Source organism: Salvia splendens, chromosome 1, assembly GCF_004379255.2.
Source record: "Salvia splendens isolate huo1 chromosome 1, SspV2, whole genome shotgun sequence".
Taxonomy (NCBI): Eukaryota; Viridiplantae; Streptophyta; class Magnoliopsida; order Lamiales; family Lamiaceae; genus Salvia; species Salvia splendens.
In genome coordinates, this window is record NC_056032.1 from 36,103,667 (window position 1) to 36,247,845 (window position 144,179).

General features: G+C 40.2%; 7 protein-coding genes, 1 long non-coding RNA gene and 1 pseudogene across 12 annotated transcripts; 5 read left to right on the top strand and 4 right to left on the bottom strand.

Annotated features, from left to right (window-relative positions):
• The first annotated feature begins 9,302 nt into the window (after nucleotides 1-9,302).
• LOC121799292 (F-box protein At5g03100-like) lies at nucleotides 9,303-10,878 on the top strand. The gene is made up of 2 exons (XM_042198616.1): nucleotides 9,303-10,342; nucleotides 10,419-10,878. Exons 1-2 carry the CDS (start codon nucleotides 9,401-9,403, stop codon nucleotides 10,767-10,769), a joined length of 1,293 nt encoding a protein of 430 aa, XP_042054550.1. The 5' UTR covers nucleotides 9,303-9,400; the 3' UTR covers nucleotides 10,770-10,878.
• Nucleotides 10,879-16,512: 5,634 nt separating this feature from the next.
• LOC121781558 lies at nucleotides 16,513-32,885 on the top strand (annotated as a pseudogene).
• Nucleotides 32,886-35,530: 2,645 nt separating this feature from the next.
• LOC121803289 lies at nucleotides 35,531-36,421 on the top strand. Its single transcript, XR_006050957.1, has 3 exons — nucleotides 35,531-35,802; nucleotides 36,074-36,213; nucleotides 36,334-36,421. It is a non-coding gene; the product is annotated as an uncharacterized LOC121803289 (long non-coding RNA).
• Nucleotides 36,422-50,356: 13,935 nt separating this feature from the next.
• On the top strand, nucleotides 50,357-54,266 carry LOC121805231 (type I inositol polyphosphate 5-phosphatase 8-like). The gene is made up of 6 exons (XM_042205033.1): nucleotides 50,357-50,381; nucleotides 50,746-50,794; nucleotides 51,044-51,122; nucleotides 51,281-51,371; nucleotides 52,442-52,552; nucleotides 53,994-54,266. The coding sequence occupies exons 2-6, from the start codon at nucleotides 50,768-50,770 to the stop codon at nucleotides 54,139-54,141; spliced, it is 456 nt and encodes a 151-aa protein (XP_042060967.1). The 5' UTR covers nucleotides 50,357-50,381; nucleotides 50,746-50,767; the 3' UTR covers nucleotides 54,142-54,266.
• A 4,958-nt stretch (nucleotides 54,267-59,224) lies between these two features.
• Nucleotides 59,225-69,319, bottom strand: LOC121748588 (WAT1-related protein At2g37460-like). Of its 2 annotated transcripts, XM_042143057.1 has the most exons (8): nucleotides 69,175-69,319; nucleotides 68,876-69,100; nucleotides 68,675-68,737; nucleotides 60,346-60,462; nucleotides 60,018-60,261; nucleotides 59,772-59,933; nucleotides 59,550-59,701; nucleotides 59,225-59,474 (listed from the first exon to the last, which is right to left on the bottom strand). In XM_042143057.1, exons 2-8 carry the CDS (start codon nucleotides 69,079-69,081, stop codon nucleotides 59,303-59,305), a joined length of 1,116 nt encoding a protein of 371 aa, XP_041998991.1. In that variant the 5' UTR covers nucleotides 69,082-69,100; nucleotides 69,175-69,319; the 3' UTR covers nucleotides 59,225-59,302. The 2 variants fall into 2 exon arrangements, with proteins under 2 accessions (XP_041998991.1, XP_041998982.1); XM_042143048.1 differs by having other exon boundaries at nucleotides 68,876-69,319.
• A 5,848-nt stretch (nucleotides 69,320-75,167) lies between these two features.
• Nucleotides 75,168-79,736, bottom strand: LOC121748598 (ras-related protein RABE1c-like). Of its 2 annotated transcripts, XM_042143067.1 has the most exons (8): nucleotides 79,504-79,735; nucleotides 78,536-78,608; nucleotides 78,345-78,445; nucleotides 76,281-76,346; nucleotides 76,039-76,136; nucleotides 75,648-75,710; nucleotides 75,483-75,575; nucleotides 75,168-75,386 (listed from the first exon to the last, which is right to left on the bottom strand). In XM_042143067.1, exons 1-8 carry the CDS (start codon nucleotides 79,574-79,576, stop codon nucleotides 75,306-75,308), a joined length of 648 nt encoding a protein of 215 aa, XP_041999001.1. In that variant the 5' UTR covers nucleotides 79,577-79,735; the 3' UTR covers nucleotides 75,168-75,305. The 2 variants fall into 2 exon arrangements, with proteins under 2 accessions (XP_041999001.1, XP_041999007.1); XM_042143073.1 differs by lacking the exon at nucleotides 75,648-75,710 and having other exon boundaries at nucleotides 79,504-79,736.
• Nucleotides 79,737-85,137: 5,401 nt separating this feature from the next.
• On the top strand, nucleotides 85,138-89,013 carry LOC121799310 (soluble inorganic pyrophosphatase 4). 3 transcript variants are annotated; one of them, XM_042198647.1, is made up of 9 exons: nucleotides 85,138-85,341; nucleotides 86,503-86,640; nucleotides 86,732-86,760; nucleotides 87,631-87,696; nucleotides 87,772-87,879; nucleotides 87,995-88,060; nucleotides 88,140-88,260; nucleotides 88,408-88,489; nucleotides 88,718-89,013. In XM_042198647.1, the coding sequence occupies exons 2-9, from the start codon at nucleotides 86,505-86,507 to the stop codon at nucleotides 88,758-88,760; spliced, it is 651 nt and encodes a 216-aa protein (XP_042054581.1). In that variant the 5' UTR covers nucleotides 85,138-85,341; nucleotides 86,503-86,504; the 3' UTR covers nucleotides 88,761-89,013. The 3 variants fall into 3 exon arrangements, with proteins under 3 accessions (XP_042054581.1, XP_042054579.1, XP_042054571.1); XM_042198645.1 differs by lacking the exon at nucleotides 85,138-85,341 and adding an exon at nucleotides 85,377-85,471; XM_042198637.1 differs by lacking the exon at nucleotides 85,138-85,341 and having other exon boundaries at nucleotides 86,185-86,640.
• An 18,260-nt stretch (nucleotides 89,014-107,273) lies between these two features.
• LOC121748613 (transcription factor MYB44-like) lies at nucleotides 107,274-108,682 on the bottom strand. Its single transcript, XM_042143084.1, has one exon. The coding sequence runs from the start codon at nucleotides 108,556-108,558 to the stop codon at nucleotides 107,614-107,616; it is 945 nt and encodes a 314-aa protein (XP_041999018.1). The 5' UTR covers nucleotides 108,559-108,682; the 3' UTR covers nucleotides 107,274-107,613.
• A 23,880-nt stretch (nucleotides 108,683-132,562) lies between these two features.
• LOC121799328 (histone H2A-like) lies at nucleotides 132,563-133,472 on the bottom strand. Its single transcript, XM_042198657.1, has 2 exons — nucleotides 133,161-133,472; nucleotides 132,563-133,023 (listed from the first exon to the last, which is right to left on the bottom strand). The coding sequence occupies exons 1-2, from the start codon at nucleotides 133,368-133,370 to the stop codon at nucleotides 132,769-132,771; spliced, it is 465 nt and encodes a 154-aa protein (XP_042054591.1). The 5' UTR covers nucleotides 133,371-133,472; the 3' UTR covers nucleotides 132,563-132,768.
• Between the last annotated feature and the right edge of the window lie 10,707 nt (nucleotides 133,473-144,179).

Sequence of the window (144,179 nt, forward strand, 5' to 3'; positions counted from 1 at the left end):
TCATATCTGAACGTATGTGAACTGGGAATGTGGCCACATTCCACGACGGTCACTGGACCGACAATAACACAACTAACAGGGCGTTTAAAAAAAACGGTTATTACATTATCAGAACTAATATAAGAAATAAATTATACTTAGAATGAAAACTTAAAAAAGGACAAAAAAATAAACAAAATATAATGAATATATAGAAAATAAAAATTCAAAACAATGTGAAGATTTAAAAAAACATAAATGTACTTATCTTGTTCCACTTTAAATGAAGAATTTACTACTCCCTAATAAATATAACATTTATACAATTTTAATTTATGATCTAAGTGGAGTAAAAATAATAAAATTAACGACAAAGAGAATATGTGTGACTAATGATCAAAGAGTATGAGTTAATTAGAATAAGATATACAGATAAAGAAAATATGGGTCAGTAAAGATCAAAGAGGGTAAAACTCAGATAATTGGAATAAGAAATGTGAAGTACAATAACGGTATATTAGATAAATAATTTTTTTTAATGAATTAAATGTAAATTTTTAAAAAATATGAAGTATTAATTAGAGCACTTTAAAATATCTAATACAAACAAAGCAATCACACTTCAATGACATACTACAACACTATGAATACAAATTGATAAAAATAAGAAACATTATCATTACGAAAACTTTTAAGAAATCATGTTAAATGAATTAAATGAAAATAAAATAGATATGATAGATGAATAAATTAGGAGAGATAAAAAGAGTAAAGTAAGTGATAAAAATAAGATAAACTTTTAATATTGGAAAGAATAAATTTCTTACTCCCCGCCGCATATACGTATAAAAAGTAAATTATCACTTAAAATAATAATAATATTTCATGCATCTTGTTTGTTTTTAATGTGACAATATACACTAATCTTTATATTAAGAAGTTATACAAACTTTATAAGTTAGATTTAATTTAAAAAATATATATAATTTCATCTCATTCCGCAATTTAATCTATAAACTTAGTAGTATTGTTTAATTAATTAGAGACTAATTAATATATAAGTATTAAAACTATAATTGAGTAAATATAGGATGAAAATTGTAAAGATTTACCTCCCGTGCTATGCATGGGTCATAAGATTTTCAAATAACGAAGATAAATTCTAAGGTGAGTGGATTAAAATAAAAAAAATTGAAAACAAAGAATATGTAATGATGTTTATAATTAAGAATATGTGTTTATTAAGAATATGCGTTTATTCGCTGCATTGGAGCATCATCACCGTCATGAGCCATTTTTATCTACAGACAAATGAGAGATGAGGAAAAGATACTCGTTAAAACAAGTGGTGCGAATGGAATGAAGTGCAACGAGCTGTATATATAGAGTTGAAATAAAAAAATAATAATTTCGGGCGTTAGCCGATCGCTCGCCGCACAATAGGCGGCGAGCGATCGGCTAACGCCCGAAGTCCGCGCCCGACCTCTCATCCGTCACCCACTCGTCCGTCCCGTTCGCCGACTGCAATAGTGGACTAGCCTCACGCTCTAGCCGCTAGCCGGCGGCTAGGGCATGCACTGGTCCACTTATTTTATCAACTGTGCATTAAAACTCATTTCGTTTCACAAGTTTCTATATTTCAAGAACTTATTAGTTCTTGAAATATAGTTAGTTCTTGAAATATAGAAACTTGTGAAACGAAATGAGTTTTAATGCACAATTGATAAAATAAGTGAGAAGAATTGATAAAATGAGAGAAAAATTGGAAAATAAATAAAGTAAAAGAGAGAAATAAAAAGTAGTGTAAGTATAGGGTCCACATTCTAAAATAGAAAGTTTGGAAAGTTTTTATTTTTAAGGGACTCCTAAAATGAAAATAGTTTCTATTTCCTGTATCAGTGCACGACACATCATTTATCAAAACCATTCACACATTGTTGTTGAACAACACACGACCGCTTTGATAAATGGCGTGTTGTGCGCTAATATAGCATCCCTTTGTAAGTGGCTTTGAATTTAACATTTTTTATTTTAAAAATAAATAATACTCTTTTCGTTCACCAATTCTAGACAAGTTTTGATCTGACACGAATTTTAAGAAATGTAGTAGAAAGTTGGTTAAAAAGGTTAGTGAAAGTTGGGTCTTACTTTTATATATTATTAGTTTTATAATAAAATGTGAGTGAGATAAAGTTAGTGGAATGTGTGGCTCGTTACCAAAAATATGTAGTAAAATTAAATAAGAAGGTTATTGGTGGACAGACGAAAAAGACAAAATGAGAAGTTGACATGCACATCACACGTTGTTGTTGAACAACACACGACCGCTTTGATAAATGATGTGTCGTGCGCTGATACACATCATCCCTTTGTGAACGGTTTTGAATTTAACGTTTTTAATTTTAAAAAATCAATAATACTCTCTCCGTTCACCAATCCAAGAGGAGTTTTGACCTGCCACGAATTTTAAGAAATATAGTAGAAAGTTGGTTGAAAATAATAGTGGAAGGTGAGTCCTACTTTTATGTAGTAGTATTAGTTTTATAATAAAGTGTGAGTGAGATAAAATTAGTGAAATTTGTGGTCCATTATAAAAAATAATAAAAGTAAATGAAAAGATAGAACAAACGAAAATGACAAAGTGGGAAGTTTATTAGTGGACGGAGGGATTAAATATTTACTTGATTGATAGGACAATATGATTGATTTATTTTGCTGTATTTTGATTGATTGATTATTGTGGTCTATGTTAAACTAATAAATTAAAGGATTATGATTGTAAGACAAAAAATGAAAGAAATTGGGATTCTTTTTTTATAATCAATACGAAATGGGAGGGCAAACAAAGCCGTAGTACTAATTTTTGGAGGGTGTAGAATTCACTAGTAAATGACTTTATAAGAAGGACATGTGCATATGCCACACATGCAAAATCCTCTCTTTCAGTTAAACAGGTCTACTTGTGGCTTTCAGGTTTGGAAATATACTCTATTCGTTCCTAATATATACGAACTAGTATTTCTTTTTTTAGTTCGCTCCTAAAAATTACGAATTTTTGAACTTTTAAAATATTTGAGCAACACATTACTCCATGCATTACCCTAAAAATAAAAAATTTTTATTTACAACTTGTATCAACTAAACACTGCTAATAATATGAACTTTACTATACACTAACAATCTAACACTATATTCTTTATCTTTCTTTTTTCTCTCTCTTATTTTATTAATTTTATATTAAAATTCATGTTAATCCTACCAAAAGTTCATATTTATCAACAATAGAGGAAGTAAGAGACTAAGCCTGATTAGAACCCATAACTGAAACTATGAGAGACTTATTTAATGATAGTACGATAATATGCACTTGACGAGAATAGGATGATGACTAATGTTGATAGGAGTATAAAATATCTCGCATAACATTTATATTCATATTCCATAATACTAAAGAAGTGATAAGAGAGGGCTTACACAAGTCAGACATCATTACTCCAAATTTCAAGCTATACAGTTATGGATGTAAATAGATTAATAGACTATAGTCGACCATGTCTTAATATGAATGGTCCAGGTCTAATAAAATCTTTCTCTTAACTTAGACTCCTCCAATTTATATTGTAATTCTCTTAGTAGGTCTGAGTCCGACCGATTTATTTACTATGTGGGTTAAGCTTAGTCTTTTTAAAAATTCATTTTTAAACAAACACTAATTCGTCGTTACATACTTATATAATAAATGTAATAAAGTGGTGATATAAGAATTCAGAAGTAGTCATATAGTCTACTTTCATTCGAATATATCTCCATCAGCACTGTTTTTTTTCTTCCATGAAATGATTTAATTATTGTTTGATACTTGGGCCAATTTTTTTTTTAAAAAAGGAGCGTTTACTTTTGTTCATTATAGAGTTTTATTCAGTGGCTGACCTTGGAGGCTGCCAGCTGCCGTCTCTACCTAATAAATCAACTCGTAATTTCTCCCAATTAAAAATATTCTACTCGCTCCAAATATGTCGACTTTTAATATTCTTATGTTTCAACTATTTTTGCTGGCATTAATTCTCATACGAGTGGTAAGTTAGTGACAAATGTGGATCATGCACCAGCTGCTGTATTAGTATTTGATAAGAGAGCAATTCATGGGCTTTGTTAAAAGAAATAAACATGGAAGATAATACTCGAAAAATATCGATAAAATAATACCCCTCCGTCCACAAAAATAGACCACATTTGTCATTTTTGGTTGTCCACGAAAAATAGACCAGGTTTAAAAAAAAGAAAATTTTAAACAACTTTTCTCTTACTTTTTTTCCTTTCTCTCAAACTAATAATATGGACCTCACATTCTACTAACACAATTTTTTTTTTTACTTTTTTTCCCTTCTCTCTTATTGTCACGACCGCATTTTGCTAAGGATAGCGAAAACGGGTAAACTGCGACTAATGAGAAGGATTAAAGAAGCGGGGAAAGAAAAGGGGTAGAACTTGAGAAATTTGCACAAATGCCAAGTCGATTGATATCATAAAATAGAAGCCAAGTATTCAATTATATGGTCTTGGAAATAGGATAAACATCTCATCAATAAATCAGAGTTTGATGGTGAGATTCTACAATTCTCACTTCACAAAAGCACAGCGCAATAAGTCCTTACTAAATGACTTTGTGTATGAAGACACGAATCGTTGGAAGATCAACTTGATTATTTAATAATATCGACTCCGATCATCACTCCATCCTCTTGACGTTCAACCTGTACATTTATAAATACATGCAGGGCTGAGTACATGAGTACTCAGTGGACACATGCCGAAAAGAAAAACATACATTATATAGTTGTCAAGCCATCACAGTAACACACGGGAGTTTTTCTTACAAGGCCCGAGCTTACTAAATTCTTTTGTGAGCTAAAAGTTCGACTGCAGTCTAAGTTCTTTCATCATTCATCATTCATCATTCATCATTCCTAATTCATCATTCATCATTCCATATCTAAACATTCAAGCGCCGGGGAGGTGGTCATCTCCCACGGTCACCCATCATTCCATTCCATTCAAGTGTCGGGGAGGTGGTCACTTCCCACAGTCACCCATCATTCCATTCCATTCCATTCAAGTGCCGGGGAGGTGGTCACCTCCCACGGTCACCCATCATTCCATTCCATTCATCAAAACAAACATTTATGGCATGACAACAACTTGAAAAGAATCATAGCTCCATTTTGAGAAAAGATGATATTTCATAATTTCACAAGTATTTGATTTATATCCACACTAATGTGCTGGATATTAAAAGAAAGTCCACCTAATATGCTTATTCCTCAATTTAATTACTCGTGTTGGCATTGCTCTACCCTCGGGCAAAATTCCCTCAGTTTGGTGAATCCTCGGTTTGCCCTCTTGCTGCCACTGCCCTGCGCCATCTGTTTCTCCCTCCGTCGCACTCCACGTCTGAGAAACTTGGGGGCCGAATGAGTGTGAGGAGAGGAGGGGGCGATGGCTGTATTTATAGGCCAATTCCTGGGCTTCTCATGGAAGATTTTGGGGAATGGAGCTTCTATTTTGGGCTACATCCTTGGCCTCCTTTTGAGCTTTGTATTTATGTTTCTCTTTCCACTTTGGTATATGTATGAGCTGTCTCTCTTGGTTGTTTCCTCAGCCTCGGACGATGGGGAAAGAGGATCTGTTGTTGCCTCTAAAAGGCCTTAGGGATGAGCTCACTTCTTGCTCATTCTTGTTCTTTTTCCTTTCTTGGAAGATTGATGATGTATTGCATAGCTTGCCATACTTAATATTTTGTAGAACTCTCCAACTTTGAGTCTTTGTGAAGTCTATTATAATACCCTTTTTGGTGTTAAATTCTTGCAGGGTCCTTGGTGTTATTTGCTATTAAAGAGGGGTGTTGTGGCTGCATTTCTCAAGAGAGAGAGTGTAGGGAAAGGGAAAGAGATTCTCGAATTGAAACTCTTTGGCTTCATTACTAAAAGGGAAAGAGATTCTCCTCTTGAAACTCTTTGGCTTTGTTACTAAAATAGCTAGCTTCCAAACTTGTTTACTAGTGTTGGTAGGATGCAAGGTGTATAGTATAGGTGTGTGTTGTCACTTTCACACATGTAGGATTTCTTCCTCAAAGTACTTTAATATAAAGGAACCTTCCTTAGAGCATCCACATCCGTGCTCTTGCCAACGAGTGATAAGGCCTATTTCATGCATCGGTTTAGGGGTAAAATGAAAGCTACTTGATCAGTTTATCGTGCAAAGCGAGTGTTAATTGTGCAGGAATGCCGCTTGACCAAGGGCAACAAGGCCAAGCTGATCAAGCTGGCACAGGAGGCGAAAAAGGCCAAAACAGGGTGGGTTGACCAAGGTGGTGATCAAGCAGTTAGTCGGGGGACCACTGCATTCTAGAAGGAGGACACGTGAGGCTGATGCGCTGGAAAGCGATCCTCAATTAGTTATCAAGAACTACAGCTGTGAAACAGAAAGGGGACACGTATCGATGGATAAAACGCGCAAGGACGAAGCCGAATCCTCATTCGGTTATTGAAGAACCACTGCATTCTAGAAGGAGGGCATGTATCAATTGATGAGGCGCGCAATCCCAGCAAGGACGAATATTCGCTGTCGAAGTCGTTATCCTAGCTGGAGGCTGTTGCAACGAGCCTATAAATAGAAGACGCATCACCATAATGAGAATCTTCTTCCTGGCCCTTAGTTTAGTTCTCGCCTGGTTCCAAGTTCTTCCACGTTCCAAAATAGCCTAGTTTAGAGAGTAGAAATGGTCATTTAGAAGGAGAGCGATCGAAGGGAGCGCGACAGAGAAACCCAGATCTGTTCGACGCCGTCTCAAGTTTCCGACTGAGAGCTTCTCGGCTTATTTCGCTTTCTTACTTTCTAGTTTTAGTTGTTTAAGTTTAATTCTGTGTTGTTGCGTAGTTAAAGAATAGTTCTTGTTTTGTATTTCACATGTTCACAGTACTGTTTTGAGTTCTAAGTATAAAAATCAAAGTTGTTTGCTTTCGGAATTCTTGTTTACTGTTCCAGCTTAGTTTCGTTTTGAAATCCTAGATCAAGTGCTTGAATCTTCATTATGTTGAATGACGAAGTGGTTTGTAGTTTCGTAGCATGTTTAGGTAGTTAAGTCTTTATTTCAATCTGTCGTTTACTTGGTCCGTTATTTGTTTTCCAGCATGATGAGTAACTTGATCCAGTAGTTAGTTTACATTCCGCCTAGCTTAACCCAGTAGTTAAAACTCCCAATTTAAAGCGTGGCAGCAGCCGAACCCTGTTCACTACTCACACACTCAACGCACCAGCTTCCCTGTGGGATCGACCCCATACTTGCCGCTTTACTGTTAAAGTAGTGCATGTTTGAGAGTTACAAATATTTTCGTGAAAGAGAAAATGCCTTGATCAAGTCGCAACGACTCTATTGCAAACTGATCCACCCGGTCAGTTATCTCCCCATATAACTTGATCCGCGGAAATTCAAAAAACATCTCTCTTTCGCCAACGAGCACGGAGGTGGGCCCGGACCCACTTTTACTCCCTGCTCTTAGGCAAGAGCACAACACCCACATCCGTGCTCTTCCGCAAGGACATGCTCAAGGGTCCCACCATTCTATTATTCAATTTAAATAAAAACATTTCTACAATATTAAAATGCATTAAAAATACCCAAAATACTATTATTAATTACTACAAAAATTAAAATTTACATAATTAAAATTCTAAAAATTAAAAATTTCATAATTAAAGTCTTAAAAATTAAAAATTACATTATTTAAATCCTAAAAATTAAAAAACCCACTACTTGTGGCCGAATTTCGCCCAAATGGATAATGAATGTGTGTATTTAGAGAAGATTTTTGGATTAAATTTTTTTAAAAAAATTTCAAAATAATGGTAATAAAATCTGTATATTTTTGGGAATCCGAATATATATATTTTTAAATTTTTGGTATTATTTTCGATTTAAAAAAATGCCAACGACCAATAGAAATGTGCCACGTCGCCCTACTCGTTGGCACGGGCGTGCTCTTAGCTAAGAGCACGTCCGTGCCAGCGGCAAGAGCGCAGCGGCGGACAAGGGTGTCCGAGTCAACGGCACAGACGAACGGACGGACCCTGCTCACCGCTGTGGATGCTCTTACTTTGATTCTTGAAATGATTTCTCCTAGCACTTGTTTCCACCAAATAAATATCCATAATGTACAAAAGCTGGGATTACAACGAGGGTTCGACGATTACAAACAAATGCGGCGTCTAAACGAAATTAATTATACTACTAAACTCGATTAATCTCGTAAAAGGGAATGAAATCTCGGGGCGTCACACTTACTTTACCAATTCCACATTAAAACTCGTGTCATTCACAATGTGTCCTATTTTTTGTACACGAAGGGAGTAGATAATAGTACTCCTTTAAGAGTGTCGACTATAATGTGGCACAACCACGAAGGCGTCCAAGGCACAGCCACAGAAACTCTTCCAGCCCAATAGTGGCCACGCCACCACCACAAATCATATTATTTTATCAATTGTTGGTATACTTTAATTGGACTGGAACAAAATTAATTGGATAAAAATAAATAGAATGGAATGGAATGTAAAAAATGATTTGAGAATATATATTTTGTAGATAAAGATTTTAAAAAATAAAAATAAAAAATCAGAACCGCCCACCGCCGCTGCCTCGTCGCGTATGCGGCTTTCCTCCACCCTCCGCCGTGCATGCCCGTGTACTCGGCAATAGGGAGCTGCGGCGCCGCCAAAGATGCGGCCGCCGACGCGACTCCCCTATTGTGGACACTCTAAAAAGGCCCCAACATGCTAAAATATCAATATATGTAATTACAAACAATTCTTATACGGCCCTATTTATAACAACTAATAAAAATTCGTAATTAACTATAATAATCTAAAAGATAAACATAATAAATGACTACGGAGTAATAAAATAATACTCCATATAAACTTAAAAGGTACCTGCATCAGTGGCTGCATGATTAGAAATTGAACTTCCTCTCATCGAAGGTGAAACCTACTGGAAAAAAAAAAAGAAATACTAGATCATTGACTAGTTATAATAGTCAAAGCTTTATTAATCCGTACTTGCTAGTTGCTCCTATCAATTATCAATATTAAATAGAACGTGCAAAGTCTTCAATCCCTCACCATCCGAAACTACACAAATTCTTCCCAATCGGAGGCCCACAGTGGAATACGTCAATACATATTCCAAATTTCATAATGTCAATCCCTTTCATTTGTACCTATAAATCCCATTATCAACTTGATCAATGAAAACACAACCCAACCACTTTTTTAAATACTCATATAATTAGAAGACTAATCATCCTACTCACAATCCATTCATTCATTTACATTTTTGATCAGTCATCAGAAAACACACAGAGCCATGCTAATGGAAGAAAAACCTGATCCAATCAGCAGGTTGCCTAACGAAATCCTGCACCACATAATGTCAAAGGTTTCTCTAAAAGAAGCAGTTCAAATCAGCAGTTTATCCACATCGTGGAGGAGTCTAATGAGCCCTTCCCGCCTCAGCCTCTCATCCAATCTAGAGCTGAAGGAGATCATCCAATCCCTCTCCGAATCCGCCGGTTTTCGCACACTTACGCTCCATCATCTCGACGCCTCTTCCACCGTCTGCACCCTAGGAACCAACGGCGAACTCCACCTCAACTTCTCACAACGCAAGCAACATCCATTATCATCACTATTCGGTTTGATCATCAAACAAACCAGCTCTCCTCTCTCTCGTCCTGCCTTCTCTCTCATCAAGACTCTGCACCTGAGATCCATCTCCCGTCTCGTGGGGCACACGGTGAGCGATCTCTGCTCAAGCTGGTCGTCTATAGAGAGCCTGAAGATCGAGAAATGCATCGGATTACAGAGCATTGAGATCGAATCGAGCCTGTGTTTAAAAAATTTGGAGGTCTGTGACTGTCCCAGCATTGCTAGAATAGTATTGGCGTCTGCTCCGAACCTCAACTCCTTGTCGTATAAGGGAGCTTTCACGCTTGTTCAGCTTCTCAACAATCCGAATTTGGAACGAGCAGCGTTGGATTTCAGAGATGGCTTGGGCGGGAACGAGTTTAACTGCGAGGATTCTCTGTCTCTTCTCTATTCCGTCAAAGACATCGAGTCGCTTCAGCTCAGCAGTTGGCTCATTGAGGCTCTGTGCTGCGCTGGAGTGATATTCAGCAAGCTGGATTTCCAGTTCAGAAGGCTCAAGGATTTGAAGGTCATGTGCTCCCAAATCAGCGCCAAAACGCGCGATTCGTTGGCCTGTTTCTTACACATCGCTCCGGCCTTGGAGGAGCTACAGCTCATCAGAGTCAGTTTTTCTTACTATAAATTACCTTGATCAGATCATATAACTGATATACTAATTTAATTGTGATCAAGTGCAGATGGAGGAGGGATTGAGTAGTGTGGAGTTTCCGTTGAGTCAGCACCAGAATTGGCACGAGCCGCATCTGTGGAAGGATTACGCGACAGTCAAGGACGAGGCGTGTAGGCTCAAACACATGAAGAAGATCAAGATGAAGGGATTCAGCATGGGAAGAGATGAGCTGCTGTGGGTGGATCTTTTGCTCCACAATGGGATCAATTTGAGAGAGATGGTGGTTGATGATATTTGGAGGGTGGCGAGAATTCCACGTACTCAGCTCCACTGCATCAAACCTCAATACTTGATTATTCCTTGCCCTCATACTCATTCCTACTCCCTCTTAATTGCGGATTCTATTCCCAAATTTTGACTTTGCTTTTTCCTTGTTTTTTCTTTTAGAGTTCAGCTATACTTAATGGCTGCAACTGTAATTAATTAATGATTGTATGACCAATTAATGAATGAACAAATTCCAATAATCATGTTCACTTTGATAATTAATTAATGATTGTATGACCAATTAATGAATGAACAATTCCAATAATCATGTTCACTCTGGTTTGTTTAGGTTAGTGTGTTTGGTTTTGGAGGCTTATCTCCTTTAGCTTTGTGTCAATTGAATTTGAATGAGTAATTTTTTTTAATAATATACGAGTCTGAGTCTAACCTAATTGTTGTGACATTTAGAACATCTTGCTCTAGAGAAATTTTACTAGGAGTAATATTTTAGAGATTTTTAAACCATCTTCTTTTCTTAACTATTAATTTTAATTGTATACCTTTTTTATTGTATCAATTAAACTTTACTCCGTATTTTCAATATCAACAAAAAAATTGTCATAAAATATCTTTGCGTTCAAAGCATATAAGTCTAGATCAGTACAATGAAATGATCGGTCATATTTTTTGAAAAAGAAAAACTAGTTGAATGCGTTGGGCTTGCAAGTTGTGAGTGGAAAACAGAACTTTGAGATATATCTATTTTTTTAGTTATATATCTTTTTTATTTTAATTTTTTTCAAAATATTTTACAATTGAACACAGATAAAGCACTATTTGATATGCGTAACAAAATAAATTTAATAAATTATTTGTGAAAATAAATTTAAAATAAAAAAGTTATTACCATTAAAATTATAAATCTGATTCCGTTATATTAAAATTTTGATATAAAATCAGTAATGTTCGTAATTTAAAATACATGGTACCAATTGGTCTAATTCATACTCCCTCCGTCCCATTAAATTTGTAACATTTACTTTTCATTACGAGATTTTATGTAGTGTTGTTTTGTGAGTTAATAAAGAGGGAGTAAAGTAAGAGAGAAGAAAAAGTAGAGAGAGTATTGTTTCCATATTTAGATATGTTTCATTTTTAATGAGACAAATCAAAAGAGAAAACGTTTATTTCTAATGGGGCAAGTTACTGGACATATCAGAATTACGCAAGGCTGAAAGCGTGCGCACACTAATTTTGGTAAACCTAGTATAAAACCAATTCATACTAGTACTATTTATTTATTCTAATATTAGAGTATGCATGATTTGAATTTTCCATCTTCACCAAATTCATTTCATTTTAGATTTAGAAAATCACTTGGAAATGCATATAACAATCGTATATATAGTACTAATATACCTCTGTTTCAACTTTTTCCTCTGTTTCAACTTTTAGAGAAAGCTGGATACTGATTAATTAAATAAAACTGGCTTTATTAATTGATTTTCCAATTTAATTACATGAATGAGCATTCCCATCTGTGCTCTTGCCAAAGAGCACGAATGTGGGCCCGGACCCACTTTTATTAATTTTTTTACTCCCTGCTCTTAGGCAAGAGCACAACACCCACATCCATGCTCTTCCGCAAGGACATGCTCAAGGGTCACACCATTCTATTATTCAATTTAAATAAAAATATTTCCACAATATTAAAATGCATTAAAAATATCTGGAACACTATTACAAATTACAAAAAAATTTAAAATTACATAATCAAAATCCTAAAAAATAAAAAATACATAATTAAAGGCTAAAAAATACCTCTGTGGAAGACTATTCCTCTGGTCCTATCCTCAATGTTCTTCGGAGACCCCGTATCATTGCCAAATGCAAATCAAGTTGCTTGGGGGTCATATTTGACCTATCGGCCAAATTGAGTTGGGCCATGGCGGGCTGCGAAAATGCGGTTTTTTTTTATTCTAGTTATATGGAAGCGATAACTGAACCAGATGAATCAGTTAGCAAATGTCGTTGCCACTTGATCAAGTTGATCTCACTTTCGCACGCCACCAATGTAATTTATAAGCTCCCAATTTTGCACTACTTTAACAGTAAAACGGAAGTTCGGGGTCGATCCCACAGAGAAACTAGTGTATCAAGTGTGTGAGTAGTGAACAAGGGGTTGGTTGTTGTCACGCTTTACTTTTGGGAGTTTTTAACTACTAATTTTAACTTAGGCAGAAAAGTAACTAACTACTTGCTCAAGAGAACTTTAACTACTGGGTCAAGTAAATCTCAGGCTGGAATGAAAATTAACTACTCAGAACAGTAAACACGATGACGAAAACAAAAGCAACTTTGATTAAAACTAAAACTCAGAACAGTACAGCGTGAAATTTAAACTAAGCTAACACTTCAGCACTACGAAAGCAAGTAAACCGAGTAGATCCTCAGCGGGAAACTTAAGAATACGCCGACAGATATCAAGTATTCTGCAGCGCTCCTTCAATCGCCCTTTCTAACTAAGCATTACTTTATCTAAGCTATCTAGGGAACTGAACTAGAGAGATAAACTAAACTAAACTAAAGACGGAAAGTAAAGGATCCCCCCTGATTGTCTACTTGACCAGTTGCCTTGAGGTACGCCTTGTATTCTGTTCCCTCCAGTGTTTGGTCTATCCTGGATCCGAGCAGGCCAGTTGGGCTGCCCTTCAGATGGTTGCATCTGCTGTGTTGAGGGTTGAGGTAGCTGGCTTTGACTCTGATCAGTCCACCTAAAATTGGGGTGGTCTCTCCATGGAGCGTCTCTCTGTTTCCCCTGGATCCAGTTGCCATTCGCATTCCAATGGCCCACGACATTCACTTGAGGTTGCGGCTCTGCCTCAGGAGGAAACTCGCAATAGTAATAGTGATGCTCTTCTGGAGGGGGCGGTGGCAGGACATACTGCGTCTCTTTCGGTGCAGGTGGAGGAGGCAGTCTGGCTTTCTCCACTGCCTCAAGCAGCTTCTTCTCCATCTGCTCAAATCGAGCCTCCAGCTTTTCGTCATTGCGCGCCTCTGTTGCGGGTACTGTACCTCTTCGGTACTGGCCACGGGACGTCTCGTACGAGCGTTTGGCTTCAATGAGCCTCTCCAGGATGTTCTTGGCTTGGCTGAATGGGGTCTTTGGGAAGTCCCCCTAAGCTACGAGGTTGAGATCATTCTTGCTATCGACTGTCAGTCCACCGTAGAAGATCGAGTAAATCTCCCTCTCCCCCAGCTTGTGGTTAGGGCATGCTTGAAGCAGCCCTTGGAATGTATCCTAGTACTAGCCGAGGGACTCGTCGTACTCCTGTCTGGCTTCTGTAATCTCCCGCTTGAGGGCACTCGTTTTTTTACGTTGGAAAGAAGCGATCGAGGAATATCATTCGGAACTCGGCCCATGTTTTGATGGACCCTTCTGGCAGTCTCGACAGCCATACTCCAGCTTCACCTTTCAAAACGAAAGGGATGGCTTTCAGCCTATAATCTTCAGACGTAGATCCAGCCTGTACGGGCTGGATATCACAGTATCGGCAAAATTCCTCCAAGAAGGAGTACGAACATTCTTTTGAAAGGCCGTAAAAATGGGACAAAACGGCCAGTACTCCTGACTTGATCGCGATGGTCCGCATCCCAGGAGTAACGGCAATGGCATGTGTGGGCTCCTTCTCGTCATGAGCGTGCAGAGAGCCAATTCCTGAGTCGTTGTCGATGAGGGCCATCTCTTCTTTTGCTTGTTCAAGTGGTGGTGGTCTAGGTTGCGCGTTCTGCTCTCCTTCTTCTTTACTGGTCAGTTGATCAGCGGCTACTGCTGCTGCTAGTACGGCTCTGTAACGAGTGGTAACTACGCCGGCTTCCTGGACTCTCCAATGAGCGTTAGTGCCTCTGTATATAAGAGGGTGATTCCAGTGGTTGCCGCGGTGGTACATTCTCATCAACAGAAGAAAAAACAAATGAGAAAAGAAAGAAACAAAATTATATACATCTATGCGCTACACACAAACATAAAATAACACAATACTTCCCCGGCAACGACGCCATTTTGGCCTATTGTACTCGCTTGATTAGTTTGGCCTTGTGGCCTTGGTCAAGCGGCATTCCTGCATATTTAACACTTGCTTTGCGCGATAAACTGATCAAGTAGCGTACATTTTACCTCTAAACCGATGCATGAAATGAGCCTTATCAGGCCAAAAGGGTCCACAATGAGTTGGTGGGGGGTTGAGGTGGCACAAAGGGAGCGGGAGTGGGAGCGTGGGCGGATGGAGTCGCGGCGCCTTCTTCCTTCCTTGCGGTCGGCTTTGGGAACTGCTCGGGCCGGCGTCGGGGCTTCCCAAATAAGCTCCGACGAGCTGGCTAGCCACCTCATCCTCTCCGACGTCGGATAGGGATATCGACCTCGACCTTTTGCTGGAGGAGCTGGAGGAGGATGATACGCATCCCCTATACTTCGGATGCACACGCACCTCCTGTCAAGCGCTGAGGTACTTGAACGGTTTGTAATTTATGGATTGGTAGGTCGCCAAGGCGGCACTGATGATGTCGAGCCCACTCCTACCGCTCCCCGCCGACCGCTCTTCCTAGAGGTAATACCCCTGGAACTTTTAGATTTCTTCGTTGAATTTGAATATGGCATTGCGCACCACTCTTATTGCGCTCGTTGGTTCTAGCCGGGTGGTTTTCATTGTACCGGCGAGAGACGCGCCACCAAAACCTATCTCCGTTTTGGTTCGTGCCTATCTCCGGATCTTCGGAGATAATCAAATAGGCTTTGAATAATTGATCCATCTCCGCTGGAGTGTACGGGGTGCGGACACCACGAGGAGTAGGAGTAGGAGTAGGAAGAGGAGGAGTTTGAGAGCCGCCGCCGCCGCTCCCTCCCGATCTGGGTTCGGGTGCCCACCCGTATCTCCCATCGGGGGCATCTTGGTCGTCCATCGGGTAAGACCGGTAGCCACCCGGAACGTGAGAACCTTGTGTTTGAGGAGGGGCCAAAAATTGCGTTTCCGGACTAGAAAATGGTTGTGAGCCGAACCTTCGTGGTTCCAACCGCGGGAGTCGGAGGGGTGATCGCCGGAGCCAGACATTTTTTTTGTAAGTAAGTGTGAATGATTGAGAATTGATAAGAGAAGATGAGAGAATTTTGATGAGAATTGTGTAGTATGGTGTGAAATTTTTTGTGTGTAAGTGAGGGTATTTATGGATGAAAATGTGAATTTTGGGGGAAAAAATTGAAAAATATATTAAAAGTAGGGAGAAAAGGATATAATTTTTTGGGAAGTTGGAAAATAATTTTTTTATATTTATTTGGATTTTTTTAATTAAAATATGATTTAAAAAAAAAAGAAATTGCCAACGGCATTGCCGTTGGCCAATCAAGAAACGCCACGTCAGCTGCTCGCTGGCACGGACATGCTCGATGCATCGAGCAGCGCCGTGCCAGCGGCAAGAGAGCAGTGGTGAGCAGGGCGGTGCCGCGCGAGTACCGCTACGGATGCTCTTATAAATTGAATAAAATTTTGTATTTGGCATCTGGGCCGACCGCCCCCACAAACTCAGAGTACATAGCAATGCGATTGGAAAACAGATTCATACACTCACTAGCCATTTACTCTAAATTCTTCTTTCTGAGACAAAAGAGAGAAAATCGATTCTCCCAAGTCCCAAACCATCGCTTGCTCAGCCAATAATTCGGTATGAGATTTCTAATTTTTCATCCGATTCAACTCCAAAATCGCTTCACTGTTCGTGCATGTGATCTCTTGTTTCATTTTACCCTAGGCCCATTTTAAAAAGGTGAATCAGATTTGCGGCTCTCATCTCCAAAATCTTCTCATTGACACCGGATTTTCGGAACTCCGTGTCAAATGTCAATGGATCCTTCTCCGGCACCCTTTCTAACGCCGCGGCCCGAATGGAGGCGCCCGGATTCAAGAGGTTTCGATTGGAATTACAATCGTCCTGACAAGGATAAAGAGGTGAACCTACAGGTAGACTCTTCGATCTCTTCCCTTTTAGTAAATAGGCATAATTTTCTGAAAAACATCTTGATAAATTTGCTTGATTTGAATTTGACCTTATGCCCCTTAACTGCTAATGAGCAAATGTTGAACAGTAGGTTATGAAAGAGTCTTTACCTTTGATAAGGTAATTTCCTTTCGAACCAGTTTGTGAATGTTAACATTTGAAGCTTACCAGATATAGCAAGTTAATGCTCCATAACAAATTAACAATACATAATGTTTTCTATTGTTTAAAAATTTTTTTGCCAAAATCACAACAAAGGTCTATATAGGATCAATTTATTTCACCCATTGTGGCTGAAGTATTAGAGGGCTTCATCTGCACTGCCTTAAAGTATGGGCAGACTGGAACTGGGAAAGACATATACAATGGAGGGAGGCATGTGAAATAAGGTGAGGATTTATATTTCATAGCAAATTATTGGTATGCTTTCAAATTCTTGACTCAACTTTATTTTACCCAAATAATACCCGCAAGTGTACGGGGTTATCGTAGCAAATAGCAAGCAAGAGTATATCGTATCCCACAGAGACAATTAAGTGTAAACCTAAGTACCACGAACAAATTTCAACTACTATCCAGACAATCAGGAAATTTGGTTTTGAAACTAACAACTACTAAAAGCATGTAAATTCAGAGAATAAAATAGAATAAATAAACAAGAGAGTGATAAAACAAGTTGTGTAGATGATGGAGAAATATGCAGAATTCAAGGATCCGATGCACAACTCATAGCTTAACCCAATTAAAACCAATTTACCATTTAAAGTCTCTAGAATTGTTGAATCAATCACAATTGTAGATTAAACCCCCTCCCGAGGTGAGAAATCTGTAGTTTAGGTGTAATAAGTGAAGTCCCCTTCTAAATCTTAGACCTAACTCACAAAGGTTTGATTAGATTAAAGATCCCACTCATAATCTCAACTCTCCCGAGTTTTATTGAATTAAGGTGTGAATTATTCTTCTTTCAATATTAAATATTTCATCTCCCGATTACTCTAAGAAATCCTAACACTCCCAATTGGTGATCAAGCAATTGATAGGAAAAAGCACAAGAATAATTCAAACAATTACAAGAGCAAGATAAAAACGAAATTAATTGGATTAAAACTATGAATCAATGCATCTTCACCAAGAATTCTACATAAAAAGGTTTAGTTACTCATGTTCAAGGTAGATAACAAAAAGAAACTAAGAAAAACAAGGGAAACCATGATACGGATTACAATTGGCGGAGGAATTGAAGCTTGAATCTCCAATCTTCTTCCAAGAGTGCTTCCTAGAGAGAGAGTGTGTGTTTTTGCGGCTTGGAGAGAATGAATTTTCGTTGCCCTAGCCTTTCTCTTTTTTTTTTCCTCAGAAAAATCGATTCTGGGCTAAAAATCGTCAGTCAGACGGACCCGGCCGGGTGGAATTATTGCACATAAAATCCACCCGGTCGGGTAGAAGTCTCTGGACTCTTTATGAACAAAATTGGCCACCCGGCCGGGTGGAATTATTGCACATAAAATCCACCCGGCCGGGGTAGCTCCCGGCAGTCCGCGCGGCTTTCGTAGATCGGTGAAAAGGTACCCACGCGAAGCTCTTTCGATGATGAAGACAATGGTACTCTCAAAATAGGATTTAAACCCCATATTGATAGGCAGATTAACGTTTGAAGCAGACCCTAGTCACGGCTTGGCTCATTTTGACTCCTTTTTACCTATTTTAACTTCAAACGCTGGATAAACTCATCAAAGCACCTTTATAGTGAAATATGGACGTAAACTCAAGTAATATGCATTTAAACACCAATTATCATCACGTTTAATGCCCAATAAAACAGTTAAAATACGAGTTTATCAACTCCCCCAAACTTAATCACTTGTTTGTCCTCAAACAAGAAGCAGACAACAATCAAATATAAACTCGTACACATAAGTTGGATCTCATCATTGCCTCAGTTAATAAACAATAGCATGCATCAATAACTTCACACACATGTAAACCAACTGATCATTGCTTCAAGTTACTAACACGTATGCAACCTTGTCAATTTGCCCTCACAAGATAGATATGTAGTGTAATTCTCCCACTCTCAAAGTGTATAGGTAAAATACAAGCTCTCAAATCAATCAATCATGCATAGTTTACCATAGGCTTGCTCGAAATCTAACCTCTCCTCTACTATTTTGTGACTATAAATCAAGGATCTGACAGGTCTTATTTGTAGGTTGTAATGTAGGCTTTTTGGTTAGGTGAGGAAAATTTGGCCAAAGTGACTTATAATCCCTTTCGAAACTATAATAACTTCGTTCTTTAAACAACTCAACTCCTCAGTAGTCTTTATAGACTCTTCTCATCTACCAATTCTCCCCCAAACTTGGTTTCTTACGCATTTCTAGACTTCGTCTAGCTTATACCCCCTCTAGGCTTCGCCTAGCTTATACCACCAAATTATTCTTCTTTTTTTTTACAACTCTTTTTTTTCACAACTAAAAGCATACATCCACTTTTCCAACGATATTCAAGTCAATACTTCATCTTTAAATTCTTCTTATCATCCAAAAGTGTTCTTTTCCCCCAAAATTATTTTCAAGCATATATACAACCCCAAGTTATCAAAGAAAAAGGCTATTAGGCTCAAATATGGCTAACAAAGGATTATGATTTTTATTTTAGGGTGAAAGTAAAAACAAGGCTAGAACGGATGGCCTAACGTCACTTCCTAAATCTATACTCACTATGTAGACTCAAGGAAGATCGCGAGCAAGTTCTAGAAACATATAACACAATGACGATAATCACACATTTAGAAATATATAGGCTCAAGTCTCACAGGGTTATGGCAAAGGACAATGCAACGAGCAATTCACTTTAGGCAAATCACAATAAGGACATACAAGCATGCTTGGTCATATCAACAAGTTTTCACAAACATTTTAACATAAAGCATCATTAGCAACTCATCCAACAAACATGCTTGAATTCAATTCAAATTGCTCCGACCCCATTCAGTTTCATCCAAGTCAATTAAAATCCTAAGCAAAAATTTTAAAACCCAAAAATTTTAAAACTACCCAAAAATAACATGAAAACAATAAACATGCTCATAGGTTCACCATCCACCATATCACCCCCCCAAACTTATTCAAAGCTAAGCAAAGAAATAAGTTTGAAACGTTGGTGGAGAGGTGATGCCTACTGAGCAAACACACTAAAAGAAATACATAAAACAATAAAAAAATACCTTTCATGGGTTGCCTCCCATGCAGCGCACCTTTTTATCGTCGTGTGCCCGACGTCTTCAAATATCAACCGAGATCCCCTTTCATCCCAGAGTTGCCTCCAGGTGATTGCTTGGCTCATCCTCCATGAGGAAATAGATCGTTCCAAGTCTTGGTGAGCCACCACTTTTCAGGCTCTCTCGGGATAGGCTCCTTCCGTGTCGGAGCAGTTATCTTTCTTCCCTTGACAGTAGTTGGTATTTTACCCCCCATCCTAGGGGGTTCAGTAGTGATCACCGCGTGCACCGGTGAAGAGCGACTATGGTCTGCATCGATCCATGCTAATGGCTCCGAGTCAGTGGAAGCCATCATCTCCATGTGAGGCTCATAAAAGTTCTTCTGCTTCACTTTTCTGACTGCACTCGATCCTCCTTCTTCAGTAGTCACTTGGTGCTTCAGACGCACCACCTTGCACACCTCAGTTCTTCCATCCATGCTTCTCGATTTGTGGGAAAATGTTTGACTTTCTTCTCCCATGAAGATTGTCAACTCTCCCCTTTTCACGTTTATATTTGCCTCAGCAGTGGCAAGAAATGGACGTCCTAGCAGTAGGGGGACTCCCTTGTCTTCTTCCATGTCCAAGACCATAAAGTCGACAGGAAAAATAAATTCCCCAACCTTAATCAGTAGGTCTTCCACGATGCCCTCTGGATACGCGACAGATCTGTCTGCCATCTGTAGTGTGGCTGAGGTGGGCTTCAAAGTACCGATGTTCAGTTGCTTGAACACCGATAGTGGCATTAGATTGATGCTCGCGCCTAGATCGCAGAGAGCATTCTCCACTTTATAGCCCCCAATGAGGCAGTCGACAGTGAAACTTCCAAGGTCCTTCAGCTTGGTAGGCAATTTCCTTTGCAGCAGAGCACTACAATTTTCAGTTAGGTTAATAGTGTCAACATGCCCCCAACTGGTCTTCTGGGCTATCACCTCCTTCAGAAACTTAGCGTACTTAGGCATCTGCAGCAGTGCCTCGATCAAAGGAATGTTCACATGCACCTTTCTGAAGATGTCCAGAAATCGAGTGAACTGCTCATCTTTCTTCTTCTTCTTCTGATTCAGTACCTGCGGGAATGGCACCTTTACTCCAGAAGTGGTGCCAGTATTCTCCTTTTCAGCCTCCTTTTCCTTCTCTGCCACGGCAGCCTTGGGCTCAAGAACTGTATCAGATGTGGTCGCAGGCAGTGAGGGAGCTTCATAGACAGTGCGACTCCTTAGATGCACAGCTTTGCATTCTTTGGGATTTATGATGGTGTTCGAAGGGAATTTTCCCGGTTGAGTAATAGTACTCACAGTATGGGAAATCTGGCTGATCTGTGTGTCTATGTTCTTCAGATGAGTGGCCATACTTTGCACATCTGTCTCAACCTTCTCAATCCTTTGATTGTTCTGCTCCATGAGCTTGTTGGACTGTAGCATGAAAGACTTGAGTATGTCTTCCGTGGTCATCTTCTTCGGATCATTAACCACTCCATCAGTAACTGTGAACCCCGGGGGTGGTTGCAGAGCATTATTTGGGTTTCCATAAGATAGATTGGGATGCCATTTGTTCCCGAACTGATTATATCCTCCACCCTGAAAGTTGGCGCGGTGATTATTGAAGTACCGGTTGTTGTCCCCTTGATTCACATAGTTCACGTCCCCCATTTTTCCTTGGGGTTCTTGAGATGGTTGCCCCATTGCTATGCAGTCGAATTTCATGGTCAGCGCATCCAACTTGTCGGATAGGGAGCTCATAGGATCATGATCTGTAGTAGAAGCCACCCTATGCACCTTACTCCTGTCGTTGCTCCATCCTTCGTCATTAGATGCAAGCTCCTCTATCACTTCCATAGCTTCATTCACTCCTTTCTTGAGAATATTTCCACCTGAGCTCAAATTCAACTCCCGTTGTGCTTCAGGCACGCACCCTTTGAAGAATGTAATGACTTGCACTGTCGGGGTTAACCAATGGTTGGGACACCGCTTCATCAAAGCTTTGAACCTCCCCCATGCTTCTCTGATATTCTCCGCAGGGTTCATCTGAAAGGCAATGATCTCATGTTGCCTCTTAATCGCCTCACTGGGGGGATAAAACTTTTCTAAAAACTTCTCTACCATAGCATCCCATGTTCTGATTGAGCCCGACTCCAAACTCTCCAACCAATCCTTTGTTGAATCCTCTAAAGAGAAAGGAAACAGCCTTAGTCGAACCTGCTCATCTGTCACTCCATTCATCTTTGTTGTGTTGCAAATCTGAATGAACTTAGTGATATGCTTGTTAGGGTCATCTGTGGATTTGCCCCTAAAAGCAATGTTCTCCGCCATCTGGATTAGTCCTCTTTTCAACTCAAAAGTATTGGCCGCGATGTTGCTATGAACATTTGGATTTGCCTGGCCTTGGTATACATATTGATTCTGCACAGGCACGGGTGGTCCACGGTTGACCTGTTGACGCAACTCCTCCAGCTGTCGTAGAAGCTCAGCATAATTGGGAGGAGGGGGTGGTGGACCGTTGTTACCCTCTTCGTACTCCATCAGACTAGGAGAAACGGGATCAAACAGTTGATGGTCCTGAACTGGTGATCGGATGGGTGAAAGGTCCCTCTGAACTGAGGATGCTCCTATGCGGTTAGGCGAAGAAGCTTGAACTTTCTGTGTGAGCCTCCTATAAGCGTTCCTCTTCCGGTTTGTTGCTTCAATCTCCGGATCGAAAGGTTCTAGAGGCAAGCCTTTAGAGCGTGTGTGCATACACCTGAACAAGAAACACAAATGTGAGAACTCAAAAAAAATCAAACGAAAAATAAAGCAGTAAAATCTGAAGTAGTAATCTTGATTATTATCACGATATCAAGCTATATAACACAAAAATTGTCCCCGTCAACGGCGCCAAAAACTTGACTCAACTTTATTTTACCCAAATAATACCCGCAAGTGTACGGGGTTATCGTAGCAAATAGCAAGCAAGAGTATATCGTACCCCACAGAGACAATTAAGTGTAAACCTAAGTACCACGAACAAATTTCAACTACTATCCAGACAATCAGGAAATTTGGTTTTGAAACTAACAACTACTAAAAGCATGTAAATTCAGAGAATAAAATAGAATAAATAAACAAGAGAGTGATAAAGCAAGTTGTGTAGATGATGGAGAAATATGCAGAATTCAAGGATCCGATGCACAACTCATAGCATAACCCAATTAAAACCAATTTACCATTTAAAGTCTCTAGAATTGTTGAATCAATCACAATTGTAGATTAAACCCCCTCCCGAGGTGAGAAATCTGTAGATTAGGTGTAATAAGTGAAGTCCCCTTCTAAATCTTAGACCTAACTCCCAAAGGTTTGATTAGATTAAAGATCCCACTCATAATCTCAACTCTCCCGAGTTTTATTGAATTAAGGTGTGAATTATTCTTCTTTCAATATTAAATATTTCATCTCCCGATTACTCTAAGAAATCCTAACACTCCCAATTGGCGATCAAGCAATTGATAGGAAAAAGCACAAGAATAATTCAAACAATTACAAGAGCAAGATAAAAACGAAATTAATTGGATTAAAACTATGAATCAATGCATCTTCACCAAGAATTCTACATAAAAGGTTTAGTTACTCATGTTCAAGGTAGATAACAAAAAGAAACTAAGAAAAACAAGGGAAACCATGATACGGATTACAATTGGCGGAGGAATTGAAGCTTGAATCTCCAATCTTCTTCCAAGAGTGCTTCCTAGAGAGAGTGTGTGTGTTTTTGCGGCTTGGAGAGAATGAATTTTCGTTGCCCTAGCCTTTCTCTTTTTTTTTTCCTCAGAAAAATCGATTCTGGGCTAAAAATCGTCAGTCAGACGGACCCGGCCGGGTGGAATTATTGCACATAAAATCCACCCGGTCGGGTAGAAGTCTCTGGACTCTTTATGAACAAAATTGGCCACCCGGCCGGGTGGAATTATTGCACATAAAATCCACCCGGCCGGGTAGCTCCCGGCAGTCCGCGCGGCTTTCGTAGATCGGTCATATCTCTCTCATCCGAACTCCGATTGGGGCGTGTAAGGTACCCACGCGAAGCTCTTTCGATGATGAAGACAATGGTACTCTCAAAATAGGATTTAAACCCCATATTGATAGGCAGATTAACGTTTGAAGCAGACCCTAGTCACGGCTTGGCTCATTTTGACTCCTTTTTACCTATTTTAACTTCAAACACTGGATAAACTCATCAAAGCACCTTTATAGTGAAATATGGACGTAAACTCAAGTAATATGCATTTAAACACCAATTATCATCACGTTTAATGCCCAATAAAACAGTTAAAATACGAGTTTATCAATTCTATCTGGCAAATCCGACATTGAGTTATTTTTGGTGGAGTGGTGAATTGCCAGTTGAGGCAGGTTTTATTCCTAGAGCATTCCGGCAAAAATTTGACCCACAGAATGTTGCTTACAATATGAAAGTGACCTTTTCAGAACTCTGCAATGAGGATATAACCGGCATGCTAGCCCCAGAAGATCAACTAAAATCTACAGAAGATAGACCAAAGAAGCCTATTTGTACGAGGGATGATGGAAAGGGTTTGGTGGTTGTAAGAGAGGCCTTGAAGAGGAAATGGTGTATAGAGCTAATGAGATCTATATCCTTTTGGAGCGAGGTGCTGCAAGAAGACGTACATCAAATACTTTATTGAATAAGATGAGCAGGGCTTGTTAACTTTAGTTTGATCAATGAATTTCTTTCTTCACCAATCTTGAAATTAAACTATAATAACCGTCCTTTTTAAACGCCCTATTAGTTGTGATTGTCGATTTAGAGATTTGCCACTCTCTTATCTCGTCGTTTTAGAATGGAACTCATTGCCTTATCGACGCTTAATGTTACTAGTTCGCAAAACCAAAATGGATGAAATAATCTAATAAATTAAAACAAATTATGAAAAAAAAAGATATAAAACAAACATAGAGAAGGGGGGACGATAATATTTTATGCCGAACTAACAATGCTTGAAAACAAGATACATTAATCGAATAGACGTTTTACACGTGGGTTGTGAATATAAAAAGGGGGCGTGGGAAACATTATCCTATTACAAATTCCTAAACTTTGGGCCTTGCCTTTTGAGCCCAAAAAAAATCACACCCTTTACGGGCTGGGCCCAAACGAGCCCACGGCCGAGAGCAGCGGGGCAGACCTCCTGCTATGCAACAACCATGGCAGCCAATCTTTCCATACCTACAAATCAAGACAAGCCCCTTAATTGCTAAAGAACAAGAGAATTAATAGGGATTTTTAGTTAAAGGAAGGAGACAATACTACCTTTTGTAAGACCATCCATAATAGTGCCCAGCCGACCGCCCAGCCGAGCGCCGGCGCTGGGCAGTTCGCTGGGCGGTCTATTGCAGTCGCCCAGCGGACGAATGGAGAGAGAAACCGCGCAGCGCTGGGCAGTTTCGTGGCGCTGGGCGGTGCGCTGGGCGATCCGCTCGGCGCTATTGCAGCGCCCGGATCGCCCAGCGCACCGCCTAGCGCGAAATTAAATTTTTTTTTCCCGAAACACTATATATACGCGCTTTGCTCGTCATTTTCATTCGCACCACTTGTTTTAACGAGTACTCTCTCTATCTTAATTTCTGTACAAGATCAACAACGGGAAATAGATCTCAACAACGAGCCTAGTTCCGGGAGTAGCAGGTCACAAACTCCGTCGATCCCCGTGGAAAGTGGATGGGGTCAGGTGCCCGGGTACTACAACATGTACCCATGGCAGCAGATGTTTTCCGGGATGCCAACGGGGGGGAGTCCGCCGGGGGGGTTTCCGGCGATACCGGGGTGGGCACCAACGGGATGGGCACCCGGGATGCAGATGATGCCCGGGGGATTACCGCTGACACAGGGGACTCCGGGGGTCGTACCGGCTACACAGTGGACTTCTGGGGGGTCCCCAGCGACGACGGGGGATGTCTATCGCCCCAGTTTTGATATTTCGACTGGTTCTTCGCACACATCGACCCAAACGCCCTTAGGGTTTGATAGTTTCTCCTTAGATGACTTGGTGTTTGATACTATCGGAGCTCCGGAAACTCTCGTTCAAGGGGGGGCAGAGCGGGGGCGTGGCGTCCCAAAGAAGAAGGGCAAGAAGAAGGTCGGCGAGTCGTCGCAGCCGGGTGAGGAGGAGGTACGGAGGAGGTGGACGGACGAGGAGAACGTCGCGCTCTGCAAGGCATGGGTGAGTGTTTGCGACGATCCTCTCGTTTCGAACGAGCAGAGGATCGTCAACATGTGGGGCAAGATAGCAGCAGCCTACAAGAGATTTTTCCCGGAGGGAAGGCCACGCAACGGGGAGGATTGCCGGAAGGCGTGGAACCGAATCAGGGCTGCGGTCTCCCGATTTTCAGGTTTGTACACCAACGCACTCCGCATGATGAGCAGTGGCCAAACAGAGGAGGACTGCAGGAGAATAGCGGAGAAAGCCTTCCCACTGAAGGGGGTATACAAGGACTTCACCTACTGGAACTGCTATCTTGTGCTGAACGAGTCAGAGAAGTTCCGAGTAGGTGTCGACTGCTGGCCGAAGAAGCAACGACTGAACTACACCGGCGATTTCAGCGGCAGCAGCGGTGGTTCCCACGACCTCCCCGAGACGACGCAGGAGTTCCCCACACCGCGTTCGGTTGGTGGCCGACCTCGCCCGATTGGGCGCAAGCGCGCTCAGCGGGAGGCGAGGGGGAACGCCGGGGCTTCCCAGGAGGTCCAGTCGGCATCCCCCCTCGGCCAATCCACCGAGGATCTCACATTCTTCGCTCGCGCCCAAACGCGCGCTCAGTTGATCAAGACGATGGCCGAATGGCGGGTGGCGACGGATCCCGTGGAAAAGAGCGTGCTTCAAACCTTGCTCATGAGCCTGCAGGACGAGTTGGAGGCGGCACGGAGGGAGACCGGCGGCGGCGGTGGCGGTGGTGGCGGCGGCGATGGCGGCGGCGGCGGCGGTGGTGGCGACAGCGACGGAGGCGGCGACGATGGAGAGGAGGAGTGAATTGGCACTCCTTTTTATTATTGTATTTTTTTTAAAATTAATGTATTTTTTTAAATTATTGTACTTTTTTAAATTTTAATAGTATTAATAAATTTTTCCCGTATATGTCTCGTAAATTAAATTTCGTATATTGTGTGATTGTTAATTATTTCATTTTGTATATATTTGTTAATAGTGATGTGGATATTATGTGGCTAGGCTATAGCTGGGCTATTGCTGGGCTATTTGCTTGTTTTGATGATGTGGCAGGAGGATTTTTAGTGCTGATGATGTGGCAGTGGCTAGGCTATGGCTGAGCTATTCCTATTGTGGATGGCCTAATGGAGACCAAAGGATTTGCCAAATTAGGCAAGGATAAGTTGCTCCAAGCTCCTGCACTCTCCCTCAGCCATCACCACAGGCTGCCACGATCCAGAAAAAGAGAGGAAAGCCGCAGCAGCTCTGCACTCCAGCTTCAACAGCCACTGCACTCCCGCCATAACCGAAGGCTGCTCCAAGTTAAGAAGAAAGGGGACAACTGCAACAGCTCTACAGATTGCAGTTAACAACCCTGCATTCCCCCTTCTTGTGCACCTGCCACAACAAACAAGTCCCATTTATTAACTAAAGTACTAGGTACCCACATGGAGCCAAGTTACAATTAAAGTTGCTGCAGAAAGAAAACAATGCATACAACAGCTCAAGTTAATGCTGCACAAGTACACGACTCTCCACACTACCTAGGCACACTTCCACACATCTTAAGTTTTTTCCAGCAACATAACAAGTTGGAGAAGTAAGGGAAGCTGAAGTTTAGGGGCTGATTTTCAAAACAACTGCAGTTTTCAGCAGGTAATTTCTCCAATAATCTAAATTTCATGCCCATATATCACGTAGATTCATATATAAATCGCAAGCATGCTAGAACACCACAATTTCAGAGCTTAAACATGATAACAATACTAGAGGAATAAGTAAAGAACACTAACACACCCCTGCCTTCGCTTCAAGATAGCATACTAGGCAAGAACATAGGATAAGAGCTCGGGAAACCTCATAATAGCAGCCACAACAAGCAAGTAATGCCCAAGGTATTTCACATACTGCCTCTAAGCTTAGTGACGGAAACAAGTAGACGTACCAAGAAGGAATTTGGAGGCCCTGCCTCTTGATTCTCGCGACCCCGGGACGGAGGTCGATCTCAGATGGCGAAAGGAGACTGCGGGTCCTGACCGGACGGCGGTCTCGCCGGAGGAAAGGGGGCGACGACGCTCGAGTACGGGAAAGCCGCCTACCTAGGGTTTAGATTTTTCCTTAATTTGGGAATTCATTTTGCTATAAGAGAGAAGGAGGCGAGAGGGGGAGGAACGGAGAGAGGTACAAAGAGCGGTGCTGCTGGAGACAGTGGGGAACGACGGCCGGGGATCGGCGTCTCCACCGAGATGGAAGCGGGAGAGAAGGGGACTAGGGTTTCCATTGACAGTCGTGGAATGTGGCCACATTCCCGGTTCACATACGTTTAGATATGGTATTTATGCTTATGTGATTGCGCAATCAATTTTATGAAATAAAAAAGGATTTAGTGACTCGGGCCCTTTAAATAAAAACCCCGTGTTCACTCAACTATGGCTGACAATTAAATGGAATTATTTTGGCACTGTGCTCACGAAGTATATCAAATACTCAGCCCTGCATGTTTCTTTTCAAACGTGCAGGTTGAACGTGATCGAGGCGACGAAGGTGTTGAGAAGAGACCGTTAATAAGTAGTTAAGTAGCTCAAAGTAGTATGTCTACTATTTTTTTTCCTGGAACCTTCCGCTGCATTTAAATGTTGTTCTAGGAACTTATGAACTTAGCCTTTACTATGATTATGACTTGACCTTGTACCCATTTCCCTTCGAGACTATTCACTCAAGTTAATTATTCCCTTTATGACGAGTTCGTGATTGATGAAATTATTTTAGTTACGAAATAGCTACGCTCATTAGTTGTAGCATCCCAAAAATTTCTGCGACTTTGTTTTAATATGGATGTCGAGTGGAAAATTTTTTCTTTTATGGAATTTATTTGTTCCTATGTGATTGAGTTGATTATGTGAAATAAATTGTCGCGAGTGATGTGGAGTGAAGTGTCATATTTTTTTCCAAAGTGGGGAAATAATTAAATGAGATCATGCATATTGTTCTAGCCATTTTAGTGGTAATTTTCGGCCCCTTCAATTATTGGAAATTATATTATCTTTCTTGAATTTAATTAATTGTTTTGGGATATTTATCCAAATTAAATCCAAATCAAATTATCCCTAATTTGTGCTACATGGAATTCGAACCCTAAGCCTATTCTTGAGAGATTTCGAAAAATCCCCTATTTAATTAGGAGGATGAATTATTTTTGATTTAATTGGTGCCTTGTTGATTCCTTTCATTTAATTTAAATCCAATTAAATCTTGCCACATTTTGTTTCCACACCCTAATTAAATTAAGATTTGAATTATTTCCTTGTGGGAATATAACCCAAATTTTCGGCCCTCCCTTGTTGTAAAGGAATTTATATTTGTTTCCTATTTTGTGGAATCCCTTCTATTCAAATAAATACCAAATTAATTCTTATGCCAAATTCATTGGGGATGTGAATATTTTCCTTTTAATTCTCTCCCTATCGCACGCCCCATATGCTTTTTTTTCCTTGTGGAATAAATTTATTTGTTACCTATTTTGTGGGAGTCTCTTCCTACAAAAAAAATTTAATTAATTACCAAATTTAAATTATATTCCTATTTTAGTGGAGAATTTAAATATTTCCTTGCTACTCCCTCAAAATACACGTCCCTTCTTATTCCTTCTTGGAGAGTTATTTTAATTATCTTGTTGCCATATTTATGAAATACCTAATATCTTTTTACCAAATTTTGTGAAGATATTTCTCTCCAAGAATTGCCTAATTTTCGAAAAACCCTCCTTCCCACATACACGCCTATTTTCATTTTAAATGTGGGATTTATTTATTGACCTCTATTTTATTCTTCCACAATTTTAATTGCTTTATTTAATTATGGGATCTATTCTAGACTATAAATAAGCAAAACCCTAACCCTAGCCCCATTTTCACGCCACTCTCTCCCTCCCCTCTCTCCCACACGATTTCTTCTCCCTCCCTCTCCTTCTCCACCAATTCTCCACCAATCCTTTGTTCTTGCATCAATTTGGAGTTGGAAATTCAAGATTCATCGAAGAATCGCATCAATTATCATTCCTACCGATTATTTTTGAACAAGAAAGGTATATTTGAATTCTCTTTCTCATCCTTTCCATTGAATCCATGTTTCTTGATTCCCTCATGCACATAGTGAGTGTAGAAATCACATATCTAAAAATTAATCGGTTGGGATTGATGTTTTGCATGAGAAAGTATGTGGATATGCGTTTATGTATGTGTATGTGTGAGGTGGTGGATGATTCATTGGTGAATGCTATGTGAATATATGAGAACATGATTGTGAGATCTTTTTGAAGCATGATTATGTGTTGGAAGCATGAATATATGTGTTTGGATGAATGAATAGATAAACCATAATTCGAATTTGTGAAGCATGAAAACTGTGGTGTTCGGACAGTAGATTCCGACATGTGTTTGACCGACCAAACGATCTTATTTTGGTACGAATTTTTAACTGAGTAAAATTTGAGATGTCGTCTGTGTTGTGTATAAATTTCAGCCTCTTTTGACGAAGGATGAATTTTTAAAGTTAACTACGCAGTTCTGTGAGAAATTGTATTCTCGTCCAGTGAGTTTCATTTTTGATTTGACTGACCTAAAGATGTGATTTTGATGTGAAATTTTAACTGGATGATCTTTGATGTGTCTACTGTGTTGTGGTAAAATTTCAGCCCTAACGGAGGTCGGATGGATTTTTAATGAGTTTTACAAAACGACTGCGCAGTTCTGCTAGATTTCTGTCATGTTAAAATAATACTTGTTCTCAAGTTTGAATGAATTACATGATGCATGTGTGATTAAGGAACGTATCTTATGGCGTGGTTATGTGTTATACGTTGAGGTATACTATGGTGTCGTTCCTTATGTTGGTGAACGTTTGGGATGAGTAATTTAAGAAAACAATGAAAGGAACAATAGGAAATGCATGATGAGTTGTATTAATGGAAGGCTGATTGTGTTGTGGTGTTGAGAAGGGTTGTGCGTACGTGAGCACAAGAAACGAGGGTTGCTTTTGAGTTGTGTATTGTGTTGTCTAAGCAAGCGAGGTGGACTTTCTTTAACTAAACTCTTTTATTTTTCAAAGTATGATTGTGGAGCTATAATGGTGGTTTAAAGTGTTATGTCATGCCATGGATTGTTTTGATTGAGATTGTGTGCCTGATGCCTAGTTCGTCTGAGTTTACTCCGTTAGGCTATATGGCTATGTGTGAAACGAATTCGGGTCTGAGTAGGGCCGCAAACCCTATCAGGCTGTGTACACTGGTGGGATAGGGAGTCGTCCTTGCTAGTCGGCCGGTCTCGTGGGCGAATAGTGTGGCCACACTTTCGTCGCACTGTGGAAAGATGATGTGATTGTTGGATTGTTGAGAAAGTGGGGAGATTGTTTGCCTGGCCAGGCTATGAAATGTTTTTGTGTTCTCGATGATATTTCTTAACTACATGTAAAACTCGAGTTCACTGGTATGGATGACATAACTGTTATAAAATGTTTTCGGCATGAGCCCATTGAGTACAACAAGTACTCAGCCCTGCATATGTTTTCCCTATGTGCAGGTTGATCGGGATGTTGCAGCGGATGTTGAGTGAGCTTTAGGGATTTCCCGGATGTGTCGTGTCTTCATACATGGGCGTCATCCCATGACTCTCTTTGATACTTGTTTTTCCGCTGCCATGTTTGAAATAAATTTCTAGAAGTCTTCCGCACTATTTAATACTATTTTATGACATTAAGTATCTTGAGACTAAAATCCGTTGCTTAACCTTTCAATAAACTAAAAACATTTCTTTTTGAAGTTAATTGGGTTTTTCATATTAAATGTCGTCCTTTATTATCTCAAATACTTAGAGACTTTAATCCGCTGCTTATTTCGTTAAACTAAAATATTTTTGTAGACTAAAACAAATGTTCTTTTGGGAGTTAATTAGATTTTTGCATTAAGTGTCAACTTTATTGGGTCCCCCATTTCTTCCCCGCTTATTAGTCCCCCCTGGTCGCGATTTCCCCGTCCTTGCTATCCTTAGTAAGGGCGGTCGTGACATTAGTACTAGGGAGTTGTGGTCGTGACACAAACCCTATTACCTTTATTTTGTAGTCGATCACATTCTATATTTACCATAGCTATTCACATAAAAGAAGGAATTGTTGGAGAGGAAGAGCTCATCAAATACGGGAAGCTTAATCTTATTGATTTAGCAGGATAAGAGAACATCCACTGTTCAGGTATTCGAGAGGTAGTAGAACCCAATCACATTTTTAAAAGACTGAACACAAGTGTGCAACTATTAAAATTTAATGATTCCTACATGATTTAGTTAAGGATCTTTTGCCAGAAGCATTACTTGCAGGACATAAATAAGTGCTTACTAACTTTAGGTCGTGTCATCAGTGCATTGGTGGAGCATTCTGTTCATGTATCTTAAAGGTGAGAGCAACGGTTGATATTTTGGTTATGTTAGAAACAAGTAGTTTTCAGTCTCGGTTATGTTCTATGTGCTCTAGTTAAGACATTGTTGACATTGATATAGGGATTGAGTCTATCTCCCAATGTGGTTGGATGGAATTGGGATATTTGTGAGTTGATGTATACCTTCTTGATAAATTGTTGGGTTTTGATTTTAGATGAATGCATGTGCTAAAGATGTAGGGATTGAGTCTATCTCGCTACAATCTAGCTTGACTTTTGTTACTCTTATTGTGGTGTTGAGTTTGGTATCTGTTAAATTGATGAGTACAATGTGCAAGGATTGAGTAATATCTCCTTATTATTTGGCTTGTGGTGTTGAAGGTTTTAGGAATTGAGTGTATCTTTCTAAAATCTAGCTTGACTTGCCTTTTTTGTGTGGATTGAATTAGTTGGAACTATTAGGAATCTCATCTATCTTCCTACTTTTGGTTTCCAATTGCAACTAGAGTTTATTGATTGATTAAGTGCAAGTACTTGAAGTGGATTAAAGTTTGGGGGAGTATTGTGGTACTCCACCTCGTTGTGTGCGATGCTAAGAGGCGATGAAGAGAAGGCGAGATGGAAGAACCTCATAGCCCTTGAGTGTACACCCTCCCTATATCCATATTGGGATGCGATCTATGGTTTAGGCATCGAAACCTCATGGAACACACTAGTTGAGGCAGGGAGTCTAGCCCACTTGTTCGGCGCAAAATACCAATCCTACAAAGTCCTCACCGTCGATTTAATCACAGCCCTGGAGGTATCCTACATGGACAAGAAGGTGGACTTTTCATCTCATTCCGCCTCTTGAACAAGGAACACGTCATCACTCTGTCTCAGTTCAACATTTTGTTCAGACTCATTCGAGAAGACGAAGAGGGCTATACTGAAAAGCCCAAGGACAAAGATGAGTTTTGGAACTTGATCACTCTTCCCTAGGAAGATGAGGTCTCCAAGTTCAATCTTTCCAGAGCTAAGATAAATGCAGTAAGGAAACCCGTGTTGCGCTACATGCTTAAGTCCCTAGTATACCTCCCATTCGCCCACACTAAGGGACGAAGTATGCGATCCCGAGATCGAAGTATCCAACATAAAAAGGAACGCTCAGATGAAGTTAAAAACCAAAGGATCCGAGTATGTGATGCAGCCTAATGAGAATGTCCAAGAGGCATGGAAGATATTCAAGCATTTGATAAGAAGATCTTAGCCTTTTACAAGTGGAGCACTCCTGAGGCAATGCATGAGTTGAACATAAGCGCAGGGGTATCACACCTTAAGGTAGGAGAAGCTGAAGCTCTAGAGGTGATTGAAAGAGTGGCTTTGAATGACGAGGGATGGAAAAAGGAGAGAAGTAAGTCCTACAGGGTAGCATCCACATCTAATATCGATAGGATGGAAATGATGTCCAAACAGTTGGACTTCTTAACAAGTAAGTTTTGCTACATGGGAGCAAAGCAAATTGGGGTCAGAGAGCCAACAAGGGGTTTGAAATCTGAGAATTCCCTTTTATACTTGGAGTGAAAAATGGGTAAAATTGGGTATCAGTCATCATCGTCCGGCTAGGCAATTCATAAGTGGGAAAATACCCGGTCGGGCATTTCCTCAGCATCGTGATCTCAGCTCCAAATGCCCGACCGAGCGTTTTGCCGGATGAAAAACCCAACCGGGAGAACTTTTTGGAATCCATGCTAGTACACCCGGGTCGGGCGTTTTGTGTCCGAAAAACGCCCGGTCGGGCGAATTCTCTGGATCAGTCTGTTCGCTCCGTTTTGCCCGTTTCAACCTGTTTTTACTTCAAAAGTCCAACAAACTCATTACTTCATCTAATTGGTGACTAAATGAATGAAAACCTATAATAAGCACATTAATTCAACAAAAACATAGGTTAAACACCTCCAAAATCATCCTAAACTAGGAGTTTATCAGTATTGTATGGGTGATGGCGATGGAGGTGGAATAGGTGATGGAGTTCTCTGAATGAGAGAAGGTGGACGCCTTTGCCCCAGCGAAGAAATTCGGATTCTTTGGTTTAACTTCCTCTAAGCCTTCCTTGGATGCTTCGATCTCGGGATCGATGGACTCTAAAGGTGGACCAATTTATGATAAGTTGTGTTGATATTATTCCCTTTCCTTCACGCTTCTTTAATCCTCTCTTAGTCACGGTAATCCAATCTTTAATATCCTAGCAATGCTCAGAAGGCCATAGGCCAAGAGTCTTCTTACAAGTCTTAGTTTAGATTCGTGTCACTAGATGTACGTCACACTAGTGAAAGATGTACTAAGAAATGACTAATTACTTGTAAAGAATTTGATTGATAAAAAATTATTATTTTGTAGAAATTTTCAAATTTCAAGGAAAATGCGTTCTATTGTAAGTTGTTGCAACAAGATGAAGCTTTGAGAGAAGAAAAATTACCTATGAACCATATAGCAGCAATATTATCAAATGTGACATCTACAGAGAACTGGTATATAAGTTGTTCCTTTATTTTGTTGAGTGAACTACAGAACCAGTACCTAAAAAATGGAGTTTGCACCTTTTTTACTATCCAACATTTATAAAATTATATTTTTAGTGAAAAAGTTTTATAAATCCCAAATTCAGTCCCGATTTTTACTATTCTACTCTTTAGCCCTTGAGGGGTATATTTGTCCGTTTAGTTTGATTTGAAGACCAAGTTTGTGATTTTGAATGTTTATGTACTTCTTTTATGAATTTTTAAGGATAAAAAATGTTTGTGGTATTATTAAATTTTTATATATTATCTCAAATTAAATTATTAAATTTTTGTAGTGTTATCTAAAAATGAATTATTTAAATCTTTGTAGTACTAAATAATTTAAGTTATTGCATTACTATCGGGAAATTAATATGCATTTGTAGTATTATTTAAAAAATATTGAATGGTTATTTATAAAGCAATTCATTTTTAGTTTAATGCTTGATTGCAACAATAACATGTTTGCGCTCTCTGATGGAACCAGCTAATACTTGAAATATACAAAAGCTCAGGTATACAAGTCCTCAAAGTGGTTTGAAGAATCTAACACTGATGAAAACAAGATATAGTTGCTGGAGTTGTCTAACATACAGAATATTTTGAGTTCAGAAGTAAAGGATTTGAGTGAATGTGCAGAGAAGGTCAATGATTATTACATGGATGAAACATTCTTGTCAGCTGAATTCATAGTTGCTATGGAGAAAAGCTTGCTGGAATGGTAAAATTCTTTCTTTCATGTCGAATAAGAGAAATGGGAAGAATTTTCTTTCTTGCAGGAGTACTATTTTAAGAAATGAGAAGAATTCTTATGTTTTTACATATGCACAGTTCTAAAATAAGCGGAGAGGTCTGGTCGACAGTGCCAAAATGCACAACTTTGGGTGCAGAAGTTGATTCTCACGTTGATAATTTAATTTGATTGTTTCTTAATTTTTGACGAGAGGTTTCAAGATTTAGTGACCTAACTATTTTGTTTTCAAAATCTTTAGCGTTGGACAAAGCACATTCTAATGAAATAAGCATGATAGCACTGGCTAGTTTGGATGAGCTCGATTCAATGAGAGTGAATGGTGAATGCATATCAGATATTTCCAGCATATCAGAGCAGTGTATTCGTAAAGATTACTTGGTAAGCATTTATATCTTTTGAGAGAGTCTACAATGCAAAGAAATGCTTCTAGGTGCATTTATCTTAAAATAGATTAATGATGAAGGTGATCTATATATTTTCTTTTCTCAACTCAAACAGGTTGAGCAGAAGATCAATGTGACTCCGGAAAAGTGTGTGATTGCGATTCCAAAACTAGGTTGAAATTGGACAACACTCATAACAAGATTTTGCAGGATCTACATAGAATTCCATTTGAGGATGTTAATGGAATAATAAAATAGAAAATGACTTTTCTCTACTTTATTCTTTCTTATCTTATTACTTCAGTTGTCTCTCCACTTTAATTATCTAATGCTTAAAACAAGCGTCTCGCTTATGGCGGGATGGATGGAGTATAAGATTATTAAAACTATTCTTTTATAAATTTCTAATTAATTTCAAGACTACTAAAAGTGGGAATGATATGCGTAGTTTTATTATGTTTTGGTAGTCGAATGTAATATTTAAACACGAATGACGCCACAGGAAATGTGATGCGAAGTTTTCGATTTAAAACCAATTTGATTGTCCGATGAATCCTAATGTTATTGTACGCCTCATAATTTAGGTAAGTGTTGTGGACATTAACCTTTAAATATCACATAAAATAAGTAATAATTACTTTCCTAAACCGACAACCAAGTATCTTTATTTTTGAATTGGAAGACCAAATTCTTTTTAACGAACAATATTTGTTAATATGCTGGTCCCAACAAAAGCTGGTCGAAGCTGGAAAGCCTAAATTATTTTAAGCCTCAAGTAATCCGATTAAAGAAATCGTCTTGATAGTGAAATATAAATAATACTCCAAACTTTGAGCTTCTTTCAGCTGAAATTCATACATACATACATACGTGATACGTATATAATGAAATTATGGTAGCCGTTGCATTAATCGTCATTCTCATTAATTTATTCGTGAATAATATATTTCCAAATAATATTAGAAATTAATTAATTCATTGGTTACGGAAAAAATGATATCAATCTATGGTAGCATCATTGCTTAGCTAACACTTTAAGCAAGTCCTTAAATTTTTACTTAATTTCATAGGCATTGGCTAATTTCACAAGCAAGTACCGAAATGGCAAAATATGACTCATATTATGGGACGGATGGAGTAATAAAACCAGTTACAGGTTTAGCGAGGTACACTGAATTCTTAATAACAAATGAGACTGAGATAGACACTTCATTTTAAACTACAATTCAAGATTATAAATCAAAACAGAACTATAAAAGTAGAATGTCTAAATGATGTGACAACACATAAAAAAATTACTCCCTCCATCCCGTAATAGGAGTCGTATTTAGTTATAAAACGAATTTTAAGAAAAATAAAGAAAAGTGAGTTGAATAAGTTGGTGGAATATGAGTCTCACTTATATATATATATATATATATATATATAGGGATTTATTCATTTCCTTTTCCTATATTTCCTCCTTTTTCATTCTTAATATCAGCCTTTAGATTAGAGAAATGGACGGTCCAGATCAACATTGGGTAATTAAGCCCGTGTTGCATTATTTGTCCTATTTTGTGCATTATGAGGGTACAATAGTAATCTAATAATGGCTGGAAACCGCTACGAATAATGCACCACATGGTCACGAGTAATGCATATAATTGCCTATATAATGCACAATATATGAACTGCAATGCATACGAACAAGATGTGCTGTGTTATGATGTTTGACACACGTTTCTTGTTTCCCCTAAGGGTTTAATAAGCTTAGGGGCTAGGGTATAGTACGTAGACATGTATGTAATCTTCACATGGTAACGAGTAATGCATATAATTGACTATATAATGCACAATTTGTGAACTGCAATGCATACGAACAAGATGTGCTGTTTTATTATGTTTGACACATGTTTCTTGTTTCCCCTAAGAGTTTAATAAGCTTAGGGGCTAGGGTATAGTACGTACGCATTAATAACAAATTATAAAATGATACGAATAATTCACCAAATTGTCACGAGTAATGGATGTTATTAACTATATAATGCACAATATGTGAACTGCAATGCATACGAATAAGATGTACCATGTTATGATGTTTGACACACGTTTCTTGTTTCCCCTAAGGGTTTAATAAGCTTAGGGGCTAGGGTATAGTACGTAGACATTACTAAATGCACGTATGTAATCTTCAATCCGTTGATTAACCCATATACACAATACCTCTAATAATGCATAATATACTGAGATAATGACAATTAACAGCTACATAATGCACTACCTAAACCAAATAATGCACATACGTATATTCCAATAACAACAATTTGTTAGTAATGTCTACGTACTATACCCTAGCCCCTAAGCTTATTAAACCCTTAGGGGAAACAAGAAACGTGTGTCAAACATCATAACATGGTACATCTTATTCGTATGCATTGCAGTTCACATATTGTGCATTATATAGTTAATAACATCCATTACTCGTGACAATTTGGTGAATTATTCGTATCATTTTATAATTTGTTATTAATGCGTACGTACTATACCCTAGCCCCTAAACTTATTAAACCCTTAGGGGAAACAAGAAACGTGTGTCAAACATCATAACACAGCACATCTTGTTCGTATGCATTGCAGTTCACAAATTGTGCATTATATAGTCAATTATATCCATTACTCGTTACCATGTGAAGATTACATACGTGTCTACGTACTATACCCTAGCCCCTAAGCTTATTAAACCCTTAGGGGAAACAAGAAACGTGTGTCCAAACATCATAACATGGTACATCTTATTCGTATGCATTGCAGTTCACATATTGTGCATTATATAGTCAATTATATGCATTACTCGTGACCATGTGATGCATTATTCGCAGATACCAAAATGTGGCAGTTACTTTTCCGTCAAATGTCAATAATAACCCTGTAATGCATACAACCACCTTCTATAATGCAACACGGAACCAGTTTTATAGAATCAATCTGATCCGTTGATGCCTTAGATTTAACGCGTAATATTAAGAAGGAAAAAGGATCTAAGATGTGAAAAGGAGAATAACGCTCCCCTATATATATATATATATATATATATATGGATGTATTCATTTCCTTTTTATATTTTTTGTTCTTTGTTCTTTTTAATCTTAGCCCCAGGATTTTGTCATCCGACGGTTAGATTGGTGCCACGTGTCATTTAATATTGCAGATTTTCAGTTGAATAATGCACACCGACTAATAATGCACCATTATAGTGTAATAATGCAGATCATCTGGACCGTTGATGAATGAGATCTAACGGCCCATATTAAGAAGAATAAAGGATCTAAGGGATGAATAGGAGAATAACGCTTCCCTATATATATATATATAGAAGGATGTATTCATATCCTTTTTTACATATTTTGTTCTATTGTTCTTCTCAATCTTGACCATTCAATTTCAAGATCAGATGCCCCAAATTAATGCCACATGTATTTAATTTAATTGATTAAAAATAAAAAAGGTCAAAATTGGGATTCGCAAATAAGTTTGTTATGGTAACTTCCTTGATTATCTCAGCCAAAGATCTCAGCCGTTTTTCTTAATTATTTGCATGAGGTTGCGATTGATTGAGTTTAATTTTGCTGTGATGTAGAAGAAGAAGGAGGATGTTTTAGACGGTTCGATTCAGTCACGATCAAGAGCGCACGATATCATTAGACGGATGTTGGCGAGCTTGGGAGACCCTTACACGCGTTTTCTCCCTCACGCTGATGTGATCATTTTCTCATCTTTGTTTCCTTTTTCCAATGGAAAATATGCTTCGCGTTCTTCTTTAATTGAGTGTCTGCTTCTGTGAATTGGTTTTTTATACTTACATCAATACTGTTGTAACTTAAAACAATTTTCAGTTTTCTTATTATGTGGCTTGTGTTGGTTCCATCATGACCAAAAGTTCGCCAAGATGGCAAAGTATGATATATCTGGAATTGGGATAAACCTGAGGGAAATTCCAGATGAAAATGGAAAGGTGAGATTGAGGGTGTTAGGACTTCTTCTGGATGGCCCTGCCCACATTGCTGGCCGAGTTTTAGTTGTTCGGCGCACGTTTCTTGTTTTCCCCAAGGGTTTAGCAATCCTTAGGGGTAGGGTGTAGTATGTACTAAGTCTTAAAATCGTCGTCAAAGTACACGAGTTTCAGTCATTCATCTAGGGTTTAGAAATCATATCGGCTAGGTAGTAGTTTTTTACTGATACACATAATGTACATTTTATATTATATAATGGTTGTTTAAGGTTCTGTGATACACGATTTGTGATCTGTAATGTACATTTTTACTGACCAGTTTAATTTAAGTTTGGCCGTATTTGATTGTTCGGCGCACGTTTCTTGTTTTCCCAAAGGGTTTAGCAATCCTTGGGGCTAGGGTGTAGTATGTACTAAGTATCAAAATCATTACCGAAGTCCACGCGTTTCAGTCATTCAACGGGGGGTTTAGAAAGCATATCGACTGGGTAAGTAGTTTTTAACTGACACACATAATGTACATATTATATTATATAATGGTTGTTTTAGGTTCTATAATGCATGATTTGTGATCTGTAATGTACATTTTTACTGATCAGTTTAATTTAAATTTGACCGTGTTTGATAGATCGGCGCACATTTCGTCTTTTCTCCAAGGGTTTAGCAATCCTTGGGGGTAGGGTGTAGTATGTACTAAGTCTTAAAACCGCCGTCAAAGTACACGAGTTTCAGCCATTCATCTAGGGTTTAGAAATCATATCGGCTAGGTAGTAGTTTTTTACTGATACACATAATGTACATTTTATATTATATAATGGTTGTTTTAGGTTCTGTAATGCACGATTTGTGATCTGTAATCTACATTTTTACTAAACCAGTTTAATTTAAGTTTGGTCGTGTTTGCTTGTTCGGCGCACGTTTCTTGTTTTCCCAAAGGATTTAACAATCCTTGGGTGTAGTATGTAGTACGCACTAATATCGTCGTCAAAGTACACGAGTTTCAGTCATCCATCTAGGGTTTACAAATCATATCGGCTAGGTAGTAGTTTTTAACTGATACACATAATGTACATATAATATTTTGTAATGGTTATTTTAGCTTCTGTAATGCACGATTTGTGATCTGTAATGTAAATGTTTACTGACCAGTTTAATTTAAGTTTGATGTGCTACTAGGCCTCTTAGACGGTGTAAGGCGTGCGATGAGATGGGCCATCACGATTCTAGAAATGCTTAAAGAGATGGCGATGGAAAAAGAGACGCGGAGGGGCAAAAGGCCAGCTTGATGTATTTTGTTCCACACATCATTATTGGGGGGGTTTTCGGATTAGTCTTGTGCTTCACTTGGTTGTCTTAGTATTATTAGTATTCCCACCGTCAACATTTAATACATATTATTATTGCATTATTAATCTGTTTTCGTTCATTATCGTTAATGAAGTTGTACATTATTGGATACTAGCACTTCACTTACTCTATATAGTTGTTCCATTACAGTTCATTATTGGACACAGTATGTACATTATATGTTGCATTACGAAACTGATAATGTACATTGTTGGCCTTGAAGTTTACCATTATTATCCAAACGCACTTAATTGAGTGTACATAATATTTTTGCATTAGTAATCTGGTCTCGTTCATTATCGTTAATGAAGTTTTACATTATTGGATATTAGCACTTCACTCTCTACATAGTTATTCCATTACAGTTCATTATTAGACAGATTATGTACATTATACATTGCATTACGAAACTGATAATGTACATTGTTGGCCTTGAAGATTTTCATTATTATGCACACGCACTTAGGGAATATACATTAATAATATACTACAGTTTAAAAACTCAGACGGGGTTCGTCGACAATAGAGAAGGTAGACCTTTCTCCCCCTGGGTTTCTTTTGGTCACCCTCTTCTGGAGCTGTGCTTGGCCCGGCCTCGGTCAATCTTTCCTTGATATTCTGCGCTAGTGCAACTGGAATTACATCATCAACTGCTTCGTCGATGTCCAGTCTTAGTTGCTTCTCTGTTGTGGAATCATCAACATACAACATCAGAAAATTATTCTAACGAACAGAATAATGCATAATATTTGATATATAATGTATACTACTGATTAAAGAATGCACAGATTCTTTCAAATAATGCACAAAGAAAAATTATACAAGCATATTTGTAAGTTGTGCTTTTCACCATTTCACCTATGTATACAAGCAGTCTCATAATGCCTAATACCTGGTAAATAATTTAAACTACTAGCTACATAATGTACAGATTCAATCAAATAATGCACATAGGTATATTGCATTCATCATTTCACCCACATCAATCAGCAAGCAGTCAAATAATGGCAAAAACTTGACAAATAATGTATACTACCAGATATATAATGCACATATTCATTCAAGTAATGCACAAGGGAATGAAAATAAAGCATTTTTTTTAACGCCGCTTACTACCCTTTTAACCACGTACACATAAAATCTTATAATGAATAATACAAGTTAAATAATATATACTACTACAGACAAAATTGGTAGAGTCAGTCGAATATTGCATAATAAATTACAACTAATGTACAGTACCAAATAAATAATGTACAGTAACAAATGAATAATGTACAGTTTCAAACAAATAATGTGCATGCAAACCTTTGAGTTACGGTAAGCAGCAATTCACCAATATACACAATAATTCTCATAATGCCTAGTACATTGCAAATGATGACAACTACTTGATACATAATGCACAACCTCAATCAAATAATGCACATATTTATATTCCATTCTCCAATTTTCACACACCAGCCAGTAACAAGGCACATAATGCAAAATACTTGACAAATAATGCATCCCAGTGCATAAATAATGTAAATTTTAGATCGACTAATGCGCACAAACTAGTTTTACAATCACCCATCCAGCCATTTACCAGATCTATAGATGAATGCACAATGCAAGTCTAATTGATGTCGAACTACTGACGTAACTAAACACTCAATCAAATTGTTTGGTTACCTGCAGCCTGTGTAGGTTGAGAGCGCGACGGACGGCCTCTTTTTGTCATTGTAAATATGTCATAAAAAAAACAAATCAGATCCCCGAATCCATCATTTTAAACCAACAAAATTGTCTGTTTTCGGAGTCAGCCAAAACCCTAACCAAAACGACTACCAAATTTTGATTTCGAAAGGTCGCAACCAAGTCGATGTTAAAATCATTGATTTTCATGTCTAAAAATGATGAAATCGACTACTAGTTGGGCTTCACCGTCATCTACCGGGTTCAATTCATAAACAAGAACAATTTTTTTAGACCTACCTTGTCGACGACGTGAACAATGTAAACGCGCGCTTCCGGAGTGCGAGTAGGACGGTGAAATCGACTACTAGTCGGTGGTGGCGGATAGGGTTTGACGTTTAGTGGAAGATGGGGAGACGGGAAGGCGGAAGAGTGGAGAGGAAGTTTTGAGTTTGGAATGAGAGAGAATGAATCGATGGAAGGGGGAATCAATTGCCCGCTTAAATCTCACAACATCCGTTTTTGGTGTGGTTTTAATTTGGTGTTTTTACTAGTTTACCCTCATAATGCACATAATCGTACCTATAATGCAACAGTGGATAATAAAAAAAGAGTCCATCCGGTCCCTTGATTTATCTAATCTAACGACCCAGATTCAGAAGAAACTTAAATCTAAGGGATGAATAGGAGATTATATATATATATATATATATATATATATATATATATATTGACAAACTCATATTTTCATAGATGTAATTGGTATGTTGAAGTGCTAAATGTCGACTTTATCACTCGAAATTGTCTTTATTCAGTCGATTATTCTACCTTTCGGAGTTTTATGTGTTTGTTGAGTGTTCTAGGAAAAACAGATGAAAAGAGGGGAAAATGAGGCATATAGTGCTCAGAGGCAGGAGAGGTACGAAAAGAGGGACCCGGCCGGGTGTATTTCCTGTGTAATAATCCGACCCGGCCGGGTAGAGCTAGAGGCCAGCAACGAGTCTAAAAGGGAGACCCGGCCGGGTGGATTTCCTGTGTAATAATTACACCCGGCCGGGTACTACAGTCTGACGCGTCTGAAAGCTGAAAACGCGATTTTTGAAGGGATTTAAATGGAGAGAAAGCCTAGGGTTCGAGATTCATTCTACACCTACCGCCTCCAACACTCACACACACCCCCAAGAACACCATTGAGAGAGAATTGAAGAGAGAATTGAAGATTGGAGACTCTAAATCGGAAGATTGAAGACTTCATTCCATAGATTCGTTCCACGGGAGTTCTTAGTATCTATCTTTCATGTTTTTGTTTGGATTCTTTGAGTTTGACTTGGTTTTCTCCATAAACATGAGTAGCTAAACATTTTTTATAGAATTCTTGGTGATGATGCACTGATTTCATAGTTTTTATCCAATTAATTTTGTTCTTGCCTTGCTCTTGTAGTTATTTGATTATTCTTGGGTTTATTCCTTTCAATTGCTTGATCACCACTTGATTGTGTAGGATTAATTAATTTAATCGGAAGATGAAATAATTAATCTGGAAATAAGAATAAATCACACCTTAATACAATAGAACTTGGGAGAGTTGAGTTTTTGAGTGAGGCCATTGATCTAATCGAGCTTTTGGGAGTTAGGAGTTTAGGATTAGAAGGGGACTTCGATCCTAGCACCTAATCTACAGGTTTTTCACCTCGGGAGGGGAGTTTAATCTATAATTGTGGTCGGCTTAGTAACTCTAGAGACATCAAAAGGTAAGGCAAATTGATTGGATAAGAGCTTGGGATCGTGCATCGGATCCTTGAATTCTGCAATTTTCTCCATATTATCTTTTCACACCGTGTTTCCTTGTTCTCACTTGTTACTTGCTTACCATATGTTTTTATTAGTTGTTAGAACAAACCAAACTTTTCTTGATTGTCTAGATAGTAGTTGATTTTTGTTCGTGGTAGTTAAGTTGATACAAAATTGTCTCTGTGGGATACGATACTCTTGCTTACTAATTGCTACACTAGCCCCGTACACTTGCAGGCATCATTTGTGTTAAAATAAGTTGAGTCATATATATATTAGTTTTATAATAAAATGTGAGTTGAATAAGTTGGTGAAATATGAGGTCTACTTATCATTTATGGTAAAAGTGAAATTGGATTCTTATTGTGGAACAGACCGAAATGACATTTGAAAAATTATATTGAAAAGAATAAGTCAAATAAATTCAAAGAAAAAAGAGAAATGAAAATTTTCCCTACAATATCATAAAATTATAAAATGATTTATGTATATATGTGTGTGTGTTTTTCAATTTTCAAATGCAAGGAGCTCTATTAAACCTCAATTTTAAGTATCATTTTATCAACTCAGAATATATGTGTGTTTTTTCAATTTTAAGTATCATTTTATCATTTTTTCAGTCAAAAGTATCATTTTATCAACTCAGAATATCATTCTATCCGGCAAAACTATCATTCTATGCAATAAACCTAACATATATCATTTTATCATTTTATCAGTCAGTCAAAAGTATCATTTTATCAACTCAGAGTATCATTCTATCCGGCAAAACTATCATTCTATGCAATAAACCTAACATATATCATTTTATCAGTCAGTCAAAAGTATCATTTTATCAACTCAGAATATCATTCTATCCCGCAAAACTATCATTCTATGCAATAAACCTAACATATATCATTTTATCATTTTATCAGTCAGTCAAAAGTATCATTTTATCAACTCAGAGTATCATTCTATCCGGTAAAACTATCATTCTATGCAATAAACCTAACATATATCATTTTATCATTTTATCAGTCAGTCAAAAGTATCATTTTATAAACTCAGAGTATCATTCTATCCGGCAAAACTATCATTCTATGCAATAAACCTAACATATATCATTTTATCATTTTATGTGATATTTGGCGAAATTCAGAAATTAAATGAGGGAAATGACATATTATCATTTTATCAACTCAGAGTATCATTCTATCCGGCAAAACTATCATTCTATGCAATAAACCTAACATATATCATTTTATCATTTTACGTGATATTTGGCGAAATTCAGAAATTAAATGAGGGAAATGACATATTTACCCCCGCGCTTTTTTTATGAAGTAAATCTAAATTTGAATCTCAACCACAAGATTAGAAAATATGTGTAGTTCAGATTTGGTTATAGGGTTATTACGTGATTTAGGGGTTATCATATGATCACAACTATATATATATATATATATATATATATATATATATATATATATATATATATATATATATATATATATATATATATATTAGTTTTATAATAAAATGTGAGTTAAATAAGTTGGTGAAATGTGGGGTCTACTTATCATTTATGGTAAAAGTGAAATAGGATTCTTATTGTGGAACGGACCGAAATGACATTTGAAAAATGATATTGAAAAGAATAAGTCAAATAAATTCAAAGAAAAAAAAAAGAGAAATGAAAATTTTCCCTACAATATCATAAAATTATAAAATGATTTGTGTATATATGTGTGTTGTGTTTTTCAATTTTCAAATGCAAGGAGCTCTATTAAACCTCAAAAAATTTGATGTCATTCTCTTCTCTTCGACAATGACTTAGTTGTAGTAAGTGTAAGAGCATCCACAACCGTGCTCTTGCCAGCGGCACGGTTGTGGGCCCGGCCCCACTTTTTCTGCCTGCTCTCTGGCAAGAGCACAACACCCACAGCTGTGCTCTTCCGCAAGGACGAGCACAATTAATTTAAAATTCAATTAAACAATAACATTTCCATAATAATAAAATTCATTAAAAAAACCTAAATAAAATTACAAATGACAAATAAAATAAAAACGACATAATTAAAATCCTAAAAATTAAAAATTACACAATTAAAATACTAAAAATTAAAAAAACACTACTCGTTGCCGAATTTCGCCCACATGTGGTTGATTAGGTCTTCTTGTAACTGAATGTGGGTTCGGGTATCGCGCATTGTGTGCCTTGTCTCGATCCTCTGGCCAACCGTCGTATGCTCACCTCGGTGTGGGGGAGACCTCGCTGTTGAGCTTCCGCCTTCATCCTCGTCGTATGCTCACTTCTGCAACGGCGTGATAATTTGCCGGTCGGCTGCATCTGGACCTGTTTGGAAGAATTCAACACGTGCGGACAATGTGTTGACAATTCGCATGAACAAGCGCTTTGACATGCGAAAACGGCGCCTAAAGTAATCTGCCGGAAACCGCGGCTGGTCGGCAAAGTAGTTGGCAACGAGCCTTTCGTGGGCTCCCTCCCGGTCACGATGGATGTAGTGGCGATTTGATCTAGTTCGTTGAGGAGGAGGAGCGGGGGTATTCGCCGCGACATATGCTTCGTAAGCGGCACGATGTTGTTCGTAGTATTCTTGTTCTTCGCGCTCCGCTTCCGCCATAATATGGGTGAAATCCATTTGAGGTTTTGAGTGAGGGATGAATGTGTTGATAGTTTGTATGAGAATTATGAATGAGAGATGAATGAGAGATGATTTGATGTGATAAATGGATGATGAATGTGTGTATTTATAGATGATTTCGGGGGAAAAAAATAAAATTCAAAAAAATTCAGAAAAAATGGGAAAAAAACGGCCATATTTTTTGGATTTGGAAAATATTTTTTTTTATTTTTTATCATTATTTACAATTAAATACCGATTTTTAAGTAAAAAAAATTGAAGGCAACGGCTATGCCGTTGCCCTATCCCGTGCCGCTACGTCAGCTGCTCGCTGGCGCGAGCGCAGCGGCGGCAGTGCTTCGCTTTGCCAGTGGCGCGGACGGCGGTGGCGACCGTCGCCACCGTTGCGGATGCTCTAAGGGAACGTCCCGTCGTCAGTTTTTGTTCAATTAATAGCCCAGGGAGAGTTCAAAGCATAACTATTAAATGTATAGAGAATATGAATTTAGTTTATATGTAGGGATGATTTTAGTTTACTACTTATAATTTATAGTGAAGTATTTACTTCGTTAAATATTTAGTTCATAATAATGGCATTTTGGTTTACTCTATGTTTTCAAAATCGTGTTGTGAGTTCTCTAGTTATACATTTAAGTAGTGGTTGTCGTATATCACTACTCTATGATATTATTTTTGAACTTGAATGTAATAAATTAAAATCTGAAAAGTTTTTTGGTATAGTTTTAGTGCAAACCTAAAAATGTGCATTTTTTTTTCTTCAAAAATTTATAATGGGAGTGGTTTTGCAGTACTGTTAGAGGTATTATTCTACTGCATTTTAAGTTTTGCAATACTGTTGAAGATGGTCTAACATATATTATAGCTAAATTTATTACATAAATCTGTATAAAGTTATTATTTTGAGACTATAGAAAATTATACTAAAGGACATCTAAGATTATTTTATTTTAAAATACATTTTAAGCGAGACAAATGAGAATAAAACGAATGATTGAATTTGTTCTTGAGACTGAAATGGAGAAAATGTGATAGAAGTAATTCCAAGAAGTAAAAAGAATACTTCAAATGATTAAAACATCACCCCAGAATGATTATGATTTTAAATTATGTATTTTCATGCTTACAAGTTACAAGATTTTAAATTATATACTATTTCTTATCATAATAATGTAATTTTAAATTTTAAAATATATAATTTTTTAATTTAAAATTAATTGTGGATTTGAATCATGTAACTGCAATTTATATGAAATAATAAAGAATTTAAAATACTCCATAAGATTAAAATCTTAAGGAAAGTTCAAGGCATTTTTTGTGGATGATAAAAATTCTAAGAAATTTTTTTGTCACTAATGAAAAATATAATGGAAAAATGTATATTAGATTTCGTTTTTCTGATCCACTCGTGACTCGCCATTAGTTGACTTCAGAGTTGAGATTCTAAAATTATAATTGTAGAAATGATTAGTTTGACATCGAATGTTCGGTAGTCCTGGCCTGGCTTTTTACTCTATTTTGTATTGGTATTTAGCTGCTGAAAAGTACTAGTATTTTTTTCCCATAGATATTTTTTTTCAATAAATAATGAAAAAAATAAAATTTTGTTAGTTTTGTGGAAAGAATAAAATAAAATACATGTAAAAGTAGAGAGGAAAAAGTAAAAGAGAAAAATATTAAAAATTAAATGACTTAATTAGCTTGAGACATCCGAAAAAGGAATATGAATATTACTTAATAAGGGAAAGAGAGGGTACGATCTTTATGGACAAGTGATAACAATTGAGATTTAAGATTTCTGTAAGCGTAATATAAATTAATTATCAAAATATGCGCTCTTAAGATAATAAAAGGAAATCCATAATATATCTTATTAAGAATAATACAATTCGAATTTCGTACTGCGTATTGATTTTATCGTTTAATATGATGGCTTTAATAATTTACTCCACATTAAATTCCATTACCCAAACCTTTATATTTGGAGAAAATTAGTACTTCCACATTTATAGCAGAAGCGGCCTCCATTAATCAGGAAATTTCCAATTTATTATCATTAAAACGAAGCTCATTTAAATGAGCATATATAGTACTAGCATTTCCCCCTTATATTAATGCATGAATTAAATCTTCCGTTCCGAAACAAGCTTTATTGTTTTGCTTCAAGACTTAAAGAGCAATATCTATATCATTCTGAAATCAAGAAACTGTAAAAGAAATAGTACGACTCTACGGAGCACTCACATAAACAATAGTCAAATACTAATCTCCATTTAAGAAAATAGTACTCCATACTATCAAACTATAATTAGTATTAATTTTTTTCTAGTATGTAATGGATCAAATATTTCTATTAGTAATATTTTAATTATTTCGTCTTTCTATACCTTTTTACTTAAACAAGACAGTTACCCCATCTTCTTTCGGAATTATACGAATTACTACAACCATATAATTTGGTATGCTGAAAATGCCGTCCTTGCTTATTTATAAAATATTAGTCAAATTAGCGTAATCTCTCTCTCTCTCTCTCACACACACACAGTTTTATTTATAAATGTATTCTAGGGAAGCCCATTTTTTGGTTTTCCGTGGGCAATTCTTCCCCATCAATGAAGTGAAGCAGAGTCCTCTTCTTGTAGTCTCCATTTCTATTTCACCTCTCCAAACCAAGCACACTCTTCATACTTGTCTCCTCATTCATTCTTACATGTAAGTTTATTTATGCCTATATATACAAATGTATGACTTATTTAATATTGCATGCAACTTGGTTCGTATTTTCTCTTCGTTTTACCGTTGCCTACGGTTACTGAAATGCTGTCTCCATTTCTCCTGCATCTTGATTCTTTTTACATTTTAAACTATTCTGTAGTTGACATTTTTTCATCTATTTTCAGCCCTTATTTTGTCAATCACCAACTTGTTTTGTATTACACTGTTCACATTCATAAAGCCCCAGTTGCTTTATTCTATATATTTTCTTAAACTGATCTATCGAAAAATATAACATAATAATATTATCGAAGAATATCTCCTCATTTCCTTTCACTTTTATACCAAATCTCTTGAACAGGATAAGTTTTGGGAACTAATCAATGAAGGAAGAAAACATGAATCTTCAGGTAAGCAATTATCGAATGAAGAAGAATTTTCACTTTATTGCAACTGATATATATGTATATATATGCTATGATCGAATTTCCGATATACTACTATTTTTCCCATTTTATTTTAAGTTGTCGTGGCCAAAAGTGGTGGTTAGAAAATGGTTGAACATACACAGCGGTAGAGATAAATATCACTCAGATTACAGAATAAACGGTATATTTTAATTTTAATTTTTCGAATATATATTTTAATTTTAATTCTAGAAATCAGCTCACTTTCAAAGGCGAAGGAAAAGTTGCTCCGACGATGGTCAATACGTCGTCGTACCTGAAGAATTATCAGGTAATTACTTTTAATTTCGTCAACGGATACTCGACTGTAAGAATGGATTAATGGTTAGCTATTGACTCTTTTAATTAGAAATTACTATTATGAATTTACTATTAGTGGTAATTAAACGGTGCAACTAATCCCCATTGTAATTTTAATATCTTAAATAGAAGAGTGGTTTGTGGAAAAGAATACTAGCAAAACTGAACGGCCGGGATTCAATCAGATGCCACCGCCACCAATTCCGAACTCCAACCTCCGGTAAGAAATTAAAAAGAATATTCCATGTATGATATACATCTATCTATCAAGGCTGACACTAGCCTGATAATTCATCTTAAAATGAAAAAAAATAATTTATCAGAAACAAAATTCAATACTCCACCACATTATTAATATGATATTCAATTTGATACAAAATCATTATTAATGTAGACCACATTACTTTTTCATTTTTAGATTTTATTATTATGGATGAGATTGAGTACTACTCCTATTATATTAGGAGTATGATATTCAATGTGATATTTTAATAAGAAATTATCATTTAATTACATCTCTATCAATATGTATGATATTCCGTATTCACCGCTGGAGGTTAAATTTGGTGTCCGATCAAGTTTTATAGTACTTTGTTAAATAAATTATATAAACAAATGCCACATCTATCTATAGATAAAATCTTACTCCATGTGAGAACATCCTCAAATGAGGGAGATGAGGACTCATGTACACCGCATCCAATTCAAATTTGTTAATCTTCAATTATGGAGTAATTTATTTAGTTATGCATGACATTATTCATCGTTGTGGGTTATGTCAAAAACAAAATGCTTATATCCTAGCTAGCTAGTTGTACACTTGGTAGTAATGATTTGCCCTACCGTTTTCCATGTTTAGTTACAACTTACAACTCACTTGATATTATTAAAACTTATACTCCCTCCCTCTGTCCCAAAAAAAATAGTCTCATTTGTGAACTGCACAAATTCCAATGAGAAATTTGGCAAATTAAAAGAAGGAAAAAAAGTAGATAAAGTAAGAGATAGATGAATAAAAGGTAAGAGAGCCTTTTCATTTATAGAAATGAGACTATTTTTTATGGACATCCCAAAATGACAAAATAAGACTATTTTTCGTGGCTGAAGGAATGGAGTAGTATGATCGAGCATCTGATTTGATTGGCATATTAAATGCCATTCTTCTTTTGGTGGATTAATTAATGATTTCCTTTAATCCTATATCAATATGTTTCCAACTTTACGCATGTTCTGTTATTTGAAATTTGAATAGATTGGAATATGAACATTAAAAGTGGTTTGATTTTGTAGATATAGTATGTTCGTGGGAACGTGGAATGTAGGAGGAAAATCACCAGACGACCAACCTAATCTAAAAGATTGGTTAAGAACTAAAGAACCTGCTGACATTTATGTCCGTGGGTAAGATCAGAATCATATACGTACATTCCTAAGTCGAATTTGCTTGAAAAATTATTTGATTAGAGACGTACAATAATATGAATATATTTATTTATACACATGATTTAAGTTGATAATCTATATCTATTATTTACTACTAGTATTTAGTATTTATACGTATGATTTAAGTTGATAATCTATAGTTCTTAGGATATACGGAGTATAAGTATATGATTTGATTTGATTCTTTTTCTTAGGGATATTGATATCATGGAACTTTCAAAAAGTAGGGTTTTTCCCACAAACTTTGAAATTGACAAATAATATCATGAACTTTACCCCAAGTTTGTTATTTTCCACCAGTGAAAAAATTCCGACTATATTAATAGATTGACGAACAAATTTGGATGGTGTTCTTCAAGAAAAACTATTCTCAGAGATTGAAAATTTTGAAACTCTCAAAGTTGTTGTCGAAAAATTATGAAAAATATCCGTATCATGATATTATTTGCCGGAATTTTTTTATTGGTGGGAAATAACAAACTCGGGGTAAAGTTCGTGATATTATTTGCCAATTTCAAAGTTCGTAGGAAAAAACCCAACTTTTTAAAAGTTCTATAATATTAGGTGTCAATATCCATTTTTCTTATTATAGAATATCTATTTGTAGGTCGTCTAATACGTGTTAATTTCTAATTAACACTATCTATGGTTCTTAGGATTTAATTTGATTTGATTTGATTTATTTTCTTATTATAGGATATCTATTTGTAGGTCAATACGTGTTAATTTGTAATTAATACTATCATATTACATGAATACTAATACTAATATATTGTTATGATTAATTATAAGAAATAAAACAACTTATATATAAAATTTGAATTTTCATATGTTGAATTAATCTTAAAACAATGCAATTCTTTAAGTTGTTATTATTATTACGGATAGAAATCCATAGGTTCCGTCTTAAAATCAATTGGTGATAGAAGGAGTGACTCATTAGAATTATATAGTGGTTTCACGTCTATGTGAATACCGATGTGAGATAGTTGTAATATATTATTTTAGTTTCAACTGCCAACACCCTCCCTCAAACCCTTCAAGGTGAACCTTGGAGGGGTTTGACTTTTTTCTGATCGATTGGACTATTTGTCCAATTTTTTTCTGATCGGTTGGACCACTGGCCCAAATTTTAAGCCCAGATATACTGTTTGGTCAGTCATTTTTTCGGTTTCAGTCCAAATATACTGCTGGATCAGTTAAATTTGACCCACAATCGGCGACCCGCTCTGATACCATGATAGAAACCCATGGATTTCTATCAATTACAACATGTGAGTTTTCTAGCGAAATGTCCAAGATATATACTAAAACAATAGTATTTTTTTTGTTACCAATTATACTAGGAAATGTATATAGATTTGTAGCAAAAATTTGAAATGATGAGTTGTGATTTCAGGTTCCAGGAGACTGTACCTCTGAATGCAGGCAATGTAGTCGGAGCAGAAGACTGTGGGCCGGCGGCAAGGTGGCTATCATTGATCCGGAAAGCTCTTAATGAATCCCAATATGGCCTCTCCCGACGCAGGAAACCTGCAAGCTGGTGATATGGTGGAGCAAGTCGCCGCGGACCCACACGCACAGGAAGATCCCGACCATCTGCTTGCTGGCTGCCAAACAGTAGTGCCTTTGTTGTTTCCTCCAACAACAATTTGATACTAAATCCTCATCATCGGAGAATCTCAATCTTGGTTACCTTGTTTAGTTTGATGTGATAAGTTAAGAGATTGCGCGCATTTTATAAATATGTTTGGAGTTTATAAACACGTTTTTCTTACGCAAGTCAATTCATAAGTTCGACATGAATTGAACTAAATTTTGGTTTACGCAAGTCAATTCATAAGTTGAACTAAATTTGAGTTGTGCACGCCCAATTTGATCAAAGGTGAATTTAAACACAAAGGCTTCACTAAGAAGAGATTGTGCAAAAACTGTGTATCAAATCTGTGAATGTAAATATTGTATTTGCATTGAGAATATTTATCACACACTTCACAATATATATAAGGATTTTCTAAACTAAATAAGGAAAGAGATAAATCAAGGATTGATACAATCCCTTGATAGAAGGCTATTAATAATACAATTAGAGACTTAAATCATTGCATTATTTTATGCTATCATCCCCCCTCAAGCAAGACGTCGGATGAGGTCCAACGTGTAGCTTGTCTCTGAAAAATTCAAACAAAGGGCGATGGAGAGCTTTCGTGAAAATGTCTACAACCTGTAAGTCTGATGATACGAATTGAGTCTCTAGCTGACCATTGGAAACAAGCTCCCTAACAAAGTGGAAGTCAATATCAATGTGCTTAGCACGTTTATGAGAACTCAGATTCTGACTGAGAAAGATAGCACTATTGTTATCTGAATAAAGAGTCGGGCAAGAAGACAGCTGGACTTGAAGCTCACGAAGAAGTTGGAGCACACACACCATTTCAGAAGTTGTATTTGCAAGAGCTCAATACTCGGATTCACAGCTAGAGCGAGAGACCGTGGGTTGTTTCTTGGCACTCCAAGATACTAGATTATCGCCAAGGAAAATAGAATAGCCATAAGTAGATCGTCTAGTTTCAACACAACGAGCCCAGTCGGTATCAGAATATGCAACAAGAGAAAACAAAGAGCTGCGTGTAAAACTTAAGCCAAAAGCTGGAGTGTTTTTTACATAGCGAAGAATTCGTTTTACCGCTTGAAAATGAGCAGTGGTAGTGATAAGGGTCTTCAAATGACAAATCAGGACGTGTAATTGTCAGGTACTATAGCGATCCAACTAATGACCGATATAAAGTAGGATCCTCAAATGGCTGGCCGTACGTTGAAAGTTGGCAACCTGCAACCAAGGGTGTAGAGACAGGTTTTGACTCTTCAAGAGATGCTCGTTGAAGGATATCACGAGCATATTTAGCCTGATTCAAGAAAATGCCAGAAGAAGTATAAGTGACTTCAAGACCCAAAAAAATAACCAAGTTTTCCAAGGTCAGTGATGGCAAATTCTTGATGATGGCGAGAGATGAAAGATTTCAAGTCATCGTAAGAATTTCCTGTCAGAATTATATCATCAACATATACCAAGAGATATATAGTGGAAGAGCCACGATTATAGATTAACAGTTAGGGATCAGAATGACTACAGAAAAATCCAACGTGTACGAGAAAATCACTGGGTCGTTGATACCACGCAAGAGGAGCTTGCTTTAGGCCATATATCGCCTTTTTAAGACGGCATACATGATTTGGAAATTGAGGATCAATAAAGCCAGGGGGTTGTTCCATATATACTGGCTTGGATAGAACGTCATTCAGGAAGGCATTTTGGACATCCAACTGATGTAGAGGCCAATTATTGGAAACAACAATGGGATAACACGACTCGAATTGTAGAAGCTCGAACAACTGGACTGAAAGTATGGCAGTAATCAAAACCCGAAAGTTGTGTGAAGCCTTGTGCAACAAGACGAGCTTTATAGCGATCAAGTGAGCCATCCGCCTTGAATTTCGTTCGAAAACCCCATTTGGATCCCACAACATTTACGTCTTTAGGACGAGGAATAAGATCCCAATAGTCCTTAAGAGCCATGGCAGAAAGTTCCTACTTTAGTGCATCAACCCATTCTGGTCTTTTTAAGGCAGACTTGATTCCACGAGGTGTAATCACAGTAATGAGAGCCTGAAATAAACGAGTACATGCATAATTTGGTATGTACTTTGGCTTGACGATACCTGCCCGTGATCGAGTTTGCATAGGATAAGTAGAAGATACTCTTGGCAGATGAACAATTGGATTAATCTCAATTGGTGGAGGAACAGGTGGATTCATCTCAATTTGTGCAGCGGGCTCAATGATAGGATCGAGAGACGACTGATTAACATGTTGATCGTTGATATCGGGCTCTTCTTGGTTGGGCTGTGACTGTGTCTCGTGTGGAATAGCAGGCAGCTCATGAGTGTTGATAGTAGGCTCATCTTGGTTGGTGTGTGACTGTAATTCAGAAAGTAGAGGCGGCTCATCACATAGATTGCAAGAACTTGGTTGAGGAGCCGAATCAGGATTTACATTTGGGAGCTGCAATTTCAATGGACCATCCAATCACATTGGTTCAGTAAATTCCGAGATAGGAAGAAGTTGAGAATTGTGCCTGTCAGGAGACTTAGAGAATGGAAAAGATGACTCATCAAATTTGATCGTAGCAACGAAACCCTTTGTGCGAGCTACTGTAACCCAAAAAAATGCAAGCTCTACTCTGTGGCTCAAACTTATTTGTAGTGTAGTCTCTCATACACGGATAAACCCTACAACTAAACAGATGAAAGTATGCAAAGTTTGGAACAGTTGAGAATAATAACTCAAAGGGTGATTTTCCATCTAACACCTTGGAGGGCAAACGATTTATAACATATACGGCAGTACTAAAAGCTTCCATCCAAAATTTCATAGGAGTACAGGAATGAAATAACATAGTAAGACATGTTTCAGTAACATGCCTATGTTTACGTTCCACTCGTCCATTCTGAGCAGGCATATATGGAGATGAAAATATATGGTGTATGCCCAACTCCCGGAATAACATCTGCACCTTTTTATTGGTAAACTCTGAGCCTCCATCACTGTGAAAAGTATTAATACGACTAGACAACTGATTTTCAACAAAAACCTTAAACTGAAGCAGCACTTCATAGAAATCAGATTTTTGTCTCAATGGATATAGCCATGTAAAACTAGAATAATCATCCACAAAAATAACATAATAGCGAAAATCAGATTCAGAGTTAACCGGCGTAGGGCCCATAAATCACAATGCACAATGTCTAAAATAGAAGACGATCGTTTTTCATCACGAACAAAAGGTAATCGATGACTTTTAGCTTTCTCACAAGCGTCACAAATCATCGGTTTGGGTAACAAAGCAGTAACAGATATGCTCCCAATTTTATGTAAAAAAGAAATTACATCAAATGCAACATGACCAAGCCGAGAGTGCCACAGTTCAAAAGTTGCTTTAGGCGTACGAGCTGCATCCAGAGCTGACTTAGTATCATCCAACACGTACAGACCATCCCTACGACTGCATTGAGCCAGAATGTGTTGATTTTCCCGATGCTGAATTTTGAAGTAATTATCAGTAAAAACCACATCAATAGGTAAATCAGTAGTTAATTTGCTCACTGAAAGTAAGTTTTTAGTGAGTCCGGGAACAACTAATACCTCAGACAGATGAATAGTGTTATTCAAATAACAAGTGCCAATTTGAGAGATAGGTAATAAGGCACCATTACCGACTACAACTGAATCTAAACCTGTGTATGACGTAGATGAGTGGAGTTGTGCCGGAGTAGGAGTCATGTGCGCGGATGCACCCGTGTCTAAGTACCAGTCAGAGATGGGAGGATCAGAGGCAATACTCGATGCGGAGAAAGCCTCAGCAATGTTGGCCACATGTGTGGTAGTAGCAATCTCACGATTGAATCGATCGGGACAAACGTTGGCATAATGGCCGCTTGTCCTGCATATTTGACAGTGAGGCTAGCGCTTTTGGCTAAAACCACCACGACCACTCTTTTTCGGACCAGAACCGCGACCACGAGACATTTGGTTATTAGAAGACCGAGAGTATGTGTGTGCGGTGAAAGCAGCTGGGGACGACATGTTTGGTTCAAGTGTTTGTTGAAACATGTCCCACGCTTCAGCATTGTTGAGAAGATCATAAAAGGATGGTAATGGGGACATAGCCATTTGAGTTGCTGAGAAGCTGGAGAAGTCAGAGCCAAGTCCTTTCATAAATAGATGGATTTTGTCTGTTTCATCAATGGATCGCCCAATTGCAGATAATTGATTGCAAACGAGTTTGAAATCTCGTCCAAATTCAGAGACCGAGCGACCTCCTTTCTTGATGGACTGAAGTTTTCCTTTTAGACGGAGTTCTCGAGCCTTAGATTGATGACTAAAAGTGTGCTCTAGTGCGAGCCAAACAGCGCGAGCAGTGGTGCAGCCGACCACCACGGACATTGCTTCCTCGGACAAGGAAGAGAATATGAGATTGACAAGTCTCTGATCATCAACACGCCAAGATAGGTATGCTGGATTTGGTGTTGAGTTTCCGTCAACGACCACGTCAGTCGGTGGTGCTGGACGTGATCCATCAACTAGGCTAATAAGCCCTTGACCAATGAGAAGTGGGTAGATTTGTCTTCTCCACAACAAGTAGTTTGTTGATGATAATTTAATAGTGAGCATATGGGTCAAAGTACCATATGGCAATGTATCAGAAGAAGAGGGGTTTGAAAGAAGCAGCCATGGCTTAAGGCCTATGAATTGAGGGAGAGCAGCAGAGATGTAGAACGAGAAGAGAATTGGGTTTCAGTATCCTAGGCTGATACCATGTGAATGTAAATATTGTATTTGCATTGAGAATATTCATCACACACTTCATAATATATTATATACAAGGATTTTCTAAACTAAACAAGGAAAGAGATAAATCAAGGATTGATACAGTCCTTTGATAGAAAGCTATTAATAATACAATTAGAGACTTAAATTATTGCATTATTTTATGCTATCAAAATCAAATCAGGGCATGTTGTTAAAAAAAGCTTACTATAAACCAGAACAAATAAATTGGGCCCAAGACATTTAAGATAACACCAAAGCCCATCTCAATGAAAGCTTATTGTTAAATTATTTGCTATTGGATATACAAGAAAAAACTTTTACACTAATCTCTCGTGGCTTTCATCATTGTTAACAACCACCTCCAGTTTTGATGCATCACTCTGCTTTATCGGAATGTCTTGTATTTCCATAGAGGGGGAATTGTAGTCTTTTTGTTTGCCCCATACCACAAAGTAAAGCCCAAGCACAATCACACCTGCACCAACAACCCTGCATTCATCTTAATTATTAGTAACAAAAATCCTATAAATAATATGGTGAATAATAGTGAAGATTACTACATACCTTCCTAAGTACATTTTCTCAGAGAGAATGAACGAGCTCAAGAAAGCAACGATGATCATGCTCAGAGGACTAAATGCAGTGACAAAAACAGGGCCTCTTTTTTTCATCACAACTCCTTGCACGTAGTAAGCAATGCCCGAACAGAATATGCCCTGCAATCCATGTATGCATATTTTATATATATTTGTATTAGCAAGTAAAATTATGAAATTATTAACTTACACTGTAAATAGCTGCAAGAAAGCTAGTGTTCCATTTGATGGCCCAAGCCGCAGCATTTCCTTTCTCCACCACTAATGCCACTGCTGCCCCTTCTACGGTTCCTAACAAGCATATCCATGCAGTTAAGGAGAGTTCCGCAGGATACGTACGCAACGTCACAGCCTACAAACAAAATGTTGGCAAAAATTAACAAAAATAACTATAACAATATTTCTATAAATAGAGACTATATGATTAATTAATTACCTGCAAGATCATGAAAGTGGCCCAGCTAAAGCATCCAATAGTGATCATGAGGGCACCCTTGATTGTGCTTTGAAGAGAAATTTGAGGTTGTTGATGAAGGTCACTAGTGGGTCCTGATCTGGTCCATGGAAGGTCGAGATTAGGGCCAGTTACCAATGTCATGATCATGGCTCCTGCAATTGTAGCTAGTGTGCCCAATATCTTTGCTTGGCTGCGGATGCTCATCAACTTTACCTTCTCAATCCTTAATTCATGCAACAAATTACCAATAATTATTCAACACTCAATTTATTATGTAAATTAAAATTTATATCTAATCATGGAGCACCTGAAACACCATGCCATCACGAATGTAATTGCCGGAAGAACGTTTGCCATTGCAGCTGCAAAAGTCGCTGTTGTGTACTTCATCCCCAAGAAGTAGAGATTTTGGTCTATAACTGGCCTTTAATAAATATTGAACATACATTTATAAGTTTCTTTTCACTTTATAATCCTAACACAAGGAAATAGTATTAGAATTTTTTTTAAAAAAAAATCAAGAGTATTCTTTGAATAAATAACGATTTTGCGTGGTAGTCACTTAACTTGTGATGAATCCGCGAATTTCTGATGTTTGTAAATGCTGGTAGAAGATAAAGACTACGACACAAAGAATTTACGTGGTTCGATTTACTGAAGTAAATCTACGTCCACGGGAAGAAGGGAGGGCAAGATTGTATTGCTTGATCTGGGATTACAGCTTACAACACAGACTTGCTATATGATCTTTTATCTCTAGAGTTAGTAAAAATCTTTTTTCTATCAGATCTAAGTTCTATTTATATATTGAACTGAGATCGTGGCTTGCATCACCACCCTAAGTCGTGGAGGTCATGGAGGTCATGAGATCCTGCATGGCCACTAACTAGGCAGTGGCTTACATCATCAGTAATTATGTCGTGGATGTCGTGGAGGTCATGAGAGCCTGCATGGGTCCACCACTAGATAGATCGTGTAGTGGAGGTCGTGGCTCCCAGTTCGGTATTGCCGAGCAGCTTTTGCCGATGCTGAGACCGAACTGCTGAACTATTGCCGAGCAGCTTTGTAGAGCTTGATTGGTCGGCTTTTACCGAGCTATAGGCTGGGGCCGAACTCTTTGGTAACGCCGAACTGATACTCTTTCTTGGGCTTTAGGCTGATGGGCTTTACTGCTGTTGGGCTTGTTTAGTACGTACTCCATCACTACCCCCCCTGGCGCCGTCTGTGGGAAACCAGAGAACCAAATCTGTGATAAAGCGAATTTTTGATCCTTTTTCCACCACTAAAAAAAAAAATGCATACCAGATCACATAACACCCGTGCCTCCGTCCGTGATAACCATGAGGAAGCTAATCCAGCAGCCCATAGGCCTGGAAAGCAGCCTCGTGAGAAATCTGTCTCCAGTTCTCACGAAGAAGGAACAAGCCACTCCAGGAGAGATCGCACCGAGTCTTCCCAGCAGCCCGATTTAAACGAAGCTGTCAAGCTGTTCTTGGCCGAGAAGCAGGAGGAGTTCTTAACCTTCCTGCAGAAGAGCCAACAGCCGGAGAAGACAACGGCGGATTCTCCCTCCTCATCCAGACATGAAAGTCACTACCGCAGTAGTGACGTGTCTTCCAGGAGAAAGAATCCTCAACCCCGACATGTTCCTGTTCCTCCTCGGTACCGGAACCACAGGAGAACTCCATCTCCTCCGTACCGAAGAGATGTCGGGTTCGCCATGTACGGAGCATTAAAGACTCCGTTCTCGGACGATATCACCCGAACTCCTTTGCCGCGGAACTACCGGACACCGTCAATGACTTATGACGGGCTAGTGGATCCTCATGACTTCTTGGGATGCTATCAATATAATATGGCGAACCAGGGTCTCAATGAGGTCCATATGTGCAAGCTGTTCCCCGAGCTGCTCATCGGGAACGCCAGAAGGTGGTTCGACAGCCTTCCTCAAGGCAGCATTAGATCCTACCGAGATCTAATGGATGCTTTCCATAGGAGGTTCTTTCAGAAAGCGGAAGCCCGAATTACTTCGGCTCAGCTGCTTTCTATACGTCAAGGTCGCGACGAAAAGATCAGCGACTTCCTGACGAGATTCCATAAGGAATGCCTACAAGTAGATAATCTCAATGATCTACTTGTCATTTCGGCATTCCAAAATGGAATCCTGCCCGGAGCTCTCTACAGAAAGCTCGTGGAGTGCGGTCCGCAAACAGCTCAAGAAATGTGGGACATTGCGGACCAGTTTTCCCGTGCGGATGAGGCAGACCGTCGAAAACGGTCTTTAGACAGCTCATCCCGAGAAGAGAAAAAGAAGCCCGATCAAAGCGGCCAGGTGCTTCCTCGCCGAACTCCTTTTGAAAGAATTCAAAGGGCACCGGTACAAGGCAGATTGGGGCCACGTCTCCATCCTGAGAAGCCGCCCGCTCAGTTCGTACCATTAAACAAGTCAAGAACGGAAATTTTCGAACTACATTCCGATATGTTCGAAAAACCAAAGCGGATGACGAAATCAGCCGCGCGGCGACCTCAGGATCAATATTGCTCCTTCCATCAAGCCCACGGTCACGATACCGAGGAGTGCCGAAATTTGGCTGCAGGTATTGATGTTCTTGTGAAAACAGGAACGTTAAAAAAATACCAAAGCAAGCAGCCGAAAAAGAACAAAAAGCAGAGAGGTGCGAACTGCAATCCTCAGGATCCGAAAAGGCATGAAGATCCCGAAGACGACGACGAGCCGCAATATGATGGAGTAATCCAGACTATTGATGCTCTCCCTGCCGGGAAGACTAAGTCGTCCCTAAAAGCAGAACGCAGAGGTTCCAATCAAGAGGAGCCGACACATAAAAGGCTGAAGAAAGACGAAGTGATTACATTTTCAGATGCCGATCCCGTCCCAGCCATCTCTCCTCACCAAGACGCTATTGTCATTCAAGCCGGAGTGGCAAACAAACTGATCCACAGAGTATTTGTGGATACAGGAGCGTCAGTCAGCGTTCTTTTTAAAGAATGTTTCGATAAAATGGAAGTGGATCCAGCTCGGCTCAGTCCGGCTCCACTTCCTCTGAAAAGTTTCGCCCAGGAGGACACCCGCCCTGAAGGTATTATCAGCCTTCCGATCACGGTGGGAAAAGCGCCTACAAGCTCCAATACGATGATCGAGTTCTTTGTGGTGAAAGCTCGGTCCCCGTACAACATCATCCTGGGGAGAGACTGGCTCAACACAGTTCGGGCCGTTTGCTCTACTTATCACCTCACCATCAAGATCCCCACTAAAGGTGGGATAGCGGTCATCCGAGGTGATCAAAAGAGAGCAAAAGAATGTCTGCAGATTGCGCTTAAAAGTGCCGAGCAATCAGTTCGGCACCATCAAGCATAGCAATCACAGCAACCGGAGTCAGAGGCAAGCGAGATGACCGAAGTCACTTCAGAGCCGAACTCAATGACCGTTCAGTTATACGAAGATGATCCATCCAGAACGGTCAAGATCGGCTTCACAGGAACGCCTCTACTCCGGGAAAAGACCATTCAGCTCCTCAAGGAGTACAAAGATGTCTTTGCATGGTCTTCGTTGGACATGACCGGAGTGCCCCCCGAGGTAATCACTCATCGGTTAAATATTGATCCTTCAATCCGGCCAGTAAAACAGAAGCAAAGACTCTTTGCGGCAGAAAGAAGCCAAGTCATCCATGACGAAGTCCGCCAATTACTAAAAGCGGATGTACTATTCGAGGTGAAATATCCTTCTTGGGTGGCCAATCCTGTGATGATCAAGAAAAAAGGAGGAGGATGGCGGATGTGCATAGATTTTACCGATCTAAACAAGCACTGTCCTAAAGATTGCTATCCCCTTCCGAATATAGATAAAAAAATAGAAGCTTTGATCGGCTTCGAAATTTTCTGTTTTCTTGATTTATACAAAGGATATCACCAAGTGTTGATGGATGAGAGTGACGCTCCGAAAACAGCTTTCATTACCGATTTCGGCATTTTCGCTTATATAAAGATTCCATTCGGTTTAAAGAATGCCGGAGCCACTTATCAAAGGATGGTAGACAAGCTTTTTCGGCACCTAATCGGAAAACAGGTTGAAGTGTATGTCGACGACATAGTTGTCAAAAGCAAAAGCACTTCGGAGTACGAAGACAACCTCAAATCCACTCTCGACGTGCTCCGAAAAGCCAACCTCAAACTCAACCCCCAAAAATGTACCTTTTTGGTAGATTCGGGAAAATTTCTGGGTTGTTGGGTTTCAAAGGACGGACTCAAGGCAAATCCCTCAAAAGTTCAGGTTATTCAGAACATGGCGATGCCGAAGTCCATACACGATGTGCAAAGACTAACTGGATGTCTAGCCGCATTGAATAGATTCCTTTCCCAAGCAGCCGAAAAGCAACTGCCGTTCTTCAAAGTGTTAAAAAAGGCACCAAAGTTTGAGTGGGGAGCCGAGCAGAAAAAGGCTTTTGACGAGCTCAAAAGTTATTTAGCCGAGCTTCCAATTCTCTCTGCTCCAACAGATGCCGAAGTGATTTTCTTATACTTAGCGGCATCTGATCAAACCATTAGCGCGGTGCTTGTACGAGAAGAAGGCCTAAAGCAGTTTCCCATCTACTTTACAAGCCGAGCATTAAGAGGTCCAGAAACAAGGTATCAACCTCTGGAAAAAATTGCTCTGGCGTTAGTAAATGCAGCAAGGAGACTGCGGCCATACTTCTATGCTCACAAGGTATGCGTCTTAACCGATCTGCCTCTTCGGCAAGTTTTGACCAAGCCAGAAGCATCAGGCAGAATCGCCAAATGGGCCATAGAGCTGGGAGAACACTCAATCGAGTACCTACCTCGGAAAGCCATCAAGGGACAAGCCTTGGCAGATTTTCTTGCAGAGGCCAAGTTCGATCAAGCAATTCCTGTTATTGCCGAACAGAAGAATTCTGCCAATGCCGAACTAGCACAGCCCTTGGAATCCGAAGTAGAGCCGCCGGACTGCTGGAGCGGATTCGTAGATGGAGCTTCGAATAAAACGGGAAGTGGAGCTGGTATTCTGCTTATCGCTCCCGATGGACACGAGGTAACCTATTCACTTCGGTTCTCATTCCCAACCACTAATAACGAAGCCGAATACGAAGCCCTCCTTGCCGGACTCCAGTTAGCGCAAAGTCTGCTCGTCAAATCTCTCAAAGTCCATTGTGATTCACAAGTCATAGTAAATCACATGTTGGGTACAAGTGAAGCTCGTGACGAGAGAATGAAGAAGTATTTGGACAAAGCGCAAAGCATCAGCCGAAGTTTCTCCTATTTTCGGATAATCCGCATTCCCAGAGCGGAAAATAGCCGAGCAGATACCTTAAGTAAGTTGGCCTCAGATCCGAGCTCAAAGGCGGAAGAATTAATGCATCGAAGCATTGATGAAGCCGAGGTACATTCAGTATCCAGCTCGCCGAACTGGATGACGCCGATCTTGCAGTATCTGGATCAAGGACAATTGCCCGAGGATAAGAGAGAAGCTCGGAAGATCACGTGCCGAGCACTTCGGTACGAACTTCATGAAGGAGTCCTCTTTAGAAAGTCTTACCTCCAGCCGTTATTGCGGTGCGTAGGACCAGAAGAGACGGACTACATCCTCAGAGAAGTTCATGAAGGATCGTGCGGTAGCCACATCGGAGCCAGAGCTTTAGCTAAAAAAGTTCTGAGATGGGGATATTATTGGCCAACCATGGTACAAGAGGCAGTGCAGCTCGTCAAGACAGGCCCGAAGTGCCAAATCCATGCAAATATCCCAAGGATGCCGCAGACCGATCTATCCACTATGCAAAGCCCTTGGCCTTTTATGCAATGGGGTATAGACATAGTAGGACCACTACCACAAGCTCCTCGGCAAATAAAATTCCTAATCGTTGCCGTGGACTACTTTACGAAGTGGGTGGAAGCTGAACCATTAGCTACGATAACGAGCTCGAAGGCATTGGATTTCGTCTGGAAGAACATAGTGTGCCGATTTGGCATACCCCACATCCTCATCTCGGATAACGGGACTCAGTTCACCGACAAGACGTTCAAAAATTGGTGCCAAGAGCTGAATATTCAACAGCGGTTCACTTCGATCTCTCATCCACAAGCAAACGGACAAACGGAGGTAACAAATCGTATCCTGGTGAAAGGGTTAAAAGCTCGGTTAGAACAAGCCAAAGGACAATGGGTAGAAAATCTCCCTCAAGTCCTATGGTCCTACCGAACTACACCCACAACCTCCAACGGTGAAACTCCGTACAGTCTTGTGTACGGCACTGAAGCCGTGATTCCGGTGGAGATCGGCATACCCAGTCCCCGAACTCTAAATTTCTCAGCAGAAATGAATGACGACGGACTGAGAGCCGAGCTAGATCTTGCCGAAGAAAGAAGAGAATTGGCATGCATAAAAGCAGCCAAGTACAAGGAGCAAGTAGCCCGGTATTATAACCAAAGGGTGAAAAAGCTGCAATTTCAAGTGGGAGATCTCGTCTTGAGAAACAACGAAGTAAGCCGAGCAGAAAAGCTGGGCAAACTCGAACCCACATGGGAAGGTCCGTCTCGGGTGTCAGAAGTCCTCGGCAAAGGGTCTTACAAATTGGCTCACATGTCAGGAGAACAGGTACCCCGAACATGGCACATTTCCAACCTCAAGAAGTTCCATTTGTAAGAGACAGTCCGGTCAGTCAGTCAGTCTTGAGTCCTGTTCGGTCAATGTGCTTTCTTTGGTTTGCTTGGTCTTTTTGTCTATGTGCGTTTTGTCTATGTGCGTTTTGTCTGTCTATGTGCGTGTCGTCTCTTACAAATGTTGCTGAGGTATCTTGTTCTTCGAAGGCTGATCCCCTTTTTAGAACATATATAAGCTAACGATTGTGAGTCAAAGCTTCTAAAGAGGATACAAGACCACAATTCAGCTTAAACAAGCAGTTCGTCTGAAACGAGCTGCAGTAAGCCAACGATTGTGAAGTCAAAGCTTCTAAAGAAGATACAAGGCCACAATTCAGCTTAAACAAGCAGTTCGTCTGAAACGAACTGCAATAAGCCAACGATTGTGAAGTCCAAGCTTCTAAAGAGGATACAAGACCGCAATTCAGCTTAAGAATCAAGCACTTCGTCTGAAACGAACTGCAACGAAAGTCCGATTCTCGCGATAAAACTTGCCTGAATTAGGACAAGGGAAAGTCCGATCCACGCGATAAAACTCGCCGAATTAGGACAAGGGAAAGTCCGATCCCCAAATTAGGACAACGGAAAGTCCGATCCGAGCGATAAAACTCGCCAAATTAGGACACTAGACGAGTCCGGTCAAAGATGTTTATTTCATCAGACCAAAGACGAGTCCGGTCAAAGATGTTTATTTCATCAGACCAAAGACGAGTCCGGTCAAAGATGTTTATTTCATCAGACCAAAGACGAGTCCGGTCAAAGATGTTTATTTCATCAGACCAAAGACGAGTCCGGTCAAAGATGTTTATTTCATCAGACCAAAGACGAGTCCGGTCAAAGATGTTTATTTCATCAGACCAAAGACGAGTCCGGTCAAAGATGTTTATTTCATCAGACCAAAGACGAGTCCGGTCAAAGATGTTTATTTCATCAGACCAAAGACGAGTCCGGTCAAAGATGTTTATTTCATCAGACCAAAGACGAGTCCGGTCAAAGATGTTTATTTCATCAGACCAAAGACGAGTCCGGTCAAAGATGTTTATTTCATCAGACCAAAGACGAGTCCGGTCAAAGATGTTTATTTCATCAGACCAAAGACGAGTCCGGTCAAAGATGTTTATTTCATCAGACCAAAGACGAGTCCGGTCAAAGAAGAGTTCACTTCATAAGACCGAGGACAAACATCAACTTACCCCGTACCTTTATCCAGAATGCCGAAGTAATTCACTTCGCTTTCCGGGGGGGTAGTGATGGAGTACGTACTAAACAAGCCCAACAGCAGTAAAGCCCATCAGCCTAAAGCCCAAGAAAGAGTATCAGTTCGGCGTTACCAAAGAGTTCGGCCCCAGCCTATAGCTCGGTAAAAGCCGACCAATCAAGCTCTACAAAGCTGCTCGGCAATAGTTCAGCAGTTCGGTCTCAGCATCGGCAAAAGCTGCTCGGCAATACCGAACTGGGAGCCACGACCTCCACTACACGATCTATCTAGTGGTGGACCCATGCAGGCTCTCATGACCTCCACGACATCCACGACATAATTACTGATGATGTAAGCCACTGCCTAGTTAGTGGCCATGCAGGATCTCATGACCTCCATGACCTCCACGACTTAGGGTGGTGATGCAAGCCACGATCTCAGTTCAATATATAAATAGAACTTAGATCTGATAGAAAAAAGATTTTTACTAACTCTAGAGATAAAAGATCATATAGCAAGTCTGTGTTGTAAGCTGTAATCCCAGATCAAGCAATACAATCTTGCCCTCCCTTCTTCCCGTGGACGTAGATTTACTTCAGTAAATCGAACCACGTAAATTCTTTGTGTCGTAGTCTTTATCTTCTACCAGCATTTACAAACATCAGAAATTCGCGGATTCATCAACTTGCATATCAAGAAAACTCAAGTGTAGAACTTGATCTAAAATGGTCGTGTGTGCGCGCACGTGAGAGAGAGGGAGATCGCTTACTCCAAAATACTCATTAGCATTATCTTGAGGAACGTAGCTGTAGTCATTCTTGGCCTTATTTTTCTGCGGAACATAAATGTCATGCATATTAGATAGAAAGTATGGGTTCTTGATATGAAGTTAAAACTAAATTTCTTGTCAACTAAAAAACTAGCTAAAATATAAAAAGAAATTATAAAATAGAGTTGATGTGGAAACTACTTGTCTAAGATGAAGGCAAAAGGGGCGATGACTAGGGTGGCGACAGCGTGGCGATAGACGACTAAGACGTAGTTGCTCATCCCCTCGTTCAAGGCGGCCTTAGAGATGATGTCCATCCCCGCCAGCCCGGCTTGCAGAAAAACCACTGCTAAAAAGGGTTTTGCCTTCCCAAACACTACTTGCAAACTCTCTCTTCTTATCTTCATTTCAATTCTCTTCTCTTATCTACCAAAAATAAATTTCAAGATTAATATATCAAAATATCACTCGCAAATTGCCATGCAACTCTATGTGTTTACCTAAATTCCTATATCACTCTCCTCTGATAATTTTCCAAGATGCCACTCCTGCTTATATATACTCATATGCGTGCTACACACAGCAACACTCAACTCATATGTTAGAATCTCTTTTAATTTTTCTTTAACAAAAAGAAAAAGTGAATTTCACATTTATTTACGAGTGTGAGTGTGTGTATTACATTTGCGGTTGTACGTTTACTATATATATAGTAATTTAAATAAAACAAATACTACAAAATTAAATATAGAGTTTACCTCATCAAACAAATGGCGGATAAAAAGCATCAAATTATTAAGCACCTACGTGCCTTTCTTTGTGTTATAGCTTTTCTATTTTCAAATCTTTTCTTCTATATTTCACACTTTCACTTGTACATGAATATTAGCAATTAATTAGAGTAATCGATAATAGTTATTACTAATACCCCACACCTGGGTGCGTGCATGACCTTAAATCATTTCATTAATCCCTAATTCATCAGCTATTTATTAATAGTATCAAGGGTTAAGGTTAAATAATTCTCAATTAGACTTTATTAATTATAATTAGGGTGGGTTTAGGTTAAATTCTAGCTAATTATATTTATTAATCTCAAAATAGAATGTAGTAATCCACAATATTGTGCCTTCATAATTAAATAGATACTCACTCGTCATTAACTGGTGGGTATATGTCCACAAGTAAATAGATTATATCGTTTCCAGCTAACTCTTAGAACCCTTTTCATATTTGCTGAAAAATGCTCATTTTGGAGACATATTTAGTAAATTGCGTGATGGATGGTTGCATCTTTTGATTGATGCAACATGTGACTCAATAAGTATTATACTCCACTTAAAGATCCAATTGTTTAAATGTGAATTGTAAGTATTTTTATTTGTTTATTGTTAGACTTGTTGTTTAATTTTTTAACACGCCTTTATTTTTGAAGTATTTTTTTTAGGGAACGCGTCTTTAATATATATAGCCAAGTGGAACAATATATTGAAGACTTGAGGAATTGTGATAATTAGATACAATTGCAAATAAAATATCTCAGCGGACTACTCCAAGAAGTTTGATTGACTGTGTAACAAACTCATTAAAATCAATTGAGGACTCTTTAAATATTTAAGAGCACAATTAAGTAGATGAAGATTCCTCTAATGAAAGGAATTCTGCTAGACAATCCACGAAAAAAGATGCTTGGATTTGTATAAAAGTATTTTTAATGTGTAATCCCGTGGATTCCCTTTTTGTATTAGTTAGCAATCATAAAAAATTGTTGGAGCAATGCATGGAGTGTTATTTTAATCACACTAGTACTTACTTATTAAAAATGCAAAAGGCATTATTTTTTTTAATTGGGTGTTGTCCAACCCACGAAAAAAAAATTAGACAATCCTCTATAATTTGTTTGCATTCAACGTTGAAAGTTTTATTTCTTGCCCAAGAAAGAAATACATAAAGAGGAAGTAATCAAGAAAAGAAATATTAATTCAAGTTTAAAGATATGCACAATTATTATAAAAACTCTATATTTAGAAAAAGTGGCTAAAATAATATATGTCCTATAAAAGACGGTTAAATTAAAAGTTAAATGAGTAAGCATTGATTGATCCATAAGACCACAACCAATCTCTCCTCTACTAGTAACAAACACCATTTATTCTTCACAATCACCTTCATCACATCACATTTAAAGCAGCTACGCATGAAGAAATATGTATATATTACGTCAAATAAGAAAAAATTGCCACAAGTAGATAATAATTAAACACTTAGTGCCCAACATATATTAGCCTTTTGATATAGTACAATAGATGTGTATGAATGCATTATGGCCATAGTATCATGCTATATGGTAGCTTTTCTACTTTAAAATTGATTGTGGTATCTGCATTGGCAATGCACCAAACATGTATGGCTATAGAATCTGCTGTCATGCTCATTACAATCAACGTTTCAGATTGCAAATTATATATGCCTCCCATTATAGTCTTTGCTTTGGATAAATTTTGTGTAGAGGATGAGGATTCCACTTCCACTTATTAATTTGGTTTAGGCACTATAATCTTCAAACTATGGCGATTCACATTTCGATTCATTTACTGAGGTCGAATTGCGAATATTTGGAATATAATTAGTGTTTGTTGATGGATTTGGCTAATCATGTCGATTTGGTCAGACAACACACTAGTTAGATCACCTCACTGAGATGTTCAAATGATCAATTCAGATTCATTGAGTTTTCATTTACATTTTCTTTTTAATGTGTAGAGTTGGATCAATTTTTGGCCGACACAACTTATTTGCAAATATTGCACTTGGACAAATCTTAAAAATAAAGTCAATTTAGTAAAGTATGGTACCATCCATGGTATATCATGTTTCCAACTTTAATGGGCCTTATCATCAGAATCACATTTTTCAAAATATGTAGTACATTACAATTTTTATTTTCTCCTTATTGATAAACCATGATTTTACATGTAGATAGCTTATTTTGATCGATTTTTATATGGGGTTGAACATGATTTTATCTATACCCAAACCAATTGATTAGTAATTTTATTTAGTTTTAAGAACCAAAAAGCTTATAAGAAATGAATGACATAGCAAGCTCATTGAAGGACGGTCCCCAAAACGGCCCAACAATCCAGTTACATCGTAAACACCAATCTCGTGGTACAATTCAGAACATGTCCAATTGCCAACTCAGTGGTCCATTTATTTTGTCTAAAAATACATAGTATTTTGCTAGTTTATGGATTATATTTTAATGCCCAATTTCTCCCCGACTTTACAAGAAGACCTAGTAATCGATTTTAACTATCATATTTCATACTCCCTCCGTCCCATAGTAGATGACATAGTTGAAGAATAGCATAAGATTTTAGGAAATGTTGTTTTGTGTGTTAGATGGAGAGAGAAAATAGTATATTTATATTAATGTGAGAGAGAACTTTTTCCAAAAAAGGAAATGTGACCTCTTTTGTGGGACAAACTAAAAAGAAAAGTGTGACATCTATTATGGGACGGAGGGAGTATTTACTACACCTTTGAGAGAGCTCTGTGATTGATCAAGGAATATAAAGGCAAGGATTTCAAGAAAGATTGAAGCAAGAATAGATTATTCCATAAGATTTTTTATCTTTGTTTTTTATGTTGAACATGTATTTTCTTGTAATTTTGTTTTTGTTATTCAGTTACACAAGTAGCTAAACTTCTAAAATTTAGGGATTGAGAGTGAGTGACTCTGATGTTCCTTTGATTATTTATCTAATATTCAGACATTGTTTTACTTTAACTGTTCATGTTCTTAATGTTTTTAATTATCTGTAAAATAAATTAATGATCTGTTGTGTCATTGCAAGATTTGCAAAATGAGTAGCAATGCATAAATAGAAATAATTAACACCTTAGGACAATAAAGTTGAGAGGTTTAAGACTGAGTGCAAACACATGGATCTTATGAATAATTAGTAGTTGCATAATAGGGATTTTAACCGTATGATGTTGATTCTAATGTGTAATCCAATATCTAAATATTCTGAGAGAGGGTTTAGATTATAATTAACAGATAAATGGTACAGTAGTAATATCTCATTTTAATTTAATGGAGTATCCAACTGTGTCTAATGTTATTTTTCCTTCTTTGGGATAAGTGGTCGATCCAGCAAATAGGTAAATGTGACTTACTAATCATTCGTTCTTAATAAATCAATGGGCGGTTATATATGTATACATAATCGAACTTTTTTTAACATTTTACTTTGAAAATCAATTTATAAACATTACTTGATTTAAAATAACTTTCATACTAATCATTTTTGCAAGACTTTTAAAAAAAATTGAAATTATATATATAATACATTTGTTTATTTTGTCATATCCAACTTTATGTATCCATGTAATTACGAATCCTCCAAGTAAGCATGCACTTATTTTGTTAAAGTGAGGAAGTATACAGTAGTATTATTAGCAAAGCCTTATTTTTCGTTTAGAGCATCCACAATGGCGCCTAGCGCACCGTCTAGCCGAGCGCCGGCGCTAGGCGAACCATTGCAGGAGCCGAAAACCGCCGAGCGGTTTTTCGGAAATGAATTTCGCCTAGCGCTAGGCGGTCAAAATCCGCTGGCTATGCGCTGGGCGATCCGCTCGGCGCCATTGCAGCGCCCGGATCGCCCAGCGCATAGTCCAGCGGTTTTTTTTTTTAAATTTTCGAAACACTATATATACGCGATTTGCACTTCATTTTCATTCGTACCACTTGTATTAACGAGTACTCTCTCTATCTTAATTTCTGTACAAGATCAACACCGAGAAATGAGTAACGCTGGTGGTAGTAGTGGAGGTAGTGGGGGGGACGCTGAGGAGTACGAACGTCGAATGGCCGAAGCGTTTGAGGCATATACCAACCGCGGGATAGACCAATGGATGCAAAGAGCCTTGCAGCCGGCAGTACCTCGACCTCGGCCAGTTGTCCATCGCCGACAAGCGATTGATCGTGATCACGTAGCTGCATATCAGCGCCTATACGAAGACTACTTCGCAGAGGAGCCGCGGTTCAACGCCAACCTTTTCAGACGACGTTTTAGGATGCAAAGAGCCCTGTTTATGCGTATTGTTAACGCCTTGGAGCAGCGATATATGTATTTCCGCTTCAGGCACGATGCGGCTGGCAGACCCGGCCACACACCACTGCGGCAATCCGGCAGTTGGCCTACGGAGGCGCTGCAGACATGTGGGACGAGTACCTCCACATCGGTGAGACGACTTCCCTGGAATGTATGAAGTATTTCTGTGAGGGCGTGATTGAAATATTTAGTGATCAGTACCTTTGAAGCCCTACCCCCCAAGACTGTCAGGATCTGATGCAGATGCACGGGGAGAAGCATGGGTTCCCGGGAATGTTAGGCAGCATAGATTGTATGCATTGGGAGTGGAAGAACTGTCCCACTTCCTGGAAGGGGTTCTACACGACCGGCTATAAGGGAAAGAATCCCACGATGATCCTCGAGGCCGTAGCTGATTACCGGCTGTGGATTTGGCATGCGTATTTTGGGATAGCCGGGTCGAACAACGATCTCAACCTCCTCAACTCGTCGCCCTTTTCAACGAGCAGTGCCAGGGCGTCGGGCCGGCCATCAGTTTTGTCGCCAACGGCAACCGGCATGATATGGGCTACTACTTGGCCGATGGGATATACCCTAGGTGGCTCGTGTTTGTGAAGACGATCCGATGCGCATCAGATGAGAGGAAGGCCTACTTTGCGGCACGGCAGGAGTCGGCGCGCAAGGACGTGGAGCGCGCATTTGGTGTGCTCCAGTCTCGATGGGCGGCGGTTAGGGGTCCAACGCGTTTGTGGCATGTCGACTGCATTGCTGATATAATGTACGCTTGTATTATCATGCACAACATGATTGTCGAAGATGAAGGTGTACAACTGACGGATTGGGCCAACGACGATAATGAAGCCGGTCCAAGCCACGGCGTGGCCGTCCCCAACGCACGGAGTGGGGTACCTCACGATGAAGCCGGCCTCCTCCAAGCACATGCCGACATGCGCCAAACGGAAGCTCATATTCGACTCCAAAAGGATTTAATTGAAGAGTTATGGGCACGAAGGACTACTCGGAGTTAATTTTTTTTATTTATGTAATTTTTTAAAATGTAATTTATTTAAAATTTAAATAAAATTATTGCATTTTCCCGTATCTGTGGCGTAAATTTAATTCCGTATTTTGTATGATTGTTCATTATTTGTTTTATATAATTTTGAGTGATGTGACTGGGCTATGGCTGGGCTATGGTTGGGCTATTTGCTTGTTTTGATGATGTGGCATGAAGATTTTTAGTGCTGATGATGTGGCAGGAGGAGTTTGTGGCTAGGCTATGGCTAGGCGAAAACCATTGTGGATGCTCTTATAAATCTAGAAAGGTTAACTGCCGTAGCAGTCACCCTTCTTTTGTCACTTTCAAACAAAGGCATGAGAAATCGGGGGAGTTACTGAGATTTCATCCTCATATAAAAATGAGAAACAAATAATATTAGCATCTAAAAAAATTGAGGGTAGCAAATACAAGCAATACCAATATTGTGATAACAAAATGGTCAACTTAAGGGATCACTGCTCACCCTATCTTAACCACAGCAAGCTGATTTTTGACCAGCTTGACCAGACCTGCCACTCTGGTCCGGCTGATTAATCTTTATGGTCTGAGGCTGCATGTGTGTAGAATATGATCAGATTCTGATGTGGCAACCATATAAAACAACAAATGTGCTGTATATTATAGTATAACTAGCAACAATTAGTACCTCAGCCTTTGAGTCGGAGTCAGCGAGTCTTTGTTTTATGTCCCTGGCAATTGAGAAGAAAACCTCCTCCACGTTCATGTTTGTCTTAGCACTCTGTTAACATGATCATGTTAGACTGTCTCATTCGGTATAAGATCCTGATGTAAGGCAACAAATAGCACATACGGTCTCGAAAAACTTGATTCCATATTCATCAGCTAGTGCTTGACCCTTGGCGGTAGGAACAGCCTATGGAGTTCAATTTGTTCAGAATATTGTGAAAAACAAGCAAAATATGAAATTAGCGCACACAACATGCACGTGCTAGAGCACCCGTCATAATGGCTCCCTGTCATCATTCTATTGTATTTCTGATTCTTAAATTTCCCAAGATTTATTACATAAAATAGATTAATTGGTCCAATATACAAGCATGATGAGTTTCAATGAATTGCGACTAGATGTAACCCAAGGTAACATCACACTCCAGCAATCAGATATACCCATAAATGTATACGTTTATAAGTTTGTGCGAGAGCGAGAGAGAGCAACATAAAACAGACAGCAGAAAGAGTACCCTTTTGCTTTCATCCATATCAGCTTTGTTTCCCACCAATATCTTGTTGACGTTGTCAGAGGCGTGCTGCTCAATGTTTCTAATCCAATTCCTAATATCTGACAAGGGTGAGGTCAATCTTGTTAGCTACCACAAGGTTAAAACAGTAATTAGATTCAAAAGATATATAACGAAATCCTGAAAATCCTTCCAATAGCTAGTTATGCTTATATATAATAGAAGGTATGATGAAGAGCGATTACTGTTGAAAGATGCCTCATCAGTAACGTCATACACCAGTAAAATGCCCATTGCTCCACGATAGTAAGCTGCACATGAAGCATTCTTAAGCAATTAAATTCTATAAGATGTAGGAGCATACTACATACAGTATATGATAAGTTAAGACAACTTTAGAAGATTAATGCTTCTACAGTAGTATATAATTGCAGTATCCAGTAAGGTCACGAGAGGTGCAACAACTGCGACTACTACTCCCGTAATTTGATAACAACCAAAGCTAGGGACGGCAGTTAAATGAACATAAACTGAAGAAATGCATTTGCAAATAGTCTCCTACTACAACAGCAACCAAAAATTTTAACCAAAATTCAGTAATACATAAACTACTTCAACTAATATAAAAAAGGTTCCCAAAAACTCAAAACTCAAGAACTAATTACCCAAAGCTTAGAATATTGTGGTTATCATTTCGAAGACGCTATAACTATTTGTTCATAGAACTAATTAAAACGCTAATATAAATGGATACAGTAAAAATGCAGTATTTGTTTATGCTATTTCAGAAAAAGGAACTATCAAAAGTTTCATGAAAAAACTCCTCTGTTAGCATCTCATTCCTCGAGTGAAGAAATCTAGACATTGTTGGATATTCCTAATTGACTTTTCAACTAGCTTATGACCCTAGTTTACACTTGGATAATTTCAGAATACTGGATACACTCCTTCCATCCCAAGGAAGATGACCCCTTCCTTGGGCGGCCCTGAATTTTATGTAGTTTTATTCTGTGTGTTAAGTGGAGAGAATAAAGTACGACAGAGGGTATAAAGTAGAGATAAAGGTGTTTCTATTTTTAGTAATGAGTCATCTTGGTTGAGACAAACCAAAAAGGAAAATGGATCATCTTCGATGGGACGGGGGGAGTAAGTTTTAACAAGGCTGTTAAGCTCTAATAAAATTTTCTTACTTCTTCTAAACCTTCTGTAAAGGATTTTAGGCAACAAGGAGGAAGTAAATTCCACTAAAGTATGAACTGATCAAAAAGTATGGCCCTTCCCATAACCAAGTCGCCCGTGTCATGTCATCCATCTCCACTACTTTGCTTCACTAATCAGACATGCTACCCTAACTTCAATGATTCCTGGCACAATTACTCTCCCCGGCCCTACCCACATCACTAGCTTCAACCCATTCTACCACTTTCATCCCTTGTAACCATCTTCCACATCATGGACACCATACTGTCCTAAACGACAAACAAACTACTCCCTCCGTCCCCCGATAATTGTCCAATTTGGTTCCGGCACGGGTTTTAAAAAATGTAAAGAAAAGTGGGTTAAAAAGGTTAGTGGAATATGGGTCCCACTTTTATATATTAGTTTTATAATAAATGCGAGTGGAATGAGTTAGTGGAATGTGGGGCCTACTTCCCATTTATAGTAAAAAGTGAAAGTGGACTATTAATGGGGGGACGGAGGGAGTATCTGAGAAGCATGAAAGTGGTTCAAACGAAATTTGAGAGATCTCATAAGGTTTATGTAGGATGGTATAGAGAGAGGGAGAGACAAACTAAAAGAATGAAATCAAGATACAAGCATATGCGACACAGGGGAATAAGCAAAAGAATACTCCATTATTCAATATCTGGAACCAACTAAACTCGACATTAAAGACAGATTTTTTAATAGTTTGGCAATCAAGTGTGGACTATAGGAAGCATTTTAGCCTGCCCAACAGTATAAAAACTCATTAGTTTATTTATTTTTCAAATGAACACTTCTGCCCCAATTTCAAAATTTTACATAATTATAATCAGCTTCAAGGGCTTTGAAGTGTTCTCATCAAACGTTATACTACAGTTGTGATGAAACTCTGTAGAAAAGCCAAACACCCCAGATCAATGTAGGCAGACAAATCTGTCTATTTTATTCTCATTCCAATGCATTTCATATTTCTTTACTGCAACTTAGAAAGAAAAATTGATTATACATGCCATATTATAAAAGAGTTGTAAGTAACATGAAATTCCTATTTAAGTTTTCTCAAGATAAGGGAAAGGGAAAGGCCTGAATCATTCAAACAGTACCAGTTGTTATAGTACGAAATCGCTCTTGTCCAGCAGTATCCCATATTTGCAATTTGATTCTTTTACCATCAAGCTCAATAGTTCTTATCTTAAAATCAATCCTGTAAAAGAATGGCATGATCAAGTAAAATAGGCAGGATCAATTAGAGACATAAACCGTAGAAAGAAATCAACAAATGAAGGGAACCTACCCAATAGTAGTGATGAAACTGGTGGTGAAAGAACCATCAGAAAAACGTAAAAGAAGGCAACTCTTACCCACACCTGGAAAAGCCATCAAAACAATTAAGACAAGCCAGTTCAAATAGTACATTTGAGATTAGTTTACCAAAGTGTAAAATAAAGGCTAGAAAAAAGTTGTATGGCATGAATCTACAAAATGAACGAATAAAAATAAACAGATGTCTCTAACAGTTTCTTATGGAAAGCTACTTGTCATAGAAATACCAGTTCCTTGATGTACATGAGAGGTTCAATTATCAACCAACATACTGGATGAGCACGAACACCTGACCAGACTGATTTCCTCATTCATGAATCATGAGTGAATACATTATATACAAGATCATAAAGGAGCAGTTCCTTTTATTTGCAATATGCTATCAAAGACCACCAAGAAGTCCAAACAATATAAAGTCTACCATTTTACTTAGTTTAATTATGTCACTTTTCTTTATCCATCTTCTCAAATCTATCTAAGATTTAAAATTCATCTGAAACTCTCCCCTAGCCTTAACAATGACAATTCTCCTCATGCAGCTGCCAGTGCCTAGGAATCTAAAACTTATAAAAGGCCTGAAAAATAAATGCATATAAATATATGTCATTTTCCTTGTAACTTTAACAAGCATTCAATCAAGTGGAGCTCTTGAAGGACCCACACAGACAGCGTCTCACCATCTATGCCAGAAAATCGTAACAAACAAGTCATGGTTGATCATATAAAATGCCCATGAAATCAACACAATAGAGAGCGTCGGTATACTCAACCGCAATAACGGAAGGGGAAACAATAATGCATTGCGCATCAAATGCAGCTGAAAAATCCAAAATCAATAAGCAAAATTCATATAGTTCGCATTCAAACCGCAGAGAACCGAAAATTCAAAGAAAAAATATATTGTACAGATTCGAAATTGACAAAAAAAAAAAAACGCACCGCTATCTCCGATCAAGAGAAGCTTGATGAGGCAATCATAATCGGCTCGTGCTCTGGCGGGTGGAGCGGCCATCTGATTTCAATTTTATTTATATTTCAAACAAACCCTAGAGAATAAAATATAAGAGCCTATGAAGTAGTTGAGCGATGAATGAAATTTGAAAATGGATTTGAATGTGGTGGAAACTACAAAAGGAGTTATTACCAGATCAGACTCGAGGATTACACACAAAGAATATGGGTATGGATCTAATAAATTAGGAATGAGTCGTATTTTAATTTTTAATTTTATTTTAATTTTTATTTATCATATATACCTAGGGAGTAGTATATTTTATTTGTATTACATATTCTGAACATATTATTCAATTGAATTGACAATGGGGAAGATTAAGAGATTACATATTCTGAACATATTATTCAATTGAATTGACAATGGGGAAGATTAAGAGTATTATTCCATTTTATTGAATTGAACTATTCTAAATTTCTAATCCTCTAGAATAACATAATTAGAGTCAAGTAGGCGTTGACAACATTATTATATTTTCAAACTTTAAAAAAGTTAAATGTAGAAGTGGTCGTATACTATAATTTAAATGTAGAGCCCGGTTCATTCAATTGGTGTGAGAGTAGTAGTAATAATAGTATCAAACAAAATTGACAACCAAAAAATATAGTAATACTAATATGGAGTAGTCTTTATCTAAAAAATGTAATTTCATCTATTACCGTATGGATTCAATTATTTGGTTGACTCGTCATAATTGGAATGTAAAGTTTAATGTTTAGCAAATTAAATGAATATAGAATAAAGTAGATAATAAAATATACAACAGAATAAAGTAAAATAGATGCACTTTATGGATTTTTTGTGTTAAATAGAAATGACTCAACTAAAATATGATGATTAGAAAATAGGATGACTCAATTATTGAGGAACGGAAGAAGTATTAACTATCAGCTATAATTTAGTTTTAATTGTTAAACTATATATACAATTAGATATGTAACATTTCTTATTCGGTTGATAACTAGTAAAATACTACTTCCTCCGTCCTGGCTAAGATGACACATTTCTTAGCCGACACGGGATTTTAGGAGTTGTTGGTTAAAGTGTTTAATTGAAGACAGAAAAGATGAGTGTAAGTATTAATATAGAGAGAGAAAGAATGATGAATATTTTAATAGGAGTAAGAAAAAATGGCTGAGTGTATTAATTGAAGAGAGAAAGTTTCCATAAAAGGAAATGTGTCATCTTAGTTGGGACAAACTAAAAAGGAAAACGTGTCGTCTTAAGTGGGACGAAGAGAGTAAGAGATATCACAATTCCGATATATTTAATATGTACTTTAAATTTTTTTATTTTCTCATAAAAAAGTATTTTACGTATATTTTTTAAAACCATAATCTGTTTGTCTGATTTACAAGGCAGTGGAAAAGAGTTATAAAAATTTGAGACACAAAATCCATAACATGTCACGTAACTTATCAAATCTTTATGAAAAATGATATATTACATATATTATGTGAATTCAGTATCATATTTAATATATTAAAAATATTATTGAATCTTTTTTTATAAAATTTATAAAAATCAAGATTAATTTGTATTTTATGTATTTATTTGAAGTTACATAAAAACAAGCAAATCGTGCTAATTTTGTCCCCCGTCTCATAATAGATGTCACACTTTCCTTTTTAGTTTGTTTCATAAAAGATGTCACATTTTTTTTTTGAAAAAGCTTCCTCTCACATTAATATAAATATATTATTTTCTCTCTTCACCTAACACACTAAACAACATCACCTAAAAATCTTGTGTCAATCCCCAAGTATGTCATCTGTTATGAGACGGAGGGAGTATTTTAGTGAGGTTCTAATGGGCCATGCGAATTTTATATTTTAGTGAGCTTCTAATGGGCCATGGCCCAGATTTTATTTTGGATGTTGAGATTAATAGGAGCGACTTGAGTTCAAATTAGAGCTTCTAGATTCGGTATTTTTTCCTTCAATTTACAGACTTTGCAATTTCCTGTATTTATGTGAAAGCGAGTTGTTAACCACTCATGGTTTTGAAACTATATTTATGTGAAAGCGAGCTGTTAACCATTCATGGTTTTGAAACTACCTTCCAACTTACAGTGCGTTGTTCCTGATTGTGATTACAAATATTAAGCAACTTCTCATTCAATATTATAAACGTTTAATAAATATAAAATCAATATAATTTGATTAAATTAGCGTGCACCGACAATATCAAAATAAGGTTTGACTATAATTTACAAGAAATGTTCCATGCCCGGATTTTTTTTGTGCGTTTGAAATTTAGATGTGACTAATCATAGGATATCCATATTAATTCCCCAAAAAAACGGTGTAAATTGACCAATTACGACAGCTGAAGATGAAAAGGTCGTTACGCGCAAAATATTGCATGTGTATTAAGATTAATTTGAAAGTTACAACCACCATAATTTGACCGCACATCGTGTGTAAGTAAAATCAACCAAAATTGATTCTTTAATTAGTTAATAAATTAATAGATAACGATCTTGAATATCGATTTTTGTTTAATTTTTTCATTAATGTATAATTGTAGGGTATGCACAAGACACAAGCCATGATATAGTAATATATACACGTTGTGAAGGGTGAGGTGCTGCGACGGCGATATTGGCGTCAAATGCAATGCAGTCGAATGTTTGATAAATGATAATGTTAATACATACACATCAAATATTTATTTTAATTGTCTATTGATAGATTCATGGTCAACTGCAACATGTTTTTGTATAATCAATCAATAAACAAAATTAGGGAATTTAATTTAAAATATGTAAAAATAATGCATAAATAAAAAGTTATCTAAGTTCATGTATTTTAGCACAACTATCTATTCAAAGCGTTAATATTGCAGTTACGGACAAACAGTTGGTAAGATATTTCTCCTTAAATTACAGAGTATATATTTAGACAGTCATAGACTATGAAGCATAACCCTACCAGTTGGTAAGATGTTTATCATTTTTTCAGTAGATTAGTAGTTAGTTACCCACACATACACTACAAAAAATTAAACTTATCTTTTAAGGACACAAAAATTGAGACGCAATTGCTTGCGTTGGGAAGTTTTAAAAAATAACAACAATTTAGGACGCAAAAGAAAACGTCCCTAAATTAGGAATAAATTAACTTAATCTTTTGCTTTTTTAGGATGCTTTCATTTGCATCCTCTAATTTTAGTTGAAACACCAATAATAAGGACGTTTTTAATTTAAAGCGTTGATGATATATATGAATATAAGTGAGTAACCATTATACATCATATTTTAAATAAAATACTTAAAAATTATTTATACATAATTTAAAGTTTACTAATCAATTCAAATGGTTATGATCAATTGAGATTTCTTAGCCTAATGCATTATCAACCACTCATTTTTATTAAATGAGTGGTCCAGAATTTGCCACTGAAAAATATTTTTAGATTAATTAATTGTGAAAGGGCAGAATGGTAATTTCATGATACATTTTATTCAATAAATATTTTTAAATTTTAATTTTATTTTTTTTTATTTTTTAAAAAAATAATTTTTTTGCCAACTACATATAATTCATGTCAACTACACACATATAATGTCAACTACACATAATTCATGTCAACTACACATATAATGTCAACTACATATACAATTCATGTCAACTACATGCATATAATGTTAACTACATATACGATTCAGGTCAACTATACACATATAATGTCAACTATAAGCGGTTGACATTTGATGTGCAGACTATTGACGATAATACTCTCGAATTGACATAATCTACTTGCAGTTGACATTTCAAAAATATTGTGAATGAGTGGCTGAAAATGCATCTCAATTTTCAATTAAGCTAAAAAATCTCAACCTCATAGCACCCTCTATTCATCCTCAATTCATACAAGTACAATGCACGATTACGCAATGGAGGTTTGGTAACAGACATTAAAAGTATTGATTGAATACTTGATCAAATTTTTTATAATTAACTTCTTAACTGACACACATCAAACATGTAAACAGAATACGAATAATGAACTTTTCGAAGTAATTGGATTACATTGTTAGGAGTATTATTTAATAATAGGAGTCTCAGAAAGAGAAAAGCCCATTCCTTTGAAAAAACAAAAATTCGAAGTAGGGTTGAAAAAGGAATTTAACTTTATAATTGGAATAATGTAAAGACCTAAATCTGATAAATTTTCAACTTCATCAGGAGTTTATCACAACTTCGATTATTTTCTGACTTTCGGACGGAATATATCATGCATAAAATAAATTTCGTAAGATAAATTGCAAAAAAATATAGTGCGTACTTATATCTTCTTTACGCTATATGGAATAAATAATTTTTTAAAAAAAAGTAAAATCAAATAGTACAATATATTTTATGTGTTATTCTTTTAGGATGGGTAATTGAATATAAATTTAAAGTTCTCGTCATGGAGGATTTGGACCCGAGACTTTTGGTCTCGGCATTACCTCTCTACCGTTTGGCCGACTCACACACACATTTTATGCGTTATTCTTGCTTTGGGGCATGTGAATATCTGGACGGCAGACATGCATATCAAGTAATAGGGGCCTGAGGGCCTCCTACCATCCTTACTTTTGTAATTGTTGATTTTTATTAAGAAAATTTTAATAAAAATTTATTGATTGCAGATTTATTTTTAAATAATAATATAACTTTAAAATTATTATTATCATTATTTTACTAATAAAAAATTTAATTACTAAATAGTACTAGTAGCAGTAGTTAATTCAGTTATTATTTACATTACTTAATTAATTAATATAAGTTCAAAAATTCAAATAACCTTTCTTTATATTTCAAAACACGGATATATAATTTATCAGAAATTCCTAGAAATCATTAGCAATATTACTTTCCTGATAAACAAACATGCCTAAAAATAATAATTGTGTAACTAAATATTTACTACTATATTATAAACTCCTTAAATTTTGAAAATTATAAAAAAATTATATAATTACAATTTATGTAAATTTATCAGTACCTATTATTTTATTTATATTTAATATGTACTAGTACTACATTTGAGGAAATTTAGAAAAATTATATCCATGTTTCATAGTTTTAGGTAAGGGTGTATGATATGATACAAACTATTGAGTATTGACTAGAGCTAATAATTTTTACCATGAATCTGCATAAAATTAATGAGTTGAGATCATATTTTTCTTGGTTTGTATTCTTATCGGTTTGACCCATTAGTACCTAGATAATTTTGGGTTGGATTTGAATTAATCCATTAAAAATAATATTCATATATATATATATTTTAATCTAGATCGTGTAAATAAAGTTTATTCTATATCGTGTTGCTCCATGTGTTTAATTGGAGCTGAAAGTAAACAAGACAAAAATATTCTCCATTTGGCTTTCACTGCATCCATGGCCGGTAGGACTGTCCACCCTTCTCAAATAAGCTCTCATGTTGTATAACTCCTAACGGGTCCCACGCAACCGAATCACACAACGCCACATCATTCCCAGCTGGCATGTAATTATAAATAAAAAAGAAATGAAGAAATTTTCCCTTTTACTACTTCCCCGAATATGCCGTCGCATAACCAAGGACAGGGCGGGAACCGTAATCCCACCGCCATTCTCTAGCTTCTCTTTACAGTTGCTTTATCTCTCATCACCCACTCATTTCCTCTATAATATCTGCCTTCCTCCCTACGCACCGCATATGTTCGAGATCTGAGCTTTTCTTTATCTTCCCACCGACGTTTTTCCTTCGCTCTTATTTAATTGTTTCGGGTACGTTCCATTTTTTAATAACAAGCTTCATCGTTTTCTGCATTTCTGTTATGTTATCCGTTGTTTTCGGCTTTATTAGTCTGTAAATCTGTAATGCTTGGCGACGGCCTTGTGCATGAAGCTATTCCGGGTAATTTTGATGCTTTGGATTTGGAGGTTTTATGGAAGGAAGCTCTGTTCAATCGACTTAACTTTTTTGCCGCAATCAACTAGTTTTTTTTTAAGTTTAGAATCGTTTGCTAAACACGAATCTGTTGCTGCTTTTTTCGTGTGTATGCTACACGCATTATGTTAGTTTGTGCACTAAACAGCATTCTGCGAGTATGTATTAGAAGAGCTTGGATCCGAGCTGTGATTGCGATTTAGGATAAGTTCATTTTTACTGTATCTATAAATGATGGATATAGTTTGCAAGTCGATCTCAATTATCGGAATGGAGTCAGTCAACCATGCAGCTGCACTCTGTTCCGGCTGTTTTGCCTTTGTGTGGCTGTTGTGGTACGCTTGTGTATAATAGCCTGCCCTTGTAAGGTTTTTATCAGGTTTTGCTGAATGTTTCTTTCCTAGAATTATAAATGAAAAAATGGAAGTGGCTGGGACTTCTATATTTTTTAGATTCCTTTTTAAGATAGATGGTTGTCCCCGATCAAAGATAAAACATGCCTTGAGATTGCAATGTCATTTGTGATAACTAGAAGCTGGTTTGCCTGATTTTGTTAGACAATCTATGCTGAAGATATGATGCACTCCTAGTTCCATAGTGCAGGATTTTATTGAGAAACTAAAGAAGGCATGAGTTAACTGTTTTCCGGTGTATCTATGGAAAATTGTAAAATTTTTGTCAGCACATAATTCTATTCTATTATTCTAAATCTACACTATCTGCAAGACTTTTAAATAAAACATATTATTTGGCATTCCAATCTGTTGGAAAAGTTGCTTGAATGAATCACATGAGTGCAGTTGCTTTAGGTGTATGTTTTGCTGTCAATTTAATTATCGATGTTATACTTATAGTTTGTTTTAGTAAATAGTAGTATATGCCAACTACGTGTGCAGTAAGTGGACCAACAGTGAATGTGATCAACTTCAGAGTTGTAGTAAACTCTTTATCTCGCCTGTTAGCTTATGTTAATCAATTTCCTGTTATGCGACTTCCAGTTATGGCTCCACCACTTGAAATTTCAAGCAAATCTCCTGACGTCCAGAAGGCATCACATGCGCCTCTTAATGAGAGGATACTCTCCTCCATGACGAGGAAAAGTGTTGCTGCTCATCCCTGGCATGATCTTGAGATTGGTGCATATCTTGACTATCTGTTCTACCATATGTGTTACTACTCTATTAGCTTTGTTAAATTTAATCTGTTTTCCCTTTATTGCCGATGTAGGACCTGGCGCACCAATTATCTTCAACTGTGTAAGATGCTGACTTTCTTTTACCTTTTCATTCTTTAAGACTCCTAAAGAAATTTGAGAAGATGGACGTTTAGCTGAAAACCTATGAACATCTCTATCTCTTGTATTAACAAAGTTGGTAATACATTCCCAAATGGAAATGGTAGTTTTGAGATGAGAACACTGAATGAGTTTCCATCTGATTAGAATCCAAACTCCAAACCTTCTGACATCTCTTCGAGAGTTCATTTTCATTTTATTTGTTTGTTCTTGGTGAAACCAATTGAAAAATACTTAACTCCAATGAGGCCAACTGAATCTTGCTGCCATCAGTGGACAATTGAATAGCTATTTGAGAGTTTTCCCTTCTCTTTATCTTGTTCCAATCCCCATCACCACTCTTATTAGCTTGAAGAGTTATAGTTCCACTTACCCCAGAAACATTATCTTGCTTGGCTATTAATCCTTTTTTCTTTATTTTGGTCTGCTTAAATTTAATATTGACACTCCCTTTGGATATTTCCATCACATTTTATTTATTCTTCTAGTCGCCTTGCATAATATTATTTCCTAACTACCGCTTACTTCTATTGTCTCATCAAACTATAACATAATTATTGTCCCAGCACGTGCAGCACACTCAATCTGCTTGTTAAGCATCAACGTAGCCGGACCAGAGTCATACGTTTACTATTTACTATTAGTAATTAAGTTTCAAAGTGTATCATCTGGATATAATAATATCCTTCTGGTGCTATATGTTCTCGTGGTAGCTTCTTTGGCATGATTATATGATTTTTGTAGTTTGCCATTTCTTTTTATTATGGGACTGTCAGATTTTTTCTTTGTTTTACTGTGAAGCTCAGCCCATTAACGTGCATCATCACTGCAGGTGGTTGAAATAAGTAAAGGAAGTAAGGTGAAATATGAACTTGACAAGAAAACTGGTCTAATCAAGGTATGAGATTTAGTATCTTGTAAAGCAAGATGTGTTTGGGTTAATCATTATCTGTAAATTTGTTTGCACCTACAGGTTGATCGTGTTCTTTACTCATCTGTTGTGTACCCCCATAACTACGGCTTCATCCCTCGTACTCTCTGTGAAGACGATGACCCACTCGATGTATTGGTCATTATGCAGGTAAACCCAGCATATTTTGGTGACATGATGATACTTGGAGTTAAGGCTTTCAAGAACAAATTTTCGTTCTAAAAGTGATTGTGACGTATACTAATTCTGCATGAACAATATTCAGGAACCTGTCATTCCAGGCTGCTTTCTAAGGGCCAAAGCAATAGGTCTCATGCCCATGATTGATCAGGTACAGTTACTTTACCGTCCTTAGACCACATTTATCTCGGAATTCATGAAAGGATTTACTGACTTTATAAGTGCAACAGGGTGAAAAAGATGACAAGATAATTGCTGTCTGTGCTGATGATCCTGAATATCAGCATTACACAGACATCAGTGAGCTTCCTCCCCACCGATTGGCTGAAATTCGTCGTTTCTTCGAAGACTGTATCCTTTTGAGAAAAGATTATGCTAACTCTGTTTGTTTATTTGTTTTTTTCTTTTTCTGCTTAAACAAAAAGCTCCTGCTTTTTGCTACTTAAATTCGACTTGTGGTTTACTTTGTGTTGTTATCTTAACTGGTAAATCCATTAGACAAGAAAAATGAAAACAAGGATGTTGCAGTCAATGACTTTCTTCCAGCCACAGTAGCTTATGAAGCAGTCCAATCTTCCATGTGAGTGCTCCTCCCCACTTTAGTTAAGTTGCAGATTGAAGCTGCATTTGCTTCTTCCAGGAAAAACAGAACTCTAAAAATATTTGATAATGTTTAGTTCTTTCTCAATTCTTTTTCACAGAGCTACACATAAACTTTAGAGTCAAGATGTTGATTATAGCAAACATTTCCAGTTCATTATCAAATATTTCACCATTTTGATGGGATACAGTGGCTTGTGTGGTGCAGGGATTTGTATGCAGATTATATAGTGGAGACCTTAAGGCGGTAATTTGGCGCAAGCAAGTGGATGGTGCTTCAAGTTTATAATTTTTGATCTGGAAGAATACTTGCAACACATCTGCACAATATAAGACGATGATGATGACGATGATGATGAATAAGAATTTATATGATAGAGTAGAATATGATATTTGTTGGTATGTGTAAAAAGGGATTGGCGTGATTGATATTTCACTATATTCATATGTATACAACCTTACTATATTTGTTATGGTTATTCCAGTTCTTGCTTCTTCAGCACATTACTTGAACCTAGATTACAATTTACAGGCATCTAGGGCGGTGAGTACCCATGATTGTAATGATTTAATTATCTCTTCCAGTGTTACGTGCAGATGCATGCATGTCACTGTTGTGTACCTAAATTACAGGCCTCTAGCGTCGAATCATTCTCTTCTTTTTCAACATTTTTTTCGTATCTCACTGAGGAACATTTTACCTGGAACAAATCGTGCACACCATTTATTTTTCCACCTTATATAGGGAACTTCTTTGCGCCCATAGAGAATATAGATATGTATGGATCTTTAATATGAGTGAATGACATTAATGGTCTTTAAACCATTGAGTTTGCACACACGCGGTTCATAAAATAAATTAGTACATGATGGTTGGGCGAATTTTTGATGGTGATGAATGCTGGAAAATACAGATCACGACACAGAGATTTACGTGGTTCGATTTACTGAGGTAAATCTACGTCCACGGGAAGAAAAGAGGGCAGAGTTGTTGATGGTTTGGCGAATTTTTGATGGTGATGAATGCAGGAAAATACAGATTACGACACAGAGATTTACGTGGTTCGATTTACTGAGGTAAATCTACGTCCACGGGAAGGAAAGAGGGCAGAGTTGTATTGCTTGATCTGTTTTCTACAGCTTACAATACAAACTTGCTATATGATCTATTATGTCTAGAGAGCTTCTTTAGAACTTAACCCTTTTCTATCTGATCTAAGTTCTATTTATACATTGAACTAAGATCGTGGCTTGCATCACCACTAATGATGGTTGTGGATGTCGTGGAGGTCATGGAGATCCTGCATGGGTCCACTATCTTGCATGAGATCCTGCATGAGTCCACTATCTCTGTACTTGGTCCACTATCCTGCATGTGATCCTGCATGAGTTGACTATCTTCCAGTTCGGTCGAATACTGAGACCGAACTGCTGAACTATTGCCGAGCAGCTTTAGCCGATCTGAGAGTAGAGCTTGACTGGTCGGCTTTTACCGAGCTGTAGGCTGGGGCCGAACTCTTTGGTAATGCCGAACTGATACTCTTCCTTGGGCTTTGGGCTGATGGGCCGTCACTGCTGTTGGGCTTGTTTAGTCCGTACCCCATCACTACCCCCCCCCCGAAAAACGAAGTGAATCACTTCGGCGAAGCGAGTCACTTCGGCATTTTGATAAAGGTACGGGGGAGGCTGACGTCAGGGGACGTGCCTTGCGCGTGACTGCATTAAATGCGACAGTAAAATCCGGCCGTTGAATCCTAAAAAGGTGGGATTCGAAACGGTGCGATGATTTTGAAATCTTCTCCGAATCTGATAAATACGCCCTTTCTTCATCCTTTGAATACTTTTGCTATTGCTTCTTCTGTACTCTGTCTCTTTTGCGTAAAAATTTCCTTCCGCTTTCAAGAATTTCTTCAGAATTTCTTCAGATTTTGCAAAGAGTAAGAACCATGTCTTCTTCTTCTTCTTCTGAGTTAGGTAGCGGTAGGAAAGGGGACAAGGGGTCTTCTAGTCGGAAAGAGTCCGGGGAGAAGACTGTAGAATACTTTCACAGCGTCTTGAGTAAGGACACCGTGATATCTCTACACGAAAAATATCTTCTTCCCGGGGGGAAGGCGGTGGTTCCCGACGATGATCATAGGGCTAACGACCCGCCGGAGGGTTATGCCACCGTTTACGAAGCCTGCTTAGAATGCGGGCTTCGTTTCCCTCTTCCCCCACCTTTTGTAGAGCTTCTTGATTTTTTTCAACTCCCTTTAGGTCAGGTGACTCCGAATTCTTGGAGGCACTTGTCGGCTTTTGCTGCCGAACTCCGTAGGCTAGATAAGGATCTGTCTCTGCGGGCAATCCTTAATTTTTTCCAGTTTAAAAGGAAGGGATCTTGGTTTTACTTGATCCCCTTACAGCCTTTTAGGGCCTTCTGCAAAACCAAGTGGCCGAAATGGCAAAACCGTTTCTTTTTTTATAATAGGACTTCGGCTCCGGGCTTTCCTTGGAGAGGGCCGAAGTCCGTGATTCCCCATCCTCGGTTAGAACCGTTGGCCGAGCTCGAGGGCGAGCTCAATAAGATTCCTATGATTAGGAAACAATACTCGGAAACTGAGCTCGTCAAGGGCGACCTCGTGTTCAATATCTTGTCTTCGGACGAAGAGACTGAGGGTGAGGATTTCTTTTTTATGCCTTACTGCTTTAGCGGCGAAAACTAACCTTGTTTCCTTGTTTTTCGGTAGTGAACATATTGAATAAGCTGAGCCGCAAATCTTCGGAGTCCAAGGAGCCGGAGAGGCCGAAAACCACCAGCTCGGCGTCTGATGCCGAGAGGACTACGAAGAGGCAAAAAATCTCTTCGGATCCGAAGAAGCCGGAGTCGACTTCGGCAAAGGGGAAGGGGAAGGCCCAGAAGCCCCCAAGAGCGTCGGAGAGAGACATCGTCATGGGGCCCCCTTCGGAAAATGTCTGTGAGCCTTTTGCATGGCCCACGGACTTCGCCGAGGTGAATTGTCTTCTTGATTCTTTGGCTTTGCTTCTTTCCTGTATTTTTGGTGCCCTCTGTTGACTTTTTTCTTTATCCCTTTTCAGAGGAACGATATGCTCTCCAAGCTCGTCGCCGTTGAACTCTCCAAAGCGTCCAACGACTATGCTGAGATGCAGAGGAAGTTGGCGGCTGCTTGTCACCGGGCCGAGCAGGCTGAGGCAAACTTTGAGAAAGCCAGAGCTGCTAGGATTTCGGCCCAGGATGAAGCTCAGTTTGCCAAAAACCAGCTCGTCATCCAGCGAGAGCAGACGAAACGGAGGGATGCTGCCGCCGTGGTTGCCCAAGGGGAGGTTCTCCGTGCTTTCGCGGAGAAACTCTTTCTGAGCAACCAATTTTCAGCCTTTGTCGGTGATCTGCTGAAACTGATGACCGATAAAGCCGAGCAGGGTCCCGAAGTCATCCTGCCGCTGTACGGCCGAGAGATAGCAGCTCGGCTTCAGAGTCTGCCGGTGCTTGAGGAGCTTGCTTCGTCGTCGGTCCTGCTTTCTGCAGACCAAGTTCGTAGTTGCCGAGCTGACCGCGATGAGAACATGGAGGCTATCTTTGCCTCCATAGGGTCAGTTTCACCCGCTCCAATTTTCCATGGAGAGGGTGAGACCGAGCAGCATGAGCGGCAGACCGGCGATGAGCAGGCCGAGCAGGAGGTGCAGCAGATCGGCTACGGTGGCGCCGAGCAGGCTGGGGAGAGCAGGGAGGCCGAGGCTGAAGCTGAAGCAGACAAGGAGAAGGAAGCTGAACCTCACCGAGAAGGCGGAGACGAAGCTGGCGGAGTATGATTTCGTCTCCCTTCTCTTAGTTTAGTTTCTTCCTTCTTGTAAAACGGCCTTGAAGCCCTTGTGTAGAAAAAATTTTTTCTTATGAATGAAAAAATTCTTCTTTCTGCTCTTGTGTCTTCGTATAGCCTTTCGTACTCTCTTTTACTCCTGTTGTGGTTTACTACCTGCTGAGTAATCTGAAATGCCGAACTGACATAGCTGCTCTATATTCTGAACTCTTAAGGAGCTGGAGGTACTTCACTGGAAGCGGCTGTACTCTTCGGCTTTAGACGAAGCTGAGAAAAGAGCCATAGCTGACCAGGTGAAGAATGACGAACTCTTGGCTCGTTCAGTGAAGCTGGAGGCCGACAATAAGGACTTAGAGTCCGAAAAGAAAGATCTGGAGGCCGAGCTGAATACCGCCGTCGCTGAGAGGACTGCGTATGAGGATTTCATCTGCAGGCGCGGGGGAATGACCATCTCTGAAGTTCAGGAACGAGTTGACGAACTGTGGGAGGAATATCACGTACTCCGGAGGAACAATGCGCTGGAGAGCTCGGCTTGCCAACAAGTCGTGACATCATTGCGGCGCTGGGCTTCTCGGTACGACATCATTCTTTCCCGGCGTCCTTCAATCGAGAGATTCCTTAGGCATTTCCCGCCAACAGATGGTCGCACTCCAGCTCAAACCCCTGATTCACTTGCTCAAGACCCTACTCCAAGTCAGCAACGAACTCAGGAACAGCCGGAAACGTCAAGACGAGAACGGACTCAGGAGCAACCGGAAACGTCAAGACGAGAACGGACTGAAGTTCGTAGAGGAGCTGTGATTATGAGTGAGCAAGATCAACAAATGCTTCGTGAAGAGACTCTTCGCCGCCGAGGTGCTAGAGCTTCCCGGGCTCAGGGAAGAGGCGGTAGGTCGATTAGAGCATCTCGTCGACCTGCTTATTCTTCAGCTGCCGAGAATGCCCGAACTCGGCTTCACGAGGATTTTGTGAATAGATGGCTCAACTTTAGCAACCAGGGACAGTAGAATAGTCCTTTGTAATGGCGTAACACCTTCTCGTAGGGCAGCGGAGTTGTATGCCGAACAAGTTTTAATAAATGAAATCTTCATTTCGCTTCTATCACTGCGTATTTACAGCTCAGCGAAAAAATTTCATCGTGCTCGTCCTCGGTCTTATGAAGTAGACTTCTTTGACCGGACTCGTCCTCGGTCTTATGAAGTAAGCTTCTTTGACCGGACTCGTCTTTGGTCTTATGAAGTAAACTTCTTTGACCGGACTTGGTCCTCGGTCTTATGAAATAAACTTCTTTGACCGGACTCGTCTTTGGTCTTATGAAGTAAACCTCTTTGACCGGACTCGTCTTTGGTCTTATGAAGTAAATTTCTTTGACCGGACTAAGCTTGTGTCCTAATTTGGCGAGTTTTATCGCTTGGATCGGACTTTCCCTTGTCCTAATTCGGCGAGTTTTATCGCGTGGATCGGACTTTCCCTTTGTTGCAGTTCGTTTCAGACGAACTGCTTGTTTCTTAAGCCGAATTGTGGTCTTGTATCCTCCTTAGAAGCTTGGACTCACAATCGTTGGCTTATTGTTGCAGTTCGTTTCAGACGAACTGCTTGTTTTTTAAGCTGAATTGTGGTCTTGTATCCTCCTTAGAAGCTTGGACTCACAATCGTTGGCTTATATATGTTCTAAAAAGGGGATCAGCCTTTGAAGAACAAGATACCTCAGTAACATTTGTAAGAGACGACACGCACATAGACAGACAAAACACACCTAGACAAGCAAGACGCATATAAACGAACGAGACGCACATAGACAAACAAAAAGCACATAGACAAAGTAAAAAAAAAACAAAGAAAACACATACCTCTAGGACCGAATTAGACACAAGACGGACTGACCGGACTGTCTCTTACAAATGGAACTTCTTGAGGTTGGAAATGTGCCATGTTCGGGGTACTTGTTCTCCTGACATGTGAGTCAATTTGTAAGACCCTTTGCCGAGGACTTCTGACACCCGATATGGACCTTCCCATGTGGGTTCGAGCTTGCCCATCTTTTCTGCTCGGCTTACTTCGTTGTTTCTCAAGACGAGATCTCCCACTTGAAATTGCAGCTTTTTCACCCTTTGGTTATAATACCGGGCTACTTGCTCCTTGTACTTGGCTACTTTTATGCAGGCCAATTCTCTTCTTTCTTCGGCCAGATCTAGCTCGGCTCTCAGTCCGTCATCATTCATTTCTGAGGAGAAATTTAGAGTTCGGGGACTGGGTACGCCGATCTCAACCGGAATCACGGCTTCAGCGCCGTACACCAGACTGTACGGAGTTTCACCGTTGGAAGCTTTGGGTGTAGTTCGGTAGGACCATAGGACTTGAGGGAGATTTTCTACCCATTGTCCTTTGGCTTGTTCTAACCGAGCTTTTAACCCTTTCACCAAGATACGGTTTGTTACCTCCGTTTGTCCGTTTGCTTGTGGGTGGGAGATCGAAGTGAACCGCTGTTGAATATTCAGCTCTTGGCACCAATTCTTGAATGTCTTGTCTGTGAACTGAGTCCCGTTATCCGAAATGAGGATGTGGGGTAAGCCAAATCGGCACACTATGTTCTTCCAGACGAAATCCAATGCCTTCGAGCTCGTTATCGTAGCTAATGGTTCAGCTTCTACCCACTTTGTAAAGTAATCCACGGCAACGATAAGGAATTTCATTTGCCGAGGAGCTTGTGGTAGTGGTCCCACTATGTTTATGCCCCATTGCATAAAAGGCCAAGGGCTTTGCATAGCATATAGATCGGTCTGCGGCATCTTTGGGATATTTGCATGGATTTGGCACTTCATGCATGTCTTGACGAGCTGCACTGCGTCTTGTATCAAAGTTGGCCAATAATATCCCCATCTCAGAACTTTTTTAGCTAAAGCTCTAGCTCCGATGTGGCTACCGCAAGATCCTTCATGGACTTCTCTAAGGATGTAGTCCGTCTCTTCTGGTCCTATACATCGCAATAACGGCTGAAGGTAGGACTTTCTGTATAGGACTCCTGCATGAAGTTCGTACCGAAGGGCTCGGCATGTGATTTTCCGAGCTTCTCTCTTATCCTCGGGCAGTTGTCCTTGATCTAGATACTGTAAGATCGGCGTCATCCAGTTCGGCGAGCTGGCTACTGAAAGTACCTCAGCTTCATCAATGCTTCTGTGCATCAATTCCTCCACCTTTGAACTTGGATATGAGGCTAACTTACTTAAAATATCTGCTCGGCTGTTTTCCGCTCTGGGAATGCGGATTATCCGAAAATAAGAGAAACTTCGGCTAATGCTTTGCGCTTTGTCCAAGTATTTCCTCATCCTCTCATCACGGGCTTCACTTGTACCCAACATGTGATTCACTATGACTTGTGAATCACAATGGATTTTGAGAGACTTGATAAATAGACTTTGCGCTAGCTGGAGTCCGGCAAGGAGAGCTTCGTATTCGGCTTCATTATTAGTAGTTGGGAATAAGAACCGAAGTGAGTAAGTTACCTCGTGTCCGTCGGGAGCGATAAGTAAAATACCAGCTCCACTTCCCGTTTTATTCGAAGCTCCATCTACGAATCCGCTCCAGCAGTCCGGTGGCTCTACTTCGGATTCCAGGGGCTGTGCTAGTTCGGCATTGGTAGAATTTTTCTGTTCGGCAATGACAGGGATTGCTTGATCGAACTTTGCTTCTGCAAGAAAATCTGCCAAGGCTTGTCCCTTGATGGCTTTCCGAGGTAGGTATTCGATTGAGTGTTCTCCCAACTCTATGGCCCATTTGGCGATTCTGCCTGATGCTTCTGGCTTGGTCAAAACTTGCCGAAGTGGCAGATCGGTTAAGACGCATACCTTGTGAGCATAGAAGTATGGCCGCAGTCTCCTTGCTGCATTTACTAACGCTAGAGCAATTTTTTCCAGAGGTTGATACCTTGTTTCTGGACCTCTTAATGCTCGGCTTGTAAAGTAGATGGGAAGCTGCTTTAGGCCTTCTTCTCGTACAAGCACCGCGCTAATGGTTTGATCCGATGCCGCTAAGTATAAGAATATCACTTCAGCATCTGTTGGAGCAGAGAGAATAGGAAGCTCGGCTAAATAACTTTTGAGCTCGTCAAAAGCCTTTTTCTGCTCGACTCCCCACTCAAACTTTGGTGCCTTCTTTAACACTTTGAAGAATGGCATTTGCTTTTCGGCTGCTTGGGAAAGGAATCTATTCAGTGCGGCTAGACATCCAGTTAGCCTTTGCACATCATGTATGGACTTCGGCATTGCCATGTTCTGAACAACTTGAACTTTTAGCGGATTTGCCTTGAGTCCTTCCTTTGAAACCCAACAACCTAGAAACTTTCCCGAATCTACCAAAAAGGTACATTTTTGGGGATTGAGTTTGAGGTTGGCTTTTCGGAGCACGTCGAGAGTGGACTTGAGATTGTCTTCGTACTCCGAAGTGCTTCTGCTTTTAACGACTATGTCGTCAACATACACTTCAACCTCCTTTCCGATCAAATGCCGAAAAAGCTTATCTACCATCCTTTGATATGTGGCTCCGGCATTCTTTAAACCGAACGGCATCTTTTTATAAGCAAAGATGCCGAAGTCAGTAATGAAAGCCGTTTTTGGAGCATCATTCTCATCCATTAAGACTTGGTGGTAGCCTTTGTATAAATCAAGAAAACAGAAAATTTCGAAGCCGATCAAAGCTTCTACTTTTTTATCTATGTTCGGAAGGGGATAGCAATCTTTAGGACAGTGCTTGTTTAGATCGGTAAAATCTATGCACATCCGCCATCCTCCTTCTTTTTTCTTGATCATCACAGGATTGGCCACCCAAGAGGGATATTTCACCTCGAATAATACATCCGCTTTCAGTAATTGGCGGACTTCGTCATGGATGACCTGATTTCTTTCTGCCGCAAAGAGTCTTTGCTTCTGTTTTATAGGCCGGACTGATGGATCAATATTTAACCGATGAGTGATTACCTCAGAGGGCACTCCGGTCATGTCCAACGGAGACCATGCAAAGACATCTTTGTACTCCTTGAGGAGCTGGATGGTCTTTTCCCGGAGTAGAGGCGTTCCCGCGAAACCGATCTTGACCGTTCTGGATGGATCATCTTCGTATAACTGAACGGTCATTGAGTTCGGCTCTGGTGTGACTTCGGTCATTTCGCTTGCCTCTGACTCCGGCTGTTGTGATTGCTATGCTTGATGATGCCGATCTGATTGCTCGGCACTTTTAAGCGCAATCTGCAGACACTCTTTTGCTCTCTTTTGATCACCTCGGATGACCGCTATCCCCCCTTTAGTGGGGAGCTTGATGGTGAGATGATAAGTAGAGCAAACGGCCCGAACTGCGTTGAGCCAGTCTCTTCCCAGGATGATGTTGTACGGAGACCGAGCTTTTACCACAAAGAACTCGATCATCGTACTGGAGCTTGTAGGCGCTTTTCCCACCGTGATCGGAAGGCTGATAATACCTTCAGGGCGGGTGTCCTCCTGGGCGAAACTTTTCAGAGGAAGTGGTGCCGGACTAAGCCGAGCTGGATCCACTTCTAGTTTATCGAAACATTCTTTAAAAAGAATGCTGACTGACGCTCCTGTATCCACAAACACTCTGTGGATCAGTTTGTTTGCCACTCCGGCTTGGATGACAATAGCGTCTTGATGAGGAGAGATGGCCGGGACGGGATCTGCATCTGAAAATGTAATCACTTCGTCCTGCTTCAGCCTTTTATGCGTTGGCTCCTCTCGATTGAAGCCTCTGCGCTCTGACTTCAGGGACGATTTAGTCTTCCCGGCAGGGAGAGCATCAATAGTCAGGATTACTCCATCATATTGCTGCTCGTCATCGTCTTCGGGATCCTGTTGCCTTTTCGGATCCTGAGGAGCGCAGTTCACACCTCTCTGCTTTTTGTTCTTTTTCGGCTGCTTGCTTTGGTATTTTTTTAATGTCCCTGCTTTCACAAGAGCATCAATACCTGCAGCCAAATGTCGGCACTCCTCGGTATCGTGACCGTGGTCTTGATGGAAGGAGCAATATTGATCCTGAGGTCGACGCGCGGCCGATTTCGTCATCCGATTTGGTTTTTCGAACATATCGGAATGCAGTTCGAAAATTTTCGCTCTTGACTTGTTCAATGGTACGAACTGAGCGGGCGGCTTCTCAGGATTGAGACGTGGCCCCAATCGGTCTTGCACCGGAGTCCTTTGAATCCTTTCAAAAGGAGTTCGGCGAGGATGTCCCTGATCGCCAAAAAGAGTTCGGCGAGTTTGTCCCTGATCGCTATGATCGGGCTTCCTCCTGTCTCCTCGGGATGAGCTGTCTAAAGACCGTTTGCGACGGTCTGCCTCATCGGCACGGGAGAACTGGTCCGCAATGTCCCACATCTGTTGAGCTGTTTGCGGACTGCATTCCACGAGCTTAGTGTAGAGAGCTCCGGGCAGGATTCCATTTTGGAATGCCGAAATGACAAGTAGATCATTGAGATCATCTACTTGTAGGCATTCCTTGTGGAATCTCGTCATAAAGTCGCTGATCTTTTCGTCGCGACCTTGACGTATAGAAAGCAGCTGAGCCGAAGTGATTCGGGCTTCCGCTTTCTGAAAGAACCTCCTGTGGAAAGCATCCATTAGATCTCGGTAAGATCTAATGCTGCCTTGGGGGAGGCTATCGAACCACCTTCTTGCGTTCCCGATAAGCAGCTCGGGAAACAGCTTGCACATATGGACCTCATTGAGACCCTGGTTCGCCATGTTATACTGATAGCGTCCCAAGAAATCATGAGGATCCACTAACCCGTCATAAGTCATCGACGGAGTTCGGTAGTTCTGTGGCAAGGGAGTTCGGGTGATATCGTCCGAGAACGGAGTCTTCAATGCTCCGTACATGGCGAACCCGACATCTCTTCGGTATGGAGGAGATGGAGATCTCCTGTGATTCCGGTACCGAGGAGGAACAGGAACATGTCGGGGTTGAGGATTCTTCTTCCTGGAAGACACGGCACTACTGCGGTAGTGACTTTCATGTCTGGATGAGGAAGGAGAATCCACCGTTTTCGTCTTCGGCTCTTGGCTCTTTTGCAGGAAGGCTAAGAACTCATCCTGCTTCTCAGCCAAGAACAGCTTGACAGCCTCATTCAAATCAGGCTGCTGGGAAGACTCGGTGTGTGGACCTTTTGAGCGGCTTGTTCCTTCATCGTGAAAACTGGAAGTAGATGTCTCCCGAGGCTGTTTTCCGGACCTGCGGGCTGGACTAGCTTCCTCATGGTTTTCACGAACGGTATTACGGGTAGTATGTGATCTGGTATGCATTTTTTTTTTTGGGGTGGAAAAAGGGTCAAAAATTCGCTTTATCACAAATTTGGTTCTCTGTTTCCCACAGACGGCGCCAGTGATGGTTTGGCGAATTTTTGATGGTGATGAATGCAGGAAAATACAGATTACGACACAGAGATTTACGTGGTTCGATTTACTGAGGTAAATCTACGTCCACGGGAAGGAAAGAGGGCAGAGTTGTATTGCTTGATCTGTTTTCTACAGCTTACAATACAAACTTGCTATATGATCTATTATGTCTAGAGAGCTTCTTTAGAACTTAACCCTTTTCTATCTGATCTAAGTTCTATTTATACATTGAACTAAGATCGTGGCTTGCATCACCACTAATGATGGTTGTGGATGTCGTGGAGGTCATGGAGATCCTGCATGGGTCCACTATCTTGCATGAGATCCTGCATGAGTCCACTATCTCTGTACTTGGTCCACTATCCTGCATGTGATCCTGCATGAGTTGACTATCTTCCAGTTCGGTCGAATACTGAGACCGAACTGCTGAACTATTGCCGAGCAGCTTTAGCCGATCTGAGAGTAGAGCTTGACTGGTCGGCTTTTACCGAGCTGTAGGCTGGGGCCGAACTCTTTGGTAATGCCGAACTGATACTCTTCCTTGGGCTTTGGGCTGATGGGCCGTCACTGCTGTTCGGCTTGTTTAGTCCGTACCCCATCAGTTGTATTGCTTGATCTGTTTTCTACAGCTTACAATACAGACTTGCTATTTGATATTTGATCTCTAGAGAACTTAACCCTTTTCTATCTGATCTAAGTTCTATTTATACATTGAACTAAGATCGTGGCTTGCATCACCACTAATGATGGTTGTGGATGTCGTGGAGGTCATGGAGATCATGCATGGGTCCACTATCTTGCATGAGATCCTGCATGAGTCCACTATCTCTGTACTTGGTCCACTATCCTGCATGTGATCCTGCATGAGTTGACTATCTTCCAGTTCGGTCGAATACTGAGACCGAACTGCTGAACTATTGCCGAGCAGCTTTAGCCGATCTGAGAGTAGAGCTTGACTGGTCGGCTTTTACCGAGCTGTAGGCTGGGGCCGAACTCTTTGGTAATGCCGAACTGATACTCTTCCTTGGGCTTTGGGCTGATGGGCCGTCACTGCTGTTGGGCTTGTTTAGTCCGTACCCCATCACTACCCCCCCCCGAAAAACGAAGTGAATCACTTCGGCGAAGCGAGTCACTTCGGCATTTTGATAAAGGTACGGGGGAGGCTGACGTCAGGGGACGTGCCTTGCGCGTGACTGCATTAAATGCGACAGTAAAATCCGGCCGTTGAATCCTAAAAAGGTGGGATTCGAAACGGTGCGATGATTTTGAAATCTTCTCCGAATCTGATAAATACGCCCTTTCTTCATCCTTTGAATACTTTTGCTATTGCTTCTTCTGTACTCTGTCTCTTTTGCGTAAAAATTTCCTTCCGCTTTCAAGAATTTCTTCAGGATTTCTTCAGATTTTGCAAAGAGTAAGAACCATGTCTTCTTCTTCTTCTTCTGAGTTAGGTAGCGGTAGGAAAGGGGACAAGGGGTCTTCTAGCCGGAAAGAGTCCGGGGAGAAGACTGTAGAATACTTTCACAGCGTCTTGAGTAAGGACACCGTGATATCTCTACACGAAAAATATCTTCTTCCCGGGGGGAAGGCGGTGGTTCCCGACGATGATCATAGGGCTAACGACCCGCCGGAGGGTTATGCCACCGTTTACGAAGCCTGCTTAGAATGCGGGCTTCGTTTCCCTCTTCCCCCACCTTTTGTAGAGCTTCTTGATTTTTTTCAACTCCCTTTAGGTCAGGTGACTCCGAATTCTTGGAGGCACTTGTCGGCTTTTGCTGCCGAACTCCGTAGGCTAGATAAGGATCTGTCTCTGCGGGCAATCCTTAATTTTTTCCAGTTTAAAAGGAAGGGATCTTGGTTTTACTTGATCCCCTTACAGCCTTTTAGGGCCTTCTGCAAAACCAAGTGGCCGAAATGGCAAAACCGTTTCTTTTTTTATAATAGGACTTCGGCTCCGGGCTTTCCTTGGAGAGGGCCGAAGTCCGTGATTCCCCATCCTCGGTTAGAACCGTTGGCCGAGCTCGAGGGCGAGCTCAATAAGATTCCTATGATTAGGAAACAATACTCGGAAACTGAGCTCGTCAAGGGCGACCTCGTGTTCAATATCTTGTCTTCGGACGAAGAGACTGAGGGTGAGGATTTCTTTTTTATGCCTTACTGCTTTAGCGGCGAAAACTAACCTTGTTTCCTTGTTTTTCGGTAGTGAACATATTGAATAAGCTGAGCCGCAAATCTTCGGAGTCCAAGGAGCCGGAGAGGCCGAAAACCACCAGCTCGGCGTCTGATGCCGAGAGGACTCCGAAGAGGCAAAAAACCTCTTCGGATCCGAAGAAGCCGGAGTCGACTTCGGCAAAGGGGAAGGGGAAGGCCCAGAAGCCCCCAAGAGCGTCGGAGAGAGACATCGTCATGGGGCCCCCTTCGGAAAATGTCTGTGAGCCTTTTGCATGGCCCACGGACTTCGCCGAGGTGAATTGTCTTGTTGATTCTTTGGCTTTGCTTCTTTCCTGTATTTTTGGTGCCCTCTGTTGACTTTTTTCTTTATCCATTTTCAGAGGAACGATATGCTCTCCAAGCTCGTCGCCGTTGAACTCTCCAAAGCGTCCAACGACTATGCTGAGATGCAGAGGAAGTTGGCGGCTGCTTGTCACCGGGCCGAGCAGGCTGAGGCAAACTTTGAGAAAGCCAGAGCTGCTAGGATTTCGGCCCAGGATGAAGCTCAGTTTGCCAAAAACCAGCTCGTCATCCAGCGAGAGCAGACGAAACGGAGGGATGCTGCCGCCGTGGTTGCCCAAGGGGAGGTTCTCCGTGCTTTCGCGGAGAAACTCTTTCTGAGCAATCAATTTTCAGCCTTTGTCGGTGATCTGCTGAAACTGATGACCGATAAAGCCGAGCAGGGTCCGAAGTCATCCTGCCGCTGTACGGCCGAGAGATAGCAGCTCGGCTTCAGAGTCTGCCGGTGCTTGAGGAGCTTGCTTCGTCGTCGGTCCTGCTTTCTGCAGACCAAGTTCGTAGTTGCCGAGCTGACCGCGATGAGAACATGGAGGCTATCTTTGCCTCCATAGGGTCAGTTTCACCCGCTCCAATTTTCCATGGAGAGGGTGAGACCGAGCAGCATGAGCGGCAGACCGGCGATGAGCAGGCCGAGCAGGAGGTGCAGCAGATCGGCTACGGTGGCGCCGAGCAGGCTGGGGAGAGCAGGGAGGCCGAGGCTGAAGCTGAAGCAGACAAGGAGAAGGAAGCTGAACCTCACCGAGAAGGCGGAGACGAAGCTGGCGGAGTATGATTTCGTCTCCCTTCTCTTAGTTTAGTTTTCTTCCTTCTTGTAAAACGGCCTTGAAGCCCTTGTGTAGAAAAAATTTTTCTTATGAATGAAAAAATTCTTCTTTCTGCTCTTGTGTCTTCGTATAGCCTTTCGTACTCTCTTTTACTCCTGTTGTGGTTTACTACCTGCTGAGTAATCTGAAATGCCGAACTGACATAGCTGCTCTATATTCTGAACTCTTAAGGAGCTGGAGGTACTTCACTGGAAGCGGCTGTACTCTTCGGCTTTAGACGAAGCTGAGAAAAGAGCCATAGCTGACCAGGTGAAGAATGACGAACTCTTGGCTCGTTCAGTGAAGCTGGAGGCCGACAATAAGGACTTAGAGTCCGAAAAGAAAGATCTGGAGGCCGAGCTGAATACCGCCGTCGCTGAGAGGACTGCGTATGAGGATTTCATCTGCAGGCGCGGGGGAATGACCATCTCTGAAGTTCAGGAACGAGTTGACGAACTGTGGGAGGAATATCACGTACTCCGGAGGAACAATGCGCTGGAGAGCTCGGCTTGCCAACAAGTCGTGAAACCATTGCGGCGCTGGGCTTCTCGGTACGACATCATTCTTTCCCGGCGTCCTTCAATCGAGAGATTCCTTAGGCATTTCCCGCCAACAGATGGTCGCACTCCAGCTCAAACCCCTGATTCACTTGCTCAAGACTCTACTCCAAGTCAGCAACGAACTCAGGAACAGCCGGAAACGTCAAGACGAGAACGGACTCAGGAGCAACCGGAAACGTCAAGACGAGAACGGACTGAAGTTCGTAGAGGAGCTGTGATTATGAGTGAGCAAGATCAACAAATGCTTCGTGAAGAGACTCTTCGCCGCCGAGGTGCTAGAGCTTCCCGGGCTCAGGGAAGAGGCGGTAGGTCGATTAGAGCATCTCGTCGACCTGCTTATTCTTCAGCTGCCGAGAATGCCCGAACTCGGCTTCACGAGGATTTTGTGAATAGATGGCTCAACTTTAGCAACCAGGGACAGTAGAATAGTCCTTTGTAATGGCGTAACACCTTCTCGTAGGGCAGCGGAGTTGTATGCCGAACAAGTTTTAATAAATGAAATCTTCATTTCGCTTCTATCACTGCGTATTTACAGCTCAGCGAAAAAATTTCATCGTGCTCGTCCTCGGTCTTATGAAGTAGACTTCTTTGACCGGACTCGTCCTCGGTCTTATGAAGTAAGCTTCTTTGACCGGACTCGTGTTTGGTCTTATGAAGTAAACTTCTTTGACCGGACTTGGTCCTCGGTCTTATGAAATAAACTTCTTTGACCGGACTCGTCTTTGGTCTTATGAAGTAAACCTCTTTGACCGGACTCGTCTTTGGTCTTATGAAGTAAATTTCTTTGACCGGACTAAGCTTGTGTCCTAATTTGGCGAGTTTTATCGCTTGGATCGGACTTTCCCTTGTCCTAATTCGGCGAGTTTTATCGCGTGGATCGGACTTTCCCTTTGTTGCAGTTCGTTTCAGACGAACTGCTTGTTTCTTAAGCCGAATTGTGGTCTTGTATCCTCCTTAGAAGCTTGGACTCACAATCGTTGGCTTATTGTTGCAGTTCGTTTCAGACGAACTGCTTGTTTTTTAAGCTGAATTGTGGTCTTGTATCCTCCTTAGAAGCTTGGACTCACAATCGTTGGCTTATATATGTTCTAAAAAGGGGATCAGCCTTTGAAGAACAAGATACCTCAGTAACATTTGTAAGAGACGACACGCACATAGACAGACAAAACACACCTAGACAAGCAAGACGCACATAAACGAACGAGACGCACATAGACAAACAAAAAGCACATAGACAAAGTAAAAAAAACAAAGAAAACACATACCTCTAGGACCGAACTAGACACAAGACGGACTGACCGGACTGTCTCTTGCAAATGGAACTTCTTGAGGTTGGAAATGTGCCATGTTCGGGGTACTTGTTCTCCTGACATGTGAGTCAATTTGTAAGACCCTTTGCCGAGGACTTCTGACACCCGATATGGACCTTCCCATGTGGGTTCGAGCTTGCCCAGCTTTTCTGCTCGGCTTACTTCGTTGTTTCTCAAGACGAGATCTCCCACTTGAAATTGCAGCTTTTCACCCTTTGGTTATGATACCGGGCTACTTGCTCCTTGTACTTGGCTGCTTTTATGCAGGCCAATTCTCTTCTTTCTTCGGCCAGATCTAGCTCGGCTCTCAGTCCGTCATCATTCATTTCTGAGGAGAAATTAGAGTTCGGGGACTGGGTACGCCGATCTCAACCGAATCACGGCTTCAGCGCCGTACACCAGACTGTACGGAGTTTCACCGTTGGAAGCTTTGGGTGTAGTTCGGTAGGACCATAGGACTTGAGGGAGATTTTCTACCCATTGTCCTTTGGCTTGTTCTAACCGAGCTTTTAACCCTTTCACCAAGATACGATTTGTTACCTCGTTTGTCCGTTTGGTTTGTGGGTGGAGATCGAAGTGAACCGCTGTTGAATATCGCTCTTGGCCCCAATTCTTGAATTCTTGTCTGTTGAACTGAGTCCCGTTTATCCGAAATGGGATGTGGGGTAAGCCAAATCGGCACACTAGTTCTTCCAGACGAAATCCAATGCCTTCTATCTCGTTTCTCGGAGCTATGGGTTCAGCTTCACCCCTTTGTAAAGTAATCCACGGCAACGATAGGAATTTCCATTTTGCCGAGGAGTCTTGTGGTAGTGGTCCCACATTTTTTGCCCCATGCCATAAAAGGCCAAGGGCTTTGTCATAGCTCTAGATCGGTCTGCGGCATCTTTGGGATATTTGCATTGGTCGCGCAGCAAGATTTAGATTAGCTTCTACAATTGTCAAACACGATAATTAGATCATATTAACTTAATGCCCACGCAGAAGCGCAGCAGACATCAAACCAAATTCACTGATTAAACTATCGATCCACTCGAGACTATCTCTCTGAACAAGTATCAAATCTCGAGTTCCTTGCACATGAGTAACGGCCAAAATCTATGCTAAAGAGACAATAGAATAAAGGCTACAAAGTTCTACCTATCTAAACGTCTCAAGATTAGTAGAATAATTAAACCATTCATGAACAAGAATCACACATAAATTAAACCGTAAAAGATCATCAAAGTATCCACAATTCACCCTACAACATATTCGGAGCAACGAAGGAAATCTAGCCAAACATACTAAAATGAATTACACCAAAAGAACCGTGAACCGTGAACTCCATGGTGTTCTCCAACTCTAGATGATGGTTGATCTCCCCCGAGATGGAGTTTGGACCGTTCCTTCCTCTTCTCTCCTCTTGCCTATTTCTCCTCTTTTCCTCCCCAGTCGTCGTCCCTTTTTCCTCTGATTTTCGTCCCCTTTAAACTCTTCAATTGCTGAATTAACCGCCAAATAGCAGTTGCACGACTAAAACGCCCGACCGGGCGAATTTAAAAGAGAGAAACGCCCGACCGGGGGAAAGGCTTCTGGGCTATCGCGGTTAGACGCCCGACCGGGCGTTCCGAGCCATGAAAATCGCTCGACCGGGCGATAAATCTGTCCTCTCGCTGCCTTCCGGAAATCACCCGGCCGGGTGGACAATTTTTATAGCTTCCTGCGCAGATTTTCACCATCCGAGCTTCCTTCTTTGTTTCACCATTTATTCCTCTTCCTACACCACAAAACATACTTTTGCAAGCATCAAACTATATAAATCATGTAAAGTTAAGGTAATAAGAATGTACAATTTGATTCACATTGTCTGTACCCGGCCACCGTGCACCACCACTGAACATCGGACTATTCGGACTTGGGTAATCACCGAGATTCATTTTTAGTGTATGGAATAATGAAAATGAAAGAATGGAGTGAATGAAATGGTAAAGTTGAGGTGTATATATAATAAATTTTGAAGAATTAAAAAAAACGTGTTGCATCATCCGCGGTCTCATCCGCGTAACCTGCAGTGAGGCGGACGATGCGTGGTTGAAGCCATATCGTCCGTGGATGAAGCATAGGGCTCAGACGATGGATGTGCCATCATCCGCTCCTCATTTGAAAAATATTCAGATGATTTCAAAATCACTTTCCAAATATAGTCAAAACCAAAACCAAAACCAAAACCAATTCAAAATGTTTTTCTCTTCAACATTTAACCCACAAAACTAATGATCTAATTATTTGAAAATTCAAGATTAAAAACCATCTTTTGAAAAAGCAGAACCTTTAAATTCAAGGCATTTGCATTTCCATCCATATCAAGAAAAATAGCCAGATCGGATTTGCGTTCAATTAAAACCTTGATTAGAGTTAGAAAATCTTAAAACAGAAAACCGATAACTGATGTTATTACAACAGCGGGATAAAATATGAACATTTAATTAAACCAAGCTAGAACTTAGTTTCCCCAATTCATCATCATCATCATCATCATCATCAAAATCACTTCTTAATTTCAGGACATTTCTTGCTTACCATTTCCACCACCTCCCCTTTCTCATCTGTACAACCCCAAAGTTATTTTTCCCTCTTCTCTCTAACCAAAGATTGAAATCAATCTAATTTGACATTAAACTAAAAGATCCGAAATTTTAATCCTTTTTCCCCTCATTGATTCTCACTCAGTCAATCTTGCTGATACCCATCCTCTTCACCACCGCATTCCTAATAGCCTCGCTCTGAATGCAGAAGCCCTTCTGATCCATTCCCGCCATGTAATTCTGGACCTCTTTCCTCACCATATCCTGCATCACCGCCAGAAACTCCGGGCTGAAAAACTGCTTATCCGCCGCAGGCGCAAACTGGCGAATTTGGTTAATCGCCGGTGGCAACGGCGGCGGCGGTGGAGGAGGCGGAGGATGGGAAGCAAACATTTGAATTGAGTGCTGCGGAAGAACAGGAACGGATTTAACAGAACGATCCGCTGCAATTTGCGGTTCAAGCTCCAAAACAGATTGGTTCGGGCTCGGGTCGAGTCCGGGTAGGGAAAGACTAAGGGAAGTGACCGGGTCAGGTTGCGGATCGGGTGGGGAGATCCCGCCCGTTCGAGCAATAGGCCTGTACACGAGATGACCCGAATGGCTCGAATCGCTCATATCCGACCCGTCGGGACTACCCGGGTTGAAACAGAAGCCGGAAACGGAAACGTTCGTTCCCGGCCCGACGCTTGACGATCGCTTCAGCGGCTGGCGCGCCTCTGGATCGAAGTCGTTGAATTCCTCCGACATCGACACGCACTTGCGCTTCAGAGTCGAGTTCCAATGATTTTTGATCGCGTTGTCGGTGCGGCCGGAGAGGAGCCGCGCTATGGTCGCCCACTTGTTGCCGAAACGCGCGTGAGCGCGAATAATAGTCTCGTCCTCCTCCGCAGTGAAGGAGCGGTGCTCCACCTGCGGCGAGAGCTGATTGCACCACCGCAGCCGGCACGATTTCCCCGATCTACCGGGGATTGATTTGCTGATCAGTGACCAGTTCCTCGGGCCGTGCTTCTCCACCAGCTTCTGCAGCAGCTCGTCCTCCTCCGGGCTCCACGGCCCCTTAATCCGATCCGATTCGCTTCTCTCCATATCTAGAAATTGAAAAAACCTAGATTTCCGGATTCAATTTTTTTTCCGGATGAAAAGTGAAAACCCCCAAATCTTTGGTTAAATAGTTAGAGAGGCGGAGCCTCGCCTTCAGCGATGAGAGAGGAAGACGGAGGAGAGGGGTATTTATAGACAAGGGCGACGGAAGAGGATAGGGATGACCGGGTGAGCCGGTGGCAGTAACTGGCTGAATGGGCAGTTACTAGTTACAGCTGGGTTGGGACACGCGTCGAGCAACCGGGGATTAACCGGGACACCTATGGAAATCAAAATTCCGTTTTATTTTCGATTTTCTAAAGAATAAAAAAGGAAGAGAAATTTTTGGTTACGGAAATTCAAATCACCGACCGTTTTGGAAGTTAATGGGGTTGGGAAAATGAGGGTTTGACTAAGCCAGGCTAGCGAGCATTAACGATATTTTTAGAGAGAGAAAAAGGATGAAAGAGAGAGGAAGGGTGAGGTGGCCCAAGGCGACAAAAACGGGCAAAATCCAGCTGTAGAGCCTGACATTTCCCAACGGCCCTTCATATATTGCCCACGTGTCAGTTTTGTTTATTCGATATAAATTAAAGGAGACAAATTGCGACTCCAAACTACTAGTAATAAATTTTTTATTTTGTTTTTTTGTTGAGGAAGACTGTAGTCTATTTCGGTAGATATTTGACATGTTTATTGGTTTGTATAGATGATATAATAGGTTAGCATAATTCATATAAAAAAATCTCCATTTATTATTATAATTTTAAAATAGGGTGAAGTTTGGAAATTGAGTTTACTAATTTCATCACAACTAGTGTTTGACTGAATTGTAGATTATCTAATGACAAATGAAACTGCAATAGCAACTCAAACGGCGCTATGAGGTGAGTGTTATTTTTACTAACTTATACTCTCTCCCCAACGATTACTTGAATCGTATTCTATTTTGACTTATCCTAAATTATTTGAGACATTTCTTATTTTGACTAAAAATAAAACATCTAATCATATATACTTTATTCTTTCTTTTATTATATTATTTCTTATCTCTCTTACTTTATTCACCCATCTACTTTATTTTACTTTATTCAACTCATTAAACATAACTTTCTTAAATCCAGTGCAAAAAAAACGCCTTAAGTAACGTAGGACGAATGGAGTATAAAATATACATGAACTATACGAGAGATGGCAAAATGGCATAAAAAACTAATGTGAGGTTTAGTTAGCCGCGTGTTTTAGATAATATAATATTAAAGAAGTTTCAGTCACTTTTGAGCACTCGTTTTGTAAAAATGATAATAAATTAAATTGAAGAAATGGTAAAATACGAGAGAGAATAATGTAGAAAATAGTCTTATCTACGTTATTTTCTTTTGTACTTTACTATTTCTCCACTTTAACTATTAATTGTCATTTTCACAAAATGAGTACTCAAAAGTGACTGGGATTGCTAAAGCGGGACGGAGGGAGAAACTTTTTTCTCTTTCTTACTTTACTCTCTCTTACTTTATTCACTTTCTACTTTTTTCCTCTCCTACTTTTTTTATCTATTTATTTAACACATTCAACATCTCTTTCTTAAACTCTGTGCTGAAAAGTTTTGCCTCAACTATGAAGAAATGGAGGGAGTAATACTACTACTATCATATATTACTGATGGTTGGGCGAATTTTCGATGGTAGTAAATGCAGGTAATAAATATAGATCACGACACAAGGAATTACGTGGTTCGATTTACTGAGGTAAATCTACGTCCACGGGAAGAAAGGAGGGCAAGATTGTATTGCTTGATCTGGTTTACCAGCTTACAAATACAGACTTGCTATATGATATTTGATGTCTAGAGAGCTTTCTTTTTTCACTTTCTATCTGATCTAAGTTCTATTTATACATTGAACTAAGATCGTGGCTTGCATCACCACTAACTAGGTCGTGGCTTACATCATCACTAATTAGGTCGTGGCTTACATCATCACTAATTAGGTCGTGGATGTCGTGGAGGTCATGAGATCCTGCATGGGTCCACTATCTCTTTGTTTGGTCCGCTATCCTGCATGAGATCCTGCATGAGTTGACACCACTAAATAGATCGTGTAGTGGAGGTCGTGGAGGTTCTGCATGAGTCCACTATCTCCCAGTTCGGTCGAATAATGAGACCGAACTGCTGAACTATTGCCGATCTGAGAGTAGAGCTTGATTGGTCGGCTTTTACCGAGCTGTAGGCTGGGGCCGAACTCTTTGGTAATGCCGAACTGATACTCTTCCTTGGGCTTTGGGCTGATGGGCCGTCACTGCTATTGGGCTTGTTTAGTACGTACCCCATCACTACCCCCCCGAAAAGCGAAGTGAATCACTTCGGCGAAGCGAGTCACTTCGGCATTCTGGATAAAGGTACGGGGGAGGCTGACGTCAGGGGACGTGCCTTGCGCGTGACTGCATTAAATGCGACAGTAAAATCCGGCCGTTGAATCCTGAAAAGGTGGGATTCGAAATGGTGCGATGATTTTGAAATCTTCTCCGAATCTGATAAATACGTCCTTTCTTCATCATTTGAACACTTTTGCTATTGCTTCTTCTGCATTCTCTCTCTTTTGCGTAAAAATTTCCTTCCGCTTTCAAGAATTTCTTCAGAATTTCTTCAGACTTTCAAAGAGTAAGAACCATGTCTTCTTCTTCTTCTTCTGAGTCAGGGTAGCGGTAGGAAAGGGGGTAAGGGGTCTTCTAGCCGGAAAGAATCCGGGGAGAAGACCGTAGAGTATTTTCACAGCATCTTGAGTAAGGATACTGTGATATCCTTACACGAAAAATATTTTTTTCCTGGGGGGAAGGTTGCGATTCCCGACGACCTTCATAGGGCTGACTCGCCGCCGGAGGGTTACGCCACCGTTTATGAAGCCGGCTTGGAATGCGGGCTTCGTTTCCCTCTTCCCCCTGCCTTTGTAGAGCTGCTAGATTTTTTTCAACTCCCTTTAGGTCAGGTGACTCCGAACTCTTGGAGGCACTTATCGGCCTTTGCTGCCGAACTGCGTAGGCTAGATAAGGATCTGTCTCTGAGGGCAATCCTTAATTTCTTCCAGTTTAAGAGGAAGGGATCTTGGTTTTACTTGATCCCTTTACAGCCCTTTAGAGCCTTTTGTAAAACCAAATGGCCGAAATGGCAAAATCGCTTCTTTTTTTATAATAGGACTTCGGCTTCGGACTTTTCCTGGAGAGGGCCGAAGTCCGTTATTCCTCATCCTCGGGTAGAACCGTTGGACGAGCTCGAGGCCGAGCTCAAAAAGATTCCCATGATTAGGAAGCAGTACTCGGAGTCTGAGCTCGTCAAGGGCGACTTCGTGTTCGACTCCTCGTCTTCGGACGAAGAGACTGAGGGTGAGGATTTCTTTTTTATGCATTACTGCCTTGACGACGAAAACTAACCTTGTTTTCTTGCTTTTTGGCAGTGAACTTGCTAAACAAGCTCGGTCGCAAATCCTCCGAATCTAAGGAACCGGAGAGGCCGAAAACCACCAGCTCGGCGTCTGATGCCGAGAAGAATCCGAAGAGGCAAAAGACCTCGTCGGATCCAAAGAAGCCGGAGTCGACTTCGGCAAGGGGGAAGGGGAGGATTCAGAAACCCCCAAGAGCGCCAGAGAAAGACGTGGTCTTGGCGCCTCCTTCGGAACATATCTGTGAGCCCTTTTTATGGCCCACGGACTTCGCCGAGGTGAATTCTCTTCTTGATTCTCTGGCCTTGCTTTTTTCCTGTATTTTTTGTGGCCCCTCGGTTGACTTTTTCCTTTTTCCATTTTCAGAGGAACGATATGCTCTCCAAGCTCGTCGCCGTTGAACTCTCCAAAGCGTCCAACGATTATGCTGAGATGCAGAGGAAGTTGAATGCTGCTCGTCACCAGGACGAACAGGCTCGGGCGGACTTTGAGAAGGCAAGGGCCGCTAGGATCTCGGCTCAGGATGAAGCACAGCGGGCAAAAAACGAGCTCATCATCCAGCGAGAGCAGACGAAACGGAGGGATGCTGCCGCCGTGGTTGCCCAAGGGGAGGTTCTCCGTGCTTTCGCGGAGAAACTCTTTCTGAGCAATCAATTTTCGGCCTTTGTCGGTGATCTGCTGAAACTGATGACCGATAATGCCGAGCAGGGGCCCGAAGTCGTCCTGCCGCTGTACGGCCGAGAGATAGCAGCTCGTCTCCAGAGTCTGCCGCTCCTTGAGGAGCTTGCTTCGTCCTCGGTCCTGCTTTCTGCTGACCGAGTTCGTAGTTGCCGAGCTGATCGGGACGAGAATATGGAGGCTATCTTTGCCTCCTTAGGGCCAGTTTCACCCGCTCCAATTTTCCACGGAGAGGGTGAGACCGAGCAGCTTGATCAGCAGACCGGAGACGGGCAGGCCGAGCAAGAGGTGCTGCTGATCGGTGATGGGGGCACCGAGCAGGCTGGGGGGAGCAGGGAGGCCGAGGCTGAAGCTGAGGCAGCCAAGAAGAAGGAAGCTGAACCTCACCGAGGAGCCGGGAGACGAAGCTGGCGGAGTATGATTTCGTCTCCCTTCTCTTAGTTTAGTTTCTTCCTTCTTGTAAAATGGCCTTGAAGCCCTCCTTGTGTAAAAAAATTTTTTTTCTTATGAATGAAAAAATTCTTCTTTATACACTTGTGTCTTCGTATAGCTTTTCGTACTCTCTTTTACTCCTGTTGTGGTTTACTACCTGCTCAGTAAAATGAAATGCCGAACTGACATAGCTGCTTTGTATTCTTAACCCTTAAGGAGCTGGAGGTACTTCACTGGAAGCGGCTGTACTCTTCCGCTTTAGACGAAGCTGAGAAAAAAGCCATAGCTGACCAGATGAAGAATGACGAACTCTTGGCTTGTTTAGTGAAGCTGGAGGCCGACAATAAGGACTTAGAGTCCGAAAAGAAGATCTGGAGGCCGAGCTGAATACTGCCGTCGCTGAGAGGACTGCGTATGAGGATTTCATCTGCAGGCGCGGGGGAATGACCATCTCTGAAGTTCAGGAACGAGTTGACGAACTGTGGGAGGAATATCATGTACTCCGGAGGAACAATGCGCTGGAGAGCTCGGCTTGCCAACAAGTCGTGAAATCATTGCGGCGCTGGGCTTCTCGGTACGACATCATTCTTTCCCGGCGTCCCTCAATCGAGAGATTCCTTAGGCATTTCCCGCCAACAGATGCTCGCACTCCAGCTCAAACCTCTGATTCACTTGCTCAAAACCCTACTCCAAGTCAGCAACGAACTCAGGAACAACCGGAGACGTCAAGACGAGAACGGACTCAGGAGCAACCGGAAACGTCAAGACAAGGACGGACTGAAGTTCGTAGAGGAGCTGTGATTATGAGTGAGCAAGATCAACAAATGCTTCGTGAAGAGACTCTTCGCCGCCGAGGTGCTAGAGCTTCCCGGGCTCAGGGAAGAGGCGGTAGGTCGATTAGAGCATCTCGTCGACCTGCTTATTCTTCAGCTGCCCGGAATGGCCGAACTCGGCTTCACGAGGATTTTGTGAATAGATGGCTCAACTTTAGCAACCATGGACAGTAGAATAGTCCTTTGTAATGGCGTAACGCCTTCTCGTAGGGCAGCAGAATTATATGCCGAACAAGATTTAATAAATGAAATTTTCATTTCGCTTCTATCACTGCGTATTTACAGCTCAGCGAAAAAATTTCATCGTGCTCGTCCTCGGTCTTATGAAGTAAACTTCTTTGACCGGACTCGTCCTCGGTCTTATGAAGTAAGCTTCTTTGACCGGACTCATCTTTGGTCTTATGAAGTAAACTTCTTTGACCGGACTTGGTCCTCGGTCTTATGAAATAAACTTCTTTGACCGGACTCGTCTTTGGTCTTATGAAGTAAACTTCTTTGACCGGACTCGTCTTTGGTCTTATGAAGTAAATTTCTTTGACCGGACTAAGCTTGTGTCCTAATTTGGCGAGTTTTATCGCTCGGATCGGACTTTCCCTTGTCCTAATTTGGGGATCGGACTTTCCCTTGTCCTAATTCGGCGAGTTTTATCGCGTGGATCGGACTTTCCCTTTGTTGCAGTTCGTTTCAGACGAACTGCTTGTTTCTTAAGCTGAATTGTGGTCTTGTATCCTCCTTAGAAGCTTGGACTCACAATCGTTGGCTTATATATGTTCTAAAAAGGGGATCAGCCTTCGAAGAACAAGATACCTCAGTAACATTTGTAAGAGACGACACGCACATAGAGAGACAACGCACATAAAGACAAACATGAAAAACAAGTAAAAAACAAAGCACATACCCCTAGGACCGAACTAGACACAAGACTGACTGACCGGACTGTCTCTTACAAATGGAACTTCTTGAGGTTGGAAATGTGCCATGTTCGGGGTACTTGTTCTCCTGACATGTGAGTCAATTTATAAGACCCTTTGCCGAGGACTTCTGACACCCGATATGGACCTTCCCATGTGGGTTCGAGTTTGCCCAGCTTTTCTGCTCGGCTTACTTCGTTGTTTCTCAAGACGAGATCTCCCACTTGAAATTGCAGCTTTTTCACCCTTTGGTTATAATACCGGGCTACTTGCTCCTTGTACTTGGCTGCTTTTATGCAGGCCAATTCTCTTCTTTCTTCGGCCAGATCTAGTTCGGCTCTCAGTCCGTCATCATTCATTTCTGAGGAGAAATTTAGAGTTTGGGGACTGGGTACGCCGATCTCAACCGGAATCACGGCTTCAGTGCCGTACACCAGACTGTACGGAGTTTCACCGTTGGAGGTGTTGGGTGTAGTTCGGTAGGACCATAGGACTTGAGGGAGATTTTCTACCCATTGTCCTTTGGCTTGTTCAATGGTACGAACTGAGCAGGCGGCTTCTCAGGATTGAGACGTGGCCCCAATCGGTCTTGCACCGGAAGTCCTTTGAATCCTTTCAAAAGGAGTCCGGCGAGGATGTCCCTGATCGCCAAAAGGAGTTCGGCGAGGATGTCCCTGATCGCTATGATCGGGCTTCCTCCTGTCTCCTCGGGACGATGAGCTGTCTAAAGACCGTTTGCGACGGTCTGCCTCATCGGCACGGGAGAACTGGTCCGCAATGTCCCACATCTCTTGAGCTGTTTGCGGACTGCATTCCACGAGCTTTCTGTAGAGAGCTCCGGGCAGGATTCCATTTTGGAATGCCGAAATGACAAGTAGATCATTGAGATCATCTACTTGTAGGCATTCCTTGTGGAATCTCGTCATAAAGTCGCTGATCTTTTCGTCGCGACCTTGACGTATAGAAAGCAGCTGAGCCGAAGTGATTCGGGCTTCCGCTTTCTGAAAGAACCTCCTGTGGAAAGCATCCATTAGATCTCGGTAAGATCTAATGCTGCCTTGGGGGAGGCTATCGAGCCACCTTCTTGCGTTCCCGATAAGCAGCTCGGGAAACAGCTTGCACATATGGACTTCATTGAGACCCTGGTTCGCCATGTTATACTGATAGCGTCCCAAGGAAGTCATGAGGATTCACTAACCCGTCATAAGTCATCGACGGAGTTCGGTAGTTCTGTGGCAAGGGAGTTCGGGTGATATCGTCCGAGAACGGAGTCTTCAATGCTCCGTACATGGCGAACCCGACATCTCTTCGGTATGGAGGAGATGGAGTTCTCCTGTGATTCCGGTACCGAGGAGGAACAGGAACATGTCGGGGTTGAGGATTCTTCTTCCTGGAAGACACGGCACTACTGCGGTAGTGACTTTCATGTCTGGATGAGGAGGGAGAATCCACCGTTTTCGTCTCCGGCTTTTGGCCCTTTTGCAGGAAAATTAAGAACTCTTCCTGCTTCTCGGCCAAAAACAACTTGACAGCCTCGTTCAAATCGGGCTGCTGGGAAGACTCGGTGCGATGAGTCTTTGAGCGGTTTGTTCCTTCTCCGTGAGAACTGGAAGTAGATTTCTCCCGAGGCTGTTTTCCAGACCTGCGGGCTGGACTAGCTTCCTCATGGTTATCACGGACGGAAGCACGGGTATTATGTGATCTGGTATGCATTTTTTTGGTGGAAGAGGATCAAAAACTCGCTTTTATCACAGATTTGGTTCTCTGTTTCCCACAGACGGCGCCAGTGATGGTTGGGCGAATTTTTGATGGTAGTAAATGCAGGTAATAAATACAGATCACGACACAAGGAATTACGTGGTTCGATTTATTGAGGTAAATCTACGTCCACGGGAAGAAAGGAGGGCAAGATTGTATTGCTTGATCTGGTTTACCAGTTTACAAATACAGACTTGCTATATGATATTTGATGTCTAGAGAGCTTTCTTTTTCCTAGTCTATCTGATCTAAGTTCTATTTATACATTGAACTAAGATCGTGGCTTGCATCACCACTAACTAGGTCGTGGCTTACATCACCACTAACTAGGTCGTGGCTTACATCACCACTAAGTAGGTCGTGGCTTACATCATCAGTAATTAGGTCGTGGATGTCGTGGAGGTCATGAGATCCTGCATGGGTCCACTATCTCTTTGTTTGGTCCGCTATCCTGCATGAGATCCTGCATGAGTTGACACCACTAAATAGATCGTGTAGTGGAGGTCGTGGAGGTTCTGCATGAGTCCACTATCTCCCAGTTCGGTCGAATACTGAGACCGAACTGCTGAACTATTGCCGAGCAGCTTTTGCCGATCTGAGAGTAGAGCTTGATTGGTCGGCTTTTACCGAGCTGTAGGCTGGGGCCGAACTCTTTGGTAATGCCGAACTGATACTCTTCCTTGGGCTTTGGGCTGATGGGCCGTCACTGCTATTGGGCTTGTTTAGTACGTACCCCATCACTACCCCCCCCGAAAAACGAAGTGAATCACTTCGGCGAAGCGAGTCACTTCGGCATTTTGATAAAGGTACGGGGGAGGCTGACGTCAGGGGACGTGCCTTGCGCGTGACTGCATTAAATGCGACAGTAAAATCCGGCCGTTGAATCCTAAAAAGGTGGGATTCGAAACGGTGCGATGATTTGAAATCTTCTCCGAATCTGATAAATACGCCCTTTCTTCATCCTTTGAATACTTTTGCTATGCTTCTTCTGTACTCTGTCTCTTTTGCGTAAAAATTTCCTTCCGCTTTCAAGAATTTCTTCAGGATTTCTTCAGATTTTGCAAAGAGTAAGAACCATGTCTTCTTCTTCTTCTTCTGAGTTAGGTAGCGGTAGGAAAGGGGACAAGGGGTCTTCTAGCCGGAAAGAGTCCGGGGAGAAGACTGTAGAATACTTTCACAGCGTCTTGAGTAAGGACACCGTGATATCTCTACACGAAAAATATCTTCTTCCCGGGGGGAAGGCGGTGGTTCCCGACGATGATCATAGGGCTAACGACCCGCCGGAGGGTTATGCCACCGTTTACGAAGCCTGCTTAGAATGCGGGCTTCGTTTCCCTCTTCCCCCACCTTTTGTAGAGCTTCTTGATTTTTTTCAACTCCCTTTAGGTCAGGTGACTCCGAATTCTTGGAGGCACTTGTCGGCTTTTGCTGCCGAACTCCGTAGGCTAGATAAGGATCTGTCTCTGCGGGCAATCCTTAATTTTTTCCAGTTTAAAAGGAAGGGATCTTGGTTTTACTTGATCCCCTTACAGCCTTTTAGGGCCTTCTGCAAAACCAAGTGGCCGAAATGGCAAAACCGTTTCTTTTTTTATAATAGGACTTCGGCTCCGGGCTTTCCTTGGAGAGGGCCGAAGTCCGTGATTCCCCATCCTCGGTTAGAACCGTTGGCCGAGCTCGAGGGCGAGCTCAATAAGATTCCTATGATTAGGAAACAATACTCGGAAAGTGAGCTCGTCAAGGGCGACCTCGTGTTCAATATCTTGTCTTCGGACGAAGAGACTGAGGGTGAGGATTTCTTTTTTATGCCTTACTGCTTTAGCGGCGAAAACTAACCTTGTTTCCTTGTTTTTCGGTAGTGAACATATTGAATAAGCTGAGCCGCAAATCTTCGGAGTCCAAGGAGCCGGAGAGGCCGAAAACCACCAGCTCGGCGTCTGATGCCGAGAGGACTCCGAAGAGGCAAAAAACCTCTTCGGATCCGAAGAAGCCGGAGTCGACTTCGGCAAAGGGGAAGGGGAAGGCCCAGAAGCCCCCAAGAGCGTCGGAGAGAGAGACATCGTCATGGGGCCCCCTTCGGAAAATGTCTGTGAGCCTTTTGCATGGCCCACGGACTTCGCCGAGGTGAATTGTCTTGTTGATTCTTTGGCTTTGCTTCTTTCCTGTATTTTTGGTGCCCTCTGTTGACTTTTTTCTTTATCCATTTTCAGAGGAACGATATGCTCTCCAAGCTCGTCGCCGTTGAACTCTCCAAAGCGTCCAACGACTATGCTGAGATGCAGAGGAAGTTGGCGGCTGCTTGTCACCGGGCCGAGCAGGCTGAGGCAAACTTTGAGAAAGCCAGAGCTGCTAGGATTTCGGCCCAGGATGAAGCTCAGTTTGCCAAAAACCAGCTCGTCATCCAGCGAGAGCAGACGAAACGGAGGGATGCTGCCGCCGTGGTTGCCCAAGGGGAGGTTCTCCGTGCTTTCGCGGAGAAACTCTTTCTGAGCAATCAATTTCAGCCTTTGTCGGTGATCTGCTGAAACTGATGACCGATAAAGCCGAGCAGGGTCCCGAAGTCATCCTGCCGCTGTACGGCCGAGAGATAGCAGCTCGGCTTCAGAGTCTGCCGGTGCTTGAGGAGCTTGCTTCGTCGTCGGTCCTGCTTTCTGCAGACCAAGTTCGTAGTTGCCGAGCTGACCGCGATGAGAACATGGAGGCTATCTTTGCCTCCATAGGGTCAGTTTCACCCGCTCCAATTTTCCATGGAGAGGGTGAGACCGAGCAGCATGAGCGGCAGACCGGCGATGAGCAGGCCGAGCAGGAGGTGCAGCAGATCGGCTACGGTGGCGCCGAGCAGGCTGGGGAGAGCAGGGAGGCCGAGGCTGAAGCTGAAGCAGACAAGGAGAAGGAAGCTGAACCTCACCGAGAAGGCGGAGACGAAGCTGGCGGAGTATGATTTCGTCTCCCTTCTCTTAGTTTAGTTTCTTCCTTCTTGTAAAACGGCCTTGAAGCCCTTGTGTAGAAAAAATTTTTCTTATGAATGAAAAAATTCTTCTTTCTGCTCTTGTGTCTTCGTATAGCCTTTCGTACTCTCTTTTACTCCTGTTGTGGTTTACTACCTGCTGAGTAATCTGAAATGCCGAACTGACATAGCTGCTCTATATTCTGAACTCTTAAGGAGCTGGAGGTACTTCACTGGAAGCGGCTGTACTCTTCGGCTTTAGACGAAGCTGAGAAAAGAGCCATAGCTGACCAGGTGAAGAATGACGAACTCTTGGCTCGTTCAGTGAAGCTGGAGGCCGACAATAAGGACTTAGAGTCCGAAAAGAAAGATCTGGAGGCCGAGCTGAATACCGCCGTCGCTGAGAGGACTGCGTATGAGGATTTCATCTGCAGGCGCGGGGGGGAATGACCATCTCTGAAGTTCAGGAACGAGTTGACGAACTGTGGGAGGAATATCACGTACTCCGGAGGAACAATGCGCTGGAGAGCTCGGCTTGCCAACAAGTCGTGACATCATTGCGGCGCTGGGCTTCTCGGTACGACATCATTCTTTCCCGGCGTCCTTCAATCGAGAGATTCCTTAGGCATTTCCCGCCAACAGATGGTCGCACTCCAGCTCAAACCCCTGATTCACTTGCTCAAGACTCTACTCCAAGTCAGCAACGAACTCAGGAACAGCCGGAAACGTCAAGACGAGAACGGACTCAGGAGCAACCGGAAACGTCAAGACGAGAACGGACTGAAGTTCGTAGAGGAGCTGTGATTATGAGTGAGCAAGATCAACAAATGCTTCGTGAAGAGACTCTTCGCCGCCGAGGTGCCTAGAGCTTCCCGGGCCTCAGGGGAAGAGGCGGTAGGTCGATTAGAGCATCTCGTCGGACCTGCTTATTCTTCAGCTGCCGAGAATGCCCGAACGTCGGCTTCACGAGGATTTTGTGAATAGATGGCTCAACTTTAGCAACCAGGGACAGTAGAATAGTCCTTTGTAATGGCGTAACACCTTCTCGTAGGGCAGCGGAGTTGTATGCCGAACAAGTTTTAATAAATGAAATCTTCATTTCGCTTCTATCACTGCGTATTTACAGCTCAGCGAAAAAATTTCATCGTGCTCGTCCTCGGTCTTATGAAGTAGACTTCTTTGACCGGACTCGTCCTCGGTCTTATGAAGTAAGCTTCTTTGACCGGACTCGTGTTTGGTCTTATGAGTAAACTTCTTTGACCGGACTTGGTCCTCGGTCTTATGAAATAACTACTTCTTGACCGGACTCGTCTTTGGTCTTATGAAGTAAACCTCTTTGACCGGGACTCGTCTTTGGTCTTATGAAGTAAATTTCTTTGACCGGACTAAGCTTGTGTCCTAATTTGGCGAGTTTTATCGCTTGGATCGGACTTTCCCTTGTCCTAATTCGGCGAGTTTTTATCGCGTGGATCGGACTTTCCCTTTGTTGCAGTTCGTTTCAGACGAACTGCTTGTTTCTTAAGCCGAATTGTGGTCTTGTATCCTCCTTAGAAGCTTGGACTCACAATCGTTGGCTTATTGTTGCAGTTCGTTTCAGACGAACTGCTTGTTTTTTAAGCTGAATTGTGGTCTTGTATCCTCCTTAGAAGCTTGGACTCACAATCGTTGGCTTATATATGTTCTAAAAAGGGGATCAGCCTTGAAGAACAAGATACCTCAGTAACATTTGTAAGAGACGACACGCACATAGACAGACAAAACACACCTAGACAAGCAAGACGCACATAAACGAACGAGACGCACATAGACAAACAAAAAGCACATAGACAAAGTAAAAAAAACAAAGAAAACACATACCTCTAGGACCGAACTAGACACAAGACGGACTGACCGGACTGTCTCTTGCAAATGGAACTTCTTGAGGTTGGAAATGTGCCATGTTCGGGGTACTTGTTCTCCTGACATGTGAGTCAATTTGTAAGACCCTTTGCCGAGGACTTCTGACACCCGATATGGACCTTCCCATGTGGGTTCGAGCTTGCCCATCTTTTCTGCTCGGCTTACTTCGTTGTTTCTCAAGACGAGATCTCCCACTTGAAATTGCAGCTTTTTCACCCTTTGGTTATGATACCGGGCTACTTGCTCCTTGTACTTGGCTGCTTTTATGCAGGCCAATTCTCTTCTTTCTTCGGCCAGATCTAGCTCGGCTCTCAGTCCGTCATCATTCATTTCTGAGGAGAAATTTAGAGTTCGGGGACTGGGTACGCCGATCTCAACCGGAATCACGGCTTCAGCGCCGTACACCAGACTGTACGGAGTTTCACCGTTGGAAGCTTTGGGTGTAGTTCGGTAGGACCATAGGACTTGAGGGAGATTTTCTACCCATTGTCCTTTGGCTTGTTCTAACCGAGCTTTTAACCCTTTCACCAAGATACGGTTTGTTACCTCCGTTTGTCCGTTTGCTTGTGGGTGGGAGATCGAAGTGAACCGCTGTTGAATATTCAGCTCTTGGCACCAATTCTTGAATGTCTTGTCTGTGAACTGAGTCCCGTTATCCGAAATGAGGATGTGGGGTAAGCCAAATCGGCACACTATGTTCTTCCAGACGAAATCCAATGCCTTCGAGCTCGTTATCGTAGCTAATGGTTCAGCTTCTACCCACTTTGTAAAGTAATCCACGGCAACGATAAGGAATTTCATTTGCCGAGGAGCTTGTGGTAGTGGTCCCACTATGTTTATGCCCCATTGCATAAAAGGCCAAGGGCTTTGCATAGCATATAGATCGGTCTGCGGCATCTTTGGGATATTTGCATGGATTTGGCACTTCATGCATGTCTTGACGAGCTGCACTGCGTCTTGTATCAAAGTTGGCCAATAATATCCCCATCTCAGAACTTTTTTAGCTAAAGCTCTAGCTCCGATGTGGCTACCGCAAGATCCTTCATGGACTTCTCTAAGGATGTAGTCCGTCTCTTCTGGTCCTATACATCGCAATAACGGCTGAAGGTAGGACTTTCTGTATAGGACTCCTGCATGAAGTTCGTACCGAAGGGCTCGGCATGTGATTTTCCGAGCTTCTCTCTTATCCTCGGGCAGTTGTCCTTGATCTAGATACTGTAAGATCGGCGTCATCCAGTTCGGCGAGCTGGCTACTGAAAGTACCCTCAGCTTCATCAATGCTTCTGTGCATCAATTCCTCCACCTTTGAACTTGGATATGAGGCTAACTTACTTAAAATATCTGCTCGGCTGTTTTCCGCTCTGGGAATGCGGATTATCCGAAAATAAGAGAAACTTCGGCTAATGCTTTGCGCTTTGTCCAAGTATTTCCTCATCCTCTCATCACGGGCTTCACTTGTACCCAACATGTGATTCACTATGACTTGTGAATCACAATGGATTTTGAGAGACTTGATAAATAGACTTTGCGCTAGCTGGAGTCCGGCAAGGAGAGCTTCGTATTCGGCTTCATTATTAGTAGTTGGGAATAAGAACCGAAGTGAGTAAGTTACCTCGTGTCCGTCGGGAGCGATAAGTAAAATACCAGCTCCACTTCCCGTTTTATTCGAAGCTCCATCTACGAATCCGCTCCAGCAGTCCGGTGGCTCTACTTCGGATTCCAGGGGCTGTGCTAGTTCGGCATTGGTAGAATTTTTCTGTTCGGCAATGACAGGGATTGCTTGATCGAACTTTGCTTCTGCAAGAAAATCTGCCAAGGCTTGTCCCTTGATGGCTTTCCGAGGTAGGTATTCGATTGAGTGTTCTCCCAACTCTATGGCCCATTTGGCGATTCTGCCTGATGCTTCTGGCTTGGTCAAAACTTGCCGAAGTGGCAGATCGGTTAAGACGCATACCTTGTGAGCATAGAAGTATGGCCGCAGTCTCCTTGCTGCATTTACTAACGCTAGAGCAATTTTTTCCAGAGGTTGATACCTTGTTTCTGGACCTCTTAATGCTCGGCTTGTAAAGTAGATGGGAAGCTGCTTTAGGCCTTCTTCTCGTACAAGCACCGCGCTAATGGTTTGATCCGATGCCGCTAAGTATAAGAATATCACTTCAGCATCTGTTGGAGCAGAGAGAATAGGAAGCTCGGCTAAATAACTTTTGAGCTCGTCAAAAGCCTTTTTCTGCTCGACTCCCCACTCAAACTTTGGTGCCTTCTTTAACACTTTGAAGAATGGCATTTGCTTTTCGGCTGCTTGGGAAAGGAATCTATTCAGTGCGGCTAGACATCCAGTTAGCCTTTGCACATCATGTATGGACTTCGGCATTGCCATGTTCTGAACAACTTGAACTTTTAGCGGATTTGCCTTGAGTCCTTCCTTTGAAACCCAACAACCTAGAAACTTTCCCGAATCTACCAAAAAGGTACATTTTTGGGGATTGAGTTTGAGGTTGGCTTTTCGGAGCACGTCGAGAGTGGACTTGAGATTGTCTTCGTACTCCGAAGTGCTTCTGCTTTTAACGACTATGTCGTCAACATACACTTCAACCTCCTTTCCGATCAAATGCCGAAAAAGCTTATCTACCATCCTTTGATATGTGGCTCCGGCATTCTTTAAACCGAACGGCATCTTTTTATAAGCAAAGATGCCGAAGTCAGTAATGAAAGCCGTTTTTGGAGCATCATTCTCATCCATTAAGACTTGGTGGTAGCCTTTGTATAAATCAAGAAAACAGAAAATTTCGAAGCCGATCAAAGCTTCTACTTTTTTATCTATGTTCGGAAGGGGATAGCAATCTTTAGGACAGTGCTTGTTTAGATCGGTAAAATCTATGCACATCCGCCATCCTCCTTCTTTTTTCTTGATCATCACAGGATTGGCCACCCAAGAGGGATATTTCACCTCGAATAATACATCCGCTTTCAGTAATTGGCGGACTTCGTCATGGATGACCTGATTTCTTTCTGCCGCAAAGAGTCTTTGCTTCTGTTTTATAGGCCGGACTGATGGATCAATATTTAACCGATGAGTGATTACCTCAGAGGGCACTCCGGTCATGTCCAACGGAGACCATGCAAAGACATCTTTGTACTCCTTGAGGAGCTGGATGGTCTTTTCCCGGAGTAGAGGCGTTCCCGCGAAACCGATCTTGACCGTTCTGGATGGATCATCTTCGTATAACTGAACGGTCATTGAGTTCGGCTCTGGTGTGACTTCGGTCATTTCGCTTGCCTCTGACTCCGGCTGTTGTGATTGCTATGCTTGATGATGCCGATCTGATTGCTCGGCACTTTTAAGCGCAATCTGCAGACACTCTTTTGCTCTCTTTTGATCACCTCGGATGACCGCTATCCCCCCTTTAGTGGGGAGCTTGATGGTGAGATGATAAGTAGAGCAAACGGCCCGAACTGCGTTGAGCCAGTCTCTTCCCAGGATGATGTTGTACGGAGACCGAGCTTTTACCACAAAGAACTCGATCATCGTACTGGAGCTTGTAGGCGCTTTTCCCACCGTGATCGGAAGGCTGATAATACCTTCAGGGCGGGTGTCCTCCTGGGCGAAACTTTTCAGAGGAAGTGGTGCCGGACTAAGCCGAGCTGGATCCACTTCTAGTTTATCGAAACATTCTTTAAAAAGAATGCTGACTGACGCTCCTGTATCCACAAACACTCTGTGGATCAGTTTGTTTGCCACTCCGGCTTGGATGACAATAGCGTCTTGATGAGGAGAGATGGCCGGGACGGGATCTGCATCTGAAAATGTAATCACTTCGTCCTGCTTCAGCCTTTTATGCGTTGGCTCCTCTCGATTGAAGCCTCTGCGCTCTGACTTCAGGGACGATTTAGTCTTCCCGGCAGGGAGAGCATCAATAGTCAGGATTACTCCATCATATTGCTGCTCGTCATCGTCTTCGGGATCCTGTTGCCTTTTCGGATCCTGAGGAGCGCAGTTCGCACCTCTCTGCTTTTTGTTCTTTTTCGGCTGCTTGCTTTGGTATTTTTTTAATGTCCCTGCTTTCACAAGAGCATCAATACCTGCAGCCAAATGTCGGCACTCCTCGGTATCGTGACCGTGGTCTTGATGGAAGGAGCAATATTGATCCTGAGGTCGACGCGCGGCCGATTTCGTCATCCGCTTTGGTTTTTCGAACATATCGGAATGCAGTTCGAAAATTTCCGCTCTTGACTTGTTCAATGGTACGAACTGAGCGGGCGGCTTCTCAGGATTGAGACGTGGCCCCAATCGGTCTTGCACCGGAGTCCTTTGAATCCTTTCAAAAGGAGTTCGGCGAGGATGTCCCTGATCGCCAAAAGGAGTTCGGCGAGTTTGTCCCTGATCGCTATGATCGGGCTTCCTCCTGTCTCCTCGGGATGAGCTGTCTAAAGACCGTTTGCGACGGTCTGCCTCATCGGCACGGGAGAACTGGTCCGCAATGTCCCACATCTGTTGAGCTGTTTGCGGACTTCATTCCACGAGCTTTCTGTAGAGAGCTCCGGGCAGGATTCCATTTTGGAATGCCGAAATGACAAGTAGATCATTGAGATCATCTACTTGTAGGCATTCCTTGTGGAATCTCGTCATAAAGTCGCTGATCTTTTCGTCGCGACCTTGACGTATAGAAAGCAGCTGAGCCGAAGTGATTCGGGCTTCCGCTTTCTGAAAGAACCTCCTGTGGAAAGCATCCATTAGATCTCGGTAAGATCTAATGCTGCCTTGGGGGAGGCTATCGAACCACCTTCTTGCGTTCCCGATAAGCAGCTCGGGAAACAGCTTGCACATATGGACCTCATTGAGACCCTGGTTCGCCATGTTATACTGATAGCGTCCCAAGAAATCATGAGGATCCACTAACCCGTCATAAGTCATCGACGGAGTTCGGTAGTTCTGTGGCAAGGGAGTTCGGGTGATATCGAGAACGGAGTCTTCAATGCTCCGTACATGGCGAACCCGACATCTCTTCGGTATGGAGGAGATGGAGATCTCCTGTGATTCCGGTACCGAGGAGGAACAGGAACATGTCGGGGTTGAGGATTCTTCTTCCTGGAAGACACGGCACTACTGCGGTAGTGACTTTCATGTCTGGATGAGGAAGGAGAATCCACCGTTTTCGTCTTCGGCTCTTGGCTCTTTTGCAGGAAGGCTAAGAACTCATCCTGCTTCTCAGCCAAGAACAGCTTGACAGCCTCATTCAAATCAGGCTGCTGGGAAGACTCGGTGTGTGGACCTTTTGAGCGGCTTGTTCCTTCATCGTGAAAACTGGAAGTAGATGTCTCCCGAGGCTGTTTTCCGGACCTGCGGGCTGGACTAGCTTCCTCATGGTTTTCACGAACGGTATTACGGGTAGTATGTGATCTGGTATGCATTTTTTTTTTTTGGGTGGAAAAAGGGTCAAAAATTCGCTTTATCACAAATTTGGTTCTCTGTTTCCCACAGACGGCGCCAGTGATGGTTGGGCGAATTTTTGATGGTGATGAATGCTGGAAAATACAGATCACGACACAGAGATTTACGTGGTTCGATTTACTGAGGTAAATCTACGTCCACGGGAAGAAAAGAGGGCAGAGTTGTATTGCTTGATCTGTTTTCTACAGCTTACAATACAGACTTGCTATTTGATATTTGATCTCTAGAGAACTTAACCCTTTTCTATCTGATCTAAGTTTTATTTATACATTGAACTAAGATCGTGGCTTGCATCACCACTAATGATGGTTGTGGATGTCGTGGAGGTCATGGAGATCCTGCATGGGTCCACTATCTTGCATGAGATCCTGCATGAGTCCACTATCTCTGTACTTGGTCCACTATCCTGCATGTGATCCTGCATGAGTTGACTATCTTCCAGTTCGGTCGAATACTGAGACCGAACTGCTGAACTATTGCCGAGCAGCTTTAGCCGATCTGAGAGTAGAGCTTGACTGGTCGGCTTTTACCGAGCTGTAGGCTGGGGCCGAACTCTTTGGTAATGCCGAACTGATACTCTTCCTTGGGCTTTGGGCTGATGGGCCGTCACTGCTGTTGGGCTTGTTTAGTCCGTACCCCATCAGTACATATCACTAGTCCCTCAACTTAGAGCTCGTTTGGTGGACTATCCAAGTTACAACAAGGTTAAAAACTTGGAATAATGGAGTATGATTTATGCTAGTTATATTTCTAAGTTGTGGTGCAAAATATAAAATACAATGCTAAATTTTGGATGCTAAAATAAGGTCAATAATATGTATGCATACATTGAGAGTGAAAAGATAGAAAACAACTTAGCATTACTCCCTCTATCCGCGAATATGAGTCACATTTTTTCGTTTTAGTCCGTCCGCGAATAGGAGTTCCGGTTCACTTTACCATAAATGGTAATAGGGTCCCACATTCTACTAACTCATTTCACTCATATTTCATTTAAAACTAATACTCCTATGTAAGTGAAACTCACACTCCAGTAACTTTATTCCACCCACTTTTCTTAACATTTCTTAAAACTTGTGCCGCCAAAAAATGAGACTCCTAATGGCGGACGGAGGGAGTGTTCCACTATCTTGATTAGGGATGTCAGTTCAACTCGAACTCGATGGACTTATCTGATTAGCCTGCTAAAAATAAAATTAGAGGGTTAGAATTGAAAAACTACAATTCGATTAGAAATCGGGCTAATCAGGTTGGCTCATTGGGCTGCACAATTTTACTTATTTTTCATATTTTATGTGTCGCACGCTTTCATTCAAACCAATCTTCTACCATTTTTCCTTATGCAAAAAGTGTATTATTGTTCCAAACTAAAAAAAAGTCAACTACAAACTTTCTATATAATAAATGCTTAAAAATAATTATATTACCTTGTTGTCTAACGAATTTGTTACTTTTTCGTATATCCACCTTATTTTAAATTTTTTATTTTTAATTTGTGCTAAATATATTTTTATTTACAATATTGATTTTGTTAAGCACGTAGATGTGTATATATTTTATAAGAAATTAATAATTTTTAAAATGAATAAATAAGATAAATTTAATTAATAGTTTGAAGCCCGATTAGCCTGCTAAGCTAACCCGAAACCTGAGTATTTAGGGTTAGGATTGTAAATTTTAACCGATAAAATTTCAGCTCAATAAGCCCGCAACCCGAGAAGGGCAAGCCCGATTGACATCCATAATCTTTGTTCAATTTCAAAATCTGTTAATGTAAACCACCAAAATTATAGATTAACTGTATAGGTTGAAATATGGGCTTTAAAGCGGATTTTCTCGGGCAATAAAAATAACACGAGCTATTCATTAAGACTAATATGAATATCAAATGCATGATTGAAGCTAGATAAGAACTTGCAACTTGCTCTAGCATCGCTTCCGAGCGTTCCTTTAGATGCTAACTCATCATTGACATTAAACTATAATAGCTCATTAAATATATGTTGATGCTAACTCATCAAATTATGTTGCCAAGTAGGATAAAAAAAATCATGTATGTCACAAGTATGGCGATTGACCCGTCTTAAAAAGTACTTAACACTCAAAATATAAAGTTTGTAAAATACCAAAATTATAATCAAAGTTCGTAATTTTAAGAATCGACATCCCAAAATGCTGATATTAGTGAAATAAATCGTGAGGTCTTGGGTGAAAGGATGCCGAAGCCGGATCATCTACATAGTATATAAAGAAAAGAACCATAAAGGTCTCCATATATACACAAATGTAAAAAAACATTATATTAGAAACAAAAAATCATTTAATGAACTATTTAATGATAATAGTTCAATATCCTTAGAAATAACGGATATGAAAATTAGAAGAAAAAGAACCACAAAGTCTCCATATATACACAAATATAAAAAAAAACATTATATTAGAACAAAAAAAATCATTTAATAAACTATTTAATGATATTAGTTCAATATCCTTAGAAATAACGGATAGGAAAATTAGAAAGAGTAGTCGTATCATATTCCAAGCAAAATTCTACTTTGGGTATTTTATCCCAATTGGGAAGCAAAATGGAAGGGGGCAAAATTACATATGAGGAAAAATTGAGAACTTAAAAAAGGGGCAAATATAGAGAAATTTAGAAAATTTTGCATAATTAGAAACTAAAATAGTAATATATCAATATATATGAGGAGGGGCAAATATAGAGAAATTTAGAAAATTTTGCATAATTAGAAAATTAAATAGTAATATATCCATATTGTATAAAATTCAAACTATAATCTGAACCATTAGAAAATATCAACGGATGACAAAATAATAATAATAAAAAAGTCAACATAGTGCCGACGGTTGTTGTAACATCCCAAAAGTGGGTCTAGATGGAATTCACTATTACAACTGGAAAAAAAATTGTGCATTAGAAATGTGTACAAGCAATTCGATATATTTGACTATATTATAGGAACTAAATGATTAAATGGAAATATGAAATAAGTACGAAAATTTATATTAGTATTTCAACTATTGTTATATTTTTGATTGATGATAAGTATCAAGAAAAATTATTATGCTAAAATACTATTTTTGTGATTAAAGTCTTTTATTAATTACATGTTGGAGTTTATAATGTTAGGGATTGTATTAATATTAATACAAGGACTAATTAGTGGGTTATTCTGGTAAATTCCCATGAAATAAATTATATCTTATTTATTAAACAGGAGAGCACGAAATTTCCTATATTGTTAGATAAAGAAATATTAAGAAAATTCTAGAGAGTCTAAGAGAAATAGGGATTATTATTATAATGCCATTTATACACGTGTGTAGTGTGATATTTTGAAGCAAAATAATATCTTCTAGAAAGTTGGAGAGAAATGTAAAGTTGGTCAAATATATGATGGTATATAAATTCATAATTAACAAGAATATTCTAGAAAATGTATTATCCCTATAAATAGATGTCAAAGACTGGGGGTTACGCCCCTTCTCTTTTCTCTTATCAGGGGTGGAGATCCAAATTTATATAAAGCTACTTTTATTAAGAATTAGTCAATAACAATATGTTATATGCTTTTAATTATGATTATTAAAGTGGATTTTGGTTCTCATTCCTAAATTAGCATGGGAGGCTTGGCCCTTCGTCTAATTAGGAGTGATATTCGTCTAATTAGGAGTGATATTATATTCCAGTTATTTTAAAGTGTATTTTGGTTCTCATTTCTGTCTAATTAGGAGTGATATTCGTCTAATTAGGAGTGATATTATATTTGAGTTATTTTAAAGTGGATTTTGGTTCTCATTCCTAAATTAGCATGGGAGGCTTGACCCCTTCGTCTAATTAGGAGTGATATTATACTTTGAGTAATTTTTAAAGTTATGTTTGAATAATAATGATAATTATATAATGTAGTTTTATTGTGATAATTTTGAGGGGCTTTGGTTCCCATCTCTTTGTTAGCATGGGAGGCCTCCTCTGTCTAATTAAGGGATGTGTTTTACTGATATTGATATGTTAAATTGCTTAATTTATGTTATATTCGATGTGGTACAAGAAATAGTATAAGAAATAAATAAGTTGAATTGAATATATAAGTGAGTGATGAGAAGCCAATAGGATGATTGTACACCATAGTGTAGGCCTGAGCTCTACTCGGACCCGATCGGTCTCCACGCGGGAGAAATATGCAGTGCATCATGATGCAGACTCGGGCATTATACATGAGTCCGATCGGTCGGTGAAAATATTCGTGTACCATGGTACATGCCCAAAATTGTGCTTGGGTCCGAACGGTCCTCACGCGGGGGAAACGATATATGATAATCGATCGGGCCACACGCGGTGGCAATATGATATGTATATTGGTGCACCATAATATTTCGATCGGTCCACACGCGGCGGAAATAAAATATGATATGTCGATCGATCCCCACACGGGGGAAATCATTATGATAATTGTCCTCTTGGGCCTCTGATATGGTTTGCTCTTCGGAGCCTCTGACATGGTTTTGCTCTTCAAAAACTCAAAACTACCTAAATCGGGAATCTGGTTATCGTTGGAGTTTCGGTTTACAAGATCGGGTATAATTAGTGGTGCATACGATGCTAAACCGCATCATGATGGTAAGTGGAATTGTCTAACATTTTATGAAGTTATCTATGGTTATATGATATTACCTGATGATTTGTGATAGTAATTGACATAATATGACATTATAGTATTAAGATGATGATATGGGAAAATTATGTGCTTATGCGAAACACATTCTATGAATGAATTATACCAAAACTAAGATAGAAAAAAAATAATAGTCACTTGAAATCATCTTAATTACTTCGATAAAAATGGCTCTAGAAATAAATATTTTAATTTACCATACTTAATGGTATCAAATTGTCAGTCACCGGAGGGATAGGGGTGTTACAGTTGTTATGTTGACAATGTGTTGACATCAAAATGTTAACATTGGGTTTGAGAAATTTAAAGTTTGTACAATATATAAAGTTTTTATTTTATCACTACCATATGTAGAAGTATAGGAGGAGCATTTTCCCCACCTAGTGATACATTGGATCCATCAAATGCTTAAACATTATGCGTCGAACGATTGAATTTCAGTCAATAGCATCAACGGAAAGAGTTTGAGGTGGAGAGTTGAATCTCTTCGTTTACCGCCTTCGCCAGAGGCTCCTATATCCCCCTCCCCTCTTCTTCCCATGTTTTGAAACTCCAAAGATCTACTCCCGAGCTCTTCATATCGGGAAGAGTTGGAGGTTGAAATCGTTGAGCTGTTGTACAGCTTAATGACTCAGTCCTAAGCCCATTCATACAAAGAGGAGTCGAGAGAAATCAACAAATTGAGCGGTGATGTGAATTCACATAATTCATCGCTGATTTCTAATTCTCCTTCGCGAGCTAATTCTAGGCCCCTTTCAATTCTGAACCAATTCTCCTTCATGCTCACAAAAACGGAAGGCCAAATAAACTTCCCAATTTTAGAAGCTAATTTCCAGGTCATTACCATATTGTCAATTGCATAATCTTTTACATTCCTAAACCATGTCCCAAACCACGTACTCCTTAATTTTGAGAATTTTCTTTTCAACAAAGCACTCCTCCGGTTCCTCTTTTAAAAGTGTAATTACCAACGTATGAAAAGATGAATTTCCAATTGTGTATTCGTTGTTAACAAGATGTAGCAAAGAGGAGGTTCCACAATTGCAAAATATCTAACAGGACAAAACCTACAATTACTCCTTCACTTATTATAAACATTGAATCCCACATACCCACACCACACCACACCAAATCGACTAGATAGAACAACCACCCCCAAAATAAGCCCACTTCTAAGAAAACTAGGCAGCAGCCTTCTTCGGAGACTTGCCTGCCTTGGACGGCGATTTAGTCGCCTTCTCAGCACCGCCAGCCTTCTCCGCTTTCTTCGGCAGCAGCACCGGGTTGATGTTCGGCAGCACTCCGCCGTGCGCAATCGTCACTCCGGCAAGCAACTTCCCCAGCTCCTCATCGTTCCTCACGGCCAGCAGCACGTGCCTCGGAATTATCCTATTCTTCTTGTTATCCCTTGCCGCATTCCCTGCCAACTCCAAAACCTGAAAAACAACACCGCCATTTACATCAATGCCGGAATAAGCCCTAATTTATCGAAAACCTAATCACGAAAAACCTAGATCCAAAAATGTACAATCATCGGAATAAGCAATGCCAAGAAGGAGAGAGAGATGAGCACCTCCGCTGCGAGGTACTCGAGCACGGCAGCCATGTAAACCGGGGCGCCGGAACCAACACGCTGGGCGTAGCGACCTTTTTTAAGGTAGCGACCGATCCTGCCGACGGGGAACTGGAGGCCGGCTTTGACGGAGCGGGAGACAGACTTCTTCTTGGGACCGCCGCCCTTCCGGCCACCGGCTCCCTTCTTCAATTTTCCGCCAGCTTCCATTTCGTTGACCTGGTAGAATGTAATCGACGAAATCGAAGAAGAAAATGCTATATTCAAGGTAAAGAGAAGCTGTGCGTGTCAAGTTAATAGGGGCGGTGCAGTTGGTTTAAGTAGCAGCATGGAATCGGCATGAGATGAAAAGGGGGTTAAATTTGGAGCGTCAGATTGTTTTCATCGACGGCTGAGAAGGATTTTAGAGACGATCCGCGTCACTTGAAATAGACCAATAGTTGTAGCTCTTACAGCAGGCTAACAGTCGGGGTGAAAAGACGAGGGTTATTTGGGCTTGGTATTTTTGGTGTGGATATTAGTGTGATTTAATTTAATTTTAATATGAGTATTTGCATATTTATTGTTAATACGGTAATTACATAATTAATACAGTAATTATATAGAAATATAAATTCAGTTTGTGTTTAATGATTTATTTAAATTTTTTTAAAAATATACTCCAATTGAACTTTGATTTTTATCCTACTCATATAAATTCAGTTTGTGTTTAATGATTTATTTAAATTTTAAAAAAACATATACTCCAATTGAACTTTGATTTTTATACTACTCCTATAATAAAATTAATAATTTTTAATGTATGAATAAAATAAATAATGATAATGTGGATTAAATGAGAGCATTCTCATTGATGATGCTCCATTTTTCTATAGTTGAAATGTTCCAGATTAAAGTTTTGTTGTACTTTGATCGGTGAGAATTAAAATCCATTGCGATAAATAATTGTCTTGCACAATAAAATTTTTTCTAGAATAAGTTAATTAAATTATATCAATAATATAATTAATTAACAGATATTGAATATCTTAAACATGAAAAATTAATGAATTAAAACTTATAATACATTAAACGTAGTAAGCATAAATTTTAATATATGCTTCTAGTTGTGACGCCCCGGAATTTCGTTCCTTTCTTTTGAGATAAATCGGATTTATTAGCTAAATTAATTTTCGTTTAAGTGACGTGTGATCATAGAATTTCCGTTGTAATCCCGACTTTCGAATTTATAAGTGCTCGATCTTGGATAACAAGGAATAAGGAATCATTCATGCAAAGGAAAAGAGAATAAATTAGTACAATACTTTAAAGAGGATTTACATATCTTGAAGAGATTAATGGAAAACTGCTACACAATGGAAAAGGACTACACAATACTATTGATATGTGTGAGATTTTGCTTACGCACTAGTTCACGTTGAAATACAAAAGTGGAAGCTACAACTTAGCATTTCAAAGATGCCAAACTACAATATTTGGATACTAGCCAAATAGAGTAACTAAATCTAAGAGCATCTACAACGGTGAATACAAGCTCTCCGTCTGTCCTTGCCGCTGGCAAGGGCACGCTTGTCCGCCGCTGCGCTCTTGCCGCTGGCACGGACGTGCTCTTATCTAAAAGCACGTCCGTGCCAACGAGCAGGGCGACGTGACGTGTTTCTATTGGCCAGTGGCATTTTCTTTTTTTAAAAAAAAATAAAAAATAATACCAAAAATTAAAAAAATATATATTTTCAGATTGGGCAGCAGACCTTGATGATAGGCGATCTACTACTGGCTTCTGCACTTATTTTGGCAGAAGCCTCATCTCTTGGTGTGTGAAGAAACAAACTGTTGTAGCTCGCTGCAGTACAGAGGTTGAGTACAGGAGCTTAGCTCATGCTGCAGCTGAGGTGGCTTGGCTTCAGTCTACTCTTGGTGAATTAAAGTTGCCTATTAAATATGCTCCTGTAATCTGGGTTGACAACTTAAGTGCCATGGCTCTGGCTTCTATGGCTTCTAACCCTGTTCTCCATGCACAGACCAAGCATATTGAGCTTGACATTCATTTTGTAAGGGATAAAGTTCTCAACAAGGCTCTTGAACTCAGACATGTTCCTACTCATGATCAAGTGGCTGATATCTTCACTAAGCCCCTGAGCCAACAACCTTTCTCGAAGCTACGCAATAGACTTGGTGTGGTTTCCTTAGCTTCCCTCAGGTTTAGGGGGGATGTTAGAAGTCTCAAGATTGATGGGATGCATGAGAAGAAGATTGACTTGATCAAGCGTGTTGAAGGAGATGGCTTGATCAACCAAGCCGATAGCTTGATCAAGTGTAGGGCTGGCAAATCGTGCGGATTGGGTCATTATCGGGTCAACCTGATAACGACCCAACCCAATAAGGTCTAACCCGAACCCGACCTGTTAAGGAAACTGTAAATCTGAACACGAACCCGACCTGCTACCTTCAAATCCGAACACGACCAGCACCCGACACGAACCCGTTATCGACACGATATAATATGGGTTGACACGACACAATAACGACCCGAACCCGATATTAAACGAATAAAACATGATATTACACGATTAAACCTTATTTTTCAACCTAATTTACACGATTAAAATATGTTTTATACTATTTAAACCTAATTTACAAGAAATTAAAAATTAAATTAATATACATATTTTAAAAATAATAATAATAAAATATTATTATTTCTTAATGGGTTATCTGTATCCGACCCGCATCCAACCCGCACCGCACCCGAAATTATCGGGTTCTTAATGGGTCAACCCGATAAGGACACAGACCCAATAAGACTTGACCCCAACCCAATAATTTCGTGCGGATTCGTGTCGGATTATCGTGTCGTGTCAAAAATTGCCAGCCCTAATCAAGTGTGGCTTGATCAAGCCACGCTTGATCAAGCGTGTTGAAGGAGATGGCTTGATCAACCAAACCGATGGCTTGATCAAGCGTGTTGAAGGAGATGGCTTGATCAACCAAGCCTTGTTGCATGAGCTTGACAGTCGTATGCAAAAAAAGGCAAGTGACAGCTCTCGGCAAGCTGTCATCGCACGAGCCAACACCTCACGAGCTCAGCTCGTGACTGTACCCATGCTCACAGGCCACAGCTAAGATGCGGGACCACGAATGTACCTGGAGAGACGTGTTGCTAAAGGGATTAAAGAAGGAAGTATATTAGCAGAGTTTGTTATGATTAACTTTATAATCTTGTTTTAACTTGTACTGGATGGATTATGGTAGAGTACTAGACGTTTCCTATGCCGTATATATGTAACGGCACTTTGAGGATTCTATAATTCATCAATGAAACAATAGCTCGAGCTTCCGATTTGCAGCAATGTTTAATCTTGCTTTCTCCATTATGTGTTCTTGTTGTTCCTTTCACAATTTGCAGAAGAAAATGGTCCGCCTCAATAATTGGTCCACACAGCCTCAAATCGAGCTCCAAAAACGGCTCCAAATACCCAGGCTTCTGCCTCTTCTTCCATCAGGAAAAGCTCCGATGCTGTGAGTCGCATCAATTCGAGAAGGAAGACATAGAGGAAGCCATGGAGGAGTACAAAACCCGCACCGTCATGGAAGCCTTTGTCGCGAAGCGACATCGCCGCCATCTCCACCACCAACGCTGAGCTCAAAAATCAGCGGTAGATTGAGGAGGAAGAGAAAGGAGCTAGGTCAGTGGTCCACCTCACTCCTGGGGTTTACATTCACACCATTCTCACTCCTGGGGTTTACATTCAATAATCTCTTCAGACTGTGTGGAGCTGTGTTGGGAGCCCTAGGAAGCGTTGCTGTGACTTCTTGGTTTCTGTTAGTGAAGAACACGGCTTCAAGAAATGGATGCGCTTTGCTTAACAGTTAAAACCTAATAAAGACTTGCAAAAATTGGGTCTTTGCCAGAGAGCTGTGGCCGTTCACCTCCGGCGGTAGACAGGGGCGGGGTGGTCGAGAGAGAGGAGGTGCATGAGTTGTGGGGTGAGGGTGAGAGTGGTGGAGATTGGTATGCTGTGGAGTTGAACTTTCGGGGGCGGCGAGGTGGGATATTCCGATGTTTCTTGGTCTGCTTTGGGTGGCGGCGAGGTTGGAGATTCCGATGTTTCTTGGTCTGATTTTGGCAGTGGCGGTGGCGAGGTTGGAGATTTCGATGTTTTTGGTCTGATTTTGGTGGTGGTGAGGTCGGAGAGAATGCACACCCAAATGCATATCCGAGAATGAAGGTGGAAATGCGGACTTGGGGGAAGCCAAAATTACGAGGGGTACTTTGGTAACCTCGTCACCATTTCTTCATCACTGTTGCGGATGAGATTTCCATTATCAAGTTGGAAGTCTGAATTATTTCAGACAAAAGTCAAATATCACAGTGCAGGTCAGGGTTTTTTTCTAGGGCCATGCTCGTTCAGTTCTTGAATACCGAACCGTCATTAATGCACTGATTTGACCTTAATTCTGGGCAATTAGTCATCACCTAACGAGCCCTAAATTTTTTTCCTTTTACATTTTCTAAAATGCTTGTTTGCTTCGGAAAATGATTACACTTGTTCAGTTTTTTTCCCATTTCTTTAGGCAATACCCAAGTTAATTTTCAATATTTTTATAGTTAGATTTTGATTAAAAAACGATTAAAGTACATGATCTTCAAAGGATTACACCTAGAATTAGTTACTACAAGTTTGGATGTCGAATATGAAGGAACTAGGGGTGTGCATTCGGGTTTCAGTTCTGTTTTTCATCCAAACCGAACCGAAACCTGAAGGCATGAAAACAACGTTGATGTTTTACGTATTACGGAGTAAGCAAGTGTGCACATAGAAAACTAATGCAAGTGCTTGGTCAAGACACCACGCTCCTTAAATCCACTGGATCACCAGGTCCAGGAACTCAAGAGAACACGGAGTATTTTTATCGTTGGACACACTCGACTCCTCTTCAAAAAAATATTAAATCCCTCAACCCGATTACTATAAATTAGTATAGGGAAGCGGGGTCGATCCCACGAAGATGGATTCGTGAAGAAGTGCTTAGAGACTCTGGAAACAAGCGGCTGCTGCCACGCAAAAGGGTTGAGAATTTTAACTACTTCTAGACCTAGACACGAAATGTAAATGCTAGACCTAGGACACAGAACATGTAATAGAATCAGACTTCAATACTGAGAGACACATTTTGCTTCCTGGATGGAGTAGACGACTAACTAATTAAGACTAGACAGGGAGAATAAAACAGCGGGGACCATGACTCCAATTATAGCAAGTACGGTTAAAGCTGCAAATAACAAACTCATGCTACAACTAACAACGACATGCAATTTCCTTACCGATTCAAGCACGCAAATGGAGAAAACAGAGCATATATCTAGATTCGAACAGAATATAAAGATTTGGATGCCGGAAACTTGCTATGAACTGGAAATACATCAGATCTACGTAAACTAGGCGAAATGAAATGAAAACACGTAAACTAGGCATAAAATTAAATCAATCTTGCTCAGATTCACGTCGGATGCTTAATCCACTCCGGATCTAAGCGATCCGAACCCAACAACAGACACAACCGACTCCATAACTCCGGTTTTCACAGATCTGCTCCGATCAACTCCGGATTCAAACAACCACAAACAACTCCAGCGAACTCAACCCTCCGATTTTTCCACAAACAGACTCCGATCACCCAGATCCAACTGCAAACCTGCATAAATTCATAAAACAACTGCGAAACGCATCTAACTCCAAAATTCCGAAAATCAACGTAACATAAAATCAAACTTGCATTGAAATTAGAGAATATTCGGCAAAACAAACAAATAGAGCTCCGAGCTTCGAACAGCGAAGCTCGGCGAAATCAGGAAAGTATGAAAGCAGAAATTAAATTGTTTCTTCGCCCACAGAAGGACGGTGTTACAACCCACAATAGCTTCAAAGAAAACTAAACATGAACCCCGGTGCGAACCCTGAATCTCCCCACGAAAAGAACCCAAGTGTGTGAAAAGTGAACTAAGCTACAGGTTGTTAGCGAGGCCTCCAACCGAGAAGGTCCCTCCAGCGTGCATGCTTATCCCTTTTATAGATGTGGACATAGCCTTCTAGAGTCTTCGTAGAAATCTCTAATCTACCCTTCAACTCCGAGGTTTCCTCCGTCAAGCAATTTTCCGCATAATGTCTACTCATGCGCCTATTTCCTAGGTCCACGCAACTGTCCCCCTCCTTTCCTGGACCTGGCGAAAAATCTTCACACACCTGGCTTAAAACATGCGTTAGACCCAGAAATTTCACGAATTAAAGCCCTAGACCTATGCATGAAATTAGCCTTATCAAAACCGAAAAACTGAATTTAGGCTAAAATCAAAACCGAACCGAAACCGAAAACGAAAAACCGAAAACCGAACTTAAAAAACCGAAATAAATCGAAAAATCAAAATTTTGTGCAATTTTAAAAAGCCTAAAAACTTAAAATCGAAAATAACACAAAAAATCATAGTAACATAAATAACATCCACCAAAACATAATAAAAAAATATTTTCATGATATCTAATTAATTTACAACATATTATAACAAATTAACAATGTATATCCATTCCCAAGTCTTCAATCTTCTTCGTTCCACGGGATGAGCTTTGGCCATATCTTTTGGCCATAATTTTTATCATAAGCTTTGAATCAACTTTATAAAATCTGAAATACAAAATAATGCCATAAGTTATGTACAATGAAGCATAGAATATATGAATGTATAAGGAAACTGGAAATGCTACTAACAGTAGATAGGTTGAGAAAATAAGAATTAAAAAAAATTTGAATCTGGGGCAGCAGATCTGGATGATTAAGGGAGCATCCAATTTTTAAATATCATAACACTTAATTTAAGCATATGAATTCAGCTTCAATACTTGCAATATTCATTTTTAAATATCAAAGTTTATCTGTCTTATCTTCTTTTATGGTTCCTAAAAGAACAGATCCAAATACTTATCGTCTGAAGAACACATTAATGCCTAAACACGCTAACATTAGAAGTATTTTAATTTTGAACACTAATTTGAGAGCTGTGAAGAAATAGATAAGTTTGAGATTTTACCTTCTTCTGAAGACAGCGTGGATGACTGGAGCACGACCAAAGGCGGCACGGATGGCTGAAGCACAGCTGCACTGCTGGAGGGCGGAGACGGCGTGGATGGCTGGAGACGATGGGTTGGAACAGAGATATGCGACTGGTTGGAGGCTTAGAGCTCGTGAGATTTAGCCTTTAGGGTTAAAGACTTAGAGTGGAAACCGGAGTTGAGAGTGGAGGAAGAGAGATTGAGAATTGAGAATGGAGGTGGAGAAATTGAGAATGGAGGCGGAGAGGCAGATAGGGAATGGATGCATAAATTTTTTTAGGGTTAGAGTTATATATATATTTTATTATATTTATATTAAATAAATTCGGTTATTCGGTTTTTTCGGTTTTTTTCTTCGTCCGAACCGAACCGAATCGGAAAACCAAAATTTTTATATTTTCAAAACCGAACCGAACCGAATTTCAAAATTTCGGTTTGGTTCGGTTCGGATATTCGATTTCCGGTTTTTTTGCTCACCCCTAGAAGGAACCGACTAATGAAAAATGTACAAACAATCGTCATTGTCTTCAAATGTACTATAATTTTTTTTATCGAACCCCGGTCAGTACCGGTTAGGAGTAAGTCATTAGTAAAAAAAATTAATGTTTTTTTTATTTTCAAGTAAAATGATGCAGTAGTAATAGTTTTTTTCAATAATGATCGTGAAATTGAGTTAGAGTGTCCACTATAAGGCGGACACTCCAATAGCCCCGCCTCAGTTTTTGTTCACAGCCTCAAAATTATTGTCCATAGCCCCAAAAATTTGTTTCCGCCACTATGATGGACACTTCTAATAGCCCCAATCTTTTTTTCATTTATGTTAATTCAATTATAATTAAATTTATCGGACTATACGTAATTAGAAGAAAACGACTATACGTGAAGAAATTAAAATTAAATACTAAATTTTCATCGTATTAAGTACATGAAAAATTATACAACGAAAATTGCAGGTGTTGGGCTGAAAAAGCTAATGTGACAACTAAAAAACATAAGAGTGTCCACTATAAGACGGCCACTCCAATAGCCCCGCCCCCTTTTTTATCCACAGCCCCAAAAATTTGTTTCCGCCACTATGGTGGACACTTCCAATAGCCCCGAAATTTTATAACCAATTATAATCAATTATAACGAAAACATGTACTAAAAAAAATTCCTTATTCTTTCTTCCTTCCTTCTTCCTTCTTCCTTTTCCCTCCATCTCTCAAAAAATTGTCGAAAATTATTAAAAAAAATAAAATCAAGGGGGCGGCGGGCGCGCCGACCGCCGCCCCACTATAGATAGCCCCGCCCCGCCCCGGTTTCGCCGATCGACCGTCCGCCCCGTTTTTTTCGTCCGCCGAGGGGCGGACGTCCCACCCACTATAGGCCGCCCCGTCGTCGCCCCCGCCGGGGCTATAGCCGCGCTGGCGTTTTAGTGGATACCCTAAGATTGGGTCTGATTTTTTTAACGCATTGTGAATGCACTTAACTAAAAAACATCAGATTGGGTCTGATTTTTTCAGCGCATTGTGAATGCACTTAGCCCCAGCCCCAATATAGAAAAGATTTTTCTCAACATTATTCTCTATCTTACTTTACCTTTTATCTACTTTAATTATTTATTGTAATTTTTAAAAAATGAGTGAAAAAAATGATTCAGTTATGAGGGAACCGAGGTAATAGTATCTAAAACTACTTCATTTTGTCTCTTTCTTTTTATTGTATGACACATAATATCCCATCGTGCTTCTAAGAGCATCCACAACCCCTTCCCGGATTCAGGCCCCAAGTCCCCTCCACGTCATCATTCCCCTAAATTTCAGTCCCAGGCTACAACTTCTCTAACCCTGCAGGCCTCATCCAGACAACAACTATTAAATTGCACTATTCACAACTCCAATCTATTTTACTTGTAAAAATTGAAAACGTTGAAAAATTATAACATGAGAAATTCATTTTTAATTCAAAAATTATAAATTATAAACTAAAAATTAAAAAAATTAAAGAAAATAAGAAATCAAAATGAGAGCTCCACTTTCAAATTTCCAACATATAATTATAAATTATATAAACTATAAAAATATGAAAATGAGAGAATCAAAATAGTCTCCACTTCCCAATAAAAATGAGAAAATCAAATAGTCTCCACTTCCCAACATCTATGCACGCCTCCTTCCCTCTCCCTCTCCCTCTACTCTTCCTCTTCAATTCTTCTTCCATTCTTCTTCAAGGATTAAATTCCAAATGCAAAAAAAAATCAGAAAAAAACAAACAAAAAGGAATGGGGTTCAGGTCCGGCCCGAAAGCCCTCCAATGCCGGGCCGGGACCCGTCGGGCACGGCCCATGAGGCTCCAACGCTGAGCCGGACCACACCTGGGCGCTGCCCGGGACACCCACCCTGGGATGCCACTGCTCACCGGGCGTGACCCAGGCCCCAACTTTGCTCCCTCCAACGCGACGGGCTGCGGGCCGGGACCCAGGTGCATTCCGGCCAGCAGCGTTATAGATGCTCTAATGCTATTGATCTACACATTTATTAGATTTGGACACATCATTTTTTATTTGATCAGAAACTAGAATTATATTCTCTTCGTCCGCGAATAGGAGTCTCATTTTTCCATTTTGGTCCGTCCGTGAATAGGAGTCCCGGTTCATAATTACCATAAATGGTAAAGAGACCACACATTCTACCAACTCATTCCACTCACATATCATTTAAAACTAACATATACAAGTGAGACTCATATTCTACTAACTTTTTTCCACCCACTTTTCTTAACATTTATTAAAACCCGCGCCAGAATGGAATTGAACTCCTATTTGCGGACGAAAGGAGTAGTAATTAGCACAAAGAAATTTAATGGTTTTACATAACCAGTTTGGAAAATACTACATCAAATTTCAATCAAAGTTCATAGTAATGTTAACCAATACTTGTATTCGATTTGTCTATAAATCATGCATTTGGAAATATCGAAGAAAACTAACGTTAAGCCTATCGTGAGGACTCTGAGTAACCATGGCAGTTCAATAGCAAACGGAGTTGACTGGAATCAACCGTCAGTTTTCAAATGGTAATGCGAAAATCTCTCATAATTTCGTTCTCTGATTTAACCACCAAATTACTATGGTGAAGTCAAAAAATATTTTCCAATCGGCAAATATGCTACCAAATCCACATGCCATAACCCAATTGTTAGAAAATAATGTTTGACTAACACTTTGCAAAAAAAAAATATAAATAAATACTATAGTATTTAATCACCGATTGTAAAAATATTATCAAAATTACAAAATAGAATTAGTTTGTAATTTAATATGCGGTTTTTGAATCTTAATTCTTAAACCTCTGGAGGAGCTAATATGGGGATACAAATTAAAATTGTCATATCAAGTGACCTATACAAACTTTCCCCCATTGTTATGAAGAAAAAAACACGTCGCTTATAAATATAAAATCATATATTTGTACTTTTATAATTCCAATTATGAGATTCCAATTATTATGCATACCCTTTATAAAAGTTAAAAATTATCCTCCCTGTTTGCAAGTTGCAACCATTCGGATCAACCCAAATAAGATGCCGACATGTTCATATATGATGTTCGGTTACAAAAAAATCAATTCTAACCATCAAATTTTTTCAATTTATTATGTACTCCAACTGTAAGTTAATTACCAGTATACTGTATATTTGAATAATTATGAATACGATTTCACTTCCTCTAGTCTAAGATCCTAAGATAAGTGCTGGGTATCTATTGGGACGTCCCAATCTAAGTTTTTATTTTAGCAAAAATTAACGTCAATTCTTTTATTTTTCTCTATGAATAAGTTAAACTCTATACAGTATGTTATTACCAATAATCCTAAAAAACCAAAAACATAAGTATTCATCCATGAAAAATAATCTTATTCTTTTGTTGTAG

What these genes read in the sequence shown, in the direction of transcription:
- LOC121799292 (XM_042198616.1), top strand. Translation starts at nt 9,401, where the DNA reads ATGCTAATGGAAGAAAAACCTGATCCAATCAGCAGGTTGCCTAACGAA. An exon ending in AGGAGCTACAGCTCATCAGA is followed by an intron (nt 10,343 to 10,418) that starts GTCAGTTTTTCT and finishes GATCAAGTGCAG; the next exon opens with ATGGAGGAGGGATTGAGTAG.
- LOC121805231 (XM_042205033.1), top strand. Translation starts at nt 50,768, where the DNA reads ATGAAGGAAGAAAACATGAATCTTCAG. An exon ending in AAGAAAACATGAATCTTCAG is followed by an intron (nt 50,795 to 51,043) that starts GTAAGCAATTAT and finishes TTTTAATTCTAG; the next exon opens with AAATCAGCTCACTTTCAAAG. An exon ending in GCTGACATTTATGTCCGTGG is followed by an intron (nt 52,553 to 53,993) that starts GTAAGATCAGAA and finishes TTGTGATTTCAG; the next exon opens with GTTCCAGGAGACTGTACCTC.
- LOC121748588 (XM_042143057.1), bottom strand. Translation starts at nt 69,081, where the DNA reads ATGAAGATAAGAAGAGAGAGTTTGCAAGTAGTGTTTGGGAAGGCAAAA. An exon ending in GTGATGGCATGGTGTTTCAG is followed by an intron (nt 60,262 to 60,345) that starts GTGCTCCATGAT and finishes GCATGAATTAAG; the next exon opens with GATTGAGAAGGTAAAGTTGA. An exon ending in GAGAAAATGTACTTAGGAAG is followed by an intron (nt 59,475 to 59,549) that starts GTATGTAGTAAT and finishes AGATGAATGCAG; the next exon opens with GGTTGTTGGTGCAGGTGTGA.
- LOC121748598 (XM_042143067.1), bottom strand. Translation starts at nt 79,576, where the DNA reads ATGGCCGCTCCACCCGCCAGAGCACGAGCCGATTATGATTGCCTCATC. An exon ending in ATATGGATGAAAGCAAAAGG is followed by an intron (nt 75,711 to 76,038) that starts GTACTCTTTCTG and finishes TGAACTCCATAG; the next exon opens with GCTGTTCCTACCGCCAAGGG. An exon ending in ACTCCGACTCAAAGGCTGAG is followed by an intron (nt 75,387 to 75,482) that starts GTACTAATTGTT and finishes ACACACATGCAG; the next exon opens with CCTCAGACCATAAAGATTAA.
- LOC121799310 (XM_042198637.1), top strand. Translation starts at nt 86,382, where the DNA reads ATGCCAACTACGTGTGCAGTAAGTGGACCAACAGTGAATGTGATCAAC. An exon ending in ATGTATTGGTCATTATGCAG is followed by an intron (nt 87,880 to 87,994) that starts GTAAACCCAGCA and finishes AACAATATTCAG; the next exon opens with GAACCTGTCATTCCAGGCTG. An exon ending in GAAGCAGTCCAATCTTCCAT is followed by an intron (nt 88,490 to 88,717) that starts GTGAGTGCTCCT and finishes TGTGTGGTGCAG; the next exon opens with GGATTTGTATGCAGATTATA.
- LOC121748613 (XM_042143084.1), bottom strand. Translation starts at nt 108,558, where the DNA reads ATGGAGAGAAGCGAATCGGATCGGATTAAGGGGCCGTGGAGCCCGGAG.
- LOC121799328 (XM_042198657.1), bottom strand. Translation starts at nt 133,370, where the DNA reads ATGGAAGCTGGCGGAAAATTGAAGAAGGGAGCCGGTGGCCGGAAGGGC. An exon ending in TCGAGTACCTCGCAGCGGAG is followed by an intron (nt 133,024 to 133,160) that starts GTGCTCATCTCT and finishes GTTGTTTTTCAG; the next exon opens with GTTTTGGAGTTGGCAGGGAA.